The 144,179-nt window shown below is 43.4% G+C and overlaps 1 protein-coding gene across 1 annotated transcript; it reads right to left on the bottom strand.

The window, feature by feature from the left end:
- Positions 1 to 86,930: 86,930 nt before the first annotated feature.
- On the bottom strand, positions 86,931 to 87,920 carry LOC115088660 (trace amine-associated receptor 3-like). Its single transcript, XM_029596920.1, has one exon. The coding sequence runs from the start codon at positions 87,855 to 87,857 to the stop codon at positions 86,931 to 86,933; it is 927 nt and encodes a 308-aa protein (XP_029452780.1). The 5' UTR covers positions 87,858 to 87,920.
- Between the last annotated feature and the right edge of the window lie 56,259 nt (positions 87,921 to 144,179).

The raw sequence follows: 144,179 nt of genomic DNA on the forward strand, positions 1-144,179 counted from the left end.
AAAAGGCTGTTGTAGAGATGGTATAGAGAAAGATAACCAAATAGTGTATGCTGTGCATCCAAAGCCCTACTATGAAATAAGACTGAAAAGCCTTACTTTGGGGCCGATGCAAAAAAATACGTGGAAAGCGGCACCTAAAAGCCAGCGCCCGCTTTCTTAATGCGCGCCATGCTATATGCAAATTAGGGAGTTGCACTAGCGCCTCTTTGCTAACAAGAACCCGCAGCGTCCGTTTTCATTACTGGTAGGCGGCAGGCTATGAAAACCGATGCCAAGTTTACTGGCGTTGGTCTTCTTAACTCAGCGGTCTGCCGAGGTTTATTTTTTTACTTAAGAAATACAGAAAAGCTGTTTTTTCTGCTTTTCTGTACTTCCTGTACATGCACTCAGCTATTAACGCCTGTTCCAGGCAGGCGTTAATACCTGAGGGCTAAATGTGCGTCTGAGACGCACACTTTTTTTTTTATAATGTGGAGTGAATGAGTAATAGCCTCATTCACATGCATTTGCATGTGATGAGCGCTATCTCATCCAGTCCACTTTCGATGTACGTTAAATAGGCGCTAATCCCCTTATTGCATTGTGGGGTAGATTAGCGCCTATTTAACCCTCGTCAGACTGCGGGTTATACAGTGCGCTCGGCTGAGCGCACTGTATTGCATCGGCCCCTATGTATATACCCTAAAAGAGAACACAGACAAGGGGATTTGATTCACAAGAAACATAACCTTTTCAATGTAAAAGAAATTGTAAAACTAGGCATAATAATGAGAAGTCCAGTGGGATAATCTCAGAAAGAATGCCAGGAAGTATTTTTTTATGACGAGGGTGGTGGTTGCTTGGAATGCCCTTCTGGAGGAGGAGGTAGACTAAAACAGTGATGGAATTTAAAAAAAAAAACAAAACCAATGGGATAAACACAGAGGAACCTCTGGAGGGATGATAATGCAGCACTGGGTAAACTGCACAGAGTGACAGGTCATCATATAACAGCAATGCAATGAATGCTTTGTGCTTCCAAGAATGCACTGGAATAACCCACTCAGTGGCAGTTACAATCCTACACAACAGCACTGAGGAAATTAGATCGAGCTTTCTGATCTTTCGCTGCCATCATTTACTATGTTATTATGTAACAATATTACGAAACATGAATTGAATGACAGGATGCACAAAAGAGAAAAGTCATGCAATATAATAAAGGATCCAAAGACAAGCAATATGTTAGTCTCTATTTAAGGGAACAGAGGAAAGGCGCACACATGTCTGTGTTGCTTACAAGCAAAGAAACAAAGATGTAAGATAAACCCTACAACTAACAGTCCACAAATAGAAAGAGTACTATAACTTGCGCTGAAAAAACTTTAGCATGCATAAGAGTAAAATTTAATGTGCATACTAAAATATTATCTAACAAGCTTCATATTAAATTTTAGCGTATGCAAGTAAAAAATGAGCATGATAATCTGATAAGGTAGTATATAAGAACATAAGAAATTGCCATGCTGGGTCAGACCAAGGGTCCATCAAGCCCAGCATCCTGTTTCCAACAGAGGCCAAACCAGGCCTCAAGAACCTGGCGATTACCCAAACACTAAGAAGATCCCATGCTACTGATGCAATTAATAGCAGTGGCTATTCCCTAAGTAAACTTGATTAATAGCCATTAATGGACTTCTCCTCCAACAACTTATCCAAACCTTTTTTGAACCCAGCTACACTAATTGCACTAACCACCTCCTCTGGCAACAAATTCCAGAGCTTTATTGTGCTCAATCCACTGCTGATGATATCCATCAATTATGGACTCAGACGAAAGAAATGCTACTGAAAGCGAGTGATCGAGCCAAAACGTTTTATGACGCTCACCATTCCAAGGCACCAGTCTTTCAACCTGGTGACAAGGTCTGGCTTTCCACTAAGCACCTTAGACTGAAGTTACTCTCCACTCGATTTGCTCCTCGCTATGTTGGACTATTTCCAATCCTCTGACATCTTGACAACCTCACTTACAGTCTGAAGCTACCACCTGGATTAAACATCCACAATGCTTTCCATGTTTCACTTTTGAAACCACTCATTCTCAGTGAGTTCTCTTCCAAGTCTCAGGAACCAATCTCCCATCAATGCAGAAGATGACCTAGAACACAAGGTCGAAGTCGTTCTTGATGTCCGAAGACGAGGCAAGATTTGGGAATACCTTCTTTCCTGGGAAGGTTTTGGCCCCGAAGAAAATTCTTGGGAGCCTCTGGCTAATATCCTTGACAAAGAGATGCTCCATCAGTTTAATCTCTCGCATCCTTGGAAACCAAAACCTGGTACCCACAGAGGAGACCACCCTTTGAAGGGGGTACTGTTGCGACTGTCACTTCCCGATGGCTTCATTCCGCCTACTTTTCATTTTTTGCAGCTCCTCCTACTCTTCATGGATGCCTGGCTGCCGTGGCATCCACCTGCCGTCCTCTCCGGCGACCCCGAACCGGCTTGGGCGCTGCCTTCCACCATGTTCTACAGGTACCTTAGGGCGCACGCACCGTGTGGCCCTAATTCTTATTTTCTCATTGGCACATTCCTCTTGTGATGACACGTGTTCCCCCTATAATGACGTCACACTGCTCGAATATTTAAGCCTACAGTTTATTGCTAGCCATTGAGTTAGCAAGGGGAATTCTTACGGATGGGATTCGCTCTCCGTACCCAGCTACTCTGCCTTTCCAACTTCCATTGGACTCTTTCTGCTAACGGGGTACCCGCTCCTCGGGGGCCTCTTTTGCTTCTTTCAGGTTGCTATCAGGAAACCAGTACTCGCTCCTCGAGGGCCCATGTTCCCTGACTCGCTGCCTGCATCTATCTCCTCTTTTACTTGAAGAATTCGCTACACTCGGGGCTTCTCCATATTTCTGACTCTGTGAATGTTCTATTGTACTCATTCTCTCAGTTCTCTCCACTACAGTACTACTACCGTAGGAACCACTGTTCTAGCGCCCTGGGGAATACTAGCCCACCCGGGCTATATCTTCTACTCACTACTGCCATCTCTGGTGGTTTCTCAAACTGTCTGGAGCTGGGCCTGATCTTTGGCCCATCACGGGACTTCCCCCCGTGGGCATGGTCAGCTGCCACAGTGTTCAAGGGTCCACCCAAACCTCACTAATTATAACAGTCCCAGAGTAGCTACTCTGCGCCTCATGGGGAGAGTATTTATTTTATTTATTTATTTATCAGATTTTTCTATACCGTCGTTCAGACGAGCCATCACAATGGTTTATAGATTTTTAAAATACATAGGATAGAAATATGCAGAGCTAATAGACAAAATCTAAACTATCAATAATAGGAATAAAAGAAAACAGAGTACAGCAGTGGAGCCCCTTTGGCTTATCCTGTAGGATCTCAGAGGGTTTCTGAGGCTCCGGATAGGCCCAGAATTCCATTTCTAGTCCTGTACTTTATTCCCCCTGTATTTCAGTATATTTATGCCTTGAATTTCAGTATATTTTACGCCTTCTATCTCAGTATATCTTATGCCCCATTTTTCAGTATTTTCAATGCCTTTTTACCCCTGTACCATCTAGCCGTTATTTATTATTATTATTATTTTGATTTTTTCTATACCGGCATTCGTGATAACATCACATCAAGCCGGTTTACAGTAAACAATGGGGTAATAACCGGAACATAGAACCAAATATGTAATATACATATTATAAATACAGTTACAATAAACAAGGATACGTGCAACTAGGAGTAAGAAGAAGAAAAGATAGGAACTTTAACATGTTGTATTAATCTGTAGAATGGTAAAGTTTCCAAAGATGGTAGTGAATGATTTACAATGAATTGTTCAGTTCAAAAATGCAGTTTTTAACAATGAGGAAGAAAACATAAGTAATGAAGATTCTGGATGTTTATAAAGTGTAGGGGAAGATTATCAGGATAGTTATAAAAGAGAATTGTTGCTTGGAATTTGAATATCAGAGAGAATTGTTTTTAGTCTGAGTCTGGGAAGGCTTGTTTGAAAAGCCATGTTTTGAGTCTTTTTCTAAATGTCAATAAGCAGGGTTCTTGTCTAAGTTCCGTTGGTATGGAATTCCAAAGAGTGGGTCCTGCTGTGGAGAAAGCCCTATCTCTATAAGTTATATGGAGGGAAGTTTTGGAAGGTGGTACCTGCAGAGACTCTTTGTAGTACTCTCTTATGGGTCTGGAGGAAGTATGCTTTATGAAAGGGATTTGTAGGTTGAGAGGAGCGATTTGTTGGATGGATTTATAGATTATGGTGATTGACTTATAAAGAATTCTGAAATGGATTGGCAGCCAGTGTAAATCTTTAAGGATCGGGGTGATGTGCTCTCTTCTCCTTGTATTTGTTAGAATTCTAGCTGCCGTATTTTGAACCATTTCTTAGTTACGCCACTTTTTGTCTGAATCCTCTTCCCCTGTGTATTTTAGTACCCTTTTTCCCGGGTTACCTTCTTCTAGCTTCCTCGTTCATATTAGTTTCTCCTATTATTCCATTTTACCCCTCTTCACCCCCCTTGTTCTTTGGCTCCTCTATCGTTCCCTTGTTTCCCCTACCTTTGTTCTCTGTAATACGTTGTTATCTGTAAACCGATATGATGTACCCACGAATACCGGTATAGAAAAGTTCTTAAATAAATAAATAAACAAATAAATAAATAAATACAATTTAGGAAAATACAACCTCTCACTCTCACTCTCAACTTAGACTGCTCCCAAAGCTTATTGCAGAGCTCTGCTGTAAAACCTCAGGACCAAGGGTATCAATTACAGCTCTGCCAGTGGGAGGGCTGTCTTTGAATGGATACTGCCCTAATTATTTCCCTAACTGCACTAGACTGTTGCAAGTCCTATTAATTAGGGATGTGAATCGTTTTAGGATGATTAAAATTATCGTCCGATAATTTTAATATCGTCTTAAACCGTTATGGAACACAATACAATAGAGATTCTAACGATTTCTAGCGATTTCTAGCGATTCTAGCGATTTCCCGCCGCGAATCGTTTTCGTACGGAAAATGGCGCCGGCAGGAGATCGACTGCAGGAGGTCGTTCAGCAAGGCGCCGGAACCCTCGCTGAACGACCTCCTGCAGTCGATCTCCTGCCGGCGCCATTTTCCGTATGGAAAATGGCGCCGGCCATACGCGTATGGCCGGCGCCATTTTCCGTACGAAAACGATTCGCGGCGGGAAATCGCTCCCTGACCCCCGCTGGACCTCCAGGAACTTTTGGCCAGCTTGGGGGGGGCCTCCTGACCCCCACAAGACTTGCCAAAAGTCCAGCGGGGGTCCGGAAGGACCTCCTGCCGTCCAATCGTGTTCGTCTATGGCCGCCGCCATTTTTCGGCGCCATTTTGGAAAATGGCGCCGGCTGAAGACAACAAGATTCAGTAGCAGGAGCCCGTTCCGGACCCGCTGCCGTTCCGGACCGCCGCTGGACCCGCAGGTTATTTAAGTCATTTGGGGGGGGGGGTTCGGGAGGGTGGGGGATTTAATTTAAAGGGTCGGGGGTGGGTTTTAGGGGGTTTTAATGTGCCGGTTTGCGATTTTACGTTTTTTCGATTTTTCACGATTTTTCACGATTTTTCACGATATTTTACCCCCCCAAACGGCAACAATACGATTCCCTCCCCCTCCCAGCCGAAATCGATCGTTAAGACGATCGAGGACACGATTCACATCTCTACTATTAATAGCCCAACAAGTGTTCCGGGTTACACTTATAATAAGGACAATTTTCAAAAGCCAATTACATCAGTAAATGGCTGATTATCTGGGTGAAAGGGTTTTTCAAAAACTATCTACTTTTCCTTTCGAGTAAACGTATGCACATACCACAACATGCATATTTTTACCCACATTAAATGGGTGCAATCCTGAGGTAGGGAATAGAATGCAAAATGGAACACTGCATGTAGCTTTGCATTTTCAAAAACGCATACTTTGTTTTAAGTGGAAAATATACCCATAGAAAAAGCATGTGCAAATCTCTGCAGGCACTTTTTCTCTAGGTAGTTTTCAAAGGAAAAGTCCATGTGTGCTTTCCCAGTGAAAACTAGTGCAAAGTCATGGAGAAAAGTCCTAATAAACTTTACAACTACCTGCAGACATTTGAAAATTGCACCTTATGTACATATCTCTGTTGTTCATGTTTACTCATCGTTAAAGGGCAATTTTCAAAATTCCCACCTCTCTGCAGTCTGTGTGTATTTGTATCCATTGACTTTGTATTTAATCTTCAAAAGAAAAAGATGCATATACTTTCTTCTTGAAAATGCTGATGTATTGAAAAGTCCCCTTTTTGTGTGGATAAAATTTCAATGGAAAATACCGCATGTAGATTTTAAAATAAAATTTATGTGACCTATTTTCAAATCCTACATAAAACACGTCCCAGGATCACCTCCACTAAATATGTTGTGATACAGTGTGTTATACTTTTAAGGGAAGATTTTTAAAAAAATATGTGCGCTACTTACTTACACCACTTACTTCAGCTCTCGAGCTGAAGTAAGTGGTGTGTGCCAGCAGCCAGCCAGCGCATGAGGCTCCAGGACAGCGACCAATGACACTGTCCCAGCCCACCCCTCCCGCGCCTCCCCACCCACAACACACCTTCCCTGCCACCCCTCATTAAGAATTAATTCAATGAAAAAATATGTAACTTATAGATCTTGGTAAAAAGTAATCTTTGTACAGGAACTGGTTTCTATTAAAACTAGGGGTGTGCATTCGTTTCCAAAGTATTGGTAATCCGCAACATATAGGGCCATATTCATTGTATTCATGGGGAAGCAAAACATATTGCGGTATTCAAAATGGCGCCAATAGCCTTTGACCTTACTATGTCACAGGGGCTACCGGTGCCATTGGTCAGCCCTTGTCACATGGTAGGAGCAATGGATGGCCGTCACCATCTTGTGCTCCTACCATGTGACAGGGACTGACCAATGGCACCGGCACCCGTTGGACCACCAGGGACTTTTGGCAAGTCTTCTGAGGGTCAGGAGGGTCCCCCAAGACTTGCCAAAAGTCCCTGGTGGTCCAGCGGGGGTCCCCTGTCACATGGTAGGAGCACACGATGGTGCCAGCCATCCATTGCTCCTATCAATCATTCTTCGATGAAGTATCCCACCTTAATGAGGAACTCAAGAAACATACTACTTCGCACCAGGCAAAGAATATGTTCGTGAATTTGGCCGAGAATATAGCCCTCTCTTTAGGGGTAAAGAATTGTTTCGTATGCGGAGGAACAAACATTGGAGAACAATGGCCTTGGGAGGCTAAAGAAATCTTCCAATCTGACCTAAATGCTTTAAATATCACTATAACATATAACCAAAAGAACAATCCATATGAATGGGCCCTTCAGACGTGAATATTCCAAATTGTATACTGAAGCAATTGGTAATTCACCGTGTACAGGAGTTCTTACAATTTCAACAGATAGTTATAAATGGTGGCAAACAGAGAATCTTACCATACCTACTTCATTCTGGACTGAACCAATTTTAAATGCTACTTGGGAAGCAGCTGGAAAATCTTCAACACAATTTGTCACCCCTGATGGATATTACTTTGTATGTGGGTGAAGAGCTTATGAACAATTACCTTCAAAATGGTATGGAACATGTTTCTTGGCAACCATACGTCCTAGTTTCTTCCTTTTACCAATTTCAGCAGGTGAAACATTAGGTATTCCCATATACAGTGCAATGAAACCAAACAGACGACGACGACGACAAAAAAGTGCTAAAGTTCCAATTGGTGAATGGACTGATAAAGATTGGCCACCGGAACGCATTGTACAATATTATGGACCGGCTACACGGGCTGAAGATGGTTCATATGGATATAAACACCGATTTACATGTTAAATCGTATCATCAGACTACAAGCAGTACTTGAACTCCTTACCAATGACTCTGCAATGGCTCTTAATATTCTAGCCAAACAAAATACAAAACTTATCACTGCTGTATATCAGAATCGATTGGCACTAGATTACCTTCTAGCACAGGAAGGAGGAGTATGTGGAAAATTTAATCTTTCTAATTGTTGTTTACAGATTGATGATAAAAGTCAAGTTATTGAAGAAATTACTGATCGTATGGTGTGACTAGCTCATGTTCCTGTGCAGACATGGTCTGGGGCCCTCGATTGGACATCATCAATGCCGAGCTGGATATCTTCCATTCCAGGACTCAAGGAACTATTCATTCCTGTAATACTCTGTTTAATTTCTTGTGTTTTAATTCCTTTATGTTTTCCTCTTTTGCTCAGGTACTTACGTACAATGATGGAAACTATAGCTGATCGGAGAGCAGCAGCACAAATCATGATGATGAACCAATACACTTCAATTTCAACATTTCCCTCAGATTCAGATGAAGATGATGAAGACACTTTAACTAACTTGTAAACTAATAACATTAGAGTAAAAGGACCATCATTCTTGTTAGGGTTAAGTCCGGATACAAAGGGGGGGGGGGGTGTGATCCTCTAGGGACCCCTCGTCACAACCCTGGTGAAGTAACCAACAACCTAACAGAATATTAGGGTCCACAGAAATCAATCATGATACTAATTGTTGTTTGTTTTTCAGCTACCTCATAAATGATAATGATGATACTTACGCCTTCTAAAGAAGTTGAAGTATCAAAGGGGGGAATGTAGGAGTTCAATCCTATGAACAATTGTTGTACGAACAATCGTTGAAAGAAATGAATGAGAAAACTGAAACCTTCTAATTAATAACGCCAGCATTGAAATACATTGAAACGCACAGCCATATTGAATGTACTAACATTTGATACGCAATGGCATGCACTACGCACTTACGTACTGACATTCAGTGAAACGCACTACCATTTTGTAATAATATTTTGTATCGTATTAATACAATTGCTGCTATAAAATGTCTAACATATCATGTCTATTATATGAGGTGTACAATGGTCTGATTATAAGCTACACCTACTTGAAAGAATGTATAAAAGTTCACTCCCCATGGGGAGGGGCATGCAGTTTGTACTAAGCCTTTGTCTTAGCTGCATCTTGCTGGCAATAAAAGTCTATCTTTGCGGATCAGTTGTCTGGACCTCTTTCCCGACTTTTTACTGACTGTTACAAGCCCACACCATCGGCTCCTGAAGGTTGCACTCACTAAGAACCTTCCTAGACCACTTCTTTTTTCTCTAGTAAAATATTCATGCAAAACCAAAAATATGGTCATACTTTTAAGGGTTATAAAACAGCATGTTTGAATGCAGATGCTACTTATGCATGTGTATGCTATTTTTACACATGAAATCCCTTTGAAAATACACTTAATTATTGCATTAACGACTGACAATTTCCACTAATTCATTGAATCTGAGAACTGGGCATGCCATTGAAAAGACTAATACTTTTTGTAACTCTGATGTCACGCAAATACATTTAGTCACAATTAATTTCACTTATTATTTAAATCCTTTTCTGAATTCAACTGGGAGAGGTGCATTTTAGCAGATCAGAGGATTTATGCATGGAAAACAGATTTATAATAGAATGCAATATACTGGAACTGAATACTAATGTCAACATAGTGAATAAATCAATATTAAAGAAGAGTTTTTTTGGTGCTTGATGAGCTGGAACTTGGCAGTAAAATTCATACTGCAAATCATTCAAAAGCTTAAATCTTATCATGTGTAAAATTTGAAAAGAGATTAATGTTCAGAAGGCTCAACCTTGTCAAAGTATGTAACACACATTGATCTTTACCACAGAATGGCAGAAAGCAAAGAATTAATGGGTGAAGATGGAGGGTGCAATTCAAATAATGTGTAAGTTGTATGCTTCTGACACAATAAACTCCTCACAGTGCCAAATATCCAAGAATAACTACTAATATCAAAAGTGCAGAAAATGTTAGACAAGCCTAGATGGAAGGGAAGAAGGGGATGCAGTTGGAAAGAATGAGGCATGAAAACAAAATAAGAGCAACACAATCACATGAACATTATGGGGCAAATTTTAAAAGCCCTACGAGCGTAAATCCAGGAGGATTTACGCGTGTAGGGGGGGGGGGGGTTACGCACGCCGAGCCTATTTTCAGAAGGCCCGGCGGTGCACGTAAAGCCCTGGGACGTGTGTAAGTCCTGGGGCTTGAAAAAATGGGCAGTCTGGGGCGGGGTCGGGGCTGGGTGGTCCGGGGTGGGGGCATGGCCAGAGACCTCTGCAAGGCCGCTGGGCCGGGGGATCACGCGCCAGCAGTTGGCCGGTGCGCGCAAGTTACGCCTGCCTCTGGCAGGCATAACTTGTCAGATAAAGGTACAGGGGGGGGGGGGGGGTTTCGGGCTGGGGGCGGGACAGGGAGGGGAAGGTGGGGGGAAAGGAAAGTTCCCTTCGAGGCTGCTCAGATTTCAGAGTGACCTCGGCGGGAACGGGAAAAGCCAGCTAGCCTCCCCGAGGGCTCAGTGCGAGCAAGGTGCACTAGTGTGTACTAGGGGTGTGCATTCGTTTTGAACTTAAATGGAAAATGCAACTTATTTTTTTTTTTAACTTAAAAAAAAGATGAGGCTTAAACGATCGGATTTCCAACTTATTCAACATAGCTATGTTGAATACGTTGGAAATCGCGATTGTTGATCTAAATAAAATTTAAACCCCTCACCCTCCTTAATCCCCCCCCCAAGACTTACCAAAGCTGGCCAAAAGTTCCGTGAGGGTCCGGGAGCGGACGCGTGGGGAATCAAGTGACGTCGGCGTCACGTCGGAGTGACGCGGCGTCACGTGATTCCCCTCGGGTTCGCTCCCGGACCCCTCGTTGGGCTCAAAAGGAACTTTTGGCCAGCTTGAGCTGGCCAAAAGTTCCTTTTGAGCCCAACGAGGGGTCCGGGAGCGAACCCGAGGGGAATCACGTGACGCCGCATCACTCCGACGTGACGCCGACGTCACGTGCTCCTTGCAAAGGAGTTCAGGAATGGCGTCCTGACCCCGCTGGACCACCAGGGAGTTTTGGTAAGTCTTGGGGGGGGGGATTAAGGCGGGTGAGGGGTTTAAATTTTTATTTGCACATATGGACATAGACTCAACTTATGGAATTCTCCATATGTCCATATTGACCGCAAATGGGACCCCCTTTCGACTTATGGACTTATGAACTTAAACTTTTGGTCTGCACATCCCTAGTGTGTACCCCCTTGCGCGTGCCAACCCCTGATTTTATAACATGTGCATGACTGCGCGCGTATTTTATAAAATTGGGTGTACATTTGTGCGCGCCGGGTAGTGTGCCGCACATGTGCGCCGGGTAATGTAGGCCGCACATGTACATTTTAAAATCTGCCCCTATTTGTTTTGGAGCAAAATGCATATTTTTATTGCAAACTTCACCATACCAAGACATCTTCTGCTTCTGTAGTTGTAAACATTTTCAATGAGGGTACAAAGATAATTAACTTCAGAGGTAGAGTTGATTCTTTTCCTTTTTTTAAGCATGACTACATTCCACACAAAACAGAAAATTGATTCTGAGGTAGAGAAATGTTTATTCCCATTTGAATTCTTATGGGATGAGCTTTCTAAAGGCAATGATCAAAGCAATCAAACCATCTAACTACAGAGTTGGGTGACCAGATGCGTAGTTTTGAAAATTCCACTCAAGGCTAAATACCTAAATATAGTCACTGTAATACTGGATATTTCTGGAGGCGTGGGGAGAAATACACACATAATAAATACTCAAATATACAGTATGTGCATTCTTTTCAGTACATGATCCATTTGAAGGTCAAGCAAGTGCAAGTCAGGCAGGTAGTTTTGTAGCCATATACATTTTAGCCAATTTTGAAAATGATTGAAACTTATCTATTAATAATTTGATTATCACAGTGCAACATGGTGATTCATTTTCACCACAGTTATTGGAATGTCACGTTAAGATGAGGATGATGCAATAAAAAAGGAAGTATCAGAAAGTTTGATGATTTGCCTCTTATATAAGAAAATATGTTTTTGTCTGCTGTCTCAGCAGTTGATTTAGGGCCGGATATTAAGAGTTACGCGCGGGTGTATATTTGTGCATGCAACCCGGCGCGCACAAATCTATGCCCGATTTAATAACATGCGCTCGCAGCCGCACACATGTTATAAAATCTGGGGTCAGTACACACAAGGGGGTGCACACTTGTGCACGCCAAACCCTGGAAGAGCCCCAATGGCTTTCCCTGTTCCCTCCGAGGCCGCTCCGAAATCGGAGCGGCCTCGGAGGGAACTTTCCTTCTGCCCCCCCACCTTCCCCTCCCTTCCCCTACCTAACCTGCCCCCCAGCCCTTCCTAAAACCGCCCCCCCTCACCTTTGTTAAAGAAGTTGCACCTGCCTCTGGGCAGGCGTAGGTTGCGTGTGCCGGTGCGCGATTCCCCGGCCTAGAGGCCCTACAGACAATGTTCCCTCTAAGGTTTGATGGCGTGTGTGCAAAAATTGAAACTAATGTGCAAAACTTTCACATGTCAATTTTATTGTGCAAAATTTCTCAACATATGAACCTTGCAGAAAGCTGAAAGAGAAAACATTACATTACATCAACCATAGAAGTATTTCGTCGTCCTTTGCAGTTCTTCCAAAATGAATACACATCGTCCAAATTAACTGCTTGTCCTGAAATTAAATATAGTTTTATCCTAATGAGGTTGTCCAGATGGTTGACTACTAGCCGATTTCTGGTTTTTGTTTTAATCTGATTCATGAGACTGAAACCTCTCTCACAATCTGCGTTAGACGCCTGGAAAGTTCCACAAATGTCAAGCAATTGGCCTAAGTCAGAAAACCCATCCTGCTGCCTAATATAAACAATCATGTCATCAAAATTCTTCAGTGCACCTTGTGCCAATTTTTCACATGATGAATTTAAAGTCCACATACTGAGCAACCAAATTCTTCTTAAGAACAACTTCTGGCTTGTTTAGCAAGGTGCAGTATCTAGCTGCCAGTATTTCAATTTTGTCAGAACCAAATAAAAAATTCTTAACATTTTCAACAGATGCAAAGGAATCTTTATCAAAGACTGGCCATTCGCCAAGTTCATCTTCAGGAAATCTACTGCTAAAGTGATCACAGACATGATCTATGAAATGGATGACAGCAGTGGTGTTGACAGAAGAATACGTTGCTATAACATTACGAACTTCCCCTGAGAAATGAATGGTGTCACCAAGATACTGTGATCGAAGTTTCATTATTTTGGCTTTTGTCATCTGGAACGCCTCTAGTTGTTAGATTGCTCCTCTGAAGACATCTACACAACTCTGCCAACTCTCTTAATACATCATTTAAAGTAAAGATGGTAACATGATACTCAGGTTTTGTCAACTTGTCTAAGCAGTATTTGTGTATTGGGTCATCATCTTCTTCTATCCGTTCTCTGCAATATTGAATCAGCATATCGTAGTTCTTGACTAAGGCATTCACAGCAAAATGTCGAGACAACCACCTGACTTCATTAAGGGGCCTGAATGCAACTGCATCATGTTCTGATGCCTGACAAAGTTCCTCAAACCTGGATTTCTTCACAGACAGACTAAAAATCGTGTAAACTGTTCGAATTAGAGTTTCTATATCTTTCAACACAGCGTCATGCTTCCAAGCATCATCAAGTCCTAAATCCTCTCTGTGTGCCATGCAATGTTGCTCAAGCAAATGTTTGTTAGATCGTCGAAGTATTGCAGCAACACCATTATATTTCCCGAGCATCACAAAAGCCCCGTCTGATGTGAACATTACCATTTTGCTCAAGTCAAGATTGTTCTGTTGGTAGAAATTGGTAATGGCTGTCACAATAGCTGCACTGTTACATTCTGTCAGCTTCAGAATTCCAGCAAAATAAGTACAGTAAGCAGCTTCATCTTCTTTTCGAAATTTTACATAAAGAATTAACATTTTTGTCACGGTAATGTCTGTACTCTCATCAATTATGAGAGTGTGGAATGACGACTGGCGCCAATCATTTATCATATCTCTTTGTATTACTGAGTTTATGCACTCTAGAAATTCAAACACATAATTTTTACTTCTCCAAGATTCTGGTATTTTTACATTTTTTCCAATGTGATTGTGAATTTCCTGAACAGATAGCATCGAAGAATTCAATTTTATGGCAAGGAGGACATTATCAATTAGAATTTTTACCTCCTCTCTGGAAGCAGACTTTCTTTCAGAAATTTCAGTTTTTGTCTTCTTTTCTTCAGTAGTTTCTATCAGCAATGCCCAAAGTGTTCCCCGACGCTGACTTCTTAGCAAATCGACAGACTGAACGTGAGCTTTCTGGAGTAAATGTCGCTTTAAACAATCCAGTTTCCATTCGTCCCACTGTTTTCCTTGGGCAAAAGCACAATGGACATTCGCCAGTTTGCAGATGTCGCAGACAACAGAGTTCTCCGAGTTGAACTTAAAAATATTTCCAAGAATCGTTCGCTGTTTGCCGACGCACTCCGGCATATCGGCTTCTACATATTCTTTGAGCCATTCGACCTTAAATTTCAATCTTGTTTTCTTAGTCAAACTTTTATCGTTTCTTCCGTCTTTGAATTCATGTTTCGACATAATTTTCCGCTATCTTCTGTCTGCCTATACCCTTTCTCGTGAACGCTGTTCGCCACACCACACAATCAACAGGAAACGGAAAACAGGAAACGGAAATCAACGAAAGTATGACTAATGCGCTGTCGATAAGAAAATTTAATTTTTGTAGCACCATACTAACACGTCTATTCTTACTGAAACTCGTTACAATTTGGCCATTGAAATCCGTAAATTTATACTTTTTTTTTTTTTTTTTTGCGCGGCAGATAAAAACATGTGAGCGGCAGGAATTTAACTTATGCGCGGTTGCGCAATTGCGCAGCTTAGAGGGAACATTGCCTACGGAGGCCTCTGGCCATGCCTCCACCCCGCCCCAGACTGCCCACACCCCGCCCCTTTTTTCAAGTCCTGGGACATACGCACGTCCAAGGGGCTTACGCACATCGCTGGGCCTATGCAAAATAGGCCCGGCGTGCTTAACCCCCCTGCGTGCATAAATCCAGCTGGAGTTATGCGCGCAGGGCTTTTAAAATCTGGCCCTTAGAGCATATATTTTCAACTCTGGTCCTCAAAAGCCACAAACAACATTGGTCTTCAGGGTTATCAATCGATGAAAAATAGTCTTGTTCTTAGGCCAAATATATGCAAATTTATTCATGAATATTCATTACCGATACCTTGAAAATCAGACCTCATGACCCAGAACTGACAGCCCCCCATCCAATTTAAATATACTTTCTATATTAAATATGTAAATAACCTTGGTCACAATCACAGAGACATACATTTGATTACTCATTAATCTATAAAACAATTAGTGAATGCTATTAAACAAGCAAGTTTCTAGATTATAGCTATTTCTTTTACATTTAAGTTTGCAGCTATACTAACAAAGTAGAATAACAAAAATGATTTAAAAACATCTGTATCTGAATTGATTTCTAACTGTATTTGAATTTACAAAAATATGCTTCGTATTTTTATTGTAATTGCTACACATTTGTTTGAAATAAAATGTGCCAAAAGTCAATTAACATGGTCTTCACCAAGGCCAAGAAATGAGACTAGATTGTTTTGAGCCAAATGTTAGTAATTGGTATCTGACTTCTAATTTCTAAAACTGTAATGCTATTGTGATTTGTAATTACACATAAGCAAACACTGAAGTTTATTCCTTTCAGAATGTCATTTAGATTTGAGGCCAAAGAAATATTTACTGTCTTTAGTTTTTAGTTTTTTCAGTAAACCATGCAGCTTTATATAGCCATAACTTCTTGAAAAAAACAAAACAGTTTGACAGGTTGAAGAGTGAGAATGAAGTGTTAGAATTCAACATCAGATAGGTTTTGTAAAATATATCACCATGGTGAATGATTTTGACCTTTGTAATATCCTGCACTTGGAAAGATTGACTGCTTTGTTCATTCCATGCATACTAACACTATGTTCTGCAGGAACAGGACAAGAAGAACAGAAATGGAGCACAGACTTAACTGAGAGAAAATGGCCACTCTTACAAGATGATGGGAGATGATTTTGGCCTTTGTTCTGCAAGATTAAGAGCCTTGCAAACTGATATACAGAAAGGTGGTGCAAAGCCAATCCACCCCACATCCAAGAGAAATCCGGTTACAACATGCAAAAAAAAAAAAAAAATTGTTCTGATTATCTCTGTAATTTATTCAGATTAAGATTGTTTTTTTAAATGCAGATCTTTCCTTTTAAATGCCTTCCCTTCATACACTTTTGGATTTCATTCTGATGTTTTTATTAAATTATATCTTGTGTCTACAAAATATCAATGCCTTTACTTTTATCCTGTACTCATTCTCCTTGTGCACTGTTTCCCCTATGTGTTCATAGCACATTCTGTTGCACTATGCATTACTTACTATTTCAGCAGGAATTTTTCTTTCTGCTTAGGTACACCGCAGGGCTGTTGAACTAATTAGGGAATAATCCATATAGCAGCAGAGTTCAAAATGTCAGCATAGGCACTACTCCGTCTATAAAAACAGCATGGCACCAATCAGCAGATGGTATGTTAAACGTGCCACTGTCAAGGCTTACAAGACTTACAGGTTTTTTTAGCTTGGATTTTTCCTGGCTTTATTCCTTCCCCTATTTATTCAACCAATTTGAAACTGGAAAGGAGGCTGTGGTCAGTAGATGACTGGGAAATCCAGAGAATTAAAATAATTGCTATTCAAGGCTGGAGCAGATGCTGCATTGGGAGGTTGGATAGTGGCAAATTAGGAAATAATAAGCATTTAAGGAAGCAGTTCAGACTCACTGGTCTCAAGCCGCAGAATGTATTAGCTGCCTCATTACACTATGCATGAGCCAATGTAACAGAAATAAAAGCCCAAGTATGCTGTACTAGTCAGTTATTATCATAGTTTAACAGTTTCACCAAAATTGATACTTTAGTCAGGGAAGTTGTATAATTTGTGTCGACTGCTAAACTTCCCCTCCATTGTGTGTGTTATCAACGGTAGCAGTACATGCTGTTGGAAAGAAGACAAGTTGATTAAACCAACAAAGGAGTTCATATTCTTGTCATTTTTAGGTACTCTGGAGTTCCCATTGTCATCTTGATGTTAAATTACTGTCAATTGTATTTTAATATGTTGACCCTCTGAACTGTAAACTATTTAGTTATGTAATTTTATAGAAACAAAATGTAATTACTTAAAAAACCTACTCCAGTTTATGTTCAATCTACAAGCAGTTGGAAAGGAGAGGAGCTGATTAAACCAACACAGGAGTTATTCCCTGTACTTGTTCATGGGAAGGAATCAAATCTTTTGAAATTGCAAAGTGTGTGGTCACGTTTAAAAAATGTTTATAAAACGGGTAAAATAAAATGTGTTTTTATTGCATTGGAAATATATGCACGTATCTGAAACGTTCATTGTTGCAAACGCAGAGGCGCAGTCGCTTGCTCAGAGAGATTGTGAGTCTTGGGCCATGGCGTGGCTCAAGGAGGAGCCCCAAGACACACACAGTGGGGGGTGAGAGAGTGTTCAGGCATGGGCTGGAGCTGGAACAAGGCTGGACCAGGATCAAGACTCAGAACATCAGGAACTGGAACAAGGCAGGCTCAGCCCTTCACTGGACCTACAGGCACCAGTGAGATCCAGCAATGCAATGCTGGTCTCAAGAGTAGTCCTCCAGCCACTCAGCAGCCCTTCTGGACCCGCCGTTTTGGAATGATGAGTGCATGAGGCCAGAAGGAGGCTGAGGGCAGGAACAAGACGAGACATGGAACTCAGGAAGTTGGAAGACTCAGAGGAGGTTACGTGGAACTTAGAATACTCAGACAAGGACTCAGGATACTTTGAAGACTCGGACAAGGACTCAAGGAACTTGGAAGACTCGGATGAGGTTTCAGGATACTTGGAAGACTCAGGCGAGGATTCAGGCTTCAGGCACTAGTACAGGATGAGTTCTGCACCACAGCGTGCCCTACACAGCCGCCCATGGCTGGTCACGGACCACACTGTAAGCGAAGCAGATTCCAGATGAGAAAGTGAAGGAACCAGAAACATGTCCGATTCAGGAGAGGCCTGCACCAAGGCATGCGCTACACAGCCACCCGTGGCTGGTTGTGGACCATACTGAAGCAGAGCAGGTTCTGGCTTAAGTCTTGGGCATGGACAGAAGCAGGCACAAGGTATTCCAAAGACTGGGAACAGGATTCAAGACTCAGGATTCAAGACTCGGAACTCGGATTCAGGAACAGACCTAGGCTTTAAAAACAATGGCCTTCCAGAGACTTATGCTGCAGATGTGAAGTCAGGCCTTGTGCCATGCAGCACCCTACACAGCCCCCATGGGCTGGTCACGGACCATGACGGTGGCCCGCCAGGAAAAGTGGACAAGCAGGGAACATGGAAGCAGGATGAAGAACCGAAGACAAGGACATCAGGACCAGGACTGGAACAAGGAACATCAGGAACTTCAGGACATGGAACATCGGAACGTCTGGACATGGAACATCGGGACTTTAGGACAAGGAACATCAGGACACCAAAGAGACAATGAAGGAGCTCCAATGAAGAACAGGATCAGGCATATCAGGATGAAGGAGAACAGGAACATCTAGGACATCAAACGAAGTGCCATCTAGACAAGAGAAGACTACAGAGTACCTTGACTGGAAGAAGAGCACAGACAACTGTGAGACCCAGTTCAAAGGCCCCGAGGAGTGAAAGCTGAGCCCTTTTATAGGGCTGGATGAAGGAGCAGGCTGATGATGTCATTGCTGGGGCTGCGGGGCTTTTCCCGCTGCTGGCCCTTTAAATAACGTGGATGAGGCACGAACGTGCTCCCAGAGGAGCCTGATGCAGGGAAGAGAAGGCAGCATCATCGACAGCAGTGCAAGCCACAAAGAGGATAAACGCCAGCAGCATTCAGCCACACAGAGAGAGGAAACAGCGGCGGCTCTCCTGCAGAGTAAGAGCAGGGCCTGCATCCGTAAAGATAGAGAGGCTCAAGGGCGGCTCCAGCCGCTTAAGATGCAGGAGCCCACAGCACTCCGGGCTGCGCAGGGAGCAAAGTCTGATGGTGGCTCCTCAATTGAAAGGTGAAAGGACGGTGGTGATCTGGGCAGCTTAGGCCGTGAAGAGAGAATGACCTGCGATGTCAGGCCGGCACAGTGCAGGTGAGAGGCTGCTCATGGGATGGGCTCTGCGAGCATCATCATAACAGTACCCACTCCTCAAAGCCCCTTTTCAGCTTCTTCTCTACGGCTGAAGACAAGAAGGCATATATTTTATACCAGCTGGGGAACTTGGGGTCCAAACACAAGATCTCTAAATGCTTGGAAGGAGCTGAAGCGATGAGGCAAAGAACATACTGAGATTGTACACAAACACAATGAAACTCAGAAGAAGACATGACCCAGATTGAACTGAAGGCACAAATGTAGTAGTAGCATCTTAGGGTATAGTCTGGTTCTTAGTTCTTTTTTAGTCAAAATGGAAGTGAGGAACACATAAGCATCATCTTCCTGCTGTTAGCAATGGCAAAGGTGGTATACCAGGAGAAGGTGTAGGCAAACTTGCAGATTACTTGTTCATAGGTAGGCATTGCTCCAAGGAGCTCCAGGTGGAACTAGGAAGCCCAACAAATGTTGCTTAGAAGGTGGAAAGCTGATCTTGGAGGCACATTTTTATACCTCTTGATGATAGATGGTATACGGACAGGTGGAATGAAACCAACCCCAGACTTTTGCAAAGCCAATAATAGGTGAGAATAGTCCTTTTTTGTAATGTCAAGGAGGGAACTGTATTTTAGGTATAATCCATATATAAATCTAGGCTCCCATACAGCAGTGAATTGTTCCTTGAAGGAGTTTGGTAGTCGATAGACATAAATGCTCAGCTTTACATAGGAAACTGTTTCCTTGAAAGGGATCTCCAGAATGGCTTGGTAGGTGTAATATCCCTCAGGCTTGTATCAGACGAGCCGCTTCAAGGTGGATGGTAAGACTCAAGGAGGCAAAGCCTGAAGACAGCAGAAGAGTCCAATTGGTCATTGACATTCCTCTACTTCCATAGATGGATTATAGATGCAGCTGATGGCAAATATCCTTGCAGAGGCAGCTTTTATAAATGGTAGAAGACAAACAGAGCAAGACAAATTCCGGCACTAACTCAGACACCCATTGAAATATAGCAGGCTGTTAATTCATGATTTTATTTCCTGCTTTTCAATCCAGAAAATCACCTGTTTGTGTCACAGCTTGTCACCACAAATCTCCAGGGAAATCATTAACGGGAACAATTCTAAGAAGGTGATATTCTTGACCATATTGTCAAGATTCAGGCCACTTCAATGCAAATTAGGATCCCAACAAAAATCACCAAACTCTATGCTACCCAAAGTATCTGAATACAATTCTAAGTCTCAGCTGGATATGGGGTAGGGATGTGCAGAGGGACACCACATTTTGCATTTGGGATTCGGATTCGTCGGGGGGCAGATACGTTGCATTCGTCCGTATAGCGCCCTGATATGTTGATATGTTGATTCCTATTCATTTCCCCGCTAAAATTAAATTAACTACAACTCCTCACCCTCCTGACCCCCCAAGACTTACCAAAACTCCCTGGTAGTCCAGCGGGGAGTCTGGGAGCCATCCCCTGCACTCACAACCTTGGTGCCAGTTTCAAAATGGCGCTGATAGCCTTTGACCTATATGTCACAGGGGCTAACAGTGCCATTGGTCAGCCCCTGTCACATGGCCATCAGCGCCATCTTGTGCTCCTACCATGTGACAGGGGCTGACCAATGGCACCGTTAGCCCCTGTGACATGGTAAGGGCAAAGGCTATCAGCGCCATTTTGATTACTGGCAGCCAATGGCCCGAGTGCAGGAGATTGCTCCTGGACCCCGTGGGACCACCAGGGACTTTTGGCAAGTCTTGGGGGACCCTCCTGACCCCCACAAGACTTGTCAAAAGTCCAGCGGGGGTCCGGGAGCGACCTCCTGCACTCCATAGCCTTTGCCAGTATTCAAAATGGCTATCGATAGCCTTTGCCAGTAATCAAAATGGCACCGATAGCCTTTGCCTTACTATGTCACAGGGGCTACCGGTGCCATTGGTCAGACACTGTCACATGATAGGAGCACAATATGGTGCCGATGACCATGTGACAGTGGCTGACCAATGGCACCGGTAGCCCCTGTGACATAGTAGGTCAAAGGCTATCGGTGCCATTTTGAAACCGGCGGCCGAGGGTGTGAGTACAGGGGATGGCTCCCGGACATCTCGCTGCACCACCAGGGAGTTTTGGTAAGTCTTGGGGGAGTCACAAGGGTGGGGGGTTTGTTTAAATTAGGTCCTTTAAGTGGCCAAATTCTTCGTCGAGATTCGTTGTATTTGTGGGGAATCGCAATACGTTTCGCTTCCCCATGAATACAACGAATAAGGCCCTATACGATTCCCAATTCGTATTGAACAAATGCACACCCCTAAAAAGGGGGCTGTCTGCAACAAGGGTAACACAAGACCTACCAAGTGAATGTTTTCATGCATTCAAAAACTATAAATGCTTGCACAATCGGTAAAATGTATCACAGCAATTTGAAACTTCTTGACTTTTACTCATTTTTGCTGACGTTCAATTTCTGATAATTTAACATAATTTAGTTTTCCTAAAAAAATTGAAACACCCTAGAATCACCAAGTGCACTTTTTTGTGCATGTGCACTTGTACTGTACATATTTCCTGAATTATGCTGACTTTCAGTGTCTGCTTGTGGGATCTCATGGCTCTTTGCCTCTGCTACATATCCAAATCACTTTTTTTGATTGTCATTGTGTTTTTGAGCTATTTTGAGCCAGTTATCAAGTAAGGCAAGCAGGTTTCATACAGATGAGCTTGTACTGTACTATTTACTGTATTATGCTGCCATCCAGTGTCAGCCTGTGCACCTCATGGTTTAGATTCTCTACCACTTACAGATTACTTTTTAATGACTGTCATTCTGGCATGGAGGCACTTTTCCTTTTCCTTTTTCTCTTATCATTGTTCCCTGGCACAGAGGAATTTCTGAGTGTTCCTAAATTTCTGCCAAGAGCCTGAGAGTTGATGTTTGCTCTGTTTTCAGAGATTTGGAAAGGTTTATTAGCAACATACAAATGTGCTACAACACTGGTCCACAATTCTTTTATTTCATTATGTGTTTATTAATTTACGGTTCAGTAGATGGACAGCTGTTCCCGATGAAATCCAGGTGCCAAATTCTGCAGTTCAAGGCAAAGTACAGCCAGAAATATATATATACAGATAGAAATAAAAGTGCCTCAGAAGATGAATTAGGATGAGGGGAAAGAGGGAAACATAGAAACATAGAAATGAGGGCAGAAAAAGACCAATCGGCCCATCTGCCCAGCAAGCTCCCACACTTATTTTCCCATACTTATCTGTTTCATCAACCACCGAGTACAGGGCCCTTGTTGGTAACTGTTTGTTTCAAATTTCCTGCCATCCCCTGTCATTGATGCAGAGAGTAAAGTTGGAGGTGCATCAAAGGTGAGCTTAAGGCTTAATGGTTGAGGGTAGTAACCGCCGCATCAAGCAAGTTATCCCAATGCTTGTTTACCCAGACTGCATATATCCATGCCTTGTTGGATGATGACTGAATGTAAATCCTGTTTTCTACATTTCCCCCTGCCTTTGAAGCAGACAGCAATGCTGTATATGCATTCAAAGTGATGTATATGCATTCAAAGTGATGTAGTTCTTGTTTCTTGTAAACCGGGGTGATATGTATTTTATACAGGAACCTCCGGTATATAAACCCTATAAATAAATAAATAAATGTATCAGGCTTAACTGGTTTAAGGTAGTAACCGTCATAATAATCAAGCTACCCCCACGCTAATTTGTTAAACCAGATTGTGAAGTTCAGTCCTTGGTTGTTGTCTGAATACAAAATCCTCTTTTCCACATTTCCCCCTGCCGTTGAAGCAGAGAGCAATGCTGTATATGCATTCAAAGTGATGTATCAGGCTTAATTGGTTTAGAGTGGTAACCACCGTAATAAGCAAGCTACCCCTATGCTTATTTGTTTACCGAGATTGTGAAGTTCAGTCCTTGTTGGTTGTTATCTGAATGCAAATCCTCTTTTCCACATTAACCCTTGCCATTGAAGCAGAGAACAATGTCGGAGTTGCATTAACTGTGCGAAGGCTTATTGAGTAAGGGTAGTAATTACCAGGTAATTACTCTTCATTCCTATCCTCTAGCCTTTATGGATCCACAGTATTTATCCCATGCCCCTTTGAAATCCTTCACAGTTTTAGTCTTCACCACTTCCTCTGGAAGGGCATTCCAGCAGCCACCACCCTCTCTGTGAAGAAATTCTTCCTGACATTGGTTCTAAGTCTTCCTCCCTGGAGCTTCAAATCGTGACCCACAGTTCAACTGATTTTTATCCAGCGTAAAAGGTTTGCTGTTGACCATGGATCATTAAAACCTTTCAAGTATCTGAAAGTCTGTATCATATCACCCCTGCTCCTCCTCTCCTTCAGGGTGTACATATTTAGTAGGGGTGTGCATTTGTTTCCTACGTATTTGTAATCCACAACGTATAGGGCCATATTCGTTCTATTCATGGGGAAGCAAAACGTATCACGATTCCCCACAAATACAACAAATCTTCGCCAAATTATTTGGCCGTCTAAAGGAGCCAATTTAAACAAAGCCCCCCACCCTCCTGACCTCCAAGACTTACCAAAACTCTCTGGTGGTCCACTGGGGGGTCCGGGAGCCGTCTCCTGCACTCACACCCTCAGCTGTCAGTATTCAAAATGGCGCCGATAGCCTTTGACCTTCTATGTCACAGGGGCTACTGGTGCCAATGGTCAGCTCCTGTCACATGGTAGTAGCAATGGATGGCTGGTGCCATCTTGTGCTCCTACCATGTGACAGGGGCTGACCAATGGCACCGGTAGCCCCTGTGACATAGTAAGGGCAAAGGATATCGGCGCCATTTTGATTACTGGCAGCCGACAGCCTGAGTGCAGGACATCGCTCCTGGACCCCCACTGGACCACCAGGGACTTTTGGCAAGTCTTGGAGGACCCTCCTGACACCCACAAGACTTGCCAAAAGTCCAGCAGGGGTCCAGGAGTGACCTCCTGCACTCGGGCTGTCGGCTGCCAGTATTCAAAATGGCTATCGATAGCCTTTGCCCTCACTATGTCATAGGGGCCGACGGTGACATAGGAGCACAAGATCGCGCTGGCCATCCATTGCTTCTCCCATGTGACAGGAGCTGACCATTAGCACCAGTAGCTTCTGTGACATAGAAGGTCAAAGGCTATGGGCACCATTTTGAATACTGACAGCCGAGGGTATGAGTGCAGGAGATGGCTCCTGGACCCCCCACTGAACCACCAGAGAGTTTTGGTAAGTCTTGGGGGAGTCAAGAGGGTGGGGAGTTGTACTTAATTCAATTTTAGCTGGGAAACAAATAAGAATTAATACATTAACGTATCGAGGCCCACCTTGCAGAATGCAACGTATCTGCCCCCCGACTAATACGAATCCTGAATGCAATGTATGGCATCCCTCTGCACATCCCTAATATTTAGGTTCTTCAATATCTCCTCATAAGTCATTTTATGAAGACCATTCATTTTATGAAGACCATATTCACTGGCACACGTGCCGCCAGCTGTTCTAGATCGTGACCATATGTGGAGCAAATCTGAATAGGATAAAAACATAAGAGCATAAGAATATAAGAAATTGCCATGCTGGGTCACACCAAGGGTCCGTCAAGCCCAGCCTCCTGTTTCCAACAGAGGCCAAATAGGCCACAAGAACCTGGCAAGTACCCAAACACCAAGAAGATCCCATGCTACTGATGCAATTAATAGCAGTGGCTATTCCCTAAGTCAACTTGATTAATAGTAGTTAATGGACTTCTCCAAGAACTTATCCAAACCTTTTTTGAACCCAGCTACACTAAATGCACTAACCACATCCTCTGGCAACAAATTTCAGAGCTTAATTGTACATCTAGTGAAAAATAATTTTCTCCGATTAGACTTAAATGTGCTACTTGCTAACTACATGGAATGACCCTAGTCCTTCTATTATCCGAAACTGTAAATAACTGATTCCCATCTACTCATTCAAAACCTCTCATGATCTTAAAGACCTCTATAATATCTCCCCTCAGCCATTTCTTCTCCAAGCTGAACAGCCCTAACCTCTCATAGGGGAGCTGTTCCATTCCCTTTATCATTTTGGTTGCTCTTCTCTGTATCTTATCCATTGCAACTATATCTTTTTTGAGATGTGGTGACCAGAATTGTATACAGTATTTAAGGTGCATTCTCACCATGGAGCGAAACAGAGGCATTATGACATTTTCAGTTTTATTAACCATTCCCTTCCTAATAATTGCTAATAATTCTGTTTGCTTTTTTGACTGCTGCAGCACACTGAGCTGATGATGTCAAAGTATTATCCACTATAATGCCTAGATCTTTTTCCTGGGTGGTAGCTCCTAATATGGAACCTAACATCTTGTAACTACAGCAAGGGTTATTTTCCCTATATGCAACACCTTGTACTTGTGCACATTAAACTTCATCTGCCATTTGGATGCCCAATCTTCCAGTCTTGAAAGGTCCTCCTGTAATGTATCACAATCCGCTTGTGATTTAACTACTCTGAATAATTTTGTATCATCCGCAAATTTGATAACCTCACTCTTCATATTCCTTTCCAGATCATTTATAAATATATTGAAAAGCAACCGTCCAAGTATAATCCCTGAGGCACTGCACTGTTTACCCTTTTCCACTGAGAAAATTGACCATTTATTCCTACTCTCTTGTCTTTTAAGCAGTTTGTAATTCACAAAAGGACATCACCATCTATCTCATGAATTTTTAATTTTCTTGGAAGCCTCTCATGAGGGACTTTGTCAAACGCCTTCTGAAAATCCAAATACACTATATCTACCGGTTCACCTTTATCCATATGTGTATTAGGGATGTGAATCGGGCTTCGGACGATTGAAAATATTGTCGATATTTTCAAAATCGTCAGAAATCGGGGGCTCTCCAAAAACGATAGGAAAACCCCACGATATTGATCGTGGGGCTTCCCTTATCGTTTTGGGGGAGGGCGGGAAAAACGGCACACAAAAATAACCCCTAAACCCACCCCAACCCTTTAAAAGTAACCCCTTAGCTTCCCCCTCCCTCCCGACCCCCCCAAAACATTTTACAGGTACCTGGTGGTCCAGTGGGGGTCCCGGGAGTGATCTCCTGCTCTGGGCCGTCCTCCGGCTACCGGGCCGTCCTTTGCCCTTACCTTGTGACAGGGTATCCATGCCATTGGCCGGATCCTGTCACATGGTAGGAGCACTGGATGGCCGGCGCCATCTTGTGCTCCTACCATGTGACAGGGGCTGACCAATGGCACTGGTAGCCCCTGTGACATAGTAAGGGCAAGGCTATCGGCGCCATTTTGGTTCCTGGCACCCGAAGGCACGAGTGCAGGAGATCGCTCCCGGACTCCCGCTGGACCCCCGGGACTTTTGGCCAGCTTGGGGGGGCCTCCTGACCCCCACAAGACTTGCCAAAAGTCCAGCGGGGGTCCGGGAGCGACCCTCTGCACTCGGGTCGTATTGCCAGTATTCAAAATGGCGCCGTGCTACCTTTGCCCTCACTATGTGATATATGAGGGCAAAGGCTAGCGCCGGCGCCATTTTAAATACTGGCAATATGGCCCGAGTGCAGGAGATCGCTCCTGGACCCCCGCTGGACCCCCAGGGACATTTGGCCAGCTTGGGGGGGCCTCCTGACCCCACAAGACTTGGCAAAAGTCCAGCAGTCACCTCACCTTTTAACCATGCCAGTAATCATTTTGCTTTCCTTCCACCCTTCTTAATGCATGGAATACATCTGGACTGCACATCTAGGATTGTATTTTTAAACAATGTCCATTCCTGTTGAACACTTTTAACCTTTGCAGCTGCACCTTTCAGTTTTTTTCTAACTATTTTCCCCATTTTTTGTAAGTACGGTGGGCTGCTAATGCTGGAGATCCTCCACCGTGTGCAGGACGCCGGCTTGCTGCTGAGGTCGGACAGCCTCTACCGTCCCCGACTCCACTGCTTCCGGCACTGGTGCAGGGCCGGGCCAGGCCAGAGAGCCTCCGCCGTTTCCTGCTTCTCTGCTTCTTATGCCAGTGCAGGGCCGCTGGCGTGAAGGACACTGCCGGCTCTACCCCCATCTGCTTCCTACTCTTGGCGCGTGCCTCCTACTAAAATTTAAAGGGCTCACAACAGAAGATAACGGCTTGCTCTTCCTGCTGATGTCAGAGCTCAGCTCTAATTAAAGACATAGCAATGTTCCTCTGGCGTCTTGGCAACAAGTCTGTCGTGCTAGTTAGTGGTGCTGCGTTTGTTCCTGTTTTTTCCTGAACCTATTGCTGTCTTCTCTGTTTTCTAGCCATTCCTGCCTTCCAGTCTGGTTCCTGCTCCTGATCCTGCCCTTCTCCTTTGGACGGATTCTTCTGGCTTCAGACTTTGGACTGGTTATTGGGCTTCTGATTTTGGACTGTGTTTGTACGTTTCCACTGACACTCTTACTCTCTTCAAAGGGGCCCATCTAAGACCAGCCGGACCTCGGCACCAGCCCAGCCTTGCCTTCCGATGGTGGGGTCCTGCGGGGGTTTGCCCTTAAAGGTTGTGTTAACCTCACCTCAGGCAAGGGGTCCACATTCTCGTCCAGCGTCGCTACAGGTGCAACAGATTGCCAATACCATGGACCTGGCAGAGGCTTCTGCCCGACAGGCCATACCCAGCCTAGCCCAGAAAATTCTTGAAAAACAGAAGGTCCTCGATTCCCTTGCTTCGGTGGTGGATCGCCTTAACCTACATCTGGAGTCCACAATACAACAGGGTGCTTCCTCACCCGGAGAACCCTCTCCTGCCATACCTGCCCCATGACCAGTCCTGCTGCTTTCGGTTCCTCTATGCTTTGCCGGGGAACCTCAACTGTCGCAGCTTTATCAATTAGTGCCATATGCATTTCTGTGTGCAGTCTGCTCTTTTTCCCATGGACCTTACTAAGACGATTTACATTCTCTCCCTGTTGGACGGGAAAGCTCTGGTATGGGCTTCACTGTTGTGGGAATGAGCTGATCCGTTCCTGCAAGCCCTTCAAGCATTCCTGTCATTATTTCGTACCGCCTTTCATGACCCTGAGTGACATGCAATCCTGGTACTACTTGCTTCTCTTGCAACAGGGATCCCGTCTCGTGACGGATTATGTAATCCAGTTCTGCACATTGGCATCCAAACTTCATTGGGGCGAGGAATGTCTATCCTCCATTTTTCTAGACGGTCTTGCCTTCCGGATAAAAGATGAATTGGTGGCCCATGAGCTATCTTCTTCTCTGGACGCTTTGATTGACCTGGCTGGTAGAGATGTGAATCGTGTCCTCGATCGTCTTAACGATCGATTTCGGCTGGGAGGGGGAAGGAATCGTATTGTTGCCATTTGGGTGGGTAAAGTATCGTGAAAATCGTTAAAATCGTGAGCCGGCACACTAAAACCCCCTAAAACCCACCACCGACCCTTTAAATTAAATCCCCCACCCTCCTGAACCCCCCCCCAAATGCTTTAAATTACCTGGGGATCCAGCGGCGGTCTTATTTCTTGCTCTACTTAATTTTTTCCCTAATATATTTCATTAGCTTAGCTGCAGCTGAGTTTGCCCAAAGGTGGCTAACTGCACTGTTTGTGTAAGATAGGTTTATCCAAATCCCGTGTCCCGCTTCTCTTAAGGAAATCAAAGCTGTATTTATTTTATTTTATTTATTTATTTAAAATTTTTATATACCGGCATTCATGTTGCAAACACATCATGCCGGTTTACATATAACAGGGGTGTACAGTGAACAATTCAATAACCTATTTGTGTAGAAGGAAGCAGTTACAAATAACAAGGTAAAAGAACTGGGAGGAGAGAAGAAAAGGGAGAGAATAACATTAGGTATAGGTATTTACATTAGTAATAACATTTTTACATGTGGAAGTGGTAGAATCTGGCTGAATAGAATTAATCGGTGTCCGGGAAAGCTTTTTTAAACAGCCAGGTCTTAAGTCTCTTCCTGAAGGTTGGGAGGCTGGGCTCCTGTCTAAGGTCCGGTGGGATGGAGTTCCATAGAAGGGGGCCGGCTGTTGAAAAGGCCCGATCTCTCAAGGTAATATGTTTGGTAGATCTGGCTGGGGGCACTTGAAGAGATCCTCTGAGTGTGTCTCTTGTTGGTCTGGCGGAGTTATAAATTTGGAATGGGAATTGTAAGTCGAGTGGGGTGTGTTGATGGATGGTTTTGTATATTATGGAAAGAGATTTGTAGAGGATTCTAACGTGAACAGGCAACCAGTGGAGATCTTTTAGGATTGGAGATATATGGTCCCTCCTCCTGGAGTTTGTCAGTAATCTTGCCGCAGCGTTTTGTATCTGTGCTTTAAATTACCTGGGGATCCAGCGATGGTCCAGAACGGCGGCGGTCCGGAACAGCCCCCTCAATTGAATCGTGTTGTCTTTAGCCGGCGCCATTTTCCAAAATGGCGGTACAAAATGGCGGCGGCCATAGACCAACACGATTCGACTGCAGGAGGTTGCTCCGGACCCCCGCTGGACTTTTGGCAAGTCTTGTGGGGGTCAGGAGCCCCCCCAAAGCTGGCCAAAAGTTCCTGGGGGTCCAGCGGGGGTCCGGGAGCGATTTCCTGCCGCGAATCGTTTTCCGTACGGAAAATGGCGCCGGCAGGAGATCGACTGCAGGAGGTCGTTCAGCGGGGGTTCCGGACCGCCGCTGAATGACCTCCTGCAGTCGATCTCCTGCCGGCGCCATTTTCCGTACGGAAAACGATTCGCAGCAGGAAATCGCTCCCGGACCCCCGCTGGACCCCCAGGAACTTTTGGCCAGCTTGGGGGGGCCTCCTGACCCCCACAAGACTTGCCAAAAGTCCCACGGGGGTCCGGAATGACCTCCTGCAGTCGAATCGTGTTGGTCTATGGCCGCCGCCATTTTGCGCCGCCATTTTGGAAAATGGCGCCGGCTGAAGACAACACGATTCAATTGAGGGGGCCGTTCTGGACCGCCGCCGTTCCGGACCGCCGCTGGATCCCCAGGTAATTTAAAGCATTTGGGGGGGGGGGGTTCGTGAGGGTGGGGGATTTAATTTAAAGGGTTGGGGGTGGGTTTTAGGGGGTTTTAGTGTGCCGGTTTTCCTGCCCTCCCCCTTCCCCCGATTTACAATGTTTTGACGATAAATCGGGGAATTGGTATTGTATCGTGGCCCTAACGATTTTTGATGATTTAAAATATATCGGACGATATTTTAAATCGTCAAAAAACGATTCACATCCCTACTGGCTGGCCATATTGACCGCCGGCTCCAGGAGAGGTCTCGAGAGTTATAATTTTCTAAAAGACCTCCACTTATTTCCAGGCCTCTCGTCGTTCGCCTTCTCCCAAGCCGGTGCCTGTGACCACCAGGGATGTTCCTGAGGAACCCATGCAGCTAGGTCGCTGTTATGTTTCGGCTCCTGAGGAAGGGAGGAGTTAGCAATCTGTTATGTTTTGGCTCCTGAGGAAGGGAGGAGTTATCAAACTGTTATGATCTACTCTTCAAGAAGGGAGGAGTTAGCAATCTGTAATGAATCTGCTCCTGAAGACTCCTGATGGAGAAGGGAGTAGCAATCTGTTACCAGTGAAGTGCTTGAAGAGGGCACTCAGCTGTAGAGGAATGTAGATAGGTGGATCCTTGGGCTGATGGCAGATGACTGCGCCCCCAGGAAGATATCTTGAGAGGGACTACCGGCTAGGCTTGGGTACGGAGACAGACACATATAATTCTTTTATTAGACAGGTTAGTAGAATCACCAGAGGTGGTAGTAGTGAGCTGATATGCCCGGCAGGGTTGAAGTCCCTCAGATACTCGAACAGCGATCCCAGGGTTGAGTTGTAGAGAAACTAAAGATAGTGATTAGACAGGGTATGCTGTGTTCATAGCCAGAACTGGATGACAAAATTCACATAAGGTCTTTAGGAAGCTCAGTAGCTGGAAATAGCTGCGATAGCTTCCAGGCAGTAGAGAATCTTCAGAGTGTTCAGGAACATGGGCCCTCGAGGAGCGAGTACCGGTTTCTATCTGCAATCTGAAATAAAGAAAAGAGAGCGAGGCCCCTGAGGAGCGGGTACCCCTGGTAAGTCCGAGGAGGCAGAGTAGCTTGGGAGTAAAGCCGAAGAAATCCCCCTTTGCTAACTCGATTTTATATTGGAAGCAGATGATGTCATCTCAGGGGATGCCCCCGAGGTTCGCTCCCTTGCTGGTACATCAATCGGAGCGTGCGTGCCCTATGTCATCAGGAACATGGCGGATCCGCAGCCTCATGCTGATCCAGGGACACTGGAGGGAGATGGCAAGAAGACGCCGCGGCAGCTAACCGTCCATCAGACCCGGAGGGAGTCGCCACAGAGGTAAAGAGGGCAGAGTGAGGGCGTCGAGCAGCGATGGATGCAACAGTCGCAGTCTGCTGACTTCCGAGGAATGCCTCCGACGTCGTCGTAAGGGTTTTTGTTTATACTGTGGAGGAGCTGATCACATTGCCCGGTACACATGGAAAACTCACAGGCCTAGGTTGAGTCAGGGAACTTTTCCTAGGCCTAACTTCTCCTGCTCCCCTGCTTACTGTACCAGTCGCCATCATAGGCGAAAAAGACGACTTTCATACTCTGGCTCTAGTAGACTACGGTTCGGGTGGCAACTTTATTCTCAAACAACTGGTTCAGCAACTGAGGATTCCTACTTGCTTGTCCCCCATGCTGCTAATACTTTCTTCCATCTCGGGCGAGCCCCTGCCGGTGTAAGTCACCCATACCAGTCACCTTGCGCACGGGTGCCCTCCATGAAGAACAAATCGTCTTTCACATGCTGGACCAAGCTATTCACCCGTACCTGCGATAACGTCTTAGACAGAAGGGAGTCTTCAGAGATTAGGAGCATAGGCCCTCGTGGAGTGAGTACCGGTTCCTATCTGTAATAGAACTCACAGTGTTCATGTCTGCGATCGCTTCCAGGCAGTAGGGAGTCTTCTGAGCATTCAGGGACGTAGGCCCTCGAGGAGCGAGTACCGGATCCCATCTTAGCAATCGGAAATCAAGAAGAGAGAGCGGGGCCCCCGAGGAGCGGGTATCCCTAGGTAAGTTTGTAGAGGCAGAGCAGCAGAGAGGATAACCTCCCTTGCTAACTCAATTCGTAGTAGCAAGCAAAGACCTTTTAAGTTGGAAGCGGATGACGTCACTACGGGGGGACGCCCCCGAGGTTTGCGCCCTTGCTGGTACAAACTCTGGAGCGTGCGCGTGCGCACCCTTACGTCATCAGGAACATGGTGGATCCGCAGCGTCAGGCCAGCCCGGGGATTCCGGGAAGAAGCGGTGAGTAGAAGCCGTGGCAGCATCTGTCCGTCAGACCCGAAGGGAGTCACCACTAAGATAGAGAGGGTGGAGCGAGGGCGAGAAAAGGCATGAACGCAAAAGGCTATTTGACCTTGCAAGACAGATACTTGGAGCAAGGTGTGATTCACTTTGACAGTATAGTTGTAAGGCCACTGATAACCAATCAGACCACTACATAACCCACTCAGCTGCCATTTTGCCTGATAAGTATATAGGTCTCTGCCTGTGTGGAACAGTGGCTAAGCTACATAGTGGGAATTGTTAAGATGGTGCCAACTACAACCAGATATCTGGCACAGAACTGATGATTGAGAATCTATCAGCACACCTGCCTTGATCTCGGTAACCACAAACTCAAATATGCACAAACACCACAGGAGACACAACCTATAGGACAGCAACTCTGTTATGTTAGCCACAAGTCATGGCAGCCATGTGAACAAGCAAAGGCTTCAGATCTGAACACCTGAAAGTTTGAGCCTCTGCTTAGAAGATGACATTTCAGTTAGCATTTCTGCCTTGGAGTCCTCAGCCTATGTGATTTAAGGATGACCACATCAGTATAAGTAAAACAGAATTAATCTACTTATCTACTGTACCCGATTCAGCTCACCGACCCCCACCAACTTTCACTTTCCAGAACCAACTCATCAATATAAAACCTCATGCAAAAAATCTAGGTGTAATGATAGATTCAAAACTGACAATGACCGATCATATATCCGAACTCGTAAAAAAATCTTTCTACAAAATATATATGATAAAGAAACTCAAACCACTCCTTCTTCCGAACGACTTTCGACTGATTACCCAGGCATTAATTCTATCTTCACTAGACTACTGTAACACTCTCTATCTTGGTTTACCACAAGCAACTATACGACCTTTACAATTGATACAAAATACAGCCGCTCGCATGTTATACAATACACCCCGGACAGATCACATTACCCCAGTTCTACAACATCTGCACTGGCTACCAATTTCATACCGTATCACTTACAAAATTCTGTCTACTATACACAATCTACTCTACAATACTAATTCCATCTGGCTATGCTCACTACTACGAATTTACAGACCTTCTAGACAGCTCCGTTCTCTTGATAAATGCATTCTTGAAGTACCTACAGTAAAATCTGTAAGTTTAGCACTAACCCGTAAACGAGCATTCTCTGTTGCCCGTCCACTACTGTGGAACTCATTGCCTGAACATATCCATCTGACAGCTAGCCGTATAGAATTTAAGAAACTGTTAAAAACTCATCTCTTCACTCATGCATACAATATATATTAAGTTTATTACATTACATGACCTTGGTAATTTATTTGATTATTTTATGAATTTTAATGTGTTTGTATATGATTTTATGATCTGTTTGTTAATGTGTAACATTGCTTGTGTATGTAATAATATGTAAACCGCCTAGACGGATAGTCCCCTACCCATTGTGCGGTATATAAGAATCGTAAATAAATAAAATAAATAAATATAGGACAAGGACTGTAACTGATATTAGCAATCAGAACAAAATTAATCTGCAGATTTCCAATATACTTACCTAAAGCAGGACAATATGACTAGATCTGAGATGGACAGGCAAAGGACCTTGCTGTGCCTGGCATTTCTATATTTCCCAGTGACTATCTGTGACATGTTAGGGTAGGTTTAGAGCTTCTAACACAGCTTTGCCTTGGGTTCAATAAGGTGAACCTTTTGTTATATCACATGTGGTTGCTGTACTTATTATCACAAAATAAACTCTGACATCCATTTCAGAGATGACTTTCTATACCATGTGAAGGCCTGACACCATCCTGTTCCCAATCCAACCTTTCGATAGTCAGACCAGCATCTTTCAATAGCCTCCCTGTGCAGCTAACATAAACAACATGGCAGACTAAGGGCCAAGGCCCTCACTATCTATACATGAGAGTTGACTGCTTATCCAGGTGTAGCAGGGCCCAGCTGTGCATGGTCGTGTGCAACCCCTAAGAGATAAGCTAATTTGCAATGACCTGTGAGAAGTTTGGGATTGCCACAATATTGGACTTGTGCTTCCAAAAAATTTCAAGTGAAGGACTGCTATGTGAGCATTCAGATGTCAGCACTACCTCAGAAAGTGACAGTCTGTGATTGATGATTGTAGCTGTCAACTTGTAGCTTCAGGCCGAGCTAATTGTGAATTATTTCACATAGATCACTTGGGGGTCCATGTCATAGGTCCTGCTGGAATTCCTTCAAACCTATGTAACTATCTTGCCAACAGGAGGGCTAGACTAGGGCCGAAGGTGCAGCCGAGGCTAGCAAGAAGGCGTTAGCTATGCCAAGCTATGCACACTAAGTTGGCAGTCATACATGAATGCTATGGCGAGACATGACTTTTTTTTTTATCTGAAAATCAATTTGAATATATTGGGACAGCCACATCTCTTTATAGTTAGGTTTATTTTGTGTTTTCTTTGTGTACTACTGTAAATTGCACCTATTGATCTATTATCACTATGTTGCCTAACTAGGTCTAAGTGGTTTCTGTTACACACTGACCAAGACAGAGAATGAGTAAAAGAAAGATACAGATGTGAGAAACCAGAACTATTCTGCTGGGCTCTCTTCCATGCAACAGGAAGGATTAAATGATGACGAACATGCAAAGTAACATTGTATGACACATTGCCAAAGCTGGCTGCCAGTCTGCGTGTTCTCCCTGGCTTCTGCAGGGGGACATGGGGGAGCTTCAGGTAGATCTGGAACAAGGTCAACTGGGATGCCATAAATTCGAGAAAGATTATGAAAGACACAACTATTCTAGGTGGATCATACATAAAAGCTCCCCCCACTTTGTCCAAACAGCAAAATCTACTTTTGAGAACTGCAAAGATGCTTTTAATGACAGAGCTGGTAGAACACAAGGCTTTGTTGTATCTCATCTGTGCATCACAGCTGCCACACAGGTCATTGCAGAAAGACATCAACCACGTGGTATGATTGTGTGTATCCCTGGATGTTCTGCAGTATCTCCTCCCTAGATACACATGTGTCAGACATGACAAGGTGACTAGGACTGGCCCAAAATGCATAGCCCCCAGCTTCAATTGAACTCATGTATGCCTGTGATGGTCAAGACAAACTGTAGCTGATATCCTGGCTGACAGAGCACTAACATGGCACACTTAACCTGGGAGTCTCTGCACCGTGTACTCAAAAACATTTTGGTTGACAAGTGACATTTCAACAACTCCAAGAAGGAGGATTTCAACAGCTATTTTCTTAAAGCTAACAAGCTGAAAGTCTGTCGTGCTTGGTCACTTTGTGGTAAATGCATTGTATGGGTATAAAACATTAACAGGCCTCTACAGCATGGAAAGAAAAACCTGGGCCCTGGCACTATAGCTAGTTAACCTAAATGTGCAAGCCCTTTCTCATGTGACTGATGCATTCCCTGACAGCCCCCCCCCCCCCCCCATGTCAGTATCATTTGCTATAAGCATATAGCTGGAGAGGGATATGTGAGGGATGCGTAGAGATGGAGAGGAATGCTTAGGACTGGGTAAGTGGGGGCTGGGGGTATCCTGGCCTTCTGGCATTTTTCTGGGTGGGCGGCGGAAGGCTCTGGGAGGCCTCATTTTTGTTTTTAGGCCTTTTCTATTGTTCAATACATTTTTTTTCTAATGAATGAAATGAATCAACTAATCCATGAATCAAAATTATTGGGGAAAAAGAAAATTCTCAAAAATAAATTGAAAATGAAAACACAATTTTTTTCCCCTGCACATGCCTAACGTTTGGTGCCATGTTCATGGCATGCAAGTCCTAAAACAGAAAAAACTAGGCTAGTCAGCAGGGTTTTAAGGGTAGGGGCTAATAGGGTAAATGGAAGGCTAATTAAATAGGGGAGTTAAGAAGGCCTATCCTTTATCTGGGTGAACTGGGAATGAACTGGGGAAACTGGTAATTGCATCGACACGCGTGGCTACTAAAATCTACCCACTTACATGGCAGAGGTGGCATTTGTGCACACATGCACACATCATATAAAATTGTACACGCATGTACCATGTTCAGCCTATTTTATAACATGTGTGCATATATGCACGTATGTTATAATATGACTGCATCCTTTAGCGCAAGCTGGCATACGCGCGTACATGTGCACCCACATGGCTGTTTCAAAGTTACAGTTTTAGATTGTGAGCCCTCTGGGGACAGGGACAGGGTGTTTCTGAGCGCGCGAAGCGCAGTCGCTTCTGGACAGGTGGTGAGCCCTTGGGCCACGGCAAGACTTAGGGGGGAGCCCCAAGCCACACTGTGGGAGGTGAGCCAATTCAGGCATGGTGCGCCAGGCAGGAACTGAAGCAGGAAGTAAGGAGCGGAGTCTGACCCTCAGCCGGACCTGCACGCCCATGGCAACCAACAGTGAGATGTTGATTGATGAACGGTCCTCCGACTGTTCCAAGCCCTTTTGGACCTGCCGCTGGGTACAGCATAGGGCAGCAGGCTGAACAGAGGCGAGGGCAGACAGAGTCCTTGACATACTGAAGACATCAGATGGGGGCTGAAGCAGACATCCAAGACAGGGCTGAAGCAAGACATCAAGGCAAGGGATGAAGCAAGATACGGGCACTGTCTCTCAGGGCGCCCTACACAGCCAGCACGGCTGGACTGGTCACGAACCACCCTGTCCTACAATCACGGGAGTGGACACGTGCAGGGAAGAGGAAGCGGTGGGTTACTGCGCTCCTGGCAGTCAAGGTAGGGTAGGTTGCTGCACTCCTGGCAGCCTAAAGCAGGAAGGAATGTCAGGAACTGGATCAGGCACTGGAACAGGAACAGACATCAGGGCAACATCAAGAGCAGACATCAAGGCAACTTCATAGACAGGACAGGGAGCCATCGAAGCAAGGCCGACCACGGAGGACCTGGATCGGGAGAGGTTACAGGCAACTGTAGAACCCAATCCAAAGGCAAGCAGGAAGTGGAATGAAAGTCCTTTTATACAGCTGAAGTGGGCAACTCCCTGGGAGGAGTTCACTTGGACCGCCCCTCGCAGGCCCTATAAGTGAGGTGGAGAGCTGCGGGCCAGCCCCTAGGGAGAAGGGCGTGGCCGAACAGGAAGTCCAAACAGCCAAGCAAGCCACAGGCAGGCCTCAGGCACAGCTAGGCCTCCCAGGCCCTGGAGCAAATCCTGGATGGAACACAGGCGAGGCCCTGGCTTCGAAGCGGCCTCCAGTGGAAGGTGAGATACCTCCTGTAGCGCAGCAACAGGGGGGATCGTAACACAGGGACATATCTACAATAGCTGCATTCATTAATCCACTTTGAAGTGCCTGAAAAGCAGAATATAAATCAGTCAAGCAATATACTTTCCAGGTGGGTTTGGTGCTAATGAACATTAGTAAAATTTACTATTTTATTGCACATTAGCACAAACATTTTTCTGTACTTAAATTAAGAACTCTGCAGGTAGTTAGTTAACTAGCATTTTTTTGTATGTCTTGATGTAGTCCTTGACAATATTTAATAAAGTCCTTTCCATTTACTCCATCACATTTTCTGATTTCCATATTTTACTATATAAATATAAATGCAGACAATTTATCACACATTCCATTACCCTAATTTGTGCTAATGCCATCATAACACATGCTCCACGCTTGCGATATTTACCTCAGCCATTTAGTGCATGCTAATATGTTAGCATAGCTTAGTAAATGTTCTTACCCGTCTTTTGATTTCCAGCAGTCTCTTCATCATTAAATGAATTAGAACTTTCAACTTCATTTGATGATACTGTATTTTGGCAAGTTGCCTTTTGCAGAGAAATTCATTCTGTTTTCTTAACATTATTTTCCCTTGAGTCTCCTCTAGGCTCAGTAACACTGCCTTTTATCATATTTTTTGCCCATCTCATGGCTAAATTGGAAAATATTGCTTCCAATGTTATTAATCGATATATGTGCCGGGAAGTGCGTGCACATGGACGCGCGTGCACCTTAGAAAACCTACTAGTTATTGCATACATTTGTAGGTTTATGTGCTCTTTTAACTCTCAATGAATTTGCATACTATATATTTATTTATTTCTAAAACGTATATACCACTAAGCAATTTCTAAGTGGTTTAGTATAACAATATTCATAATTAAAACAAAGAGCAACTAGCTTTTGACACAAACATATAATCAGACAATAAAATTTAAATCATAAAAACCTAATACTGCCTAGTTGTCTACAGTTATAAATTTCTGCTGATAAACACCACATTCATTTTGCAATCTGCAATGATTATAAAAATTGACCCTAAGAAATGGGTAAGTTAAAAGCTTGATTAAAAAAGAAAGATTTTATCAGTTTTCTGAATTTTGTAATCAAGATTTCTTTTTTATCTCTAGAGGTAAGAAATTCCATAAAATTGGGCGTTGTGTTTTGAAAAGTCATTCTCGAAATTCAGCAAGCCGAATTTGTTTAAATGAAGGGACTTCTAAAAGTGATTGACCTGAATAATTTCAGAAAGAAGCCCATTAATCCCTTTAATTTCAAGTCTGCACTGAATATATCAGAAACAAGCCCATTATTCCCTTTAAATACAAATAGTACAGTCCAAAATGTGATTCTCCAGATTATAGGCTGCCAAAGGGATTGTATTAGTTTAGGAGTGATGTGCTCTCTTAATGGAAGCCCAGCAATAATTCTGGTTGCAGAATTTTGTACATATTGAAGGGCACAAAAAGTAGATTGTGGCAAACCGAGAAGCAAGATATTTCAATTAACGTCGATATTACAATTAAAGTAAGGCATCATGAGTTTACTTTTTTTTTTAGCAAGTGCATTAAAAATATGTGCAATGAAATTCAGCATATACTTTTACTCCTGACTTATTATATCACACACTTAAGTAAAGACTCCTTAACCAGTTAGCACTGAAAATTGATGCCAGCCAAGTAAGTCTTTAACCCATGCCCCCTCAAAAAACCACAGTGTCAATATCAGAGAAACAATAGATGCTAAGGAATTAAGTGGGTCATTTTGTAAAGGGATCGCACGCGAAAAGGGACTTTTCACATGCGAAAGTCCCTTTTCGCATGTGATACCTAAACGGCGAAAAGGTAGGACCCCTTTTCGCTGCCAGTAGCGCGCCCAATACCGCCACCTTTCACGGTGGCGCAATTGAGTGTGAAAGCCGGCAGCGATTACACGGCGGTGGTGTGATCGCTGCCGGCTTTTGCAGGCTCGCGCCCCCCCGTTTCACTTCCCCCCGCCCCCGTTACCGCACAATTCAAGAAGAGGTGCACCGTTAGAAAATCCAGCCCTTAAATAGCAGTTTTGAGAATATTGAAGTCCCATGGCAGCAGATGGCCAGAATGTTTTGTTTCACCCGAGTGGTCCCAAAGGCTCCTAGCTTGGGAGCTGTGTGGATAGTAGAGGATGATGATCGGGATCTCTGTGTAGATGGGATGGTCTGAGAACCGTTTCATCTCTGGGAGTACAATGGCTGCAGCAGATATGATGCTGCTTGGCCTGTCCAGGCAGGCACAGTCATCCTAACGGGAGTCTCTGGTTCTCTGGTGGACAGAGTATGGACAGGTATGTTTCATTATGTATCTATGCTCCTCATCTTCTTTGTTTCCCAGAGGGGTAGATGAAAGGCTTCAGAATCTGAATCTGCAATGTTGGTAGCACTGCTAGATCCAGCCCATCTGGTCGTGCTACTGCTGGCATTCTCCAGTCTGTTCCCCTTAAGCTTGGGATGTTGGACACACATTTTGGTGTGTAATAGCTCTAGTGATTGTAGCTCAGCCTGCATCATCACTGCCAGCAGCCTGCGTCATCAGAACTGAGATTACTGGGATTACTCTTGAGAGAGGCAAAGTAGCATCAGATTGTGGGCTGGGAGAATAAGATCGTAGTCATCTCCTATTCACCATGGATTGGTGGCATGGCAGGTCAGACCCATGGGAGATTTTTATCGCTCTGGCGATTGTAGCTTATTGGGTCTGTTGTTCAGTCCTGTTGTATGGTCTGCTCCAGCAAATCCGATCCCTTAACCTCCCCACCAAATCAATTATTAACCCCTTCTTTCCCCCTCCCAATGTGTCCGCTGAACTTGATGGGAAAACTGATTCTGCTGCTCTCTGTTGCTTTCCTGTTTGTCAGCCATAAAACCCCCTAACAATCGATTTTAAAAAAAAGCTCAAGCAGTTAAACCCTTTCAAAATCCTGAAACGTTCCTGGCTCTTTCAGCCACCACGCTAAACAGGACAGGCTGCATTTGCATTGTGTTCCTTGGTATACAAGGAAATTGAGAAAATATATTATCCCTTATGCAGCTCCAAGGACTATTTCCTACTGTTTACTTCTAAACATACATGCATTTGTTGTCAAAAATAAAAGAAAATGTTTTTAATTGATTTTCTTTACACTTTTTCAAATAAAGCTTAATCTAGCAATATAAAGCAAGGAAATGGATTTAACTATCACACAGACCTGCCTTTTAAGAAGGAAAGCAAATTAGCTTCAGAGGTGACACCGATATTCATAGCTTGACCATGCACCATTGAATTTATCAATGACAGTTATTAGACATGCAGAATTAACAGGGTGGTACCTACGTCAATACAATTTATACTGTTCTTCCAGTGTCCGTAACCTTCCACATAATTTGATAAACCCTTTGCTGTCAAATGCCCCATGCAGATGTGGCTTTGTGAATATTTAATGAGATACAAAGAGAAGCAACAGGGCCAGATAAACATCAAGCAAATGTGTAACATTGCAGGTGTCGCTTTTCACACTCTGAAACATGGGGAGAGAAAAAAATCTGCTCAGCTGAAATAATGTGTCAATTCCGTAGCATTACGAAATCACGAAAGAACTTTTCTGTTATCAACTTTAAAAAAAAATACACTGGAAAATACTAAATTACTGTTACAATGTTTAAAATTGTTTAAAACAGCTGCAAAAAAAAAAACAACAGAGTAGAGATTTACTTTAATTATAAAAGTATGATTGTTTGTGATTCCATTATAAGATCAAAGCAGTTTACAAAAGAAAAATAATGCATAACAAAGAAATACAGCATTGGCAATACGTCACAGGAAGGCTCATATTCAAACCCATTTATCCAGAAATGTTTTATGTTATTTGGATAAAGGCTGATTTTTTTTTAATATTGCTGGCACTTATCCAGCTAAATTTTATCTGGATAAATCATTATCCAGATAAAAATCAGCAGAATAATTTAGGTGCAATTCGGGAAGTATTCTGGGGCAGGGATGTGTTAGCCCTGGAACCTAACAAGTACATTTTCAAAGACCCGTGCACGCAAATATTGGTGATTACGCATATGGCCGGGCCCTGTGCTCCACGCACGTAACCACTGATACGCACACAAGTGCCAGGCCTCTCAGATGGGGTGGGCTGGGGGGTGGGGTATGGGCGGGATGGGGGGCAGGCCAGGATAGCGCTATTCAATGCTGTCCCGGGGAAGTACATCTATTTATTTATTTATTTATTTATTTATTTTACAGTTTTTTATATACTGGTGATCATTGGGAACATCTCATCAGTTGACAAAGAAAAAATGCAGCAACAAGCTTTACAGAAAACATGGAACTGATAAAGGGGGGGGGGGGAGAACTAGGGGAATAAATTAAACATTGACAATTAACAAAAGCATATAGATGAGAATAAAACTATTCACAGGCAGCTGGCTGGTGCGTGGAATCTACTGCTGCTCCAGAGGAGCAGCAAGGTAAAAAAATGTAAAAAACATTTAAGAGTTAGGTAGGGGGCAGGTGTCGGGGAGGAGAGCAGAGGGGAAGAGAAAGTAAGAGTAGGATTAGGCATAGGAAAATTCCCTTCCAGTCCACTCCTTAATTGGAGTGGACTGGGAAGGAAATGGGAGAGGCCGGATTGCATCACCATGCATGGGCTTTTAAAATTCCCCCCCCCACCCCCAACCCTGTGTGCAAAGGAGGACATCTGCCCGCACATGCACGCATGGATGTTAAAATCCACTGCGCATGTGCGTGCAGATATTATAGTATTTTATAACACGCACATGTCAGCGTGCATGTGTTATAAAACAGCTGCGTCCATGTGCACGCGCCGGGAACCGTGTGCATATGGACTGGCGCGCGCTCCTTTGAAAATCAACCGCTAAGGGAGATGCAACATAAATAACTCCACTTTCAGCTATGTCAGCTAGAATGGGCATGTGTAAAATGCGCACACAATTAAATGTTCTCTCAGAGATGATGATGAGAAATTGGAGCAGAAAAAAAGAAGATATAATTAATATATATATATATATATATTGCAAGGAATATAAGCAAAATCAATGCATTCACAGTTATATAACACTATTAGATATTTATAAGTACTCAAAGCCCATCCAAGGACGGGAAAATGCTGCGCATAACTAAAAGGTGTGGTAGTAGAGAGGACACACTGAATTGGGTATACTGAGTGGTAGAAGAGAGTGGATTGACTATTCAGAGAGAGAGAGAGAGAGAGAGAGAAAGGGGCAAAGCTGGAGAGTAAAAAAGAGAGAGCAGCAGAGCTCAATTTCAATATGTGTTAGTATAGAGTGGAAGGGCGGAGTTATAGGGAAAAAGAAGGGCGGAGCTCAATTGCCATACAGAGAGAGAGGGGCAAGAACTGGAGAGTACAGGGAGAGAGGGGGCGGGGCTCAATTTGCATAATGGCTACGCAGGTAAGAGACAACTTTCCTCTTTAGCTAGCTAGGAAACTGAAGCAAATGGCATTATAGGAAAAGAATTTAATAGTACAGGCACTATCTTAATACTGATCATCCATCTTGAAAATAAACAAAATCAGAGTTATCTACAAAGCACTTTAATTATCTTTGCTAAAAAAAAAGAGGCTATGCTTGCTTCTGCTCCATGAATAGGAGATCAGCGAAGAAAAACTACTTTATCCTTATTGTCTACCTCCTCCGCACCACTTTTAGTTTCACTACATCTTTTTTTAGATGGGGTGCCCAGAACAGCATCCAATATTCAAGATGTGGTTGCAAAACAGCTTGATACAGATGCAAGATGAAATTTTCCACTGTATTCTCCATTCCTTTTCACATCATTCCTAACATTCTATTTGCTTTTTTGACTGCCGCTGCGCACTCAGCTGACAATTTCAAACTATTGTCCACCAAGGTCCTTTTCCTGGGCGGTGACTCCGAATACAGAACCCAGAATCATGTACCTGGTGTTGGGATTATTTGTCCTTAGGAGCGTCACTTTGCACTTGTACATTAAATTTCATCTGCAATTCAATTGCTCAGTCTCACGTAATCCTTCTGCAAGGCGATCACCTCACTCATCAGTCCCTTTTAAAAATAATTTATGAATATGTTAAATATCCTAAAATCTGAGGCTACTTTGCCTCTCTCATGAGCATTGGGGGTTTTCATGTCTCTGGGCTGCATTGACCCTCCTATCTTTCCATGCCTTGGGATGTTCATGACACAGATGGTGCCTCATTATCTCTCTTTTCATGTCTTGTAGTGGTTTGTTGTACCCGTTTTCATGCCACTTTTGTTGGTACCATTTGCCTCTCTTTTATTGCCTTTGGGTCTGCATGCCACTGTTGGCATTCCTTTGCTCCTCTTCTGGTGCATTGGGCTGCTCATGTCTCCGGGTTGCTTTGTGTCCCTCATAGTTCCCTGGGGTTTTGATGCCACACTTCTTCCTGTGTTGCCCTGCATCTATTGTTTGTATTTTTAACGCCAGTTCCTCTGCTGTTCTGAGCCTCTCTTGCTGCCTTGGGGTGTTTATGCATCTGCTCCTGATATCTTTAAAGTTCATTATCAAATTCACTTATGGTACTTACTGACATTACAGTCCAATGCTTTACACATCTGCAGAATCTCTCATTTCCCCCTGGCATTTTCATGCCACTGTAGGTACTGTTTTCCTCTCTTTTGTTTCCTTGATGCCAATCTACTTCCTGACTTAGCCTTTTCTCCATGTTTATGGGTGTTAATACCACTGTGTACTTTTCTATCAAAGATTATTGACTTCTGCATGTGAGTGTGTGTCCACACTACTAGGTGTATTATTGTAACCCTACAAACCCCTAGCTTGCCACCACACCCAGCCCTATAGCCCTTAGAAGCTGCTGCCACTTTTCTTGCTTTACTGCTCTGCACCTATAGTTTGTAGTTTTAATGCCATTGCTCCTGCTGCGCTGAGCTGCTCTTGGTGCTTTTGGTATTTTTCGCTCTGCTCCTGCTCTCTTCAAATCTCTTTTCAAATTCCCCTGTGGTACTTATTGACTATTGGTCTTGCCACACCAATCTTATGCTGATGCTGAACACACTTTTTTGCAACTCTCATGGTCTCGTGCAGTATTTTTAGTGCAATTGGTACTGCTTTGCCCCTCTTTTGGTGCTTTGGGGTGTTGTTACCATTCTATTCATTGCCTTGCTCTGCACCTATGGTTTGAGGGTGTGACGGGGTCACTATGCTAGACTAGATAGGAAGAATAAAGCTAGGAACTAAAGATCCAAGGGAAGGGGGGAAGGAAAATACAGCAGCAACAGGGAAGAGACATCCCTTGGTTCCTTCCCCCGGATGTTACAAGGACAGAAGAACCACAGGTGTGGGAGGTTAAGGGTGGGACTTCCCTGGAGCCAATCAGCTGGCAGAGGAGGAGGAGTTTCCACAGGATAAAAAGGACTCCCTAGTAGAGCAGTCTCAGTCTCCTGCCGGGGACCAAGGAGGAAGGATTGGGTTTCCTGTCTGCTCTGGGAGACTTTGAGGCTGGACATTCCCCGACCGTGTGAAGGACTGCTGCAACTATCACAGAGAAAATGAGCGCGGGGACTTCTGTTGTTGGACGAACGACAAGGATACTTTGCCTGGAGAACTGCCAGTGGGTGGCTGTACTGCTGGGGAAGGGTTGAGATCCCAAAGGTACTGAGGGAGGTGGCAGTTAGGCCCAGTGGGGCTGGACTTTTGAACTATGGACTTTGAGAGGGATTTCTGAAGCCAGTGGTTGGAAAGTGAGTTGCTGGCTCAGTGGGGAAGGCATCTGCCTTCTATCCAGGTGGTGAGGGTTCAAATCCCACCTGGGGACTTTTAAGATAAATACGTTTAAACTACTATTTGAGTTTCCAAGGGACCAAGAAAGCTCGGTCAAGGTTTGGACCTGGGAAGGGACGCGTACGGACCGGTGAAAGTGTCACAGAGGGTTTTAATGTCTGTGTTCCTTCTGCTTTGCAACTCTTCTAGTGCCATGCAATGGTTTTGTTTCCAGTCATACTGCTTTGCCTTTTACTTCATGCTTAGAGTATCAGAATTGGTTGCACATGACATTAGGGATGTGAATCGTTTTTTGATGATTTAAAACAATCGTCAGATATATTTTAAATCGTTAGAGCCGTAATACAATAGCAATTCCCCCGATTTATCGTCAAAAAATCATAAATCGGGGGAGGGCGGGAAAACCGGCACACCAAAACAACCCTAAAACTCACCCCGACTCTTTAAAACTCACCCCCCCAAAATGTTTTAAATTACCTGGGGTCCAGTGGGGGGGGGGGGTCCCGGTGCGATCTCCTGCTCTCGGGCCACCGCTGCGTTAATAGAAATGGCGCCAGTGGCCCTTTGCCCTTACCATATGACAGGGCAAAGGTAGCGCCAGCGCCATTTTGGTTCCTGTCACCCGATGTCATGAGTGCAGGAGATCGCTCCCGGACCCCCGCTGGAACCCCAGAGACTTTTGGCCAGCTTGGGGGGGGCCTCCTGACCCCCACAAGACTTGCCAAAAGTCCAGCGGGGGTCTGGGAGCGACCTCCTGCACTCGCGCCGTATTGCCAATATTCAAAATGGCGCCGGCGCTACCTTTGCCCTCACTATGACATACGACCCGTATGGACCCCCATAGTGAGGGCGCTACCTTTGCCCTCACTATGTCATACGACCCGTATGACATAGTGAGGGCAAAAGTAGCACCGGCGCCATTTTGAATATTGACAATACGGCACGAGTGCAGGAGGTCGCTCCCGGACCCCCGCTGGACTTTTGGCAAGTCTTGTGGGGGTCAGGAGGCCCCCCCCAAGCTGGCCAAAAGTCCCTGGGGGTCCAGCGGGGGTCTGGGAGTGATCTCCTGCACTCATGACGTCGGGTGACAGGAACCAAAATGGCGCTGGCGCTACCTTTGCCCTGTCATATGGTAAGGGCAAAGGGCCACCGGCGCCATTTCTATTAACGCAGCTGTGGCTCGAGAGCGGGAGATTGCGGGAGATCGGGCCGGGACCCCCCACTGGACCCCAGGTAATTTAAAACATTTTAGGGGGTTCGGGAGGGTGGGGGATTTGTTTTAAAGGGTCGAGGTGGGTTTTAGGGTTGTTTTGGTGTGCTGCTTTTCCTGCCCTTCCCCGATTTACGATTGTTTTAACAAAAAAAAACCATGACGATCAGATTTCCCTCCCCCCCCCCCCAGCCAAAATTGATCGTTAAGACGATCGATCACACGATTCACATCCCTACATGACATAGGCATTTGTGATCTGCCATCTCAATCCAACAAATTGTACCATCAGCTGAATTCCTCTGGCATTCTGCGGGACTTTACCCAGCTGGATTTTATAAGATACGCGCATAGCCGTGCGTATCCTCTAAAATCCTGGATCGGCGCGCGCAAGGCTGCCAATTTTTGGGCAGCCTGCGCACGCCGAGCCGCGCAGCCTGCCTCCGTTCCCTCTGAGGCTGCTCTGAAATCGGAGCGGCCTCGGAGGGAACTTCCTTTCGCCCCTACCTAACCCCCCCCCCCCTTACCTTTGTCCATAGATGTACGCCTGCGAGATGCAAACGTAAATCTACGCGTGCCGTCTTCCGACCCGGGGGCTGGTCCGGAGGCCTGGACCACGCCCCCGAACCGGCGCCACGCCCCTGGTCCCACCCCCGAAACACCGCGTCATCCGGTCCCGCCCCCCGACACGCCCCCTTCAAAAAACCCCGGGACCTACGCACGTCCCGGGGCTCTGCGCACGCCGGCGGCCTATGCAAAATAGGCGCGCTGGCGCACAAGGCCCTGCTCGCGTAAATCCGGGCGGATTTACGCGAGCAGGGCTCTTAAAATCCGCCCGTAAGAGGATAACTATCGAGTAAATGCATGTGAGTCTATACACATGCAAATATGGGTGTGCACAGATTTATCTTAGTATTTAATAAACCATGGTGTACATTTTAAAAAAACAGCACGCGCGTGTACTTTTGTTCGCACCAGGCGCAAACAAAAGTATGCTGGATTTTATAAGATACGTAGCCTCGTGTATCTTATAAAATCCGGTGTCGGCGTGCACAAGGGGGTGCACATTTGTGCAACTTGCGCATGCTGAGCCCTGCGCGCGCAGCCCGTTCCCTCCGAGGCCGCTCCGAAATCGGCCACGGAGGGAACTTTCCTTCCACCCCCCCCCCCACCCCCCCCCACCGGCCCTATCTAAACCCCCCCTTACTGTTGTTGTAAAAGTTACGCCTGCCTCTGCATAACTCGCACGCACCAGCGGGCTGCTAGTGTGCCATCTCCCTCAAAATGACCCCGGGCCGGCACCATGCCCCCCGACACGCACCCGAACATCACGCCACCAACCTGACACGCCCCCTAGCGAAGCCCCGGGACTTGCATCATCTCTAGCTGGATGATGCTCACAAGATGCAGAAAAACCCAGAATAAGTCCAAGGAAGATAATAATAACAGAAATGTATAATAACAGTCAGCTCACTCACCAAGCAGTCAGTGAAGGCAATGTAGAAAAATAAACCAAATAAAGTCTAAATGGTGGTCAAATATAGTTTGCTTCAATTTAAAGAAGAGTATCCAGACCAAAATAGTAGAAATTAGAAACAGCATCAGAAAAATCAAAGTAAGAAAAATCATTGTTTCCTTGTCCATTCTTTGTCTCCTTACTGGTCTCCTCCTTTCTGCACCACCACCCATGTTATGCCTTGAAGGGTAGGGTAACTGGAATGTAGCTCCAGCATAAACTGGGCAAAAAGATGGAAAAAATTCCCAAGTTCAAAATCCTAACCGGGTTCAACAAGTCAAAAAAACTCAAACGGTAATCCCACTCAAACACTTCAAGACTTGACTTCTCTTCCAGTAGTCTCAGCTCTTCTCTTTAACCTTGCTATCAACCAGACACTTAGGCAAGAAGATCTTTGAAGCCCTTTTGGATTCAGGAGGAACACTCTTCCTTCCAGATTGATTAATCTTCTCCATAAATAGCAAATCTCACTCCTTTATGTTCCTTCAAGTCATTAGTCCCCAGGGATGAAATAAGGACCATCCAGAACTCCAACTCCTTCTCCTTCTCTCTCCAACCCACTATATCACCGAGCATGCACCTGGGGATTGTATACCTCACTGAAGACTCCCACAGAAAGGTGGGTTACAGCCAGGGGAGGATTCTCAAAAGCCAAAATTCCTTCCCAATGCCCATGATGGAAAATTGGGGAAAACTGTTAATGATAGGCAAAGCTGTCACCAAATGTAGTCTCGGTCCCTTCTCCTGCCCACCAAACCCACTTAAATAAAGAGTCCATGGCTTTCAGGTCACCTCTTACTCACCTGCCCTAGTTTTTATCTCATTCAGAGTTCATGGGTTTTCTAAGAGCAGGAGTGATTCTCAGTTGCTCCTGCCCTGCAGCTCCACCTTTCAAAATTGGCTACTGGTCAACCAGAAGCTGACATTATTATGTTCTGCAGCAAAATCTATCTTACAGTTTAATTAATGGCATCAGCCTCACGTTGACCAGTTGACATTCTGAAAAGCCAGAGCTGTGCCTTACTTTGAGTGGGCTTAGTGGGTGTAAGGAGGAGGGAATTTTGTTTCATTTTTTTTTCTTCAGATTTCTTGTTTTGATTTGGATAAATAAAACAGAACAAAACAAACAGAAAATTAACAAAATTAAAAAACTGGAATTAAAATTAAATTAAGAAAAATGAAAAACAAAATACATGAAAAATTTCCAAGTGCACAGCCCTAATTACCATGCATATATGAAATTTAGACCCAAACTCTAGTCCCTCCTGCTACCAACTTGAGACCAATCCACTCTGTCAAATATCCATTGTCAGTAAATATTTACAATTTGCTGGGTGAATAATGTTTAATACTTTCTGAATGTTACTGACTACTTCTCTACTTGAGACAAAACTCTTCTGACCATTCTTATCCTCTTACTTGGCTGGAAATTTCTTCCTACTTCTTTGGGATTCTTATTCAGTTGGAATTACCCTGGATTGGGCAACAGAATGATGAGACTTCATTTGTAATTACCTGTTTCTCTCCCAATTCCCCCACCCACTAATCCCTCCCCGCCAGATTTGCCCACCCATTGCAATGAAAGTTCTTGACCAGAGGTCACAAATCATGACTCCCATTTGTACCCTGCTAATGTGGACCCTAAGACCATAGCTTTCAATCTGGTGCGCAGGCAGTCTTTGGTGCTTGTACATCGGCCTGCATCCAAGTACATGGCCATTTTTATAACTTATGCAAGTATATGCTCGCATGTTATAAAATAACCTGTACGTGCGCACATGTGCACCTAATTTTAAGTGGGAGTGTGCATGAGCGCGTAAATCCCGCTTCTAACACGTATTTTGGGGGATTTTAAAAGGGGCACATGCCCACTCCATTACCAGCTTCATCAGTTCATCCACTAGCTCACCCAGTTAACAGCTAAGTCTTCCAAATCCCCCAACTTTCACTCCCCAAACACACCATTGTGGTCACTAGGAGCCTGACTTACTACGGCATTTTTTCTCATTCTCCGTCTATGGGAGAAAGTTTAGTAACTCAGGACCTCCACTGAATAAATGATGAGACTCCCTACCCCCTAAGGTCTGTGTGTTGCAATCCCTCCTGTAGCTGCGCCACAGGAGGCAACTTACCTTTTTTCTCTGGAGCCCGCTCCGAAGCCAAGGACCTACGCACCGAAACCAAGGACCTACGCACCGAAACCTCCACACTCACCTTCAAAAAGAAACTCAAAACCTGGCTCTTCCTCCAAGCATACCCCCAATCATCACCATCACCTACTAGCACTCAAACCCAACCTCCCTCTCATATCAACACCCCCACTACAGGACCCCCACCCACCCTCTCGAAGGAACTACAAACCCCACACTTAACCTCCTGCACATAATAAATTGCCACCTAGCAGAACCGCACACATCTTCTCACTTCTTTCACTGTTGGCCATGCGCTTAGACAAATTTTGTATATAGCCTATGTACATATCATTTCCCCATTGATTCCCTGTACATATTTTTTCCTCATGTATCTGTTCTCACCCCCCCCTACCCCCTCCTTTGTCGCAATCACCCCCACCCCTCCCTCCCTTAGTTATCAACTTATTTACTCTGTTACTATTGTTTGTTACACACTGTTCCTTGTAAAGGCTTTGCCTATATATTTTTTGGTTTGTAAGTTATCTGTAAACCGGCACGATGTGCAAACGGCTGTCGGTATATAAAATTAAATAAATAAAATAAAAATAAATAAATATCCAGGATTTGCTCCAGGGCCTGAGAGGCCTCGATGTTCTTGGGGCCTGCCTGTGGCTTGCTTGGCTTTGCTTGGACTTCCTAGTTCGGGCCACGCCCTCTCCCTAGGGGCCGGCCCACAGCACTCCTCCTCAGTTATAGTGCCAGTGAGGGGCGGTCCAGGCATACTCCTCCCAGGGAGTTGCCTGCATACAGCAGTATAAAAGGACTTTCACTTCAGTTCCTGTTTGCCTTTGGGTTGAGTTTCACAGTCGTCTGTGCTTCTGCCTCGATCCAGGTCCTCCGTGGTCTTCTCTTGTCTAGATGGCTCCCTGTCCTGTGTCTCTGCTTGTTTCCTTGATGTTGGTTCCAGATGTTCCTAGATGTTTGTTCCTGTTCCAGTTCCTGATGCTCCAGCTTGCTTCAGACTGCCAGGTGTGCAGTAACCCACTTCAGACTGCTTTGCAGCACCTTATCTTCCCTGCGCTCGTCCTGTTCTCAGCGTGGTCCGTGACCAGCCTCCTCGGACTGTGTAGGGCACGCAATGGGACAGGGTGGTCCGCGACCAGCCCATTGGGTCCGCCCGTGTTGGTGGGCTGAGTAGGGTGCCCTGAGAGACAGTGCCAATGTTCTCCTTCCCAGCCCTCGTCTGTGATGTCCTCCTCGCTTCAGCCCTCGTCTGTGATGTCTTCTAAGGACACTGTCTGCCCTCGTCCTCTGTCTGGCCTGCTGCCCAATGCCGTTACCCAGCGACAGGTCCAAAAGGGCTTGGAACAGTCGGAGGACCGTTCATCAATCAACATTGCGTTGTTGGTTGTCTTGGGCCTGCAGGTCCGGCTGAGGGCCAGACTCTGTTTTCGGTTCCTGTCTGGTTCTCCATGCCCGCACCAGCTCACCTCCCACGGTGTGGCTTGGGGCTCCTCCCTGAGTTCCACCGTGGCCCAAGGGCTCACCCCATCTGCTTTAGAGGCGACTGTGCTCCTCGCGCTTGCAACACTGTGAATTCTGTATTTCCTGTATCCCCAGCCTCAGCTAACCCAGAGAGCAGAAGCTTACCCTAGAAATCCAACTTAGGTCTTCCACATGGCAGTGTGCAGCACATCCATCTGACTGCTCTCTGAACTCTGTCTGAAAAAGACTTGTTTTCAGCCTCAAATTCATGTTTTTTGTGACAATTTCAACATCACTATTTAACAAGGAGACCAGCCTGTACACCTTGCAATCAGTGTTTTTGTCCAGTTTTGGAACAGGAATTATTACTAGGGAGGTGCAGAAGGAAAACATTTGTTTCTATTCTTATTCATTTTGCCAGCACCCAAATTTGTTGGATTGGTTTCATGGCGAAAATCCCAATTTGTTTGATTTGTTTTCCGATTTCACATTAAAGTCAATGGGGGAAGTATTTGCAGCCCATTTTTGGCTGCAGAATTGGGGTTTTCTTATCAATTCTGATGAAACTTCTGGGAAGCAATCTTTAGAACAAGAAAAGAGCTCCAAGGTACTTAGACTGTGGCAGTGGCACCTAAGTGGCATGAACAGCCTAAGGCACTGTAAAAGGACAAATGGGGTACCAGGAGTGGCAAGAGTGCTTTAATAGAGGTGCAAAGCAGCAGCGAGAGTGTAAAAAACACACCACAGCTTCAAAAGAGAGCACCGATAAGAGATGCATGAACCCTCGAAGTCAGCATGACAGGCAAAGTGGCAAGACAAGTGGCATCAATATCCTACAGCACAATGAAGGAGGAACATAGCAAGCAGAAAGACCAGCAACAACACACTGAGCAACCATGATAGTGGCAAGAACACCACAAGGAGTTGAATGAGTCATCTGGTGTATGGCAGCAAGGCAGAGTGGCAGAAAGTTGATAGGGGCAAGACAGGCTGGCAGAGCGGAGGTAATCAGGTCGCTGTGGTGTTGATAGGGGAAAGACAAGACGAGGCAAGACAAGACGAGGCTCAGCATGTGGCGCGACTGTCAATTGGGGCGTACTGTCCACCTGACCCATCTTGAAACATGGACCAACGAGTCTAACACGCATACTAGGACCTGAAACATGATGAACTATGCCTGGGTGGGGTGGAGCGTTGCTGCTGTGCACAGGGCCAGTGCAAGGGTATTAGGCACCCTAGGCAAACCTTACAGCCTGGTGCCCTACCCCAACCTCCCCATACACAATTTAAATTATGCATTTAACACATATTTTACATAAAAAGTGACATTCTGAGGTAAAATTAATATATTATTGTGATAATTCCATGCACTGTTGTGATGTCAACAAGAAAACTTTTCATCTTAGAATTCATATGGCATCATACCTATTGTGATATATTTCGGCATGGTCCTCCCGTATCAACACAGTACTATCTGCCAACACTCAAAGAATAACAATACTACCTATGAAAAAGAATACCACAAATATTACACCAGAATCTAAAATATCAATACAACTCCTATCAGGAAAACAGAACAGACCAAGCTAAAGCTACTACAGATCCCTACAAAGAAACCACATATTAAAAAAATGCTTCATCTCAGTCTTTGCATGCGGAACACAAACCCTCACCAAATACAGAATAAAGCCACAAAGTATAAATAGAAATGTGCAGACAACTGAACTGTAGAATGCATCATGCCAGACTCTATACAGTGCAACAATGGAAAAACAAAAATTTCACCATTCCTCATGAAACAATCAATAAAATCAAAATATATAAACCATTTTCATATTAGCAAAATCATACTAATAAAATAATTTCAAAACAGCTAATGAATAGAATATCCAATAATTAAAGGCTCATGCAAATTTTAAAAGCTTTACCAAACACCAATAAAATATTTCAAACAGCACACACATCACATACTACCCAATAATTAAAATGGTAGTCAGTCAAGAAAAATGAACTTAAAAAGCCACCTTTACTTACCCTCTCCAGCAGTTCTCCTACTTCTTCCCCTTGCAGGCCACACCAGAAGCAGCATTAGCTGCTGAAGCTGTCCTCACTGTCCTCTTCCTTAGGGACCACAACCAGTCTCTTCTGTCTCTCACACACACACCCTCAGGATCAGTTTCTGTCTCTCGGACACCAATCATCTCCCCAACCAGTCTCTCTCTCTCTCTCACACACACATATACCAGTCATCTCCCTGATCAGTCTTTCTCACACATACCTACGTCACCTCTCTGGCCAGTCTCTCTCAATCACACAATGCTCTCGCTTAGTTATACACAGGCTCTCTCTATTTCACTCACACACATGTTCTATCTCACTTACAAACAGGCTCAATCACATACATGCCCTCTCTCACAGTCACAAGCCAGCCAAAAACATGCTCCATCTCTCTCTCACACAGACACATTGACACACACAAGCACCATCCCTGACTCACATATACGCCACACACATACAGAAGCACCCTCCCTATCTCACATACATGAAGCACCTTCCCTGTCTCACACACAGAAGCACCATTCCTTTCTCACATGCACACCACATATATACACAGAAGCACCATTCCTTTCTCACATGCACACACACAGAAGCAGCATTCCTTTCTAACATACACATAAGCACACTTCCGATCTCAAATACATATACAAACAAAGGCCCCCAACTGAACAGCTTGTCTCCGTCGGCAGCTGGCAGCGGCCATCTCCATTTCTTTGGCCTAGTCTCGGGCTACTCTGGTCTTCATTTCTCCAACTTTGGCTGACTGTGCCAGTCTTCATTTCTCCGGTGACGGCTGGCAGCAGCCATCTTCTTCTCTTCAGCCCTGCCGGCCTGGTCTCTTCATTTCTTTGTCCCGACGCCCTCAATGGCCTGGAGCAGAGGAGACCACATGATCCTCTAGTCCGGCCCACCGGGGGAAGCCCGATCCCCTGATAGGCCTATCCACCCCTACTCTCACATGGCCTTCTATTTCTAAAACACTGCGGCGCGAACCAAAAGAATGGAACGTATGATATGTTGCATTCGTGGGGGATCGCGATACGTTTCACGAACCCATGAATGCAACAAATAGGGACCTATACATTGCGGATTGCACATTCATTTAAAATGAATGCACATCCCTAATTATTACTACAGATAATATAAACAGTAAGGAGGCTAATGGCAACTTGTAAAATAACAGATATATTGAGGCATGAGCTTACAAGGAGAAGAGTTCACTTTGTCAATAACATTTTAAAACAGACATGCAAAATCATTTATTAATGCTTTGTAAAGTAAATCCATCTAACTAATTAGTTGGAAAGAATTTAATAGCACTTGATAATCTTCCACAGTAAATACATCAATGATTAAAGTGTTAAGTTGATCAAATTGTTTGGAAATCAATAATAAACAGATAATTATCTGTTCTGCTTATATTGGGTTTACCTCTTGTAATCCCTGGGATGATAATCACAGGTAAGGTCCCAGGACCCACATCTGAAACACAGTCCCTTAACTTTTCACTCTTCCCAAACTGTTTTTTCAATCTCAGTGTCCAAGATTCCCTCAGTGGGGGGAGGAATTCTCTTCTAGGCCCTGTGCATTACATTTACTCAAATCCCAAATTAAAGTCAATTGTAAACAGTACTAACGATCACTGAAAAGTAAATAGCAGCAATAATCATGCTGGAAGCAGTTGATGTTTTCTAGGGATGTGCAGAGGGACGCCATACGTTGATTCGGGATTCTTATTCATCGGGGGCAGATACATTGCATTCGGCAAGGGGGCCCCCCGATACGTTTATACGTTAATTCTTGTTCGTTTCCTGGCTAAAATTAAATTAACTACATCCCCCCACCCTCCTGACCCCCCCCCCCCAAGACTTACCAAAACTCCCTGGTGGTTCAGCGGTTGCTCCTACCATGTGACAGGGGTTGACCAATGGCACCGGTAGCCCCTGTGGCATAGTAGGTCAAAGGCTATCGGCGCCATTTTGAATACTGGCAGCCGAGGGTGTGAGTGCAGGAGATGGCTCCTGGACTCCCCGCTGGACCACCAGGGAGTTTTGGTAAGTCTTGGTGAGGTCAGGAGGATGGGGGGTTTGTTTAAATTGGCTCCTTTAGATGGCCGAATAATTCAGCGAAGATTCCTTGTATTCGTGGGGAGTTGTGATACGTTTCGCTTCCCCACGAATACAACAAATATGGCCCTATACGTTGCGGATTCCCAATTCATAGGGAAAGAATGCACACCCCTAATGTTTTCCAACATAACTTTTACTGACAACTTTTGTAGATTATGGTAAAGAGCTTTACAGCTTTGGTTGTTCCAAAATATAGTTACAGATTTATTTCTTAAATACATTTGTGACCTTGTAAAAAATTTATTTTGATGGTTTAATTTAATATCAATTAATAAGACCAACTGTCGCTCCTTTCCAATCAATTATTGGGCAGTTGCTAAGCTCCCTCCCAGTTTAAGGAATAGTCTTTAGGGTCAATTTGATCATATTCTGTAAACAAAGTTTCAATTTATCCTACCTCTTCTGTAGGTTTTTCTTCTTTGTCTCCTTCATCACACTTTAGTGATACCTTATAGGTACCTAGTTTACTTGTCTTTTCTTCTTATCTCCTTGACATGATAAAGGATCTAAGGATGGGTCCATGTAATCTCCTTCTCTCTTCTTTATTCCTTCCTCCAGAAATGGATGACAACCTATTTCTCCTCCAGGACTAAGCAACGTTCATCTATGCTTTCTGGTTGACAGCATATAGTGAGTACTCAGGCATCTTAGAAAAATAAATGTTTCAATAAGGGAAACCAAAAATATGAGATGAGGAGGTTGGGAAAAGAGAAAAGAAAGGTTTCCAAAAACATGGTCAGAACCCAGGTCTCATCCCTAGAGACATCAGAGGTCTTCCTTCTTAGAAATAAACAGAAACCAGGAAACAGCCATGAAATGCTATCCCTGTAAGGGTCAAATACAAATTTCACACAAGAAAATAGTTGTCTGGGTTTATATAGCTTAAGAGCATATAAATTTCCATCTTCCCCCTGCTCTGTGCAAATCTTTACTACCTATATTAATCTCCCCCCTGACACAGCTATTAAGTCTCACCACTTTATCCCTAGCCCTCTTCAATGCTCAATCCCTTACCAAAAAAACTCCAATCCTTAACAACCTTCTCCTAGATTGCAAACCTGAAATCTGTGCTGTCACAGAAACCTGGCTCAAGGACTCTGATATTGTCTTACTAAATCAGCTCCCTATCGACTTATACGACACATTTTCCATTCCAAGGCCTAAAAAAAAGGGAGGGGGGTCTCCTCTTAGCAGCCAAGAAACACTTTCAACTGAGACCACTCCATATCACCATCCCATCTAGACTTGAGATTGGATTATTCAAATCCCCTGAACTACAAGTCTGTCTCATCTACTCCCCTCCCAGCCTACTAGAACATGATCCTTCCCCCTTAATAGAATTTATCTCAGACTCCATCGACATAGACACCCCAGCCATCATATCAGAAGATTTCAATCTCCATGTTGACTCCCTCCCTCTCTCCTCCTCCTGTGAAACGTTCCTTAGCTCCCTCCTCGCGATCGGCTTTAACAACTCATTACATCACCCACTCACAAAGCAGGCCATACTCTCGACCTTATCTTTGTCAACTCTAGCTTTCATTCCTCATCCCCACCCTCCTGTACCCCGGTACCCTGGTCAGACCACTCACTCATACATGCTTCACTCTTTTTTAACTCTTCCACCTCACACAACCCACTGCTCAGGAACACCATCAAGTTTAGAAAACCCTGATCCACAGAGGACCTCATCTCAGCCCTCGCCGACTCCCTCAATGATCTAGACTTCTCCTCTTCTGACACGGCTCTCGCTGCATGGAATAACATTACTAATAAAATAGCCAACAAAACATGCCCCATAGTTAGTAAAGATCTCCACCAAGTACAAGCATCCAAGAAACCATGATACACCCCCGATCTAAAAAGAATGAAAAATGAACTCAGACTGTAAGAGAGGACATGGCGCAATGACCCGACCCCACAACATGCCTCAATATACAAATCTACCCTCCAGAATTACAGACTCTGCACCCTCAAAATGAAACATGATTTCTAAGCTACCAAAATACATGAATACAAATTCAACGCCAAAGCGCTATTCTCCTATGTTGCTGGCCTAACTAAATCTGTTCCATACATCATCTCCGATGAAGATGTTAAAAATAAAAGTGAAGAACTCGCCCACTTTTTTCAGGACAAAATAGCAAACATTCTTAGCCGTCTCCCCATCACCCCCACCTCTGTGAATCCCCTCCCGCACATTCCCAATGCCATCCTAGACTCCCTTGATCTCACCTCCCCTAAAGAGATTGAATCCATACTAACCAAAATCAAACCTGCAACCCACCCCTGATACCATCCCTACTAAAGCCCTGTTATCCATTCCTCACATCATCACCAAACCATTAGCCAACATAATCAACTGTTCTCTCTTTCTAGGCAAAGTTCTGGATACGCTAAAACATGCTGTGGTCAAACCTCTCCTCAAAAAACCCACCCTTGACCTGAAAGACCCATCCAACTACCGCCCCATCTCCAACCTGCCCCTTATAGCAAAAATCATGGAAAAGGTGGTTAATGCATCAATTCATCCATAATATCCTACACCCATCCCAATTGGTTTCCGTAAGCATCTGAACACTGAAATCTTACTACTCTGACATCCTCCTCAAAGGCACTGACCAAGGTCAAGGTTACATCCTTGCCCTCCTTGACATTTCAGCAGCGTTTGATACGATCAGCCACAATCTTCTCCTTTCTCATCTTTCTGAAATAGGCATTTCAGGTACAGCCCACCTTTGGTTCAAATCCTTCCTCACCAATAGACAATACACTGTTAAGATAGGAAACTCCGAATCCTCCCGCATACCCCTCACCCAAGGCATCCCACAAGATTCCTCCCTTTCCTCCACCCTCTTCAATATATACCTTTTACCCCTTTTTCACCACCTATCTGACTTGGGCCTCAAATTCTTTTTATATGCTGATGACGTCCAAGTCTTCATACCTATACAAGAATCCATCACCAATTCCTTAATATTTTGGGAGGAATGCCTCTCCTCCATAAGCACCCTCCTCACGAACATCCATTTATCGCTCAACACCACAAAAACTGAGCTGCTCATCTGAAATCCTCAGAACACCAGGCTAGCCCCCCCCCCCCCCCAGTAACCTTCCCCTCAACTTGACCACTACACAGCCATTTATACGTGACCTTGGGGGTCATAATTGACCAACAATTCAACTTCAAAAAACACATCAGCACAGTCCTAAAAGAAGGCTTCTATAAGCTGCAGGTCATGAAGAAACTCAAACCCCTTCTCCACACACATGATCTCCGCACGGTCATACAAGCAACTATCTGCGCAAAAAAAGATTACTGCAACTCCCTTCTCCTGGGTCTTCCGCACGCCTCCATCAAACCTCTTCAAATACTGCAGAATGCAATTTCCAGAATCCTTTCCAATACCCATAAATCTGATCACATAACCCCTGTCATTAAAGATCTTCACTGGCTCCCTATTCCCTCACGCATATTGTACAAAACTCTTACTATTATCCATAAAGCAGTATACCACCACAACTCCAACTGGCTTGAAGATCCCCTGCACTTCACCATTCACAACCGCCCCACTAGAACTTCTCTCAAAGCTACCCTACACATCCCCTCCCTCAAGAATGCCCATATCACCTCCATCAGGGAGCAAGCCATTTCTGTGGCTGGTCCCTCCCTCTGGAATGCTCTCCCCTCGGAACTCCGCTCTGAGCCCTGCCAGTACAAATTTAGAAAAAAGCTAAAGACCTGGCTCTTTAAGCAGGCCTTCCCAGCATAAGACTTCCACCTCCCTCTTCCCCCCCCCCTTTTATCATTCTACAATATATATTTTATTTTCTCCCCTTACCGTTGTACCTAATCAATTCCTATTATATTATCGTTATGTTTATTGTTATCTTATTACTGCCTCTCTATTACTCCTTTATCCTTATTAGTTAATCTATATATATTGTTATTTGCACCCTGTTCCCTATGCCCTGTTCTCTGTATTTTCTCTCTTAGTTCTTTGTAAACTGATATGATGTACCCACAATTGTCAGTATAAAAAAGTTGTTAAATAAATAAATAAAAATCTCCCATATGGGGGAGCAACAGATCAACACTAATTATTTTTCTATTTCCCCCTATGACAATGGTACAGTCCTTTTGGTTTCTGGTAGAGATCTAGTAGCATATCTACACTCAGATATGTATTATTGTTCATAAAACTTGATTTACCTTTAAGAGATTTCTTTTGTTGAGTGACACACCGTTCTCCCTTCTGCCTTCAATACTAACAATGTTGTTTTTATTAACTTGTCTTCTGAGCCATAATGCTAGCATTCAGTGTGTCAAATTATCTTTCTTATAAAGGATTTGTTTCAGTTTTAGTAAGTTGTATTGAATTTTACCACTCAACAAGTTTTGCAACAATGTTTATAAAACTTTTTAAATTTCCTTGTATTTCCTCCAATGGTTGTATTTGTATTTCCAGGAGCTAGAAGAGAGAAGCAAGACACAGAGCAGGAAAAAAAGGTAGAAAAAAGCAGGAAAGGAGTATGCATATACATGGAAAAATGTGTATTTTGGTGTTTTAAATGTATGACTTTCCTATCATTTTATTTTCCTGTGCATATTTTATCTGTTCAATTCCTTTTAGTATGCAATATAGTTTTATAACATGAGTACTTTACCAATAGTGCATATTAAACAGTTTTAATGCATACTAAAAAACTTGAAAGTACAAGGTGAGCCTTATAATAGGGCTGGAAGTGTTGGAGTAATTCCTGTTATAAAGGCAATAAGCTGGTTGAGGATCCTTGGTTCTTTGCTGGGTTATCCTAAAACTCTACTTAAGCTGTGAATACCTCTAGACTTTAACCATTTTAGACCGGGATTTTCCATTCTTGCAGAGAATGGTGAATCCCGGCGGTAACAGGAGGAGGGGGGGGGGGGGCGGGCCTGCGAAAGCAGGTAGCGATCGTACCACCGCGGTGTTATCGCTGTCGGCTTTCGCACCCAATAGCGCCACCGTGAAAGGTGGCGCTATTGGGCACGCCACTGGCGGCGATAACGTGTCTTACCTTATCGCCACCAGCAAAGATAGTGGCGCGTCCGCCTCCTCACCGCCCCGACTCCTCCCAATTCCACCCTGACTCCGCCCCCAGCAAGCTATCGCACGCGAAAAGGGACTTTTCGCATGCGATAGCCTTTGAAAATAATCCCCTTAGTTACTACTGTAAATCCTTTCCTATCCTATACATAGTTTAGTTTTTGGTTATCCCAGTAAATAAACTGTTTAGTACTTTCTTTAGGGGTACAAAGATCACCAGCCTTTATCAGAGATAGATAAAATAGACTACTGCAGCGCTCTCCTCACAGGCCTACCCAGCTCAACTACCAAGCCGCTACAAATGATACAGAACGCCGCGGCCAGAATTTTGACCAACACCAACCGGAGAGAACGTATTACTCCCATCCTCCGAAACCTACACTGGTTACCAGTCAACCACAGAGTCCTACAGAAAATCACTCACCTTAATACACAAATCCATCCATAATCACCTTCATCTCGACCTTGAAATCCCTTTCAAACTCCATACTTCCAACAGACCAATTAGAGAATTCTACAAAGGAGCGCTACAAGCCCCTCCAACCAAAGCCACGCGCCTCAGCTCGACCAGGGACCGAGCTTTCTCGATAGCAGGCCCAGCCATCTGGAACAACCTTCCCGCAGACCTTAGGCTGGAACCTTGCCTCCTAACATTTAAGAAAAAACTTAAGACTTGGCTGTTCCGCCAAGCCTTCCCAGATCCCTCGGATACACATTAGATGATTAACCTGTCCACGAGCAATGAAACCTCGCTCCTCCTCTAAGTACTTCATATGCATTAGTACCTCTTCTATTAACTTAACTAGCACCAGCCCGGTTTCCATTATGACTCTTTTGTTCCTAATTTATTGCCCACTTCGGGCCTTTCCTTCCAGCTGTTCAAGCTTCCAAGTTTACGGTCCTTGTTAAATGTAACTTTTGTTTCTTTTGTTTCTTCTGATTATAAAAAAGTTGTTCTGTCTGTTACAATTCTCTATCCCTGTTCGATATAAACCGATTTGATATGGTATTTAACCATGAAGGTAAGTATAGAAAAAAAAATGCTAGATAAATAAATAAATAGTGGGGACACAATATATAGAGGTAATCCTCCAGCTTTGGGGTTTCCTGTTCTAACTCAGGAGGGTGCCTTACTCCCTTTTACTTCCTCTGGATAAGTCCTCTATTACCATTTGACCATCCTACTTTTGAACCCATTGTTAGGAGATTGACCCATAGCTGCCACGAGTGCCCAGAACCTCTCACATTTTATGCGCCCCATACAGAGGGTTACATTTAATAGACTGTGAAGGCGCACAAGAATGTGGCATAGTGGCAGTTTTTAGGAGCAGCAGGATCAATTATGATTTTTCTTAAACTGCAGCTACTTTGCAGTGCTAGACAGTGCCAACAGCTGCTGCTGCTGTTGAGAAGGAAGTGCCTACTTGACTGAGTTGACAGGTTAAGTCACTAAACTGAGGATTATGGCTTGTGCTTTGAAATGAGAACTTTTTTTTTTTTTTTAATATTCACCAGATTTGAAGTGTTGCCTGCTCTCCTGTTAACAAGAAAAATCAGCTAAACTCGATCAGACTTTTTGGATATTACAGAATCTGCATATGTGGAACATGTTTAATATATCCTTTGAAGTAGCCAACATATAATAGAGCTGTTTTCCTACTGTCAGTTCCAGTAAAAATATGAAAAAGCATTGATTGTGCACATGGAAGGGTGGGGAATGATTTGCAAATAGCATTGGATCAGGCGCAACATTAATCTTATTTGGGAATGGAGGATTGTTTGCTTTGATAATGTTACTATTAAATTATGAGAAATATAATTGCTATAGTTTATTTGAATTTGGTTAGTGATTTCTTCATATCACAAACCCCATGGAAGGTTAATTTAAGGATGTATCAATAAGGAACTTGGGGATTTTACCGAATATCAACTGTAGTAAAATAGCATTTGGAAGATATTGAAGGAGGACAAAACAATGTATCAAAGCAAGAAAATAATAATAATGATGATAATCTGGGCATGCCAGAGGAAGAGCCTTCATAGATGCTGTATCAACACCCTCTGGTCTGCTCATGACCAGGCCCACAAGAGGTTATTCACTCACATACGTATGTCCACTTTATCTGATTCCTGAGGCCTGAACGCTGAATATATTTACTCCTGCCCAGAGCAGGAACATGTCTGGAAGGTCCCCGACAAAGCCATACAACTCTCATTCTAGTCCCTGGGAGATAAATGTTGACATTTTTGTGGTCTTTGCCTTTCAGGATAAAAACACATCAGAAAGCCTTGCTGAAACAAATTATGCCATTTTACTCTATCACATGTCATGAGGGTAGAAGGTGAAGAAAATCATCTGTTCTAATTTGTTAGCACAAAAGCCACTTTATAAAAGACAGTAACTGCAGTCTCTAGAACAGAGCATGGTGCTATAATAAAAATGCTTTCACACTTTAACATTTTCTTTTTCAATTTACATTAAATGCACCATTAATCTTCGATTTGACTACTGCATTACTATGCATGAATGAAAAACCTTAGCAATTTTAAACTTCTCATGGAATATTAGACATGTTCTGCATCTTATATTAATGCCCTTAATTTCAGCAGGGTCTTTCCCGGTATTATTATTATTTTTTTTTTTGCCAGGATAGTATCACATAAGCAGTTTATTTCTTATGAAACAGCACAATATCAAGAAGTTTTACAATTCATCCTTAAGGTGATAAGCACAATCATGTAAAAGATAATACAGAGTATTTATTTGAAATCTGGAGTAATGAAAAGAGTCAAGGCTGCCCACACAATGGGTCTGTCTGTGTGTGAAGGTCTCATTCTCCAGTCAGTTAATTTTGTTTTATCAGAACACAGGTTGAACTTCTCCTTCTTGTTCTCCACTGCAGGATCCCAGATTCAAACTTCTGGAAAAGATCAGGAAAGGTTTCCACAATCCATTCTGTATTGGTCATTGAATTTCTCCAATGCACTCCTAATGTTGGAGTAATTCTGCCTTAAACAGGACTCCAGTCAGTTTACCTGGAAACCCCATGCCACTTTTATAGCCGCTTGAGCCTTCTGTAAAACCTTACATGCTCTAACGCCACTTCCAACTGTAGTGTTGCTGAAACCATGCACTGCTGACTTCAGCTTTAGTATCTCTGAAGACACATGGCCCCAACTACAGTAATTATTGGGAGTGCTTTATCATAGAGTGGACTTCTTATCTCATATCACAGTTCAAAACTCGAATTAGCTCTCATTAGTCTCTCGGAGAAACATGTAAAAAGAAAATCATTCTTTCAATGTCCTTGCCCCAGCAGGGCAGTGTTGCCTTCTCTCCCTTTGGCAGCATCAAACTAATAACTGGAAGGGGAACAATAAGTAAATCTACAGATCTAACACTAAACTTTCAAAAGGAAAACTTTGATAAAATGAGGAATATAGTTAGAAAAAACAGAAAGCTGCAGCTGTAAAGGTTAAAAGTGTTCAACAGGCATGGACATTGTTTAAAAATACAATCCTAGACACACAGTCCAGATTTATTCCACGCATTAAGAAAGGTGGAAGGAAGGCAAAATAATTACTGGCATGGTTAAAAGATGAGGTGAAAGAGGCTACTTTCATAAAAAAAATCCTTCAGAAATTGGCAGAAGGATCCATCTGAAGAAAATAGGATAAAGCATAAGCATTGCCAAGTTAAGTGTAAAACATTGATAAGACAGGTGAAGAGAGAATATGAAATAAAGCTGGCCGTAAAGGCAAAAGCTCATAATAAAAACTTTTAAAATATATCCAAAGCCAGAAACCTGTGAGGGAGTCGGTCGGACCATTAGATGACCGAGGGGTTAAAGGGGCTCTTAGGAAAGATAAGGCCATTACAGAAAGACTAAATAAATGCTTTGCTTCCGTGTTTACTAATGAGGATGTTGGGGAGATACCAGTTCTGGAAATAGTTTCAAGGGTGATAAATCAGAGGAACTGAACCAAATCACTGTGAACCTGGAAGATGTAGTAGGACAGATTGACAAACTAAAGAGTAGCAAATCACCTGGACCGGATGGTATGCATCCTAGGGTACTGAAGGAACTCAAAAATGAAATTTCTGATCTATAGTTATATAAGTTGTACCTGAAGACTGGAGGATGGCCAATGTAAACCCAATATTTAAAAAGGGCTCCAGGGGTGATCCAGGAAACTATAGACCAGTGAGCCTGATTCAGTGCTGGAAAAAATAGTGGAAACTAATCTAAAGATCAAAATCGTAGAGCATATAGAAAGACATGGTTTAATGGAACACAGTCAACATGGATTTACCCAAGGGAAGTCTTGCCTAACAAATCTGCTTTGTTTTTTTGAAGGGGTTAATAAACATGTGGATAAAGGTGAACCAGTAGATGTAGTTTATTTGGATTTTCAGAAGGTGTTTGACAAAGTCCCTCATGAGAGGCTTAATAAGTCTGTTGCTAAGCTGAAATTTAAATTTAAATTTTGCTTATACTACACAGTGACATACAAGTTTAGGGACAATAACTTTAAAATGAGCCCACGCGCCCACGAAGGCTTGATTTTTAAATTGGCCTTGCGAGTGAGCGCGTATAATATAAAATACGCCTAGCATGCGTATATGTGCGCCAAATTGTAAGTCCCTCATGAGAGGCTTCTAAGATAACTAAAAGGTCATGGGATAGGAGGCGATGTCCTTTCATGGATTACAAACTGGTTAAAAGACAGGAAACAGAGAGTAGGATTAAATGATCATAATGGAAAATGTCATAATGCTTCTGTATCGCTCCTTGAATACTGTGTACAATTCTGGTTGCCGCATCTCAAAAAAGATATAATTGCGATGGAGAAAGTACAGAGAAGGGCTACCAAAATGATAAAGGGGATGGAACAGCTCCCCTATGAGGAAAGACTAAAGAGGTTAGGACTTTTCAGCTTGGAGAAGAGACGGCTGAGGGGGGAGATGATAGAAGCAAGAAGCCCGGGTCCCAATGTCTGGGCCTCTTCCCAGATCCAGGGCCGATGCTAGGGCCTAGCCTGGAGGCCAAGTCCTGATGCCCAAACCTTGTGCTAGGGCCAGACCCAGGCCCAGAGTTCAGGCTTTGGAGCAGTGATAACAGTGTCCTTGTGCTATCCACTATAATCATGTCAGAGTTAAACTCTGGTGCATTCGCCCCAGTGGACAGTACCATTTTGATGTACAGCATTACCTCCAAGCAGGGCTCCAGCATTGCAGGTGAATCCCCACTGGACTGGGTAAGTGGGGGCCAGAGGGATCCTAGCCCTGGCATTTTTGTGGGAGGGACTGGAAGCCTTGGGAAGATCCGTTTTTCTATTTTTTGGTTTGGTTTTGGGGTTTTCTCTTTTTCAACATGTCTAGGTATCTTTGAACATTTTCCTCTTTGTACTCAGCTGAAATTGGAAACATTTTATTGTTTAATCATGTCCAATCAATGTGAGTTTTTCCTACTGACCTTCTAGGATTCAACAAAGAGGGTGTCTACAAGGTAGCCTCCTCTCCAATTAAATTAATAAATCCTCTCTCAGTGAAGCTACTGATGAATATTTCATGCTAAATGATAATAGAAATGTCTCAAAATATTTTATGGGTGTCTGCCAAAGCTGCTATAAGAGGGCAATTTATCTCTCTTAGCACTGCTCATTCATATAAAAAATACGGAAGCCATGGAATCTAAGTCATAAAAAGTTTTATTGGTTGAAGAGACATGGCAAGAGATATAAATCTTAGATTAGATCATTAAAACTGGAATGTTACACAAAACAGGAGAGCATAAGACATTTAATTACAAAACAGAGAATAATATCAGGTGAGCTAAGTGGGGCGGATTTTAAGAGCCCTGCTCGCCGGTGCGCCTATTTTACATAGGCATACCGGCGCGCGCAGAGCCCCGGGACTCGCGTAAGTCCCGGGGTTCTCTGAGGGGGGTGTGTCGGGGGCGGTCCCGGTCGTTGCGGCGTTTTCGGGGCGTGTCGGCAGCGTTTTGGGGGTGGGTACAGGGGCGTGGCTACGACCCGGGGCGGTCCGGGGGCGTGGCCGCGCCCTCCGTACCCGCCCCCAGGTCACGGCCCAGCGCGCAAGAGGCCCGCTGGCGCGCGGGGATTTACGCCTCCCTCTGGGAGGCGTAAATCCCCCGACAAAGGTAAGGTGGGGGCTTAGACAGGGCCGGGTGGGTGGGTTAGGTAGGGGAAGGTGAGGGGAGGGCAAAAGGAAGTTCCCTCCGAGGCCGCTCCGATTTCGGAGCGGCCTCGGAGGGAACGGGGGTAGGCTACGCGGCTCGGCGCGCACTGGCTATACAAAATCGATAGCCTTGCGCGCGCCGATCCAGGTTTTTAGCAGATACGCGCAGCTCCGTGCGTATCTACTAAAATCCAGCGTACTTTTGTTTGCGCCTGGAGCGCAAACAAAAGTAGGCCTATTCGCGGAGTATGAAAATCCGCCCCAGTATTTTTAATACAGTTTCAATTCAGAAAAGAGGTTTAGGAAATGGGTGACATAATATATTTATTGTGGAGCTTTAATGATAGTGATACTTCAGGATCGTGATGTGCTGGAGCTTAATAAGTCTGTTGCTAAGCTGAAATTTAAATTTAAATTTTGCTTATACTACACAGTGACATACAAGTTTAGGGACAATAACTTTAAAATGAGCCCACGCGCCCACGTAGGCTTGATTTTTAAATTGGCCTTGCGAGTGAGCGCGTATAATATAAAATACGCCTAGCATGCGTATATGTGCGCCAAATTGTAAGCGGTTTGCAAGAAAACGTTATCCGTGTGTCTTTCCTTAGGGCTTGTCGGCTTTTACATGCGCAGCGATCACATTTTAAAACGTGCGCACGTGAAGGAGCCAGTTTGCCCACTTAGCCCCTCCCCCCCCCCCCCACACTTTGCTCAGTCTATCTTTAGGTCATCCAGACCCTCTGGTTTTTCAGCCTGCACGCCCCCGATCCCCAGTTTACACAGCCCTCTCACCCAGTCAGATTTGTCTACAATTAGTTTTTTCAGACTTACACTTGATAATGAGCAGAAGGAAATACGCGCAGGTAACAGCCCTGCACGCCACGCGCTCATTGGATTTAAAATCAGGATTTATGTGCGTAAATGTTGGCCCCTGCCCTGGAATGCCTTCACCCCAACCTGATTCTGCCCCTTATTTTTATGTCTTCTGTCGCGCATGCTCGCACGTATACGCACATAATGTTACAGTATTAAAATAAGAGCTCACGCTCGGCCCATATACTCTGTATACAGGACTTTTTTATGCAAGCAACTCTTTTAAAATTCACCCCATAATGAGAAAAAAAACCCAAACAAAAATATTGAAAACTGTACTTGAAAGCTGGAAACACGTTGCTTGGGGGCTTGCTATTCTGGACCCAGACATGTTGCACGCTAATATAAAAATCAAATTCCTGTTTAATGACGTAGAACCAAAAGCTGGATGAGAAGCAGTGTTTTAAATAAACAATACTGACGTTTTGCACAAAATAGTACAAACATTATGTCAGCATACTTTTATTCCCTGCATGACAGTAACATAAGGATTCATTATATTAACGGGCAGTGTCTCTCACGAATATCTGCCCCAATTATATAACTAAGGAACGTACAAATACATATGCTGGTTTGAAAACACTGTTCCCAGAGTACAATCTGGGTGATTACCGGAAAAAAGAACAATCATAAAAAGACAAAAATCCAAAAAGCAATCAGAACTTCTGCAAGATCAACCTTAGAAAACAATAGCAGTTCCTTAACCATAATAAATAAAACATCACCATACCTCACAGGTTAAATTTTAGAGAAAACAAAATAATTGCTTGGACACAATTGAGAAATTAAAACATGGTCCAAATCTAGAAGCCAAGTTTCAATTATACAGAAAACGTCATGATCTTTATCAATTAGAAGATCAAACTAAACTCTTTTTGATTCATCTTGTGTTTATCAAAAACATCCTTAAACTAGAAGGACTACTGTGACTACTAGAGTAGCCAGATTGCTGATTATGTCTGCCTTGGCCATCTAGGAATCTGCCCCGTTTTTTTTTCGTGAAAAGTTGTTTTTCTGGTTAGTGCGCGCTAACTCATGTTAGCGCGCACTAACAAAAAAATAGCAAAACGTAATGAAAATAACAAAACAAAAATAAACGTGTTTTTTGTTAGTGCGCGCTAAAATGAGTTAGCGCGCGCTAACCCGAAAAACGATTTTTACGAAAATTTGGGAGGAAAGTGATCATTTTTTTTATCCACTATATAACGAATTTAGAAATATTGTGCAATATTTCAATTCATTAGAAAAACGATTCACATCTCTAATTGCACAGAACACTGTTCTTGTGGAATAAAGTCATTAACAGAGGATATTTTTGGGTATGAGAGGTTATGTATTAATCTGAACATACTTGGCTCTTTTTTAGGAAACTCCACTAGAGGCAACATCATGTGATGGAAGGGCCTAATGGGGAAAGGTCTCACTATGAAATCCCACAGCAAGTTTAGTGGACAATTTGTCTCTAATCACCTATGCATAGCAGTGGGCAAAGCATGTATTGGGTACTGAGCACATGACCAGAAGGCCTGAACATGGTGTTTTAAAACCATCCCTTAAAGATGTGAATTGGTTATTTACACTTTCGGATAATAGAAGGACTAGGGGGCATTCCATGAAGTTAGAAAGTAGCACATTTAAGAATAATCTGAGAAAATTCTTTTTCACTCAATGCACACTTAAGCTCTGTAATTTGTTGCCAGAGGATGTGGTTAGTGCAGATAGTGTAGCTGGGTTAAAAAAGGTTTGGATAAGTTATTGGAGGAGAAGTCCATTAACTGATATTAATGGACAAGCATACCCTGAAACCAACCCCCCGTAGTCAACCCCCCCCCCCCCTTGAAACCAACCCCCAAGACACCCCCCTCCCCCACCTACCACAATACTTGTACGCTTCCATGGATCCCCCCCCAGCATGCTACCTCATAGCTTGTCATAAACCAATTATATCGCTCACCCTGTTGTAAATAAGTTATAATGTATAACCTGCTGTAAATAAGTTATATTGTATTGCCATAAGCCAATTGTATCGTTCACCCTGTTGTAAATAAGTCATAATATATAACCTACTGTAAATAAGTTATATGGTATAACCTGTTCTAAACTTTCACACCTCTGCAGTCATTCTGCTGTAAATATCTCCCCCTATAAATACCTCCTCTACATTAGTTAGTTACTCTCCTCTACTTTCTCAGCTTCTATACATTCCTCCTATCTATCCCCCCCACTCCCGCTCCTCCTTTCGCATCTGCTCCCTTACCCTCTCCCTGTTTTTTGTAATTTTCCTCCTTTCTCAAGTTTTATTGTAAACTGGCGTGATGTGCCACCCGAACACCGGTATATTAAAAGCTGTTAAATAAATAAATAATAAAATAAGTTCATTTAGGGAATAGCCACTGCTATTAATTGCATCAGTAGCATGGGATCTTCTTGGTGTTTGAGTAATTGTGAATCCTTCCTTAATACTTGCGTAATTTCCTTAATAATCCTTAATACTTGCATAATTTCCTTAATAATTCCTTAATACTTGCGTAACTTCCTTAATAATTGCGTAATTAATTGCGTAATTGAGTAATTGTGAATCCTTCCTTAATACTTGGTGTTTGAGTAACTGCAAATCCTTCCTTAATACTCTTTCCTGCATGGGCTTCAATCAACTTATAAAGGAGCCCACTCACAAAGCAGGGCACACCTTGGATTTAACTTTTATCAATCAAAGCCTAGCCCAAGCATCCCACATTGTCTGTCAGCCAATTCCCTGGTCTGACCACAAACTTATCTCCACGTCACTCCTCAACCAACTCTCTACGCCCTACTCTTCACAGAAAGCCACAATTCAACTCAGAAAATTATGCAAGCAGGAAACCTTAATCTCTCACCTCTCTACAGAGCTTAACCTTTTGGACCTCACAGACGTAGACACTGCCTTATCCTCAAGGTCTAAAATAACGAGTAAAATGGCAGACTTGACCTGCCCCCTTAAAACTAAGGTTATCCCCTCTAACAAGGACATGAAAAAACCTTGGTTCTCTCCAGAATTAAAATCCATTAAACGCAAACTTAGAAAAAGGGAACAGAGCTGGCGCAGGAATCCTTCCTCCTCAAACCTAGCATCTTTCAAATCGTTCATGCACCATTACAGGATCAAAATGCTTCAGACAAAAAAAGATTTCTACTCCCAGAAAATCCACAATTTCATCTTTGATCCAAAAGCCCTTATCTCACTGGTTTCTTCTCTTACTAAACCTCCAGTTCCGGCTATCCCAGATGACAAAGCAGCTCTCAAATCCATTGAACTTGCCAACTACTTCAAAGACAAAATAACTAACTTACTGGCCGCCCAAACAACACTAACATCCCCGGGCTAATCATGTCCTCTTCTCATGGCACCCCCTCTCATCTCTATGACTAATCAACCTTTCAAAGCCTCATTGCCTCATACAGCATTCCTGGAGGAATTTGAATCAACTTCCTCACTAGAAATAGAATCACTACTGAGGAAACTAAAACCAGCCTCCCACCCTTTCGATGCGATTCCTGCCAATCTTCTCATCTCAAGCACCACAGAAGTTTCTAAGCCCATCTCGCTTATCATCAATGCCTCCTTAGCACAAGGTCATGTCCCCGACCCTCTTAAACTGGCTATCTTAAAACCCCTTCTAAAAAAAAACTAACCTCTCCACTGACAACCCAGCAAACTTTCGTCCTATTGCAAACCTTCCTATCATCGCCAAGATCCTAGAAAGAATAGTCAACAAACAACTCTCCGAGTTTCTGGACAATAACAATATCCTCTCCCCAGCCCAACTAGGATTTTGTAAAGCTAGAAATACAGAATCTCTCCTTATTTCTCTGTCAGATATCATCCTCATGAACCTGGAAAAGAAACAGCCCTGTCTTCTCATCCTCCTAGATTTATCGGCTGCATTCGACACAGTGAACCATCAGTGTCTCATGGACAGACTAGCGGAGATCGGAATCAAAAATGCCACACTAAACTGGTTCAAGTCCTTCCTTCAAAATAGGCAAAACAAAGTCAAGATTAACAGCAAAGAATCCCCCCCTTTCATCTCTTCCCTAGGAGTTCCTCAAGATTCATCTTTATCCCCGACACTATTCAATATCTATCTTCTCCCCCTTTGCAATCTACTCTCCGATCTGAAACTTACATATTACCTTTATGCAGATGATGTCCAAATCCTGATACCGATCACCGACTCGCTGCAAAAAACCCTTCTCCATTGGAATGCTTGTCTCATCCACATCAACAACCTCCTCTCAAAGCTTAATTTGCTACTCAACACCGACAAAACAGAATACATCCTAATCACACAAGATGGCAGCGTACCACTAAATAACGTTCAACAGTCAATGTCCCCTACTTTCTCACCCAAGGTAAGAAACCTCGGGGTAATCATAGACAGCCAAATGACCTTCACAGGCTTCATCAACAACACAGTAAAGGAGTGTTATTTTAAACTCCAAGTTCTAAAACGCCTAAGACCCCTCCTCCATTTCCATGATTTTAGGTCAGTCTTACAAGCCATCATATTCTCCAAAATTGACTATTGTAATTCACTCCTTCACGGCCTGCCTGATATTTCACTCAAACCTCTCCAGCTACTACAGAACGCTATGGCCAGGATCCTCACAAAATCCAACAAGAGGGACCATATAACTCCAATTTTAAAGAATCTACATTGGCTACCAATTGTTTAGAATCCTTCATAAACTATTAACAGTCACTCACAAAGCCATACACAACATTACTCCTCTGGATCTTACAATACCTTTGCAACTCCACACCTCAGTCCATCCAATTAGACAGGACCAGAGAGGCACTCTTCAAGCACCCTCCATCAAGACCTCCCTCAGTAAGAGAGCTATATCCACCTCGGGCCCCAAGCAATGGAACCTGCTCCCTCCTGAACTGAGGCTGGAACGATGTCCAATCACCTTTAAGAAGAGACTTAAGACTTTGTTATTCGAACAAGCCTTCCCATAACCACTCACTTCAGCCTTGGTTCTTATCCACATCATGAGTACACTATCCAACTTGAGGCCTTCATAGTCCTCCCCTATTTAATTTCCCTGCTTTTTGCCCAAGTTATACAGACCCAATTCTCTATACTTGATTCACCCATTTTATATGTTTAGCCAGGTTATTTCTACCCTGTTCATTGTTTTAATCCAGGTTACTTCTACCCTGTTCATTGTAAAACAAGACTTTGTCTCTGTTATTTTTTGCTGGTTGTAATGTAAACCGAAGTGATAATTAATCTTGTTAATTGAACCTCGGTATATAAAAAGTGTTAAATAAATAAATAATTGCCAGTTTCTTGTGGCCTGGTTTGACTTCTGTTGGAAACAGGATGCTGGGCTTGATGGATCCTTGGTCTGACGCAGCATGGCAATTTCTTATGTTCTGATAACAAAATGGTTGCTACCTCCTTTTCAGGATATGTGGACAGGAAGCCTCCAATCCAATTCCAGCAAACCAGGGTGGCAGCCCTAACCAAAACTGTTTCACTACTTGGTACCTCCAACTAAGGCATCTGAGAAACTCTTTTTGGAACACTGGAAGTGCATAAGTGTCTGCATTTGCACTTGGAAAGCAATGCATCCACTTATCTCCAACACACCTCAGCAGTGGTGGGATTACCTTCTGCCTGGTCACCAGTGCAGGCAAATCCCTAAAAGGGATGGTATGAATTTTGCCCTGAAAACAGAACTAGAGGTCCTACTGTTGTTATTAGAAGAGCCAGATCAAGAATATCTCCTCCTATACCTACATGCGTGCTTCTTTTTAGACCTTCCACTCTTGGCTGCAGCTAATGACTCACTTTCTGCAGCAGCTTGCTGCCTGTTGAGGCATATCACTCCTTTGCTGAGAGGATCCTACCATGAGTACTGGTAGCTGCTGCTGAAGCTATGCTGCCTGGATGACAAGCTGCTCCAGGATTGGTGCAACTGCTTAAGTTCCCAGAATCCTGGACCCGGACGTGGCACTAGGAGCCACAGATATCCCAGGGGGTTTATGCTGTCTTGCTCCAGGAAGTTGACTAGGTGAGAGGGTGTTCCTGGGAATCCAATCACAAGGGTGTTCATACCAAATGTGGAAACCAGCCTACTGCCTGAAGAAGATGCCACCACTATCCTCATCCCTCAGGCATCCACTGATGTCTGACCATTGGGCCAGCTGGGTGATTTCAGTGCCTCTACCACATGATGTCTCACTTCCACCACCTCTTTCTGGAGTTGGCTTATGGTGCTCTCCAGCCTCCCCAATATCCCTCTATCTGGCTGAACTTCCTCCCAGTACTATCCCAGATATATAAACAATTTATATTTTTGATCCATAGTTTGCTGAATGTGGGCCTAAATGCTATCTGTTCCATGTGACAGCCTGCCCAGCCCTGAGAGGAAAAGGCCATGCTAGTAGTCAATGCCTGAGACTATCAACCACCTCCTGGTTTCCAAAACTCCAGGCGAGCAGCCTTCAATAGGACAGCAGTCTCCACTGATGTGGGCAAGGGGAAATCCAGCTCATGATCCCATGGGGTACCGGGGGCCCAATAGCTATCAGACCCGACAACTATCGCAGCCCTGGATTTCATGAGGCTGGCCGATGATGATGATGTCACCATTGATGGCCAGGAGAGAAGATAACCCACACAGTCATGCCCCATGCCATGGATGGAGCAGGGTCCATTACACCCCCCCGTTTCCAAGTATGGCACAGGTAGGAAGTGGGCTGGCATGGCATAGGCAGTGGCACCCAGGTTCTTGCAGTTCCATTCGCATGGTTCAGTGCCACTCATTAATTTCAGAGAATCTTTTATATCAGTAGTATTGGATAAGACATTTTGTTATCCACTGAGATAAGAATGGAAGTTATCTCATTCAAGGGAAAAGGGTTTATTATATCAAGAGTTCCAGACCAATCAAATGTGAAACAGTTGTAACCATTTCAGTAAATAGCTCAAAATTACATTGAATGAATTTGCATATATTAATGGTAATACTTGCCATGTAGACTTGTTGAAAAAAAGAATTAATGGAAATTGATGTGTGAATATGTCATGAATTATTTCCTTTGGTTAAGAATGATTTTCTCTATCTGTAAACTAAATTAGCTTCAGTTCCACAGGATGTTTGGCTCCCTCTGCATCACAACAAATAAAATTAGCCAAGCTTAGCTAATAATTACATTGACTGCAAAAATTGTGTCTTCCTTCTTTGTATTTGTTTCACCTTGGGCTCAGTTCTCCCAGCCTCTTGTTGTCCTCCAGGGGCCAATTAACAGAAAGCATGTGACTTGCTGCCGTCACAAAGGCTGCTAATAACACAATGAACCACTGACTGCACATTCCACTCCTGACTAGTAGGGTTGAAATTAGCCGTTGAATTCATAGTTTGAGTCTCACAGAGCTTGATAATCAAAGTGCTTTGTAGTACACACAACTTTGAGTTATCTGGACCAGCTTATTATATCTAGCTCCTTTAACCAGATAAATTGTATCCAACTAGGTCAATAACAAGATACAATGGATCCAGATAAATTAGAGGCATCCTGAGAGCATTCTAGGATGGTGCTAACTTAAGGCCTGATTCATCAAGGTATTTTCTAGGGATGTGCAGCAGGGACGGATTCGTCCCCTTCGGTATTCATATTCGTGGGGAGCCAAATCCGTTGCATCCGTTTTCGGGGGACCCTGATCCATTCATTAGTTACATATTTATTCGTTTCCCAAAAAAAAACCCATCCCAACCCTTTAAATTTAATTAACTACAACCCCCCACCCTCCTGACCCCCCCCCCAAGACTTATCAAAAGTCCCTGGTGGTCCAGCGGGGGTCCCGGTGCGATCTCCTGCACTCGGGCTGTCGGCTGCCGGTATTCAAAATGGCGCCGATAGCCTTTGCCCTCACTATGTCACAGGGGCTACCGGTTCCATTGGTCGGTCCCTGTCACATGGTAGGAGCAATGGACGGCCGGCGCCATACGTTTCGTGACCCCACGAATACAACAAATAGGGACGTATACGTTGCGGAATGCCAATACGTCGAAAATGAATGCACACCCCTAGTATTGTCACATAAACAGAGAATGGGAGAAAAGCCTTTAGTGAATCAGGCCAGTTAGCTGGATGACGCATCCGGCTAACTCTGATATTCAGAGTTAGCTAAATAGGTTATTTGGCTAATTCTGGACATGTCTCAGAGCAGGTTTAATGTTATCTTGGTTCGTTTACCCACATAACTGTTCCTTAATTGTCTATATTCAAAGCATATAGCTAGTTAAGTGCTGAAAAAGAAATTAAAAAAAAAAGTTAGTTAGCCTGCAGGCCCAATCCCTCCTTTCACCCCACTTCCACCTGAAACTGTTAGGCATGTCCCCTATCTCTCCAAATCCACCAAAAGATAGTTATATAATTTCAGGCCAACTCTTCCTCTCCAGTGCTTTGTCAATCATCTTCAGGCCCCTTTTTCACTCCACCACCCACCCTCTCCATCATTCTGAGCATTTACAGGAGCAAAGGGAGATGTGGAAAGCCTTGGGGAACCCGTTTTGATTCAGTTTTATATTTGTTGATTTTTCGGGGGGGGGGGGGGGGGGGGTGTTAATATTCTTTTCTGGTTTGGAAAATGAAACAACCTGAAAAAAAATGTAAATGAACAGAAAAACAAGCTTATCGGGCCTGCACATTCTAGCTTTCAGCTAGTCCTTGCCTAGAAGCTAGCTCTGATAAGTTTATATTTACAATTGATTCAGTTTTAGCTTTCTAATATCCTAAACTGTTATTTTTTTCTAATTCACCCCCTAGATTCATATGACAGTGAGAGTGAGAGAGAGGAGAGAGAGACTACCTATGAGGCCTTCATAGTAGTCAAGTATGTATATCTCTACAGAAGGGGCATCTAATAGCTCGAGGTGAGTTATTGGTGGTGGTTTAGGGTTTAGGGACCAGTTTTCCAAGCAGAGTGAGACGTACAAACAGCACAGTACACCTCGGTGAAGATTTGATGTCATTTGGCATAACATGAATTGCGTTATGGCCATTTTGGCCATATCACACAGACATACTAGGAAAAAAGGTGTAGTTATTTCTGGCGTTAAAACTGTATGATATTGCACCTCATTTTCATAAATCCTGTCCCTTCCCAAAATTTGCATTCATGCCCTGCGCTAACCTTAATAATGCATTTTGATGAATGACCCTGTTAGTTTGAAAGGCTAATTACAAAAATATCCTTCCCAGGATCTGAAAACTCATTAGATAAGTTATGTGGCATTCAAGGGTTAAAAAAAGGTCACTTTAACAAAAAGGCAGAATTCAGTGTGATTCTTTCTTTTCTATTGCCTTATCAAGCATTATTTTTATAATCATATCATCTCCAGAGCGAGCCATTCAGCAGTAATAGTACGTTTCATAGTTCCAGTACCATAAAATGATCAGTGAATTTTATTTCTTGTGAGAATTTCTGATATAATAGTGCTGTGAAAACTCTGCTGTGTATATCTGGGGCTTATTCTGCAATAAATTGAAAAAGAAATTGTTTACATTAGCAGCTATTGTTATCAACTGAGTTCTCTGGATCAGCACTTTTCCTATATGCTAACTATATCACCATAGAAAATAAGTTTTGTTGTCATGGCTCCTTTGGTTTACCATTTATATGAGTCTATGTTCTAAAAGGCAATACCTGCCAATTCTAACACTCATTAAACCAACATCTGGGCAACCTCCCTCCCAAATTTGAAATAGGGCTCTTTAAATCGACTCAGCTACAAATTTGTCTTGTCTATACTCCCCCAGGTATCCTAGACGCAAATGCTTCCCCCCTCATTGAATTCATCACTGCCAACATCTCACTTGACATTAGGGATGTGCAGGGAAAACGTTTTCGTTGCGTACGTGATACGTATTCGTGGGGGGTCAATTCCGTTTCATGTGGAAGTATGGAGAATTCCATAAGTTGTCGATCTATAAATACGTTACTACGGCAAGTTAAATTATTGTCCCAGCTAAAATTAAAATTAACTACAACCCCCCACCCTCCTGACCCCCCTCAGACTTACCAAAACTCCCTGGTGGTCCAGTGGGGAGTCAGGAAGCCATCGCTGCACTCGGTTACCCTCACTATGACGGCGATCGGCGCCATTTTGAGTATTGGCATCGGACGGCGATTTTGAGTCGCAAATTGGCACTGATCGCCTTTGCCCTCACTATGTGTGTCATAGTGAGGGCAAAGGCGATCGGCGCCATTTTGAGTATTGGCATCGGACGGCCGGTGTGCAAGGATTTTGCTCCCGGACCCCTGCTGGACTTTTGGCAAGTCTTGTGGGGGTCAGGAGGCCCCCCCAAGCTGGCCAAAAGTCCCTGTGTGTCCAACGGGGGTCCCGGAGTGACCTGCCGTCCAACGCCAGGACTCAAAATGGCGCCGATAGCCTTTGCCCATACTATGTCACAGGGGCTACCGGTGCCATTGGTCAGCCCCTGTCACATGGTAGGAGCACAAGATGGCGCTGGTGACCATGTGATAGGGACTGACCAATGGCACCGGTAGCCCCTGTGACACAGGCTATCGGCGCCATGATGAAACCAGCAAACGAGTGCAGCGATGGCTTCCTGACTCCCCGCTGGACCACCAGGGAGTTTTGATAAGTCTTGGGTGGGTCAGGAGGGTGGGGGGTTTAAATTTTTATTTAGGAGGCCGAATAAAACAGAAATCTGTTTAATACGTGGAGGATCGCGATGCGTTTCGCCTCCCCACGTATTTAACAGATAGCAAAAAATAAGTTGCGGATTACAAATCCGTGGAAAACGGATGCACATCCCTACTTGACATACCAGCCATCATCCTTGGAGATTTTAATCTCCATATTGACACCCTTCCACTCTCCCCCACCTGCGAATCCCTCCTAACCTCCTTTAAGGCCATGGGCTTCCAACAGATTATATCAAATCCCACTCACAAAGCAGGACACTCCCTTGAATTCATTTTCATCAATTCCCTACTCCTCCTAGACACTCCCACATATACACCAGTACCCTGGTCCGACCACTTCCACATTAAAGCTAATTGCTCCATAAAAAACACACTCACTCGTGCCAGAACAAAAATAACCATCCAATTTAGAAAACCTTGCCCTAGAGATGACCTTATAGATGCCCTCACTGAAGATCTCAACAAATTAGACCTAACTGATCCCGAATCTTCACTTTCTTCCTGGAATCTCATTACCAACAATATTGCTAATAAATTGTGCCCAGTAAATACAAAAGTAGTAGATCCCTTAGTAAACACAAAAAAACCATGGTATACCCCCGCATTAAAAATGTTAAAGCACCACCTCAGAACACAAGAAAAGAAAAGGCGTAAAGATCCCTCCCCAACCCAATTAGCGAGGTACAGAACTCTCCTTTACACATACCGTGAAAACACTCTTAAAACTAAACGGGACTTCTATGCCCAGAGAATACGTAACATACAATTTAATCCCAACACCCTTTTTTCATTCATCTCTGACATCACAAAAACTTCACTAAACCCCATACCTTGTGAGGATGTTGAAACCAAATGTAATGAACATGCACATTATTTCCATGATAAGATAACCAATCTCTCAACTCATTTTCCCACCTCTTCATCACCTGGCAAAACACCCCCAAAAAAGCACAACACTAAGTTTCATACTTTCGAGACCACAGCAGCCACTGAGATATAATCTATACTAAGAAAAATGAGACCTGCCATACACTCGTCAGACACAATCCCCACCAAAGCCCTCCTATCCATTCCTAACACTATCTCGCAACCCATAGCTGATATTGTCAATAAATCAATGGCTCTTGGAACTGTTCTTAACCCTCTTAAACAAGCTATTGTTAAGCCTATACTTAAGAAACCGAAACTTGACCCACTAGAATTGGCAAACTACCGCCCCATATCTAATTTACCATTCATAGCAAAAATCCTTGAAAAGACTGTCAACTATCAATTAACGGACTACATGGAACAACAACACCTTCTTTTCCCATCCCAACACGGCTTCTATAAACACCTTAGCACGGAAACACTCTTGACCTCCCTCATAATCAAAGGCCTTGACAGAGGCCAATCATACATCTTAGCTTTACTAGACATATCTGCAGCCTTCAACACCATCAGCCACAGTATTCTAATCGACAGGCTATCTGAAATTGGCATATCAGGAATCCTACTCTTCTGGTTCAAATCCTATCTCAGTAATAGGCAATTTAAAGTCAAAATAGGAAACCATGAATCCAGGGCAATCAACTTAACCCGCGGTGTACCGCAAGGCCCCTCACTATCTTCCACACTCTTTAACATTTACCTAAGACCCCTCTGCCTCTTCCTCTCTGATCTCAATCTCCCTCATTTCATATACGCTGATGATGTGCAAATTCTCATACCCATCACCCAAACTATTCTCCAAGCTCTTAAAATTTGGGCAACCGCCCTTTCCTCCATCAACACCCTCCTTACGAAACTTAACCTTGCCTTAAACACCTCGAAAACAGAGCTCATGATTATTGCACCCCATCACCACAATCTCAATCACCCATCCCCTAGCTCCCCACCCTCCCCCCTCTCTTTCTCCCAACACGTACGGGATCTAGGAGTCATCCTAGACCCACAATTTAACTTAAAAAAATTCATCACCTCTACCCTATATTCAGCGTGTCTGTCTGGCTAACCCCTAGATTCATCAAATTGCTACAGATATAGCAGAAATAGCACCCACGATAAAAAAAAATGGGCATGGTTAGGCAAATTGTAGAGTTACTGCGTTGCATAGATAAATCTCGCAGCGCATAGTACATTATCACGTGGAACATTATTTTTTTAACTCACACGGTACATATACAGTCAGAGGAATTAACAGGAAATGTGATAAGACATTTCCTGTGATAAGACCAACAAAAGAAGTTGATGTGTACAATGTAGTCTCTAGCTAGCTTCAAACAAGTGTCCCCTCTTACAGTGGTACATACATAGCATTTCACATTGACTCTCTACATAGTCTCTCTCTGTCTCTCTCTCTCTCTCATAAAAACATTTTCCCTGCTTATGCTACATGTGTTAGGGCCTTAATGCATGTTGATGAATGACCAGCTTACGTTACTAGAGAATGTGAAATGGCTGAGTTAGAGCGTACACTACTCTGGATCCCTCCTGCACGCTGTCTGAGTTATGGTGACACCACTGGAACTTCTTATGTTACGAGATGGAATCTGGGAACCTCGCTGCCTTCCCAGGCATTTAAATGAAGAGGAGATCTCAGCTGAACTCGGCAATTCTTTCTCTCTACTGTATCTGCTTGCATAATGTGAAAACCCACATGGCCTTTGGAGGGTGAGAGGAGAGGCAGAGACGCAAAGATAAAAGAGAAGTGGTTCTACTCAGGGTAATGTGACGGGTACACAAAAAGCATTAAACTCTCCCAAGAACCAGACTTTTGATCTATGTACCAACTTTCATTTGTCCTTTTCTTTTAAGAAAGAAGAGTGGTTATTAGTAGAAGAATAAAATTTGTAAAACAATTAAATCACTGAAACTTTCAGATGCAAATAAAACATTTTTCCCATACACTGAAACAGTTCTGGTCACTAGTGTACCTCAGTTTCCTTACAAACGCAACTTAAGCTAGAGAATTTCTTTTATTCCTTATATCCCCCTTCCTCTTCCTGCATTGTTCTTCAAGCTTAACTCTCATTTTTATTTATTTTACTTAGCAACTTTTATATCCTACGGTTTCCGCAGTGTGCTCAATGTGCTTAACAATGTGAACATTCATAATTTCTCTTAGTAATACTTTCTTTCCCCTGTTTCTCTTAGTGGCAAAGATTAAATATGTACAGAGCCTACAGGATCTCTGCTAAACAGGATTTTTCCACTTTTCACAAGGGGACAATTATTGTGGGTTTAGCTCCCCAGCCCTGGATTTGTCAATAGGCATCCATTATGCCTGTGCCTAAGGTGGAAAACATTTAGGGGCAGCAAGCTGGCTAAGATTTGCTGCCTTCCAGATCTGCTGACTCTCATGCAGCAGAGAACAAGCCTCTGCTAGAGATGGGCATTCAGGAGAAACAAAATAGGAAATTACACAAAATTATTTTATTTTGGTTCATTTTGTTATCAAAGCAAAACAAATGAAAATCCAATGAAATGTCATTGGTTTTCACATTTCGTTTTGAAAACAAAATTGATCCATCAGGGCTAGGCCCAGGCCTGAAGCTGGGGCCTCACCTAAGGAATAGGCTGAGACTCAAAGCAAGGGCCTTGAACGTGATGCTAGGGTCTCGGCAGAGGCTCTGGTCTAATGCTGCAGCCTTGACTGAGACCCCAAAACAGTAAAAAACATAACCTGCTCTGGGGATCCAGTGTCAAGGTACAGGCCCGGCCCAGGCTGATGCCTGGAACTGACCTGGAGGCTGGGTCCTGAAACCTGAGGGCCCGATGCTGCAAGATGCAAGGAACTGACCCAGAGGCCAGGTCCTGATGCCTGGGCCTTGCCTGTGGCCCAGACCCGACCCCTACAGATGGTGTCAAGTGGCTTTCAAACAACAAAGACAATGAAGAAGAGGAGCTCCCAGTTTGGGTCATGGTGTCGGGCCTTGGTTTGGTCTGAGGCTCCAGCATCAGGACTTGACCTCCGGTTGAGATCGAGGCATTGGGCCTGGGTCCAAGCCGAGGCTCCAGCATTGGGACCCACCCTATGAGTTGGGTCGCAGTGTTGGTCCTGGGCCCAGGCCCTGGCCTAGGCTGAGGCTCTGGCTTCGGGACCTGGTCTCTGGGTCATGTCATGGCATCCAGACCAGGTCATGGTGTCAGGCCAGGGACCGGACTCCAGCCAAAGCCAAGGCCTAGGTGTCAGGACCTGGCCTCCAGGTTAGGTCCCAGCATCAGGCCTGGGTCCAGGCTGAGGGTCCAGCATCGAGACCTGCTCTCCAAGTCGGGTCTTGGCATCAGGGCTGGGTCCACGCTGACACCCCAATGTCAGGACCTGGTCTTAAAGCCTAAGCCTTGAGTAGTGCGTAAGCCAATGTCATGGTGACCTACCATGTACAAGGCTTACACAAGGCCGAGGCTTCAGCCTGGGCCTAGGCTTCAGATCCCCACAGTTCGGGTAAATGGAGGCTGGGGAGTATCCTTGGTCCAGCATTTTATCAGATGGAGGGATGGATGGATGGCTTGGGAGGCTGTGAGAGTCCCCATTCCTTTTTTTTTTCCCTGGTTTTTTTTTTTTGTTTGTTTAAATGCTTATTTTGTTTTTTTAACAAAATAAACATTTGATGAAATGAAATTTGTGGAAAATCAAACCCCCGAAAATGAAATGCAAAACAAAACTAAAATGTTTCTTCTTGCCACCCCTTCCCTCTACTACCCTATTACAGGAGGTGGAAAGCAGTAAAATTGTCTAAGGGCAGCAAAATTCTGAATTCTTCCTTATGTCTCTGCCCATGTGGGAGACTGGCATAGTGAGTCCCCAGAGTATATAAAAGCATGCCACTTTAGTTATCCCTTCTAGGGGCAGCATGTCATTATGGTTGCTCCTGTTTGTCCCTAAAGATGAGCCTTGATTATGGAAGCATGGAACGGGTGCCTTTGCCTAAACTTACCATGTCACTTTGGAAACCTTTTGGTTTTGAAGGAGAAAAGTTGTTCCACCCTTCCTTTATTTTTGGTTACCTCTTATTAAGATTACAATTTTTACAACCTGTCCAAGTACCTTACGGCCCAGGGGCTCAGTGTATGCCATCTAAAAGGAGCAGTGTCTCTCATCCCAAGAGCATAGATGACATATACCTTCAGAAGTCCTGGGTGAGGAATGGATTTGGGTTTATTCCTGGAGAGAAGGAGGCTGTGAAGGCACCCATCTGGTATAAACCAGAACTATATCATGAAGATGTTGAAGAGAGGAGCATGGAGATACGTTTCACCAAAAGGGAAATAAGGAGAATGACTGAACAATTGAAATAAAGGTATGCAAAATGGGAATTTTAATTAGTACCTCTAAATTGTGAAACTATCTCATTCACCAAATGGTGGGAGGAAGCTTAAAAACTATCCCATTACCGTAATTGGAATGGATTAGAGATGAGAAAACTATTTGGCAGCTCAAAGTTGAAAGTCACAGATTTATTAGAGGATCTGAAGCTGTAACATGGATTGTAAATACTAAGACCTTGTAACTTAATGTTTCATCAACTTTTCCACTTTTAATCAGTAAAAGTTAATTTGGAAACCATTAAATGCTTCCAGAGTGATAATTTATGCTGTATACAAGAGACATTAAAGTGGAATTGATTGGAATGCTCAATTAAATGTTGAACAACACTCAGGGCCTAAAAGATAATCTTCCCCCCTGACAGAGGATTTTACCAGCTTAAGCCCTATTTGAGATGAAGTCTTTGGGGTCCTATGAAGGGACACTATCCCAGGGGTTACATACAACACACATGAACACCAATGGAAGAATACTATGTTCTAAAAAAGCACTCTTATAACACTCTTGTAACCCCAACCCAGCGTGCATATCCTGCACAGTTGGGGCCATATTTGTAGTCTCTTTGGAGAAGGGACCCTGACTGGCTTTTTCTTTGCTCCTTTTCCGCAGAGCTTGGGGATAAAAGAGTTCCTCTTGGGTCGCTCTGCAGGGGCGGCTAACTTCCTTTTACATATACCGGGAAGAAGGGTACTTTAAATTTGCTGGGTGCTGAGTGCCAAATAGCCATACTAGAGCCACTGGATGAATGTCCAACTTAAAATCTTTACTGTCAACACCAATTGGATAATTGTACAATAAATATGATACAGAGCCATAGTCTTTTCTCTTCTCTGGTTACAAATGCTTAATTCTCTATCTGTGCAGGAGTTTTTTGTAGTAGACAAGGTAACTTTCCACCCATCTTGATTTGCAGGATGGCAGTCCCAGTGGGTAGGGCAACCCTTAGAAGGTTAGGAAACCCCTTCCAAGCTGGCCAAAACCTGATCTTGCACAGAGAGCAAAATTTCTCTCTCCCCAGAGGCTTCTGAAGATTCTGATTGGATGTCCTCCAAATTGTAAATAGTTCTTTCTCGCAGTCAGTAGCTCTTTCTTTCTGTTTCCTCAATGGGAATCCCTTTTGGGAGGGATCCTGGATGGACTGCTGCTTCACAAGTCCGCTGATGGCTAGGAAGAGGGGCAGAAACACTTCCTCTCAGATCTTCAAAAATAACTTCATCTGGTTCTCAAAAAGGAAATAACACAAGAATGGTCCTTTGCAATGGTCACCACCACTTCAGGGGCAGGTCTTCCCTATCCCTGGGCGACCCAGTCACAGGGTTCCCCATGCCCTGAATCCAAGAAAGGCCCAGGTATTCAGCAAGGCTCCTATCATGTAAAAGTCCAAAATATGTTCTGAACAACCACTCTGCACCTTGTGAGAAGAGTACGGCAGTGGTGCCCTCGACCTGCTCTGAAGGATTCCAGGCAGGATGAAGCCCAGGCTCCCAGATAGGCCAAAATTATAATTGAGGAAAAGTCTCCAATCTTCCTCCTGAACTGCATCCAGAGCCCTTGGCAGAGCTTTGCTATAAAACCTGAGTGGGACGTCCATTCCAGCACCCTCATAGGGAGAGGCTACACACGAATGGTTCCTCCCCTAATTATCTCTTTCTATATCTGCACTAACCCTTTTTCCCAGGGCTTACTGTTGTTACCTCTCATCTTGCCTCCAATACACCTACTACCAGCAAAAGGGTCCTGCTACCTCATGTCTCTCTGTCATACTTCTACTGCCAACTTAGCGGACCTGTGCCTCATGTCTCTCCGATATGGTACTCAAATATGGAGAGAATGTAGATTCCCTAATCCTTAAGAGGCCTTACATATATATACGGAATCATCAATCTTATTACCCAAATATACAATGTAAACAAAGATTAATCTTAAACTTCAATTTAGCACAACATTACATCATAGTATTTCATAACATCATTTTTACTCATTAATACAATATCAAAAAACATGTGCAAATTACAAAAGTGCAAATAATAATTTTTTCAATCAGTTTCCAACATTCCTATATCATGGACATACCAAAAATATGGACATATATACGATCTTGGAGGAGAAGTCCATTAACTGCTATAAGATCTTGGAGGAGAAGTCCATTAAATGCCATTAATCAACTTTACTTAGGGAAGAGCCACTGCTACTAATTGCATCAGTAGCATGGGATCTTTGTGGTGTTTGGGTACTTGCCAGGTTCTTGTGGCCTGCTATTAATCAAGTTGACTTAGAAAATAGCCACTGTTATTACTAGCATCAGTAGCATGGGAAATACTTAGTTTTTGGGTACTTGCCAGGTAAGATTGAGAAACCTCTGGAGTAGGTGTCATATCCTGATTTTATACCCATTTTTACTGTGACATATCTTACAACCACATAAAACAAGACAGACAACATATATATCTCCAACTGTTAATTAGCTCCTTCTTCTTTTGAAACTGAATAAAAAACAGTACAAAATACACATTAGGGGACACACAGGTGGTCTGTCACTTAAGCAGGCTGGCTGTACGAGAATGAGGGTCAAATATTTTCCCTGATAGTATATATTTTAGTGCTTTCCGAAACCAAGGATAAAAGAAACCATAAATTAATGGATTGCAGGTGGAATTGATATACCCTAGCCAATTTAAGGCATCAAACAATACTTCAGGAGTAGAAAATTCCAAGAAAGGGTAAATTAACATTGTGATAAAAAAAGGCAACCAGCATGAAAGGAACACACCCATCACTATACCCAATGTCTTAGCAGCTTTTCGGTCTGTTTTCTTGGACAGCTGAGTCCTTTTCTCATCAATGGCATTTCCTGACAAGTTATTGATAATTCTTGCATGCCTTCTAGACACTACAAAGATTTTTATGTAAACTCCTACCATCACAGATCCTGGAGCAAAGAAACATACAATAAACATAATTACTCCCCATAATTTGTTGAATGTGATTGGACATAGACTGAAGCATGCCACTAAAATCTCATAGTCCTTGATTCCAGACACATGTGAGTCTGTTATAACTACTCCAAAAGCAAAAATAGTAGATACCAACCAACAAAAAAATAATAATTTCTTTATTACTGGCATGGTAATTCTAGTAGAATAATGCAAGGGGTTGCATACAGCATAAAATCGATCAACAGCTATAGAGCAAACATGAAAAATGGAAATTACACTAAGCATGAGATCAAAGCTGTAATGAATTTTGCAAAAAAGGTTTCCAAAAAGCCAGCAGTTCTCTATTGATCTGACCATACTGTAAGGCATAATGAAGAGTCCAAGAAGAAAATCTGTGGCTGCCATAGAAAGGATCAGGAAGTTGGTAGGGGAGTGAAGTTGCTTGAAGTGGGCGATTGAAATAATTATACCTAGATTCCCAAAGATGGTGATGAAAATGCATCCAACCAAGAATAGGTACATCATAGCCCGAATATCTAAAGACCTGAAGCTTCTGGGACAGGAAAAAGATTCATTTCTAAACTGAGAACAATCAGGAGAACCACTGGGAATGTCAGAAATACCCATTAGACTCAACAGAGTTTTATTCTGAATTTTGTTTTTTCAGGAAGTTTCAAGTTGTTTGTTTTTCCTGGTAGCAGGATAAAGATAAAAAATTAACATTTTTAGTGCATATGGAAAAAATACTTATATATCTTTAGTATATCTAAATAAAGACATATTCCAACTCAATCTACAAATAAATAGTTCATATTGACCTTCACTGAACGCACACTGGAACTGCAGTGATCCAACACACTGAACGCACATTGGAACTGCAGAGATCCAACGCAAGCTTATTCAACTACATTAAAAAAAATAAATGTTTCTGATGGTTTATTCATATTCTGGAAAAAAAGAATACCATGCATAGTATTTTAAGTATTTTGATTATTTAGGTACAGACCTAACAGCATCAGCAGCACATACATTTTTTAAACAACTGGATAGACTGTTGTTTAAACAGAGGTTATGCAGAGAAAACAGTCCATGAACTGTTTTCTCTGCATAACCAGAGAAAACAGTCTATGGAACTTAAGCAATAGAAGATAAGAACATAAGAAGGGACAAGTTGGGTCAAACCAGTGGTCCATTGAGCCCAGCATCGTGTCTTTGACAGTGGCCAGTCTGGTCATTTGGAAGTGCCCAATCAATCCCAATAGGAAAGCCTAGACCATATTCTGCCCAAAAGCAGGAGGTAGAGACAACTAACGCTATCTGACTAAATAATGGTTAATGGATCTGTCCCCTACAAACATATCCAAATTGTTTATAAATTCAGCTAAATTATTAGTTTTGACTACAATATTGGGCAGGCAAATTCTATAGCTTATTTATTCATTGATTGAAAAAATACTTCCAAGAATTCATTCTAAATCTACCACTAGTTGCTTCATGGAAAGAATAATTAACCATTCCTTCTTAACTTGTCCCACATCACTCATGACTTTATAAACATCTGCCTCTTCTCTATCATCTCTAAGTTAAAAAGCCCTAATCTATCAAGCCTTTTTCATAAGGGAATTGGTTCCATCCCCTTAATCATTTCTGCAACTTTTCTAGTTCTCCTGCATTTTTTTGGATGTGTTGATCATCACTGCACAGAACTCAGGGTGTGGTCCCACAGTGGATTGGTATGGGGTATTATTATATATTAGGGATGTGCATTCATTTTTCACGAATTAGACAATGTCAATGATATTGTCTAATTCGTCATGGTTCGGTAGCGCCGATATACAAAGCAATTTTTGCTGAAATTTCAGCTAAATTTGTATTTCGTGTTAGTGCGCACTAATGGAGTTACTGCGCACTGCATATCTCTTAGTGCGCGGTAATACCAATTAGTGTGCACTGTTTTTCTAGCTAACGAACTCCTCTGAATTGATACTTTTTAATTTTTAAGTGGCATTTTTTAGTGCACACTAACATTAGTTATAGTGCACTACTACATACTTAATGTGCTGTAAGTTCTATTAGGATGCACTAACTAACCTGTTAGTTAGCACTAACGGGCCTTAATGCGCATTAACCTCTAGCTAGTCTGCACTATCTCGTTCAGTGTACTGCGCACTAATGCTGAGATAGTGCACACTAAGTGGTTGTTAGCAGGGATGTGCAGAGCAAAATTTTATGTTCATATTTCTTATGTCCGAAAGGGGGTCCCACTTGCGGCCAATATGGACATAAAAAAAATCCAATGAGTTGGGTATATGTACATATGTGCAAAAAAAAAATTTAAACCCCCTCACCCTCCTTAATCCCCCCCCCAGACTTACCACAACTCCCTGGTGATCGAGCGAGGAGTGAGGACGTCATTTCTGCAATCCTTGGCGAGAAGCATGTGACGTCGGCGGCACGTCGAGTGACGCGGCTTCACGTGATTCCCGGCTCGTTCGCGCCGGACGGCTCGTTCGGCCCAAAAAGAACTTTTGGCCAGCTTGGGGGGGTCAGGAGGCCCCCCCAAGCTGGCCAAAAGTTCTTTTTGGGCCGAACGAGCCGTCCGGCGCGAACTCGCCGGGAATCACGTGGCGCCGCGTCACTCAGACGCGACGTCACGTGATTCCTGGCAAGTTCGTGCCGGGAATCACGTGACGTCGCGTCTGAGTGACGCGGCGCCACGTGATTCCCGGCTCGTTCGCGCCGGACGGCTCGTTCGGCCCAAAAAGAACTTTTGGCCAGCTTGGGGGGGGCCTCCTGACCCCCCCAAGCTGGCCAAAAGTTCTTTTTGGGCCGAACGAGCCGTCCGGCGCGAACGAGCCGGGAATCACGTGACGCCGGCGTCACTCGACGTGCCGCCGACGTCACATGCTTCTCGCCAAGGATTGCAGAAATGGCGTCCTCACTCCTCGCTCCATCACCAGGGAGTTGTGGTAAGTCGGGGGGGGGGGGATTAAGGAGGGTGAGGGGGTTTATATTTTTATTTTGGCTCAACAATCGCGATTTCCCACATATCGAACATAGCTATGTTCGATATGTGGGAAATCCGATCGTTTATGTCGAATCAATTTTTTAAGTTAAAAAAAAATATGAGTTGCGTTTTACTAATGCGGTCAATCCGAATGCACACCCCTAGTTGTTAGTGTGCAGTAAGTCCCATTAATGCGCACTAACGCACTTTGTTGAAAATTGCCGGAAAAAAAAAATGAACAGTGGGAAAACAACATTTTCCACGGAGCGCCCGATCCGAAGCCTGAACCAATATCTTTAAACGAAGCACATCTCTAGTGTTTTATTCTCTACTGAAACTGAATAATTGCTAGCATTCTATTTGCTTTGCTAGCCACTGCCCCAAACTAAGCTGAAGATTACAAAGCACTTTCCACAAGGTTTCCAAGATCCATTTGCTGAGTTGTATCTCTTAGTATGGAACCCAGCAATGTATACCTATTGTTTGGATTTTTATTTTGTAAATTGTTATCACTTTGCATTTGTCCATGTTACATTTCATCTGCCAATTAGATGCCCAGGTCCCCAGTTTCACTAAATCATCCTGCAATTGTTCACAGGCAATTTTATTTTTGACCATTTTGAATAATATTGTATCATTTCACAAATTTAAACATCTTGCTTTTTGCTCCCTTTTTCACTTCATTAATGAATATGCTAAAACAAAATTGGACTCAGCACATATCTCAAGGGCATGCCACTATTTACATCTCTCCATTTGAAAGACTGGCCATTTAACCTTAATCTCTGTTTTATCTCTTTTAATCGGTGTCTTATTTACAATAGGACAGTGCATCGTATCCCATGACTTTTTAATTTCTACATGGACTTTATCCATTACCTTCTTAAAATCCAGGTATACTATATCAATCAGCTCTGCTCCATCCAAAAATTCATTTCCACCTTTAAAATATTATGATAGATTGGTAAGGTACAACTTCTGTTTGCTAATTTCATGTTGATTTTTGCTCATTAAGCCCTTCAAGGAGGCCATGGAGGATCTACGTTCAACAAAAGCAACTCTGGTTGAAGTCATCCCCATAATCAATACCTGGAGGAGAAATTACAGGGTTTCTGTCAGGAATAAGGAATGGCACTGGTGATGATGACGCTTGTGGATTCCATGTATCTGCAACTGAAAATTCAGTTCAAACCTCCCACTCAGTTGGATACTTGCATGCTAGCCAAGCTGTGTGACCCACACGTGAAATGGAGCACCATCATTCAGTTCAACAATCTGACTTTCTGCAAGAAGAAGTTGGTGGATAGGATGCATGAATGGCATTGAAATAGTCAGATAGGTAATGGGAATGCAATGGGAAGAGTGGGATTCCCATAAAGTACTGGCAACATCAGCAACAACTTAAAAGCTACCATTTCCTCCTCCACTTTTTTCTACTATCTGCATGTGGCCACCACATAATGGCACCTCCTTCCACAGGCCATTGTTTCAGGGTCTAGAAACAGAAATCAGTATCTCCTCCCATCCTCAGAAAAGGAGACCTCTCAACAAGTTGCAGTCACACAGTATTTATTTATTTATTTTATTTATTTAAAGTCTTTTATATACCGAAGAATAGCAGTCTGCCTTCTCTCCGGTTTACAGTATAACAACTTGATACAGGTAAATAACTTGATACAGATAACGAACATAAAACGGGTATCGTATTAACTAGACATATATTAACTAGACATAACGGAAACATCGTAGAAAGGTTTGAGGGAAACAATTCTAACTATGTATAAATATTGTCTAATCAGGGTATAACGGGTGCTGATACATAATTCCAAGAAAAACAGGGTAAAGTCAGTTAGTCTCTGGTGTGTATGTTTGATGTATGCTTAGCCAACATCATCAGTGAAAGTCTGTCTGAATATCCATGTTTTGAGTTCTTTTTTGAAGGATTTTATGTCTCTGAGTGAACTTAAGTAGTCTGGTAGGGAGTTCCATGCTTTTGGTCCTGCGATGGAGAAGGCTCTGTTCCTTGTGTTGGAGTGCTTAGCTGATGGTAGAGAAGGTATGGCTAGGAGCAGTTTGCTTGAGGTTCTTGTCGTGCGTTGCGGTTTGTGTGTTTGGAGCATGTTATCGAGGATGGTGTTATCTGTGTAAATCACGTTGTGTAGGATAGTTAGGGTTTTGAACTTTATTCTTTGTTCGACCGGTAGCCAGTGAAGGCTCTTCAGAACAGGGGTTATGTGATCTGACTTTTTTTTGCCGGTTAGAACTCTAGCAGCAGTATTCTGTAACAGTTGGAGTGGTTTTATGGTAGATTTGGGAAGACCAATTAGTAGTGAGTTGCAGTAATCGAGGCTGGTAAAGATGAGAGATTGCAGAACGGTTCTGAAATCTTGTTGGTGTAGTAGGGGCTTGAGGTGTTTCAGTATGTGGAGTTTATGGAAGCTGTCTTTTGTTTTCATTGCGATGGTTTTTTTGAAGTTTAGTTCGGAGTCAATCCAAATTCCGAGGTCCTTTGTATTATTCTTCGGTTGAATGTTAGAGTTGCCAATTTGTAAGGAGGGTAATGGGGTCATTTGGCCTGTGTTTCTATCGAAGAGTATGCATTCTGTTTTGTCCATGTTGAGGCATAGTTTGAGTTGGTTCAGCTTGTTTCTGATTGCAACAAGGTGGTTGGCAGTTAGTCTCAATGCGTCTTTGATCGTTGAGGTTATTGGGATAAGGAGCTGAATATCGTCGGCGTACATATAAAATGATATGCCTAGACTTGCGATTAGTTGGCAGAGTGGGAGTAAGTATATATTAAAGAGGGTGGCTGAGAGGGCAGACCCTTGTGGTACTCCTGTGTTGAGGGGGAGGGGATCAGAGGAGTTGTTGTTAAATGTGACTTTAAAGAACCTGTCTTTTAGGAAAGAAGTGAACCAGGCAAGGGTTTTGCCAGTAAGGCCTATGTTAGCAAGGCTTGATATCAGGCTTTTGTGGTCAACGGTGTCGAAGGCCGCCGAGAGGTCAAGTAGTATCAGTAGGTATCTTAGTTTATTGTCAAAGCCTCTTGTTATTTTGTTTGATATATTGAGTAGTAGGGTTTCTGTGCTGCAATTTTTTCTGAACCCATGTTGTGATGGGTGTAGAATTTTATTGTTTTCTAGGTGTTCATTGAGTTGTAACAGTGCTGCTTTTTCAGTCATCTTTGCTAGGAAGGGAAGGTTAGAGATGGGGCGATAATTATTCAGATCATCTGGATCAAGGTTCTTTTTTTTCAATATTGGAGTGATAGTTGCGATTTTTAATTTGGTTGGGAGTTCACCTTCTTCGAGAGATTTATTTATGATAGCTGCTAAGGAGGGAGCAATGATGTGTGATATTTCTTTTAACTCGCGGGTTGGTATTAAATCGAGATCATGGCGAGCAGGGTTTATTTTCCTTAGCATTTTTTTGGTTTCAATGTTTGTAATTGGGTCAAAGTTCGACCATGGTGTAATATTTGGTGTGTCCGGGTGTTCTTCAGTTATCGAAGTATTGTTGAAGGTGTTCGTTATTTTGCTTATTTTATTCTTGAAGAAAATGGCAAGGTCTTGACTTATGTTGTTTGTTTCGGAAGTGGGGGAGTTGATATTATTCTCATTTATGAGGTTTCTTACAATGTTGTAGAGGGCGTTAGGTTGGTTTGTGGAAGTTCTAATCTTTTGACTATAGTAGTCGCGTTTGGAGTTCAGAATTGTTTTCTTATATGTGGCGAGTTGTGTGCGATACCTTTGTAAGGATACTGGGCATTTGGATTTTTGCCATTCCTTTTCTAGTTTTCGGAGGTTGGATTTCATAGATCTTAGTTGGGGGTTGAACCATGGGTTGGTTTTTGTTCTGTTTTTTATCAACAGTTTCAATTTCTCAGGGTTTATGTTGTTGGCGGTTTGTTCTGTGATGCGGAACCAAGATTGAGTGGCATTATTTATGTTGGAGAGGTCTAGGTTCGTCAATTGTTTTCCTAATTCCTGTCGGAGTAAGCAGGGTTGGAAGGGAGGTCTGTATTTGAATGATTGTGGCACATTTGTTCTTGTTGTTAGATTGATTTTTACTTGTGTCCTACATTGTAGGATGTAGTGATCAGACCAAGGAACTGGTTCGGATGATATAGTTGTATCAGAGAAGTATTGGTTGGTGAAAATTAGGTCCAAGGTATGGCCAGCTTTATGAGTAGGGTTGTTTACCAGTTGGTTCAGGTTTAGGCTGGAAAGCATGTCTAGTAGAGTTTGGCAGTTTTGAGATCTGGGGTTGGCATCGATGTGGAGGTTGAAGTCTCCGAGAATAATAGTAGGTTTTTTTAAACTAATGTTAGTAATTAAGAATTCTAGGAATGGAGATATCTCGTTTTCTAATAGTTTGGGAGGGCAGTAAACTAGGCAGATTTGTAGGAATTCTGATTCGAAGAGTGCAATTTCATAGATTTTAGGTAGGTTGTGAGGTATCTGTTTCATTGAGAGATGTTTTTTTACGATGAGGAGAAGTCCTCCTCCTCTGCGAGCCTTGCGTGGTATTGAGAATATGTCATACTCATTGTTGGTAAGGTGGTTTGTTAGAACTTGATCGGTATTCTTGAACCAGGTTCAAGAATACCGATACAAGGTTTGTTAGAACTTGATCGGTATTCTTGAACCAGTATTGGAAAGCCCATAAAGGTCATCAACATAGAACCATTGGAATAATAGCTAAACAATGCCATGGTCTGGCTAGACCTTGCCAGCCTTTCCCTACCTATTAACCAATATGCTTTGCTAATGGGTATTCTTAATTGCAGAGAACATCATACGTACACATTGTTCATGGCTGGTATTAGAATTGGTAGACAAGTTGGACTTCCTTAAGATAATCTTCTCTCTGCTGGGTTTCCCTGAATTTCCACATGAGTAGTAAGAGGACTGAGTGCACAATCACACTTAATAATGACCACACTTTTTGACCTTTGTTGTGGTCTTTTCTGAACTATTTGGACTGTGTAAGTATTAGGGATGTGCATTTGTTTGCGACGAAATAGGAAATATAGACAATATTTCCTATTTTGTTGTGGTTTTTTTTGGGGGGGGGAGAAAGGGCACATAAAAAAACCCAAAAAACCCAAACCCACCCCAACCCTTCAGATTTAATTAATTACAATCCACCACCCTCCCAACCCCCCAAAAACTTGCCTAAAGTCCCTGGTGATCCAGCGGGGGTCCCGGGAGCAATCTCCCGCTCTCGAGTTGTCAGCTGCCAGTAAACAAAATGGCACCAATGGCCCTTTGCCCTTACCATGTGACAGGGGCTATCAGTGCCATTGGTCGGCCCTTGTCACATGGTAGGAGCAATGGATGGCTGGCACCTTCTTAAAAAAAGGTGCGGGCCTGCACCTTCTTAAAAAATGGTGTGGGCCATCCATTGCTCCTATCATGTGACAGGGGCCGACCAATGGCACTGATAGCCCCTGTCAGCTGACAACCCGAGAGCGGGAGATTGCTCCCGGGACCCCCGCTGGATCACCAGGGACTTTAGGCAAGTTTTTGGGGGGTTGGGAGGGTGGTGGATTGTAATTAATTAAATCTGAAGGGTTGGGGTGTGTTTTTTTTTTCAGATCGGGACAGCCGAAAAAAAATTGGCCTGAACCGTGGGAAACGAAATTTCCCGCGGCGGGCCGATAATGAAGGCCGAACCATTAGGTTCGGCTGAATCACATCTCTAGTAAGTATATGAGGTAATAGAGAGAACTGTCTGTAGCACTGCCAGCTCTGATAGGTGTGGGGGAGGGGGAAACAAGGTGCACAATAGCAGACAAGTTCCTGAACCTGTATTACTCCTTACATAAGCATTGGTTCCCCCAAGACAGATTAGGCCACCCATCCACACAGATGATGTCAGATGTGCAGTCAGATTTACCAGAATTAGAAGAGAAAGTGTTAGTGAGAATTACACAGGTTTATACTAATAAAGAGGATATGCAGCACCAAATTTCTAGGGTACATGAGAATTTAAAAGATAAATACCTACAATTAGTGACAGTCACACATTTTTTGTAAGCTACCCTGAAATTCTTGATTAATGAATCCAAATTAACCATTAAGACTGGCTGAATATGCCACCATTTTGCATTTATTAAGAGAATTATTGCAAATTGATAATCATACGTATTGTCACTTAATCAGGTATTAGAAAAAGATATTAGCCAGTTAAAGGCAGAAATAGAGGGTGGGTTGAAAAATGCTTGCTGCAGGAAGGAGATCGCAGATTATTGGCAGGACAAAATCAAAATCTGATAATCAAAGTACATAATTTAGAAAAATAAATCTCTGAAGGGCATTCTCAGGGCTCAAATAGTAGCAGCATAGATGCAGATAGACTACCAGAATGCATTCAGGAACTGGAAGAGCGTATCAAAACACAACAACAAAACAGAGAATATTCAGATGAAAGAGTAAAACAAATTAGATCTCTAAAATCCCAACTCACAGAAGCACAGCTAAAGCTGGCAGCTGCAGACAGTAAAAATATTGAGTTAACAAACTGTGACAAGAAATTAACTGAGTCTCAGGCTTTAGAGCGAGATGGGCAGATCAGAGATTAAGAATTGCAGAGGCTGTCTCTTTAAGAGGTCTCCCTCACTGAAATTGAGTTGTTAAGGGCTAGCAATTGAACATTAACTAAACAGATTGATGAGATTCAGATCCTGGTTAAAAAACAGGAATATAGCAAAATAAATGTATAGCTCAGCTTTGCTAGCTACATGAAGCAAATTTTAAGTTAGAACAGAGGAAACAAGAACTGTTAGCCAGTTTAAATGAATCTTGACATCAGCTAAAGGTATCCTAAAACATGGTTGAGTTATTGAAAGAAAAGACAGCTACTGTTATGCCAAGTCCCATGTCTCTAGGGCAGAGCATTCATGCAATAGAATATTCCAATGCAGCTCAGGAAATGCTCCTGACCTCTCACCTTACTAGGGCTGTGCATTTGTTCCCTACGAATTGGCACTCAGCAATGTACAGGACCATATTCGTTGTATTTATGGGGAAGCGAAACATATCGCGATTCCCCACAAATACAACAAATGTTGCCGAATTCTTCGGCCGCCTAAAGGATCCAATTTAAACAAACCCCCACCCTCATGACCCCCCCAAGACTTACCAAAACTCCCTGGTCGTCCAGCGGGGGGGGGGGGGGGGGGTCCGGGAGCCATCTCCTGCACTCACACCCTCAGTGCCGGTATTCAAAATGGCGCCGATAGCCTTTGACCTACTATGTCACAGGGGCTACCGGTGCCATTGGTCAGCCTCTGTCACATGGCCATCGGTGCCAACTTGTGCTCCTACCATGTGACAGGGGCTGACCAATGGCACTGGTAGCCCCTGTGACATAGTAAGGGCAAAGGCTATCGGCGCCATTTTGATTACTGGCAGCCGACGTCCCGAGTGCAGGGTCTTCCAGATACTGATTCCAATATCACCCTAGTCACAAGCTCTCCACTTCCTTAGAGAGTATGTCTGCCCCAAGAGCAGTCCTGTGTGATATAGCCTAGGAGGCCTATGAAGGAATGCCCATGGAGGTCAGAAGAAGTAAGGCCTGGATCACCATTCAGATAGGAAAGATGAAAGTGAAGCACCCAGATCTGATCACCAAGACTCTAAGAGAAGAATTTCTAATTGGGAATGAACTCCTCATGAGATTGTCTCCATCTTGATTATGTAAATGAAGTCATGAGAATTCAGGTTAGATACCCTTTCCCATACAGATGAGTGGTTCGAGGAGGGAAGGGAACCCATAGTTCCTGCTCCATAAAACAAAAAATGATTCCTCTAAGAATACATTTCTAGAGGTCAGCAGATTTCTCTCTACTAGTACTTCAGTACAGACAGGCAGAAGGGGGATATATAATAATGACAATGTTATCCTCTTGAAAAAGGAAGCCATACTCAGCATTGTGTTAGATACCAACCAAATGGAGATTTTCCTTGACTAATCCCCATCTCCAAATGACCAGAGCAGAGCTGTCTCAGGAGCACAAAAGGTAAGTTTACCTGTAACCAAACACACACACACACACACACCTAGTAAACCCCAGGAAGCTGACTGACATACATTGAAGTAAAGATGCCATTTCAGTGTATATCCAGCTAACAGACACCTAAAACCTGCAGGTGTCCCTGATGCTCAGTAGTGAGGGCTCCTTCCTTAGCACATTCCTTTTTCACAAGGTGAAAGGTAAGATAGAACTGGTTGCACAATAAAACCCTGGAAGACATACCTGGTCAAGAAAATAAGTTGTAAGTGGGAGTATTTAACTTAGTGCTGAAGTAAGGTGATTAAAACTTCAAGCACAACTTCTCCATAATCAGGGGTTTAGATTCACCAATGTATTTGGTCTCAGACTGTTTCATCAGACTGGGAGCCTATGTTGACCTGGTGAATGATGTTGTCTGGAGCCAACTGGAAGGTTTTCTGGTAAGCAGCCCCAACATTCACAAGTTGCTCAGGTCTGGGCAGGCAGTACTACAGGTATGCAAAGTGGTGAGTGCTGTGGATGCCCATATTCCCAGCAGTGTACAAAATTATCCCCTCAAAATCAGAATAGCCAAAATTCAAAAAATGTTAGACAAGTTCAATTTCTTCTCCCTGAACACTAGATTTCTAGAATCTGGGTTGTCTTTGGGAATCACACCATGTATGAAGGTATCAGACACAGTACTGTACATGTTAGTGACTAATACTATCCCAAGCTGAATAACATTGAGAGAAGAAGAACCCTTTGATTCACTAATTGGTGAATCATTCCCTGACCTTTAGCTAAATATTCCAGTCACATGTAAATTACCTATGAACACTGAGGTATATTCTGGAGAAGATTCATAAGACCATAAGAAAATGCCATACTGGGTCAGACCAAGGGTCCATCAAGCCCAGCATCCTGTTTCCAACAGTGGCCAATCCAGGCCATAAGAACCTGGCAAGTACCCAAAAACTAAGTCTATTCCATGTTACCATTGCTAATGGCAGTGGCTATTCTCTAAGTGAACTTAATAGCAGGTAATGGACTTCTCCTCCAAGAACTTATCCAATCCTTTTTTAAACACAGCTATACTAACTGCACTAACCACATCCTCTGGCAACAAATTCCAGAGTTTAATTGTGCGTTGAGTAAAAAATAACTTTCTCCGATTATTTATTTATTTGTTTATTTATTTAACAGTTTTTTATACCAACCTTCATAGTAAATAACCATATCGGATCGGTTTACATTTAACAGAGGGTATAACTGAAGGAACAATTCAGGTAAACAATAAATAACCATAGATAGGAATAAGTCAAAGTTACAATCAACGGGAGTCAAGAACTTGGAAGCTTAAAAACAAGCTGGAAGGAAGATAAAGGCAAGTATTAATTATGAAAGATACGATAGAGAGAACGGGTTAAAGCTTGAAAGTGCTTTAACCTGGAGGTACCAGAGTCCATAGTTCATGAAAATAAATGCCAAGGCCGGATGAGAGTGGAAGCCATTAGTGATTGTCTGGAGGATCGGAGAAGGCTTGGTGGAAGAGCCACGTCTTGAGTCTTTTTCTGAAAGTTAAGAGGCAGGGTTCCAATCTGAGGTTTGCAGGGATGTTATTCCAAATAGATGGGCCTGCTATCGAAAAAGCTCTGTCTTTGGTAGTTTTAGTTTTAAATTAGTTTTAAATGTTTAGTTTTAAATGTTTTAAATGATTAGTTTTAAATGTGCCCCATGCTAACTTCATGGAGTACCCCCTAGTCTTTCTACTATCCGAAAGAGTAAATAAGTGAGTGTTGCAAAATACTACGTAAAGGCCTCATCAACTTGACACTTTCAGTTGGGGGAACAAGATGGCGGTCTGAGCCAGGTCCGAGTAACGTCTGTTCCATGTGAAAGTTACTTTTTTGGCAATGCCGGCAAAGAGAAAAGGGAAAGTATGGACTTACCCCACCGAGACAGCTCTCCTTTCGGGACAGCATTTGATTACATCCTTCGGCCCTGGTCCTACTTCGTAAATGGGGTGCAATTTTCCCGCTGTGGTTCTTGCTGAGGGAGCAGCGGAACTGTTTGGGGAGGTCATGCTCAGCCCCCCCCACCTTCAGCCGCCGTCGGCCCCGAGGACTGCTGGAGCTCCTCTTTCTCTCGGGATGCTGGGTGATGACATCGCCATGGTTTGCCTGAAAGGTGGGGGCCAGAGAGGAGGTTTCCTTGAGCAGCACAGCTCTCCTTCATAGCTGTTAGAGTCTGCTGGAGCCGGTGCGGAGGATCTGCGATATTCGTGGAGAACTGGAGACTGCTGTTTTGAGACCAGCAGTGGAGACAGATGTCCCCTCCTATGGAATGGAGAATGAGTATTTTACAGTTCCACCAAAGCCCGCAGTGGTAACCTAGATGCGTTATGGGACCTTGTAGCCAGGTTTTGCTACACATTAAGAGACCAAGGGATTAAGTTGGCTAACCTTAATAAAAGAATGGTCGATTTAGAAGGAAAATTGGATAGCCATTGCGAAGAAGTCAAATCAAGATTAGAGAAGGTTGAGGCCTCCTCTTCAAAGTTACAAGACAGTAATATTAAATTAATTAAAGATTCAAGCAATATTTTAAGGAGGCTAGAATATTTAGAAAATCATAACAGGCGTTTAAATCTTAGATTCCTAAATTTTCCTAAAATTATGGGGGAAGATCCCTATTATACCTTGAGAAATTATTTTAGGGAAATACTAAAATGTGATGATGAAAAGTTGCTGTCTATGAAAAGTTGCTGTCTATGAAAAGTTGCTGTTTATGTCTACTAGAGATGTATGTTGTTTAAGGTTTTCGGGTCAGGCTGCAGTTCGGGCACCTCGTGGAAAATGTCGTTTCCTGTGGCTCGTTTTTTTTTTTTTTTTTGGCGATTTTCCACGAAAACCCCCCACCCCCAACCCTTCAAATATACTTAATTACACCCCCCAGCATCCCGATCCCCCCCCCCCCCCTCAAGACTTCCTGAGAGCCCTGGTGGTCCAGGTTACGGGGTCTGAACTTTTAGCTCAGTTCAGACTTGCTCCATCTCAGAGGAGATACAAGGACAGGTGGAGATAGCTCTGAATGAACCCTTCCACAGGTTTGAGGAGATGGTAAACAATCAGCTTATGGAACCAGATGCTTGCATGAGCTCAGCAGAGAGAGATCAGCTTAAAGAACTGTTATATAAATATAAAGATATCTTTGTCATTGATGCCAATGACTGCAGCCTGACTGACTTACATGTCATTCAAGTGCCCATAGACCTGAAAAGCAAGTTGGTTTTTGTATGCCAGTACAAAATACCGCTAGCTTCATATGAGTCAGTGCAAGATGTCTTAAGCACTCTAGAAGAATGAGGAATTATTAGACAGTACACCAGTAACTTTAACAGCCTCATATGGCCTATCTTGAGAAAGAATGGCACATGAATACTGGCTATAGATTGAGGGAAACTGAACAAAATTGTACCCTTGTCCAGATAGCCCATGGCCCACCTGGATCAGAATTTAACCAAACTTCAGGGAGCCAATATTTTACCAGCCTTGATTTAGCTTCAGGGAACTGGACATTTCTTGTAGACTCCAAAGATCAATGCAAATTGACTTTCTTCTTTGGGAAGGAACAATACACCTGGACCAGAACACCCTTTGGATATCTGAATTCTCCAGCAGATTTCAATATTTTCCTGCACAAGGCATTATCCAATGTAGACACTAGGGGCACCTTAGTGTACATGGATTATATCCTAATTACAAATACTAAGTTCTAGGAGCGCCTGAGAGAGATTATGTTTTGCCCAACTGCAGGTGGCAGGATCTAAACTGTCTCTTTCTAAAGATCAGTGGTGTAGGAAGTCACGCAACTACTTAGGATGTGAAGTCACAGCGGAGGGATTATGTCCCCACGAAAAAGAATAGAAGCCTTATAAAAAATAAAAAACCCTACCACTCTGAAAAAAAACCTACATTTTTTCCTGGGAATATGCAATTACTCCCTGTAGTTCATAGATCAGTATGCAGAGATCATACAGCCTCTAGTGAAACTCCTGAGGAAGGATGAACTCTGGCAGTGGGGATATGAGCAGCAAGCAGCAATGGACAAGTTGAAGGGAATTCTGGGTAAAGCCCCTTGCTTAGCTTATCCGTAAAGTGGCAAGAACATTTTCCTTGAATTAGCCTTCACTCCAGAGTGCAAGATTGCTGTCTTGTACAAGAAACATGATACTGACTGGTGAATCATAGCATATGCTAGTCAGAGGTAGACAAAGACAGAGGTAAAAAAGAAATATTCTAAGCATGAAAAATCACTACTAACCACAATATGGGTGCTTCAACACTTCAGAAGTTATGTGCAAGGGGAGAAACTAACAGGTGAAACCTGTCCATTAACTTTTTAGCCAGTGACTGAATCAAAGCTGGTCAGGTCTCCAGCAGTAAAATCACTTCCAGGACACATGATCTACAAGTTTGACAGCTTGAGGTGTGATATGCTCAAGGACATAAAAGTGTTGTGACTTAGAATTTAGCTGAATTACATGATTGCATTGCTGAGGGAGACAGAAGCAATAGAATCATAAGAACATAAGAACATAAGATATGACATACTGGGTCAGACCAAGGGTCCATCAAGCCCAGCATCCTGTTTCCAACAGTGGCCAATCCAGGCCATAAGAACCTGGCAAGTACCCAAAAACTAAGTCTATCCCATGTTACCATTGCTAATGTCAGTGGCTATTCTCTAAGGGGTAGATTTTAAAAGAAGCGCGATCAGCCTACTTTTGCTTGCGCATCAGACTCAAGCAAAAGTACGCTGGATTTTAGTAGATACGCGCGGAGCCGCGCGTATCCACTAAAATCCTGGATCGGCGCGCGCAAGGCTATCGATTTTGTATAGCCTGCGCGCGCCGAGCCGCGCTGCCTCCCCCCGTTCCCTCCAAGGCCGCTCCGAAATCGGAGCGGCCTCGGAGGGAACTTTCCTTTGCCCTCCCCTCACCTTACCCTCCCTTCCCCTACCTAACCCACCCACCCGGCCCTGTCTACACCCCCCCCTTACCTTTGTCGGGGGATTTACGCCTCCCGGAGGGAGACGTAAATCCCCGCGCGCCAGCGGGCCTGCTGCGCGCCGGGCCGCGACCTGGGGGCGGGTACGGAGGGTGCGGCCACGCCCCCGGGCCGTAGCCACGCCCCGTACCCGCCCCCAAAACGCTGCCGACACGCCCCGCAACGCCGCACGCTCCGGCCCCGCCCCCCGACACGCCCCCCTCCGAGAACCCCGGGACGTACGCGAGTCCCGGGGCTCTGCGCGCGCCGGGAGGCCTATGTAAAATAGGCTTCCCGGCGCGCAGGGCCCTGTTCGCGTAAATCCGCCCGGTTTTGGGCGGATTTACGCGAGCAGGGCTCTGAAAATCCGCCCCTAAGTGAACTTAATAGCAGGTAATGGACTTCTCCTCCAAGAACTTATCCAATCCTTTTTTAAACACAGCTATACTAACTGCACTAACCACATCCTCTGGCAACAAATTCCAGAGTTTAATTGTGCGTTGAGTAAAAAAGAACTTTCTCCGATTAGTTTTAAATGTGCCCCATGCTAACTTCATTATTTATTTATTTATTTATTTATTTAAAAAAATTTATATACCGACAACCATTTGTACATCGCATTGGATTACAGATAATTTTACAACTTTTAGGCATTGCCTTTACATAGAACATTAACTGTAACATGACAACTGAGTAATTATTTACAAGGATCAGAGAACATACGGGCGGTATACTGATTAGAAAGCTGGGTAGGCAAGAAGGATATTTACAAAATATTCAAAAAATATTGGGTAGCTGGCAAGCAACAGGATTTACACTTCATGGAGTGCCCCCTAGTCTTTCTACTATCCGAAAGAGTAAATAACCGATTCACATTTACCCGTTCTAGACCTCTCATGATTTTAAACATCTCTATCATATCCCCCCTCAGTCATCTCTTCTCCAAGCTGAAAAGTCCTAACCTCTTTAGTCTTTCCTCATAGGGGAGTTGTTCCATTCCCCTTATCATTTTGGTAGCCCTTCTCTGTACCTTCTCCATCGCAATTATATCTTTTTTGAGATGCGGTGACCAGAATTGTACACAGTATTCAAGGTGCGGTCTCACCATGGAGCGATACAGAGGCATTATGACATTTTCCGTTTTATTCATCATTCCCTTTCTAATAATTCCCAACATTCTGTTTGCTTTTTTGACTGCCGCAGCACACTGAGCCGACGATTTCAATGTGTTATCCACTATGACACCTAGATCTCTTTCTTGGGTTGTAGCACCTAATATGGAACCCAACATTATGTAATTATAGCATGGGTTATTTTTCCCTATATACATCACCTTGCACTTATCCACATTAAATTTCATCTGCCATTTGGATGCCCAATTTTCCAGTCTCACAGGGTCTTCCTGCAATTTATCACAATCTGCTTGTGATTTAACTACTCTGAACAGTTTTGTGTCATCTGCAAATTTGATTATCTCACTCGTCGTATTTCTTTCCAGATCATTTATAAATATATTGAAAAGTAAGGGTCCCAATACAGATCTCTGAGGCACTCCACTGTCCACTCCCTTCCACTGAGAAAATTCTCTATTTAATCCTACTCTCTGTTTCCTGTCTTTTAGCCAGTTTGCAATCCACGAAAGGACATCGCCACCTTTCCCATGACTTTTTACTTTTCCTAGAAGCCTCTCATGAGGAACTTGGTCAAACGCCTTCTGAAAATTCAAGTATACTACATCTACCGGTTCACCTTTATCCACATGTTTATTAACTCCTTCAAAAAAGTGAAGCAGATTTGTGAGGCAAGACTTGCCTTGGGTAAAGCAATGCTGACTTTATATGTTCTGTGATTTTGATCTTTAGAACACTTTCCACTATTTTTCCTGGCACTGAAGTCAGGCTAACCGGTCAGGCCTGTCCCTCACCTCCCTCCCTTCACCTGAATTGCCAGGGCGTACGCCTCCATCGTAGTTGCCTAACAATGGCAGAGGCGTCCCCAGAAGCGCCGCGAACCCAGATCGCGGAAGGAGGCTACCGCAATTCTAGAGACCAACTTGAAAGAAAGGTATGGGGCAGGGGGAGAAGAGAAAGGGTTGGAGTGGGCGTGGGGGAAAATCTGGAGGTCCCGGTTTGTAAATTTTAGAATTATAAGGGAAAGTTGGAGCAGGGGGTAGGGGAGGGGCAGTGGGACTCCTGGTGCTTAAAATGTGCGCTTCTATATTGAACGGTCCCATAGGGACTTGACAACTCAGATGGTCAGAGGAAGGCGAGAGAAAGGCAGCAATTTGTTTTTTTAAGGGAACATAACTTAACTGGTAAAGTCCAAAGTTATACGGCTAACTATAGCCAAATAACTTTATACATAAGATGCATGCCAGGCACTTGTATCCTGGATTGGCCTCTGTTGGAAACAGGATGCTGGGCTTGATGGACCCTTGGTCTGACCCAGTATGGAAATTTCTTATGTTTCTTATGATGCTGCATTAATGTTCTATGATACAATTAACATCTAACTGAAAGCTGGAAATACAGTCTTGAGATTCTAATCTTGACAGACTATGTTTGTCACCAAACAAAGGAAAACTCCAAACCAGCAAATCTAGGTCAAGCTCACCAGGTTCCATAATACAACAACAGATACCAACGTAACATGCTTCTTTCAGAAGGAAAGTGCATGTGCATATATCGGACACGGAGTTACAGACACAAAACGGGGTTGAATTACCACAAGTTTGAAACTTGTGAGCAGTAGTGCCAATTGTCAAGGCTTAACCCACAGAAATGTGCCGTCCCGAGAGACATTTCCCAAAATGCACGTTTAAACCTCTTCTTCAGCAGACTCCAGTTCTGAAAATCAGTGACTTGGCCTGATAACCCAGCTGAGCAAGGGCACATTGATCAAGATGCTCAACATATCTCTTCCTGTCTGAATATGATGAAAGAGTTTTCATTTTTTTGTGCATTGTCAGTTGATGTGATTCTTTCAGCCTGGTGGTTGTGTTCTATATTTGCTGGTTCGAGTTTTCCAGGGTTCAATGTTCTTTCTTGGAGGGTCTTCTATCCCTTTAACTATTAAAGAAACTGAATGCTATATATAAAAAAAAATATTCATTTGGAAGATACTTACAGTTTGCTTTTCCTCCAGCATATTTAACAGATCTTAGATTCATACCAAACCCTTTTTTGCATTTTTCCCCAATACATTTTCTCAAAGAAATAAAATGGAATTTCCTTAACAAATAAGCAAAACTAGATTGTTTAGCTTACAATACTGCTAGAGCTTTTAGCTACCTTTCTGATATTGATGCAGAAAGATAATGCCAAGTGTAGTGAAATAAATGCTGCCATTAAAATGTTACTAAATACATGTTTCCATGTTCTTCATAGTTACCTGCTGATGTTCAGCATCTTCAATTACACCATATGCACACATAATATACTCAGAGTCTTTGGATGGAATTATAAGAGGGAAGGAGGGAATTATCCTTTTTATCTTACACACAGAGCTCAGGAGAATCAAAGCAGAAGAAAACGAATTCCTGAAACTCCAAGAGACATACATTACAATTTCGGAGCTGCTGTTCTATCCTCTTGTGGCCAGTGATCTGCTTATACTTTCAATGCACAGACTTAGTTCAAAAATGAAATGTTAGGATCTGAGGGTGATGTACTATAACTAAAGATCATATTTCCTATAAGGACAGATCTCTCTTCCGCTGCACCCATCCACACACACACACACACACACACACGTGGCATCAACAAAATACAAACTGTTGGAGATCAAAGGCCACAGCTTTATTAATATATAATATCTGAATCTCATACTACACAATTCACTTCACCACCAGACTAGATCTGCCAAAGTATTTTATATGCCGCATGCCGATAGGATATCCGACCCCCAGGTAATCCCATCTGTAGGCAAATTAAGCATCAGGCACTCATGACTGCCAGTCCCTCCTCCACAACCTCAGGGACTATACCCAGACTCACCGAGTCTGGGAAGAGTCCCCCTACTATAGTATCTCTGCCAAATATAACTCTGACCATTCTACATATATCCGCTAGCTTGGGTAGCCTGTTCCTCAGCTATGTACTAAGTAAACAATCAAGACAGAGGCTGGGTGGGTGGAGGAACCCTTGATGCTTCTGAGAATTTCACATTTCCCTTGGTCCCACACCCTCCAAAGCCAACCAGTGAGCCTGTTGATTGCTGAGTGGTTTAAAAGCACATGAGGACTAACAAACTGTCCTTCTTTCTACCACCAGTCACCCCAACCAGCCACTATTTTGAGAGAGACCAACAAAATGGGGGGGTGGAGGGGTAGGGAAGTTGGGAAGAGGATAATGCTAAGCCATCCAGAGGCCAGAGGTCCACATTATCCCTGGCTGTCCAGGACCAACCCGAGCTGTCATTCCTTAATATAAGAACACCCTGGACCATTTGTCTTCCACCACACCCATCAACTCACACACAAACACACACTATCAACAAAATACAGACAAACTACAGCTTTATTATAACATAGTACCTGAATCACTTACTACACAATTCACTAAATCACCACACTAGATCTTCCCCGATAGTTTATTTGCCACATCAGAGCAGGATACCCTACCCACAGGTCACACGACCTGTAGGTAAATTAAGCACTGGCCAGCAAGGAGCCCACAACTGGAGGGACTGCACCCAGACCTACCACATAGTTTACCATCTCTGCCAAATACAGCTCTGACCATTCTGCACATATAAGCACTAGCTCAAGTACTCTGTCACAAATATGTGTTCCTGTCAAAACCTTGGCCTAAAGATGCGGATCTTTAGATGCAGAAAATATCTTCCATAGCCTTTTTCAAGGTGTTATTAAACTAAACAAATCAAATCAATATCAGATAAATGAACTTTGTTCAATTTGAAAATCAACAGTCAAACTTCCCAAGACCAAGAATGAGATATTTGAGCTCCTCCTTGAGAATGCAGCCATGAGCCAATCTGTGGACTCACTTTTTAGAAATACTAACCCTACAACTGCTCCTAGAATATAGGCCATGAAATTTTATCAGACTAACATAAAATGGGTGAAAGGACAGTAGCATTGCAAATTTCGTCTAGCAAAATCAAGTATAGGACTGCAAGACCATTTGATTGTGCACACATGTGCGCAATCAAAACCTCCAGATGAGCTAAGGACTTGATCTTTGAAAAAATCAATGGGAGCAGCTGGTCTTGACATATATCTCATAGTCCAAATCAGCACACCATGACGCCCTACAATCAAGCCTGAGGTGAGGGCCATAAGGGCATCCATGAGCACACTTGTGCGCCCAATGCACATATGAATGGTCAACCATCCAAACAGACTTCCCATTGCTTGAAAGATATAGAAAGATAAAATAAAGTTTACATCCATTTCAAGCATCCAAAACTTCTGTTTTAATGTAGGAACTTAAGGCCCTGTCTGCCAAGGCCCAATTTGCTGAATGATTGAAGCTGGAAGGCCCGACTTGGCCATACTAGCAGCAGCAACAATCTGAAATCTGCCTAGCAACCAAACCCATCAAGCCCAATACCTTCTTGAGAAATGATATAACGTTTTTAAGGCAAAACATTCTTATGTATCAAAAATCAGGGATGTGCAGAGAAAACATTTTCATTTTTATTATTCGGTTCTTTTTCAGAAGGACTTTTTCCACAAATTTCAGTTCATGGATTGTTTGATTCATTTTCATTCATGAGAAAAAAATGAATCAAACAATTAAAAAAAAAACCCCACCAAAAAACAAAAACGAGGCCGCAAAAATGCCAGGGCCAGGATTCCCCACCCCTGGACCCCACTTACCTGATCTGCTGAGGATCTGCCGGCTTCGGCCTAGGCCCAGGCTGAAGCCTCGGCCTTGCAAAGGCCAAGGATGCTGTAGATCCCAGGCCTCGGAATCCAGGCCCGGTAACTCCCCCATCCAACATCTTTTTTCTTCAGCTCTTCACTGCCAATGTACGGCAATCCTTACATCAAAATGGCATCATCTGCTGAAGCGAATATACCAGAGTAAGTTTACTCCAGCGTGACCCCAGTGGATGCCATTATTTGGCAGTGAAGAGCCGAAGAAAGATGTCAGGTGGGGGAGCTCCCAGGCCTAGACAGCAAGACCTGGGCCTGACCCTGGGCTGAGGACCAGGTGTTGAGACTCAGCCTCCTGGCTGAGACCCTGGCTTTGGGCCAGGGTCTGGGCAAAGGCCCCAATGTCAGGACTTGGCCTTCAGGTCAAATTGCAGAGACGGACCTGGGTGTGGGTCAAGGACCCATCCTCTGGATCGGGTCACGGTGTTAGGCCTGGGTCCGGGTCGAGGACTCGGCCTCTGGGTCGGGATACTGGGTTTGATGGACCTTTGCTTATATTCTTATGTTGTTAATGGAATGGCAGCTTGGGCCGGTCCTGGGCTGTCAGGGATAATGTGGGCCCCTGAGCTCTGGATGGCTTTAGCACCCCTTTCCAACAGTGGCCAATCCAGGTTACAAGTACCTGGCAGGATCCCAAAGGGTAGATATATTTCATGCTGCTTGTCCCAGGGATAAGCAGTGGATTCTGTAACTCCACCTTAATAATGGTTTATAGACTTTTCCGCCTGGAACTTGTCCAAACCTTTTTTAAAGGCAGCTACACTAACTGCCTCCCAGCACCATTAAACGACTAAAGACATCATTCTATCTCTTGACAAAATTTTATGTCCGTATTCATTACCTAAGACACATTTTTTAGTCAAAAGATGTTTTATGCCAATGTTTCCCATCTAGGCATATCTATTCACTTATACTGCATTGCAACTGAAAAACATTTTAGAACTAATTTATAAATCTGTGGTGGCATATTTCACTTTAGTATGAGAATTAATCTTGAAACAGATCTTACTGAATTAAAACTGATTTTCCAGACATATCTGAGTAAATTCCCCCTGTTTAGTGTTGCCGTGTTGGGTGTGTGAAAGGATTGCAATGGACTTGTCTGAAGCTTCGGGCATCTGTCTATTAGACAATAGAGTCTCAGGTCAGGAAAATATCAGTGATACCCAATACCACAACAGTTAAGCAAATGGCCCTGTATAACTCTACATAGGGATCAATGCATTAAAGTTTAGCATGGCTATTTAATGTGCATAAAATATAACAAGCACTACATTAATGTCTTAATGTGCAGAGAAAACCAACCCCTCCCCCAACCCCTATGTTTGTAATAGCATGCACCCGCATTTAAATGAGAGAACATTTTTATGAATTAGGATTTAGTGGGCATGTGTGAAACTGCATAGTTTGTTGCTCATTGTGATCTATTTTGTGCCTGTCTACCAAGACCTGGAATTAAATACCTGACTGGAAGCAAGTTTTAACTGGTGATCTTAGATTTTCCTCACTGGGCTGGAAATATGTGATGTGATGTTTGTATGTTGACGAGCAAACCAAAAGAGAGATCACCATGAACTGTGAACTCCTAGGGCCCGATATTCAAAGCACATTCATCGCTATTTAGCCAGATAAGCGGGAATTATGTGGCTAAGTAGTGGCCGCTGAATATGTGCCCACGTTCAATGGTTGCCACTTAGCTGTATAAGTCCCTTGGCTAAAGGTTGTGGGCGAGCAGTGGGCGGATCAGGGAGGAGCGAGTTAACTGTACAGCTTATGCGGCTAACTGCCAATATTTGGATTTAGCCGCATAAGTTGTATGGTTAAGCTAGATGTGCTATAGAGCAGATCTAAACATAGCTGGTTAGATTTATAAGGCTAAAGTCTCAGTTATACACATATATATTCAGTGGCATAGCCCTAATGCTTATTCACACAATTCAAATGAAATATTTCAGATGAGCATCAATTAATGTGTATACATTTATTCATACAAAATTTCTTTAAAACATTATACAACATCTGAGCTCATTTTCATACATTTAAAAGTATTTACTTTATATAAACATCGACACCAAATTGCACTGTATTTAATGAGACCTCTCCACAAATTTAACATAATCTATATATAAATCTTATACATACATACAAGTATAAAACGTATTAATTAACCCCACATGGACATTATCCACTCACACATATTCATCAACATATAATCACTAGACACAATTAAAAAACAACAATCCTGATATCTTCTATAGAAGAGACGACTGTATCTTCCTTTAAATATAACCAGGGCTGGTAGACATGAAACTCTTTATCTATATGAAGGTGAGATATAAGTGTTTTAATTAGGGTAATCTTGTTGTGATTGTATTGTGTTTGTTATGGTATGTTATTGTTGTAAACTGCCTTGGTCAGTTTGTAGTTAGTGGGGTATAAAAGTGAAATAAATAAATAAATAAAGTTTTAATAAGAACACTAATTGGATGTTTTCAGAACTGCGTTTTTCGCACTTCATTTACAATCTCACACACTTTTGCTGAACTAACCTTAAGCCATTACTCTAATGAGGCAAGAGAGAGAAGTGCTTTTCACAGTTTATTCTAACTTGTCAGCTGGGCTTAAACAGAGGCCTCTGGGCTTCGTTAGTGCTCCTCCTTTTCCACCTCTCAGTCATCCTGGTAAATAAGGTCACAGTCATGGTGATCAGAGAAGGAGCGATGGTAACATAGCATGTGAGGAGAAAGGAAATCTAAGCCTTGATTAAGGTTGGGTCTCCAGAGATCTCATGATGTTAGGTTCCATATTAGGAGCTACCACCCAGGCTAAAGACCTAGGCATCATAGTGGATAATACTTTAAAATCATTGGCTCAGTGTGCTGCAGCAGTCAAAAAAGCAAACAGAATGTTGGGAATTATTAGGAAGGGATTGGTTAATAGAACGGAAAATGTCATAATGCCTCTATATCGCTCCATGGTGAGACCGCACCTTGAATACTGTGTACAATTCTGGTCGCCACATCTCAAAAAAGATATAGTTGCGATGGAGAAGGTAAAGAGAAGGGCAACCAAAATGATAAAGGGGATGGAACAGCTCCCCTATGAGGAAAGGCTGAAGAGGTTAGGGCTGTTCAGCTTGGAGAAGAGACGGCTGAGGGGAGATATGATAGAGGTCTTTAAGATCAGATAGAGGTCTTTAAGATCATTGCTACCCTATGCCTTGTGCCCCCGCTATGCCTTATCCATTATGCAGCCACATAATGATACTCCATTAAACGTATTTCGATGTTACGCCCACAGCTGCCCCAGTTGTTGTTGCTCTATATATTATGTTATTCACTGATGAATCATTTCACTACTTGTTATTGTTGAATTGTTGACTTGTTCTATGTTCATTGCTCAATGTTCTATGTTCTATGTAACGCCATAGCCGCGACTGTTCTGTTCAATTGTAAACCGATATGATTTGATATTTTTGTTCAAGAATGTCGGTATAGAAAAATTCTAAATAAATAAATAAATAAATGAGAGGTCTTGAACGAGTAGATGTGAATCGGAAATATTCACACTTTTGAATAATAGAAGGACTAGGGGGCATTCCATGAAGTTAGCAAGTAGCACAGACTAATTGGAGAAAATTCTTTTTCACTCAATGCACAATAAAACTCTGGAATTTGTTGCCAAAGGATGTGGTTAGTGCAGTTAGTGTAGCTGGGTTCAAAAAAGGTTTGGATAAATTCTTGAAGGAAAAGTCCATTAATAGCTATTAATCAAGTTTACTTAGGGAATAGCCACTGCTATGTATTGCATCAGTAGCTTGGGAACTTCTTAGTGTTTGGGTAATTGCCTGGTTCTTGTGGCCTGGTTTGGCCTCTGTTGGAAACAGGATGCTGGGCTTGATGGACCCTTGGTCTGACCCAGCATGGCAATTTCTTATGTTCTTATGTTCTTAAGGAGTTGGTAAATAAAAAAAAGTCATTGGAACTTTCATAAGGATGTCACTTTGGCAGAACTGAGGAGTAACATGCATGGAATGGCAGTTACAAGCATAAGCAGCTTGCTGGGCAGACTGGATGGACCGTTTGGTCTTTATCTGCTGTCACTACTATATTCCTATGTTTAGACGCGTAATATAGTGGTGAGGTTTTGTTGTATGTTTAATGCATAACAACATATACTAAAAGTTTGTTTCCTTTCTGTCCAATATCATGTTTTAGTTTTCTTTAGTTTTCAGTGTGAAACCCACTTATGGATGCCTATAAAATTAAGATTTTATCAATTTCATTTCAATTGCCACTGCCTTACAAATGTTCTGCACTCTGTTCTTGAGATGGATGTTTATTCTTCAGGCCAGCTGGATCTGAAGCTGCGGCAGAGGCAGCATTCACAGCCTCTGGATGGTGGGAAGTTCTACCATTACGTGGCAGTGATACGTAGCGCCTAGCCCCAGGTGTACTTGTACCTAGTGTGGAAGGAGCTGGTATGCGGCCCCCGGCTAAGGACTTCCTTGCAATATTTGAGTTAGGTAGGGCAGGGGCGAGGAATACAAATAGAGAAAAACCTTGGATGGTTGTAAATGAAGGTTCATGACACCGTTTCCCAATAAAGACTGGTTCTGAATGAAATAGAAAGTCCAAAGGTTAAGGAGGAAACTGATGGGGAATTTTTGTGCTAAGAGTTACCAGAACATGCAATGCATGCACCACACCTGGAAACATTTACATATGTGCATAGAAAGAGAAAGGGTGCTATTTTGAAAAGTGAAAAAAATAAATCCTTGAGCAACCAGCACACTTGACCTGATCTTGGTACTCTTATTTATTCATTTTTATACATAAAGTGTCATTTCAAAATCCACGTACCCGTTTGCACTAGGACAGGAGGTCTCAACTTCAGTCCTCATGAGCTGAAAACAAGTAGGATTTTCAGGGTAAAATGCTATGCAGCTTAGCCTTTTTCTTAGGCCCTATGTATGTAAATGCATTTCTTGAATATTGTTTGAGCATATTCTGTAAATTAACCTTGTTTATGGCTGACTCATGAACTAAGAACTTGACTGACTCAAATTCTTTTTGGTCCCTGGAAGGCAAACATCATAGAAAACTCAGCAACTAATAGACTACATGAAGATATTTGGTGAATGAATGCCACCATCCACCCCCATCCCCTAAGATATCTGGAGAACACAGGAGACGTTGCTATAGATATTCTTGATATCCTCTTTTCTACATGCAGAAATGTCAACAAGCACTAGTACACCAAATACAGTAAATATTTATCTTTTATTTGTGTCTTAGAATTAGTTTAAGTCCAAACTGGAGCATTCAAGTAGATGTACAGCTCCCATCGCTTCCTATTGAAATGGCTGATACACTCATACTTTCTTTATTTGAAGCTTTTATTGCCTTTGCTATAAATCATTTAACATGAATGAAAGAATAAAGAAATGAATGCATACAGCATAAGTAAAAAAATGATTTCAAAGAAAAGAAAAAAGGAGGCCAAGAGGTTACAAAAATGTATAATATGATATCATCTAGAAATTATTGACCATCAAACATAAAATAAGTGGAGTCCTCTCCAACAGACATTTCCAGCTAGTTCACAACCAGTTCCTTATCTACAAAGAACCACTCCAAATGAGTGGGATCCTGAAAAACAACCTCATATTTGCACAGGAATTTCAAATAAAAAGTTGTATTAAGGTTAATAACCCATTGCCTTAATTTAACTGCAAAAATAATTTTCTTTTGGCTTGTGATGACTTAGCCATATCAGGGAAAACTTATAATTGTTTCCTACAAAATAAAAACTGTTTGTATTTAAAATATTGTTTCATAATAAGATCTTTGCCTGCCTCTTGCAGAAAGATAACAATGAGAAGTCTCTAACTTCAACAATTCAGCACTGTCAAAAAGAACTAAAATATCCATTCTTCCTTCCTCAGTGTTTACAACCCTTTTACATTGAAGCGGAAAATAACAGAAATCAAAATATCTTTCGTTCCACCTGCACCGGAATTGTACTGTCTCTATTCCCTCAGCCCGAGTTCCAGCTCTGGGCCTTAGAGACTGACTGTCCCGTGATCGGAACACCTGACCCTGACCGTGAACGCCTGACCCCTGACCGTGATCGGAACGCCTGACCCTGCCCACCCTGTGACATCATCAGAGTGGGGCATTTTAAACTAACGTAGTCACGCCAGAAGGAATCTCTGCTCTTGCTTGTCTACCCCGTCCTCCTATGCCTTTTTGGACCACCTGCACCAGAGTTGGGCTGTCTCTGCTCCCTTGGTCTATGCTCCAGCTCTCGGCCTTTGAAACTGACTGTCCTGCGGTCAGAACACTGTCCCTGCCTACCCTGTGACATTGTCAGAGCAGGACCTTGCAAACTACCATGGCAATGCTGGAGGGGTGCTTGCATGAAGGGGCACGCACAAGAAAGTTAGCCCTTTTGTGCACCCTCTTCATGTGTACTACGTGCAGTCTATCCTGTAACTTGTTACCTGTCATTTTTCTGTCTTCTAACTATTCAAAAATGGCACCCTGTAATTTAAACCACATTGATTCCATCAATCACTGGACAAGGATGCCATGATGAACTTGCCACACTTTCTTATCATAAAACTAATGGAAGACCGAGATGTTTATGTGCCGTCTATTATAAATTTAATTACTGTTTCATCTTTATGCTTATTATTGATTAATGTACAAGCCTTGAGAAAAAAGATTCCAATCAGTCATGACCTTCTGAATGGAAAAAACCCTGATTGTGTATGTATCACAGAAACTTGACTACTACATTCAGGTACTGCTCTGTTGAATCATATTGGCTCTCTTCACTATGCTGTTTTCTTACAACCAAGGCCAAACAAACATAGTAGAAGTTTATTGATTGCCATAAAAAACAAATATCATCCAACACATTATCAAACTGAAGAGTGATCTCCATATGAATTTCTTGTAGTAACATCTAAATTGGCTAATTTTTATCTTGTTTACTGTTCACCAGGGCTGCTTTCTCACAATATTTCTTCTCTCACTGAATGTTTATCCAATTTGAAGATAGATTTAAAATCTACAATAGTTCTAGGTGACTTCAATATACACATTGACCAAAATCCATGACTGGTTACAGGAGATCTACTACTACTACACTGAATCAGCCACCGACACTCATCATGTATGTACCTCACATGGTTTTGCTTGAAAAAGCGGCAGGCAACCCTGAGTATATGAACAAATCTTCATAGGCCCTGCAGGGCAGGCTGCAACATGTAATAAGAGATTTGGTTGATCTTGTTCAGAGCCAGTGATGACTTCCTTGTGGACACATACCAGGCCTTTTAAGTAATATGTTATATTATATATATAACATATAACATATAACATATAACATATGTTATATGTTACTCTTATGTTAAGAAAAGCTGTTTAATGTAACGCCTTTATTGCGACAGTTATTGTTCTATGTAAACCGACCTGATTCGATACTTGTATTGAGAATGTCGGTATATAAAAATCTGAAATAAATAAATAAATAAATGAACCACCTTTCGACTACATCTCCTATGTGTTTTCACTTCAAACCTTTTCTGTCATTAAGCCAAGCATTTCTGTTCCTTCCTTCTGTGGGCTTGCACACATCCCTGTCCTGATTCTCTACAAACACAGCTAGTTTGATGAACAGCCATATTAGAACAAACGTGATATGTGTTTTGGAACCCAGAGATGCCTTGGCTTTCATCTGTTACGTGTGTAATGGTTGCAGCACAGAGTGCTTTTGGATGGCAGGATTGTCACCATCTGGACCAGGGACAAGGATTATGATTAGTGCCTACCCTTCACATTTCTTTAGTATCAACATATTTGTAAGAATGCCCATTGGTGGGGGTTTGTTTAAATTTTTATTTAGGTGAATTCGGCGAATATTCGTGTATTCGTGTGGAATCGCGATACGTTTCGCTTCCCCACGAATACTACGAATAGTGCAGTATACGTTGTGGATCGCCAATACGGTAAAAACGAATGCACACCCCTACTAAACAGCTTTGGGCAGCTGACACAGTGCATTGAAGGCGGCAACCAAGTCCTCAGTCTGCTTTGAACTTGAAGGAGACAGCTATACATACAAATTCTTGGGGAGAGCTAAGGAAAAAGCTTAAATTAGCTAGCCAAATGTGGAGGAGGGTCTGTTCAAAATCAATAGCAGATAAAGGCCTAGAGTCTTCATTTTCGCATGGATAACGCATTTCTAATGCAAGTATTAGAAAAAGGGGGCGTTTCCATGTAATGCTGGGAATGACGTTTTCTTCTATGGCTCATTCAGCTTTTGGATTCTATAAGTATTTTAGGGGAAAAACAAAGTGTTATTGTTTGGCGCTATAATGTGGACTTGATGCTTAGTGAAAAACAATGGTCTTCTTATTGGTCAAGATCAAATAAATCATCGTTACCTGCTAATGTGCTGCAATCTCTGTATGTTGTTGAGCATAAAGCAATCTGGACCCCTGTTAAACTGCATAACAGGGGTAGGCAACGCCAGTCCTGGAGTGCCACAAACAGGTCTTGGTTCTCAGAATATTCACAATGAATACACATGGGATGTATTGTTATACAATGGAGGCAGTGCATGCAAATGTATCTCATGCCTGTTAATTGTGGATATCACCTGTTTGGGGGACACCCGTACCCTGAGTTGGCCACCTCTGCTGTTTAAAATAGATAATGTGCATCTGAATTGTCGCTGATTCTGTGGTTTAAACCCTGCAGCCCTTAAACTGATTTTTTCTTGTTCAAAAATGTTTTGTTTTTTTGGCAGCAACTGGGGTGGACAGGTTTTTAATTGCTGTGGTTGGGGAGGCAGCCATCCATCTGAAAATGTTCCCTGATATCATCTGGCAGCTGGGGACTTGTGCAGCTGCCTGGGCAGGAGCAGGGCTGAGAGAGCCTGACATTTAAAACAAAAAAAAAGAAAGAAAGTGTTTTTGTTGGGTTTTTTTTTTTGCCAGGGGCCTGGGTTAAAAGAAGCCCAGGGCAGGAAGCGGTTAAGGCAGCGTTCATGCTGCTTGGTTGCTCAGTATTCCTGGGCTGGAGTAGGAAGCTCTGCTGCTGCAGCTCTTCAGTGCCACAGAAGAGCAAGAAGCACAGGGCTGGCGGCTGCAGGCGCATCTTGCCCTGACTCCCCTGGCTCTGCTAGTAGGGGAGGGGAGGGAGGGGCATGCAGCACGCTATGCTGTGGTCTGCAAACAGAGAGAGAGAGAAGAGGTGCCTGCCTGCTGTTCCAGCTGTTGCTTAGATACAGCGTGGGGCAGCTCAGGGAGGCAGGAAAAGTGACCCGGGGGGGGGGGGGGGGGGCTTTGTGCAAGCCCCTGCTGCTGGGAAAGAGAGGCATCTGGGCCGAGGGCGGGGGGACCGGCAGTGATGACATCACTTCCTCGAGTTTCAAAGGGGCTGGAATGGCAGCGGCGTCACGGGGGGGGGGGGGGGGGGACGACGACGACGACACAGAGGTAAAAATAGATAGAAACAAAAAGGAAAGCAAGAAAATAAACTAAAAACATGGAAGGAGGGGGGGGGGGGGGGTGGTAGCACAGTGAGAGGCTGGGGGGGGACCCTGAACAAGTCCCCACCACAGTGATAAATACCTCAGCATTCAGACAATGCTAGCAAGGATCAGGGCCTGCATGGGGCCATGGGAGACTCCCTGCTGAGCAGGGGAGTTAGAGGGGAGACCCAGCGTGAGCTGCCAGGAATGGGCAGGAGTGGAGATGGGGTGCCCCAGTGTTAGCCCCCGTCACCTGTACTCGGGCTTCTGTTTCTGCAGCGATCCCTGCCAGACTTTACCTGCAGGCTCACGGCCTATCTCCTGCACCAATCACGAAAGCACAAGGGCAGCCTTGTGGCACCGGCGTTCTGAAGTGAGGCGGCCAGCGTAAGGACACCGGGGGTATAAAGCGACCAATCTGCCAGGGATGTTTTGGGGCCAGCACAGCTATTTTAAAGAAAGAAATTAAATAGAAGTAGCTGGCGCTCGTGTCATGGTAGTAAGAAGGTTGAGAGGTGCAAGATTAAAGTAGGTGAGAACTTTTAGATGGTACTATTTTTTGTGATGTCGTCACAGCAGAGATCTGCTCCGGAAGATAAAGGGCCAGATTTTCAGAGGATTTACGCGTGTAACTGGTCGTACGTGTCCCCGGGGCTTGCAAAAATGGGTGGGGAGCGTGGCCAGCGGGTTCCTGGCACAGCGGCCATTTGCTGCTGTGCCGAGGATCGCGCGCCGGCATTTGGACAGCGCACGCAGCTTACTTCAGCCCCAGGGCTGAAGTAAATTTTAAAACAAGAAAAAAACCCTGAAAAAGATAGAGGGGAAAGGGCGGGGGTGGTAGGGGAAGGGAAGACCTAGGAGGGAATGGGGGAAGGCAGCACGGCCTGGCGTGGGCTCGGCGCGCGCAAGGTGCACAATTGTGCACCCCCTTGCGCGCGCCGACCCCGGAGTTTATAAAATGCGCGCGCCTGCACGCGCATGTTATAAAATCGGGCGTACATGTGCGCGGGCGCTGGGTAGAGCGCACATGTACGCCCGCGCGCACGTTTTAAAATCTATCCCAAAGGTTTTTATGTGGAAACTTGGGCAGAAAACAGGAAGTGCTTGACAAAGATGGAAGTAGGGATGTGCATCTGTTTTCCACGGATTTGTAATCCGCAACTTATTTTTTGCTATCTGTTAAATACGTGGGGAGGCGAAACGCATCGCGACTCCCCACGTATTAAACAGATTTCTATTTTATTCGACCTAAATAAAAATTTAACCCCCCCACCCTCCTGACCCCCCCCCCCCCAAGACTTACCAAAACTCCCTGGTGGTCCAGCGGTGGGGTCCGGGAACTTATTCACACCCTCGGTGCTAGTTTCATCATGGCGCCGATAGCCTTTGTCACAGGAGCTACCGGTGCCATTGGTCAGCCCCTGTCACATGGTCATCGGCGCCATCTTGTGCTCCTACCATGTGACAGGGGCTGACCAATGGCACCGGTAGCCCCTGTGACATAGTATGGGCAAAGGCTATCAGTACCATTTTGAGTCCTGGCATCGGACGGCAGGTCACTCCGGGACCCCCGTTGGACCCACAGGAACTTTTGGCCAGCTTGGGGGGGCCTCCTGACCCCCACAAGACTTGCCAAAAGTCCAGCGGGGGTCCAGGAGCGACCTCCTTGAACGCCGGCCGTCCGATGCCAATACTCAAAATGGCGCCGATCGCCGTCATAGTGAGGGCAAAGGCGATCGGCGCCATTTTGAGTATTGGCATCGAACGGTGATTTTGAGTCTCAAAATGGTGCCGATCGCCTTTGCCCTCACTATGACGGCGATCGGCGCCATTTTGAGTATTTGCATCGGACGGCCGGCGTTCAAGGAGGTCGCTCCTGGACCCCCGTTGGACTTTTGGCAAGTCTTGTGGGGGTCAGGAGGCCCCCCCAAGCTGGCCAAAAGTCCCTGTGGGTCCAACGGGGGTCCCGGAGCGACCTGCCGTCCGATGCCAGGACTCAAAATGGCGCCGATAGCCTTTGCCCATACTATGTCACAGGGGCTACGGTGCCATCGGTCAGCCCCCGTCACATGGCAGGAGCACAAGACGGCGCCGATGACCATGTGACAGGGGCTGACCAATGGCACCGGTAGCCCCTGCGACAAAGGCTATCGGCGCCATGATGAAACTAGCACCGAGTGTGTGAATGAGTCCCCGGACCCCACCGCTGGACCACCAGGGAGTTTTGGTAAGTCTTGGGGGGGTCAGGAGGGTGGGGGGTTGTAGTTAATTTTAATTTTAGCTGGGACACTAATTTAACTCGCCGTAGTAACGTATTTACAGATCGACAACTTATGCAATTCTCCATACTTCCGCATGAAACGGAATTGACCCCCCCACGAATACGTATCATGTACGCAACGAAAACTTTTTGGCTGCACATCTCTAGATGGAAGTACTGTTCCCCAGCTCTGCCAGACTCCAGAGAAATCTTGATGGAGTCAGCCTGCACCAAAGGCACAGGGCCTGGTAACACCCATGTTACTGTGTGCCTGAGAAGATTTGAAGAAGGAAAAAAATTCAAAGTGATTCCGCTGCCCTGTGCCAAGGTAAAGGGACAGAATAGTTAATTGTAAAGGAAGTGAACAGGAACGCTAAATATTATACCTGCTGTTTCTGGAGGGGTCTGGGAAAATTGTGAAATAGTAAGTGCTGTTCCCCCGACTGGTTTAAGACAGGGAATTACTGCTTATCATTTAATTTTTATAGTTAGCCGATCAGTTCAATTAGTGATCAGACACCTCGCTAGCAAGACACCTGGCCTGCAGAAGATTCTTGGTGCTTTATTCTGGGCTTGGTACAGTTAGGCAGAGAGAATGCAGGAGGAAGGACCGATGCCCGGTGCATCTGGACTCGTCGCCCTGAGGGAATCTGCTGCATCCAAATCCATCACTCAGGAAACGTCTGCTGCAACAGAGACCGTCACACAAGAGCTTGTACCAAGACCAAGGACCATAAGGGTGGCACGCTCCCATCTGGCCAGACTAGTCACACTTTATTGAGCTCTGAGAGAAAAATAACTGATACGCATACAGAAAAAGAAAAGACAAGAATACTTACTTCAATGGACTCCATTTCAGAAGAGCCTAAAAGGAGAAGGCAACACAAAGAACATACAAACTGGACTATAAACAGAATCAGGATAAAAGAAAAGAGGAATACAAGGACAATAGTTATCTGACTCAGTGGGATTCAGCTTAAGGTTCTACAAGAAAAGAAATTTGTTAATGGTGTTTCCAGATAAAAGTTGCATGCATTTAAAATTCAAATCGTTGCCTAATTATCTATGTAGGTATACCAAAGCCTTTCCTGAACTATTGTTTACCTTCTATATCATTTTTGCCAGCCAGTTCTTTTATATTTTTTTTTCTCTTACAATAAAAATTATTAAACCTTTCAGCATGGCACCATTTTTTTTTGCGGAGGTTTCCGGGACTAACCTTCTACCTCAGGACGTTTCCCTCATTTTATCCCTGCTTTCAGGCCACACTTAACCGTGCAAAGCCCGGCAGATGTGCCAGTCCCTATCCTACCTTCTTCGCTCCCTTGGCCCAGGACAGCAAAGAATGACGGACTCCATCCTGAGGCTCAGATCAAGGAGATGTTGAATTTAGATTTGGGTGTTACTTTCCAACTAATTATTTTTCGTTCACTTGGGCTCCATTCCTCGCACTCCATTTCTATCACATATTAGCAGATATTCTTATTTCACTAGCCCTTAAGATAATTTTAATTGACTGCAGAATGGGAAATGGGATGTTGTATTACTTTTAATTTGGGGTTCAATATAGTATGCTGGCCATACAGATGTGAGTTTTTAAAATGACAAAAAATATGCTAATCCTAAAAATATACAAAGTATTTGGGAACCGATAGGGTTACATTGTCTATTTAATGATACATATATATAATGGTATTATGTAACCCTCTTGTTTTGTTTTCTATGTATTATATTAATATGAAGGTGATTGTAAGAAATCAGTATCAAGCTTTCATGTTCGATATTTATTGAACAATAGTTGTACTTTATTGGGGGAGACATGGACAAATCTGCTACTGTCTGTTGTGGGCTGACTGAGCCATAACTTATTTTGGGCATCGTGGATGCATCTTGTCCAGTTAGAGATTCTGGTAAGACACTAGTGTTATTTGGAAATTGTAGGGGTATGATGGGGGTCACCATACTGGAATAGGGTCTCAGCTGGGCTATGGCAAGAAACTAGATTCAGGTGGAATTCTGCCAGATGGTGCCAGAAGCCCCAACTGGGGTGAAAGTGGGTCATCTCTCTGGGACCTGACGAATTAGGCTACTCAAGCATTGCATGTGGTTGTTACGCCCGTCGGTCGCGAATGCTCACCTCTTTTACTGCTTTCCTGCTCTCCCCGGGTCTCCTCACTGCAAGTGCCAGCCTTTGCCACCACGTTCTGCGGGACTCGGCATGGCGGCATGGACGCCGCCACTCCCCTCTGCTGTGTTGGGCCTTCCTTGGCATGCGCGCGCGTCATTGGCCCCGCATTTGTAGCTGCTTTGGCGGGAACCTCGGGGGTGTCCTTCTGGGATGATGTCATCTCTCTTCGGTATATATTCTCCACCTTCGCCCCCAGGAAACCGACTTGAAATAAGTTCCTCCGGAGACTTCAGTTCCTGGATCCATTGTTCCTGAGACTTGCCTCGCCTTGCCTTGCCTTGGACCATGTCTGGCACCTGCTCCTTGGGGGTCAGTGTGCGCTCATCAGGACCTTGCTCCCCCTGCCTACCCCACTCATCGGGCTGGCTCAGTGCCTCCTGGGTTCTCCCTTGCAAGGTTTGCTTCACCTGCGTCTCCACTGGAACATTGCATCTCCTGTGAGTCTCTCTCTACCTGCGCCCCCCCTCCCCACTCCTTGGGGTCATGCCACATTCTACTTGTCTCACTGTGCCTTCCCCACTCCTCGGGGTTGCGCTACATTCCACCTTAGACTATCTGCGCCTTCCCCGCTCCTCGAGGTTGTGCTGCGTTCCTCATTGGACTATCTGCATCTTCCCCGCTCCTCAGGGTTGCACTGCATTCCTCATTGGACTATCTTCGCCTTCCCCACTCCTCGGGGTTGCGCGGAATTCTTCATTGGACTATCTGCGCCATCCCGCTCCTCAGATTGGGCTCTCTATTACCAGTGACTTCTTGAGCTTTCCCGCTCCTCGTGGCTTAGCTCTTCCTACTTCCAGAAGACCGTCATCTACCCACTCCTCGGGTGGCTGCCATCTTGACGTCATCTCAGCTACGCTGCACAAGCTCCACCCCTCGGGGCTGTCTCCTCAGAAGAACCCCACATACAACCAGCCTTGTGCTTCCACTCCATGAACCGGCTGGTGGTTCTCCCTGTGGGGTCTCTATCCAGGTACTCCCCTCTTCTCTTCATCACACGAGGGTCCTCCTGGTTCCTGGGGAATCTCCTTGTCATTGTGCCTAGAGCTCCTGCTGTGCCCGAGCTGAGGCTCCCGAAGGTGCGGACCTATGGGACTCCTTCCCACAGGCAGTACTAATTCACACCTCAGGCCAAGGGCCCACACACCCACAAGTCACAACAGATTGCCAAGTCCATGGACCCGGCAGAGGTCTCAGCTCTCCAGGCCATCTCTGGCATGGCACAAAGAATTAGCCAACAGCAAAACCTCTTGGAGTCTCTGGCAGTAGCCATAGACCATTTGAGCTCTCATCTGTGATTGCTACCACCACCTCCACTAAGCTCCATGCTTCTACCTCTTCGCCGACCTTTCGGCCTATTGTGCTCTTGCCGGCACCACTATGCTTCTCAGGGAACCCATTAATGTGTTGGGGTTTCCTGAATCAATGCAATATGTATTTCTGCTTGTAACCCTCTTACTTCCCGGACGTAAGCACTAAGAACACCTACATTCTGGCTCTTCTAGAGGGTAAGGCCCTGTCCTGGGCATCACCCCTATGGGAGCGAGTGGATCCGGTCCTCCAAGACCTTCCAGGGTTCCTAGCTCTGTTTCGATCAGTCTTTAAGTATTCCGGCTGACGTACTGTCTCCAGGTCGAACCTCCTCCATCTTCAGCAGGGTTCGCGCCCTTTAACAGACTACGTCATTGAATTCGGAATCCTAGCGTCCGAGTTACATTGGGACTCTGACTGTTTGCGCACCATCATCCTGGAAAGATTGAGTCCTCGCATAAAGGATGAGCTGGAGGCTCACGAGTTGCCCTCCACCTTGGACTCTCTGGATGCATCGACCATCGTTTGCAAGAACATGCTTTCGAGTCCAGAGCATCCCGGAAGCTGGCACCAGGTTATTATTTAATACAGCCTTGGCCTTTTTTTATCCAGAACTGTGATTTTTAGTTTGACTTGTGTTATCTCAAATTGTGTAAAGAAGTGCTGGACAGTCCTAACTGCCCAGGTTATTAGTATTTTACTTGTTTTGCTTTCCAAGTGTTAAAAAACTTCTAACCTACGTAGCAAATATATCTTTCAGACTTTTAACTACAGTGAAGATTTGCTTCTTTTTCTGAAGGCCTGGTGAAAAATGTTAGACGTACAAACCTTATTAAAGCTGTGCTAATTAATTTAGACTGGCATGTTATTTTAGAAGAGAGATTAATTTAAAAAAAAAATCAGGTTAAGTCATATACCCTATCAAATTCAATTAAATCTCCTTTCTTGAAAATGTTTTGGCATTTAAGGATTTCATTCTACTATTATTAATAGAGAGACTCAAGTGTTTATCTCAGAATTTATGACAAACAGTATTGTTGACTTTTATCTGAGTATCAAAATAGACTAATACAGCAGCCACACTACTTGATACATCAAAATTGTCTTTGTTACAGCACATTTTTTCATAACAACATAGTAAATGTGAGCAGAAAAAGACCAACGTGGTCCATTCATTCTGTCCAGTAAGCTTATTTTTTTTATTATTTTATTCCTAAGGTAATTATTGCTGTGTGCAGTTTACCCCAGTCAATGTGAGTTACCCTTTTCTTCATCTCCATCATTTAGCCACTAGAATTCCTCTGCGTTTATCGCATGTCCTTTTGAATTCTTTTACTATCCTTGTCTTCATTACCTCTTCTGGGAGGGCATTCTGGGCATCCACCACCCTTTTTGTGGAGAAATACTACCCGATGGCCCCGACTCCACCCCCTTGGAGCTTTATATTATAACCCCTGTTCTACAGTGTTCTTTCCATTGAAAATGGTTTCATTCCTGTGCATTATTGATACCTTTCAGGTATTTAAAAGTCTGTATCATATCACCCTTGTCTCTTCTCTTTTCCATTGTACACATATTTTAGGTGCTTCAATCTCATAACTCTTTTGGTGCAGGCCCCACATTTTGGTTGCTTCTCTCTTGAATGCTTCCATCCTGTCTCTATCCTTTTTGAGATATGATCTCCAGAGCTGAACCCAGTACTCCAGATGAGGCCTCACCAAGAACCTATACAAGGGCATTTTATCATGCCCTTTTACTTGCTGGTTATGCTTCTCTCTATGCAGCCCAGACTGCCTCTTATCACATTGCTTCGTTATCCCAAGGTCTCTCTTTCAGTCCGTTAACATCAGACTTTTGTCCTACATCACATACACTCCTTTGGATTTGTTCATCCGAGGTGCATGATTTCTTCACATTGAATCCCACCTTCCATTCTTTTCACCTTTTCTCGATGAATGGATATAGCCATCATAGTTTCCAAAGTTGGAAATGGAAAGCTTTTATTGTTCAAAAGCACAGAAGAAGGGCGGAGTAACAGCACACACGTATAGCTAAATAGCAACAAAAGTAATATGTGGCAAAAATGATACTGATCAAAAATGGTTAACAATAAAGTTTTTTTATTTTGCATATGCACATATCATTTGTGCACAATATTAAGTTCCACCTTGAATACTGTGTACAATTCTGGTCGCCGCATCTCAAAAAAGATATAATTGCGATGGAGAAGGTACAGAGAAGGGTTACCAAAATGATAAGGGGAATGGAACAGCTCCCTTATGAGGAAAGACTAAAGAGGTTAGGACTTTTCAGCTTGGACAAGAGATGGCTGAGGGGGGATAGGATAGAGGTGTTTAAAATCATGAGAAGTCTAGAACGGGTAGATGTGAATCGGTTATTTACGCTTTCGGATAATAGAAAGACTAGGGGGCACTCCATGAAGTTAGCATGTGGCACAATTAAAATGAATCAGAGAAAGTTCTTCTTCACTCAATGCACAATTAAACTCTGGAATTTGTTGCCAGAGGATGTGGTTAGTGCAGTTAGTATAGCTGTGTTTAAAAAAGGATTGGATTTCTAAGTTGACTTAGAAATTAGCCACTGCTGCTATTACTAGCAACAGTAACATGGAATAGACTTAGTTTTTGGGTACTTGCCAGGTTCTTAAGGCCTGGATTGGCCATTGTTGGAAACAGGATGCTGGGCTTGATGGGGGAAGACTATAGTGATAGGGGTATACTAGGCTTGATGGGGGAAGACTATAGTGATAGGGGTATACTACCGTCCGCCTGGTCAAGATGGTGAGACGGACAGTGAAATGCTAAGAGAAATTAGGGAAGCTAACCAAATTGGTAGTGCAGTAATAATGGGAGACTTCAATTACCTCAAAACCAATACGTTGCAAACTTCAATTTTTCCGTTCTTGTGCATTTATTTATTTATAGCTGTGGGACCATCATAACATCCACGGTTTGTCGGCAGTAAGCCTGAGTCTAAACCGCAATGGGTCACATTTAATCATCGGTGCATTCAAGTCCTATTTTTATTATTAACCAATGAGTTTTTTTCTTATTTTTTTATATTTTTTATAAGATAAATGTGAGATGGTACTTCCCTTGTTTACCGGTGGCGCTGCCGCGCTTTAGAGATCAAACTGTTCAGGATGATGTTTTTATCCATGAAGATGGCGTTACCTGGACCTGACGCATGGTAACGCCATCTTCACGGACTTGGTGAGAGAGGTAACGGTGGTGGGGCCACTTGGCAATAGTGATCCTAATATGATCAAATTTGATTTAATGACTGGAAGAGAAACAGTGTGCAAATCCAAGGCTCTCGTGCTAAACTTTCAAAAGGGAAACTTTGAGAAAATGAGAAAAATTGTTAGAAAAAAACTGAAAGGAGCAGCTACAAAAGTAAAAAATGTCCAAGAGGCGTGGTCATTGTTAAAAAATACCATTCTAGAAGCACAGTCCAGATGTATTCCACACATTAAGAAAGGTGGAAAGAAGGCAAAATGATTACCGGCATGGTTAAAAGGGGAGGTGAAAGAAGCTATTTTAGCCAAAAGACATTGATAAGACAGGCTAAGAGAGAATTTGAAAAGAAGTTGGCTGTAGAGGCAAAAACTCACAGTAAAAACTTTTTTAAATATATCCGAAGCAGAAAGCCTGTGAGGGAGTCAGTTGGACCATTAGATGATCGAGGGGTTAAAGGGGCACTTAGAGAAGATAAGGCCATCACGGAAAGATTAAATGATTTCTTTGCTTTGGTGTTTACTGAAGAGGATGTTGGGGAGGTACCCGTAATGGAGAAGGTTTTCATGGGTAATGATTCAGATGGACTGAATCAAATCACAGTGAACCTAGAAGAAGTGGTAGGCCTGATTGACAAACAAGAGTAGTAAATCACCCGGACCGGATGGTATACACCCCAGAGTTCTGAAGGAACTAAAAAATGAAATTTCAGACCTATTAGTAAAAATTTGTAACTTATCATTAAAATCATCCATTGTACCTGAAGACTGGAGGATAGCAAATGTAACCCCAATATTTAAAAAGGGCTCCAGGGGCGATCCTGGAAACTACAGACCGGTTAGCCTGACTTCAGTGCCAGGAAAAATAGTGGAAAGTGTTCTAAACATCAAAATCACAGAACATATAGAAAGACATGGTTTAATGGAACAAAGTCAGCATGGCTTTACCCTGGGCAAGTCTTGCCTCACAAATCTGCTTCACTTTTTTGAAGGAGTTAATAAACATGTGGATAAAGGTGAACCAGTAGATATAGTATACTTGGATTTGCAGAAGGCGTTTGACAAAGTTCCTCATGAGAGGCTTCTAGGAAAAGTAAAGTCATGGGATAGGTGGTGATGTCCTTTCATGGATTGCAAACTGGCTAAAAGACAGGAAACAGAGAGTAGGATTAAATGGACAATTTTCTCAGTGGAAGAGTGGAGTGCCTCAGGGATCTGTATTGGGACCCTTTCTTTTCAATATATTTATAAATGATCTGGAAAGAAATACGACGAGTGAGATAATGAAATTTGCAGATGACACAAAATTGTTCAGAGTAGTTAAATCACAAGCAGATTGTGATAAATTGCAGGAAGACCTTGTGAGACTGGAAAATTGGGCATCCAAATGGCAGATGAAATTTAATGTCGATAAGTGCAAGTTGATGCATATAGGGAAAAATAACCCATGCTATAATTACACAATGTTGGGTTCCATATTAGGTGCTACAACCCAAGAAAGAGATCTAGGTGTCATAGTAGATAACACATTGAAATTGTCGGTTCAGTGTGCTGCGGCAGTCAAAAAATCAAACAGAATGTTGGGAATTATTAGAAAGGGAATGGTGAATAAAACGGAAAATGTCATAATGCCTCTGTATCGCTCCATGGTGAGACCGCACCTTGAATACTGTGTACAATTCTGGTCGCCGCATCTCAAAAAAGATATAATTGCGATGGAGAAGGTACAGAGAAGGGCTACCAAAATGATAAGGGGAATGGAACAACTCCCCTGTGAGGAAAGACTAAAGAGGTTAGGACTTTTCAGCTTGGAGAAGAGACGACTGAGGGGGGATATGATAGAGGTGTTTAAAATCATGAGAGGTCTAGAACGGGTAGATGTGAATCGGTTATTTACTCTTTCGGATAGTAGAAAGACTAGGGGGCACTCCATGAAGTTAGCATGGGGCACATTTAAAACTAATCAGAGAAAGTTCTTTTTTACTCAACGCACAATTAAACTCTGGAATATGTTGCCAGAGGATGTGGTTAGTGCAGGTAGTATAGCTGTGTTTAAAAACGGATTGGATAAGTTCTTGGAGAAGTCCATTACCTGCTATTAAGTTCACCTAGAGAATAGCCACTGCTATTAGCAATGGTAACATGGAATAGACTTAGTTTTTGATTACTTGCCACGTTCTTGTGGCGTGGATTGGCCACTGTTGGAAGCAGGATGCTGGGCTTGATGGACCCTTGGTCTGACCCAGTATGGCATTTTCTTATGTTCTTATGCTCTTATGACCCTTGGTCTGACCCAGTATGGCATGTTCTTATGTTCTTAAATGGTATTGTATAAATGAAGGACCCTGACACGACCATGTTTTACATCAGGGCTGTGTCAGGGGGACCAGATTATTCACAAATCTATAATGACAAAAGCTAGGGATGTGCAGTAGGGATGGATTCGTCCCATTCGGTATTCGTATTCGTCTGGACCCAAATCCGTTGTATCCATTCTCGGGGGACCCCGATCCATTCATTAGTTACATATGTATTTGTTTCCCAAATTAAAACTCCATCCCAACCCTTTAAATTTAATTTACTACAACCCCCCCACCCTCCTGACCCCCCCAAGACTTGCCAAAAGTCCCTGGTGGTCCACTGCACTTGAGCCGACGGTTGCCGGTATTCAAAATGGCGCTTATAGCCTTTGCCTTTACTATGTCACAGGGGCTACCGGTGCCATTGGTCGGCCCTTGTCACATGGTAGGAACAATGGATGGATGGTGCCATCTTGTGCTCCTAAGGAAGAAAGAACAATTTTATGGAGCCACGAAGGCAGCCGTGATGCCAAATAAGTAGATCACCTGAAAAAGTGTACAAAACATAGATTTAAAACAAAATCGGAGTAAGGGGAGCAATACGAAAAAAGAAGAAAGAAGAAGAAGAAAAATGTCCAAATAAAATTACCCTAATAAACTCGAAGTCCAAAGGGACTTTCACAATTCAAGAAATTGTACTAAGCCAAATCAGTAAGGATGCTGGAAACATCATGAAATCAAAAGTAAATAATGAATTGAATAGCCGAGCCTAAAAAAGTAAAAATTGTAATATGGGAAATGTGGCAAGTGATTACAGAGCCAAAAGAATGGATAGAGAGAGTGAATTAGCGTTAAGCACCACGACGTGAAGGTACATTATACCCGAAATATCACAGGTAAATAAACAGAAAAGTAAAATAAAAATATACTGACTCTGATTGATTCCACAATGATTTGGTTTATTATTTTATTTATGATCAAGTGGTCATTGGTTCAATTTTTGTTGTCTTTCAGCCTTTCAATTTACAACTAGAGACCTATCCGGTCCAGTTTATGCTTTAACAGAGTCAGTATATTTTATTCATCAGACGATTCCTCAGGGGACAAAATTGGGGCTTCTACTTTGTCCATAGTCCACAATCAACCAGCCTTAAATTTTGGACCTTCTACTTCATCCTCTATTTCCTCTTTTTTAGATTCAAACCAACCGCCACCCCTACCTCATCGTCCCCAAAACCAACCCCACACTCGTCAGAAGCCACCAGACCTTGTGCCTCGAACCACTCGATCACAGACTCGGACATTCGACCCTTGGCACTAACCCAAGCCTCTTCCACCATATTTAATTTGTCTTCCCACTCCCTATCCCAACCTGAGCAACTTCTTCTACAACATGGTCTCTCTTTTGTTCCCACTATACAGTATGATCCTTTTAAGTTCTGCACTGCATTTCAATGCTTTTTGAGGATGCTAAAGGTTTAACTTTTCTTTTCAACCACACCTTCAGGATTTGATATGTCTATATTATCCCAGAAATCTCACTGGGTCCCACCTAGCCCTCCTGACCCTCTAATCACTGCATTTGAAAAATTGGTCTGCATGACTTGTCCCTTCGAGAACAGGGTTTTGTCAACAAGTTTTGCAACATCTCATGCCTGAGAAGGCTGCTATCTCTGCTCTCACATCTGATCCCTCGATCATTATCAAACCAGCAGATAAAGGTGAGAATATTATTATACAAAACCGCACCGACTATGAAGCAAAAGTAACTGGACAATTATCTGACAATACTTATTATCTTCCTCTTTGAGAAGACCCTTCCCCACATTTACATACAGTTATTGCAGGTCTCATACAGAAGGATCTAGACCGACATTTTTTGACTCAAAAAGAGGCAGATTTCCTCTGTGAGAAATATCCTGTCACCCCTGTATTTTACACTTTGCCAAAAATTAACAAGTCAATTACATCCCCCCTGGCCACCCAATTGTTTCAGGCATTGGTTCCCTCCTTGAACCCTTTTTGAAATTCGTTGACTACTTTTTACGTTCCTTCGTTCCACTCTGCCCCTCTTACATCCGTGACTCTAGCCATTTCATCTCCGTACTCAATAATTTATCTGTTCCATCCGAACCTATTTTGTTTGTCATCTTGGATATCGTTTCCCTATACTCTATCATCCCACAGGAAGAAGCTATCTCAGTTGTGGAATCCACACTATCAGCTTGTGGTCCAGGCAAACGGATTTCAACTTCTTTTTTAGTCTCTCTCACCCACATTGTGTTAACAAAGAATTTCTTCAATTTTCTTGGATGCTTCTTTCAACAGATTAAGGGCACTGCAATGGGGGCCACCATGGCTCCGTCCATAGCATGTCTAAATGTCACACAATTTGAATCTGAATGTATCTACACCTCTCCCTTCAAACATTTTTCCCTATCTGGCTAAGGTATATAGATGACATCTTTTTAATCTGGACTGGCATAGAGATAAAGTTCTTCCTTTTTCTTGATTGGCTCAATAACCGCAACCATCATCTGCAATTCAATTTTTGTTTACACCGCACCCACATATCTTTTTTGGACATTGTTGTCACAGTTCAGGACAGCACCTTTGTGACATCTCTGTTTTGTAAATCTACCAATCATAACACTTTGTTACAATATACCAGCCACCATCCACGGCCACTCAGAGACAATATACCAATCGTGCAGTTTCTTCGCCTCTGTAGACGGAGTTTTTCCTGTCAAGAGTATATTCAACAAGTCAAAACCACGGTCTTACGATTTCAGGAATGCAGTTATCCTATGCACATCATAAAGCGAGCCTATAAGAGAGCGTTGTATATCTACCGGGATTTATAATTTGTTCGCCACCACATAGAACCCTCATCTCAATTGACCTGTATTATCCCCTTTTCCGTACATAGTTACGACATTATTAATGTCATCAAATCTCACTGGAACTTACTTTGTCCACACTCTATTTTTCAGGAATTACTGTGATTCACATTTACTCAGGGATGCAACTTAAGAGACAGTCTTGTTTCTTCTGAACATAAACCATCCTTTTTCACTGAAACAGGTACAGTGAAAGGACATGGCCCTTGTACCCATTGCTCTGACTGTGTACATTCCATGAGTATCCAAACCTGTCTACACCCGGTATCCTCAAAACAGTATACCCTTCAATATCACACCACATGTTGCCTCGAGTTGTGGTGTATGTGATTTTATGCCCATGTCCCTTGCTCTATATAGGCAAAACAACCTGCCCTCTTAGGGCAAGGATAATCAAATATCGCTCATGTTTGAAGTCAGGTCACCATGAGGCACCCTTAGTAGATCACCGGCAGGCCAAGAATCACTCCATTACTTTATTTTATTTAAGAAACACTGTAAACCGGTGTGAAGGTATACACCAACATCGCTATAGAAAATTAAGTAAACAAGTAAATAAATAAATAAAATACTGATTTACGGTTCTTTGCCCTGGAACAACCACCCAAACCCACAAGTGGGGGTGACTGGTCTTTAGCACTCGTAAGAAGGGAACAAAGATGGATATTTGAGTTTAACTCATTAACACCATCTGGCTTGAACCAGTAAATCGAATGGTCTGCTTTCTTTTAACCCCACTTTTTCCCTTTATGAGGTCTTCATTATGCTGTTTCTTCACTTCCCCCCCTCCTCCTTTTTTTCCTTTCCCAGCCTTCTCCTTCCCCTTCTTTCCCTTCCCCCTTCTTTCCCTTCCCCCTTCTTCCTTCCCCCTTTTTTTCCCCCTCCCCTCCCCCTTTCCTCCTTGTTTTTCATTCCCCCTCCATTCCCCTCCCCTTCTTTCCTCTTTTTGTCAATTTTCCCTTCCCTTCCCTTCCCTTTCCCCCTTCCCCTCTCCCCTTTTCCCCTTTTTCCCCTTCCTCCCCCACCACTTCCCCCTTTCCCCCTCCCCTTCTATCCTCTTTCTTCCTTCCTTATAATATACGATACAAACACTTTGATGTGATTTTCAATTTTATATATTTTTTATCTGTACTCTCATTCATCTTCTATATACCCTACTCTTTTTCTCCTTTTGGTTTTTTAAGTCTGACATTTACACAACATTCCCGGTGTCTAGTTGTTATTTAGGTATTAATCCTTTTGGGTCCTCTTAGGAATTCTTTGGTCTTTAACTTTCAGGTTTTTCTCATTCTCCTTTGCGATATCATATATTATCGGTCTTTCATACATGTAATCAATCAGGATCACATGATTCCCTTTTTTCGCACGTTTTCCACTTTGTATCCACCCATTTAAACGTTAGCACTCTCGGACTTCGTCCTGTGACATTGCATTTGAAGAACCTGCCACACATGCTTGTAAGTTGATTCTATAATGATTTGGTTTATTGTTATTTTCTTTATGATCGAGTGGTCATTGGTTCAATTTTTGTTGTCTTTCAGCCTTTGAATTTACAACTAGAGACCTATCCGGTCTGGTTTATGCTTTAACAGAGTCAGTATATTTTACTTTTCTGTTTATTTACTTGTGATATTTTGAGTATAATGTACCTTCACTTCGTGGTGCTTTAACGCTAATTCACTCTCTCCGTCCATTCTTTTGGCTCTGTAATCACTTGCCAAGTTTCCCATATTACAATTTTTACTTTTTTAGGCTCGGCTGTTCAATTCAATATTTACTTTTGATTTTGCGATGTTTCCAGCATCCTTACTGATTCGGCTTAGTACAATTTCTTGAATTGTGAAAGTCCCTTTGGACTTCAAGTTTATTAAGGCAATTTTATTTGGACAATTTTCTTCTTCTTCTTTCTTCTTTTTTCTTATTGATCCCCTTACACCGATTTTGTTTTAAACCTATGTTCTGTACACTGTTTCAGATGATCTACTTATTTGGCATCATGGCTGCCTCCGTGGTTCCATAAAATTGTTCTTTCTTCATTCTTCAATCTGTGCTGCACATCATCCTTGAGGTACCGTGTATCATCTTTCTTAGATTTTTGATTTTAGGTTGGTTTGTTGACAATTCCACGCTGCTTAACTGGATTGCTATATTCCTCTTTTCCAGAAATAACCATGCATTTCCATTGTTTATACACAACACAAGTGAGTTTCCTGATACTCTGTTCCTTCCTTGGCCTCAGTTTTCCATATTGCCTTACAACTACACTAATCTATATAAGGTTAATTTCCTGTACCTAAGAAAGTTGATAATTCCATCTAAGTTTTGTTTTTGTTTTTATGTTTGGTTAATTTTAGTTTCTTAGTTTAAGCTGTTTTGTTTTTCTTTTTACCTTTTCTACCTGCTTTGCTGTTCTCTATTTTTGTTTCTTCTCCCCTCTTGCTTTGCTTTTATGGTTTGATATTTTGCATGGTTTGTTTTTTCATATCTCAGACACTTTGTCCCGGTTCCCTTCTCTCTGTTGTTCCTGTGTTCCTGTGTTCGCCCTCGTGTACAATAACCAAATAATGCTTTTGTCATTATAGATTTGTGAATAATCTGGTCCCCCTGTCGCAGTCCTGATGCGAAACACGGCCGTGTCAGGGTCCTTCATTTATACAACACCATTTACTGTGGAATTTAATATTGTGCACAACTGATGTGTGCATATGCAAAATAAAAAACTTTATTGTTAACTGTTATTGATCAGTACAATTTTTGCCGCTTATTACTTTTGTTGCAATCTTTTACTGTTGCCATGATTTAAGGGAGTGCAAGCAATATCGTTCTTCAATATCTGTACTCCTTTGTCATGATCTTACTCTGATAAAGCCATCTTGCCTCAATCATGCAACCCACTGTATTGCATGATAATTCATTATCATTTCCTTCAGAAGACTCTCCATTAGTTTTCCCACAACATAGGTAAGGTTAACCAGCCCGTAATTTCAGCCTCCTCCCTACTACCATTTTTGTGAAATGGGACCACAACCGCACTTCTCCAATCCTGCGGCATCACTCCCATTTCTAAGGATCTATTGAACAGTAGGGGTGTGCATTCGGATTGACCGCATTAGTAAAACGCAACTCATATTTTTTTTTTACTTAAAAAATTGATTCGACATAAACGATCGGATTTCCCACATATCGAACATAGATATGTTCGATATGTGGGAAATCGCGATTGTTGAGCCAAAATAAAAATATAAACCCCCTCACCCTCCTTAATCCCCCCCCCCGACTTACCACAACTCCCTGGTGATGGAGCGAGGAGTGAGGACGCCATTTCTGCAATCCTTGGCGAGAAGCATGTGACGTCGGCGGCACGTCGAGTGACGCCGGCGTCACGTGATTCCCGGCTCGTTCGCGCCGGACGGCTCGTTCGGCCCAAAAAGAACTTTTGGCCAGCTTGGGGGGGCCTCCTGACCCCCTCAAGCTGGCCAAAAGTTCTTTTTGGGCCGAACGAGCCGTCCGGCGCGAACGAGCCGGGAATCACGTGGCGCCGCGTCACTCAGACGCGACGTCACGTGATTCCCGGCAAGTTCGCGCCGGACGGCTCGTTCGGCGCGAACAAGCCGGGAATCACGTGACGCCGACGTCACGTGATTCCCGGCAAGTTCGCGCCGGATGGCTCGTTCGGCCCAAAAAGAACTTTTGGCCAGCTTGGGGGGGTCAGGAGGCCCCCCCAAGCTGGCCAAAAGTTCTTTTTGGGCCGAACGAGCCGTCAGGCGCGAACGAGCCGGGAATCACGTGACGCCGCGTCATTCGACGTGCCACCGACATCACATGCTTCTCGCCAAGGATTGCAGAAATGACGTCCTCACTCCTCGCTCGATCACCAGGGAGTTGTGGTAAGTCTGGGGGGGGGGATTAAGGAGGGTGAGGGGGTTTAATTTTTTTTTTTGCACATATGTACATATACCCAACTCATTGGATTTTTTTTATGTCCATATTGGCCGCAAGTGGGACCCCCTTTCGGACATAAAAAATATGAACATAAAATTTTGCTCTGCACATCCCTATTGAACAGGTCTTTCAACAGACCTGCCAGCACATCGCTGAGCTTTTTCAATATCCTGGAATATATCTCATCCAGCCCCATAGCTTTTTCTACTTCCAGTTTCACTAGTTCCATCCAAACACTCTCCTCCATAAACAGAGTGGTATCTACCCCACTCCCTTCCATGTTCTTAACAACCAGCAATGGTTCTTCCCCAAGGTTTTTTTTTCTTCATCTTTCTTCACACAAAGACATTTGTCTTCTTTCAATCTTATAATACCACCTCTGCCCTTCTTACTTTCTCTGATATATCTGAAAAATGTTTTGTCGTTTTGCTTTAGTTCTGGTGATCTTTTCTTTCACTTTGTTAGGAATTGTAGGATGTGGGCCCTGGGCTGAGGTAAGAGATGGTACCGCCCATGGGGAGGAGCCCCATGAGCCTCACGGTCGGGAAGCGAGGGTCTCAGCTGACGTCAGACACAGTTCAAGTCTAGGGTCTTTATTGAAGAGGTAGAGCATCACTACCCGCGGACGAATGTCATCCATAGGAGACGCCCCCGAGGTTCCTGCCATGACATGCTTAAGACTGGCCTGTGCGCATGTGCGAGTGCCTAAGGGGTCCAATGGCAAGATGGCGGTCGGCAGCGTCCGTGCCATCCAGGGAGGCCTGGGAGTGGAAGGCAGGCCCGCGATAGCTGGCAGAAGCTGCAAGTCTTCCCCATGGACTCAATTCTGTGAAGAAAGAGGTGAACAACAGCGGTCACAGCTGTCTGCAACCAACGGGCATAACAGTTTAGAAACACAGGTCCTCTTAACATTTCTCTGAACTCCACTCTGACACTTTTTTGGAGTCTGGGGTTTTTCTGTGCAAAGTTTAGAAAAATCCCTTGCATGACACCATGTGTGGGAATAAGCGGTGATTCCCACAGGCCTGAAGAAAAACTAGACTCCAACATAGTAACTCTTTATTATAATTTCATACATGTACAACCATAGACTGTCTTCTTCTCAGATAGTGTACACTCTACTTACAGTGTGTTGCTTCGTCTCAGCTCAAGGTTTGGACAGTATTGCATACAGGATCGGCCTTCCTCCCAGAGACCTCAGACCTGGTCTGGTTATCCCCACCTAGATCCCAGCTCTTATTCCTCAGTCTCTGGTTATACTCTCTGAGCTTCACCTACCCCACAGGATCCCGCTCATAGAGCATACTCTTCTTAAGGCATTTAAGGTGGACCAAGCGTCTAGCCTGGTCCTGCACAGGAACATAGGGGAACACTAGGGGCATGGCCTTAGAAGAGCCTTTTCTTATTAGTTTTACCCAGTTCTCAGGGGCACACAATATATTCAGATCTCTTCTATTAGTTGCGTCTAATAATGATCTTATCTTTACAGGGATTCCGTGTCATATTACACACCTTTTATTTCTTCAATTCTAGCCTCCCTCAGAACTTGTGTAAGAATTTGAACATTATCGCCTTCTTCAATATAGACACAGCTTGTTCCCTCATTAATTCCAAGCATGACTCAGCTTACTAGCTGAAGAGTCAATCTGGGTCAGGCTCCTCATCCTCTAAAGATTTGCTCCATGGCAAGCAGGCTGTACTGTGCTCCTCTCCTGTGCTCCCCATACTGTCCCCTTGCTGCCCTTTTGTAGAACCTGGCAGCCTATAGCTGCAACGTGTTAGGAAAGTGCAAGGAAAAAAAATTCATTTTTGTTTTCAGTTCATTTTTGAGAGGTTTTTTCCCCTTTGGTTCATGATTTGCTTGATTTGTTTCATTGAAGTGAAAAAAAACAAATCAAGCAATTAAAAAAACCCTCCCTAAACAGCCAAAGAACAAAAATAAGCCCTCCCTCCCATCCTCCCATAAAAATGCCAAGGCCAGGATCCCCCCTAGCCCCCACTTACCCGGTCTAGTGGGGATCCGCTGACTCGGACTAGGGTGAAGCCTCGGACTTATGTAGGCTGATGCCGTTCACTGAGGTGAATGTGCCAGAGTTAATTAAGTTCAACACCACCCCAGCAGATGCCGTTATTGTGCTGCGGAAAGAAGAGGACACAGGAAGAGAAGCTTCCAGACCTGGGCTCGACCCTAGGTCGAGGCCCAGGAATTAAGATCAGGCCTCCTAGCCAAGGTCCCGGTATCAGACCTGGGTCCAGGCCTAGGCCCCAGCATCAGGACCCAGTTTCCTGACCAAGACCCCGGTGTTGGGCCTGGTTCTAGGCCAAGAACCCATTATCAGGACCTGACTTCTCGGTTTGGCTGCGGCATTGGGCCTGGGCCAAGTCCTCAATGATGGAACAGGGCCTCCACATCAGGTGGCGGCATTGGGCCTGTGTCTGCGTTGAGGCCTCCAGGTGAAGTCATCATGTTGGGCTTGGGTCTGAGCCGAGACCCTGGCATTAGGACTCAGCCTCCGGGTTTGGTCGCGACACTGGGCCTTGGGCCCAGGTTCCAGCCTAGCTGAGGCCCCGGTATTGGGACCTGGCCTCCAGGTTGGGCTGCAGCATCAAACCTGGGTCCAGGCCAAGGTGCTGGCATCAGGTCTCAGCGTTTGACAGATACCCAATGGGTCAGGTAAGGTTTTGGTTTTGGGTTTTGGGGCTTTTTTTTTGGGAGTCTTGGCCAAGGTCCTGGTTTTGGCCTCCACCGAGACCTCGGCATCACGCTTGGGTCTATACTGCAGTCCATGCTTTGGGCCTCAGCCTATGCCTGAGCACGACACCAGCACCGCAGCCTAGACCCACCTGGGGCCTCACCTAGGGCATATGTTGTGTCCCCTGCTTTGGGCTTTGGCCATTGCCGTTGGCAAGGCCTCAGCTTCAGGCCTAGACTTAGGCCCAAACCATTTCTGTAAAACGAAACAAACAAATAAGATTTGTTTCATTTGCAGGGTCCCCGAATTATTTTGGGGCCCCCGAATAAAACAAATTAGCTTTAATCATCACGTTTTGCACTTTCATTTTAAATGAGTACACATCCTTACAAGGGGTTGACTCCTCCCTGATCAGCTGTTCCCTGGTGACATCATCTTTCAGGCTGACCTTGGGAATCCTGAGAAATATATTCCAAATGAACCTGCCCCCTGAACAAACAAAATCCTGCCTCTGAGTTTTAAATTGTATCTTTTGCGCAGAGACCAATATCAAAATCATCACAGTAATCAATTTTAATTACCCTTGTACAGGTGGGCTAAGGCTGCAAAAGTAAAACGAGATCAGAGGTGGGAAGGCTTCTGCAATTTTAACTTTCTTAAAGGCTACTCAAAAGCTTTTTTTTCCTGAAAAGTGCAAGTATTCCTAAAGATTACAAATGCTTTGTTTCCCCTAAAGACAGATGCTCTAAGAAAGCAGTCCTCCCTTTTCTAACATACTTATTCGAAGTTTGAACAAGGAGACATGACCAATTTTTCAAAAGCACTCAATAAATAGTTAAAGGGAAAAGCAGCCCAGAATTAGCAAATCTCTAAACCCTTCTATTATTTAGCTTCAGATTGGTAAAGAGAGGCAAGGCAGTATGAAGTCAGCAGCCGCCTTAGTGCAAATAAAATAGCTAACGGATTAACACATTTTTTTCTAATAAGCAGCCTGAAATTAAGAACATTATTAAATATAAAAAGCAAGGCAAGCCAAGCTTAGCTTTTGGAGTTCAGTCCTTCTGTGGGAGTAGATTCACCAAAATGTTAATTGACTTGCTTATGATCTTTGGTTTCTGACATGATTATCGGATGAAAGGGCAACCAAGTCATATTTGGCAAACGCACAAATCGGAACGGAGAAAAGTAAGTATCTTACTCTCTGCAGGTTTAATACATAATGAGAAAGACAGAAGATTGTTTGGATCGAACTTTCCAGCGTTTTTATGTGAACAGTGTGCATTTTAAATTATATACTTTAAGATTACTTTGATAGCACATCAAAAAACTAATGAAAAACAGCACACAGGAAAAACTGAATTATTTAACCTTTGTTAATGTCAACAGAAAGTCCCTAGATAGTGTCACATCAGTGTGGAATTGCTGAGGCCAAGAAATGTTCTTAATTTCTGCAACAAAAATGCAATACATATTTAGAAATGAATTACTTTTGTTCAGCCATTTATAACAATAGTATAAGACGCATCTGGCTAACTTACATGGGATATTCAGAAGTAAGGCTATGCTGCTGAATATCCCTGAATAAGTCATTAGTTAGCCAGATAAGTCTTACATGGATAACTTTTTACCTGCTATTGAGCAAGTCTAACTTGTTTGGTTAACATAACCTAATAAGTCCGAGGTGGTGCTGAATATCATTAACCTTTTAGAGGGCAATTTTCAAAGTTATTTATGTGGGTAACTAGTGATTTTGTCAGGTAAAATGGCTGAAAACTGTCCTTTGAAGAGCAGCTAAATGTATGTGTGGGTTCCATTGCTCATGTTCTTTTAGCTGTGGGAAAAACAGGCATTCTTGTGGGTGTGCTTAAGAAGTAAAACAGTGTACACACATTCAATTTTCAAAAACATATGTGCTATTTTGGCCCTGCTCAGTCAAATAGCAGATATGCAAAGTACATGATCACTTTCAATATGCTGTTAGAGTATGTCTGGTAACTGGCAAATGATTATATAGGAAAAGGCGTACTTGGTAAGACTGGATGGGTGGCTGTAAGAAAGCTGAGCCAAGGTTGGTAAAAGGAGGCAACTAGGCATGAAGCTATAGCACTGGGGCAGATTCAGGATTGGGAAGCCAGGAGTAAAAATACCAGAGCAGGATTGTAGGACTGAATGTGGAGCAGGAACACCGCATCAGGATTGCGAAGCAGGTACACAGGAGCAGGACTAGAGAGCTGGAGATAGTGTAGGAACAAGGTCAGATGAGCAGAGGTTCCAGAGAAATAGAGAATGAATCTAAGGAGTCTACTATACCAGCAAAAACATGTCTCTGTTACTCTTCTTATATAGTATATCAATTAGGGCACATCTTGTGCTAAGCCTACAGAAACTTCCTTGTACATGTTTACCTACCTGGCAACTGGAGGGCAAGTTCTCCCTATCCTTTCTCTGCCTCTGCGAATCCTCTGCTGCTTTCTGGCCTCTGCCTTTCAGAGTTGCCATTTCAGACCCCATTGATCCTGATATGTGTATACATTGTGCTTGCTAATTTACATAGCTAGTTTTTCTTTGAAATTTTGCATAAAGTGCACACATTTAAAATGCCTGCATATTTTGCAATTTTGCGGGCTATTTGAAAATTGGAAGAATAGTATTGCATGTAGATTGCATTTTAAACTCATTTCCAGAAAATGTCTACTCAAGCAGAAAGCAAGTGCAAAACTGCAAATATATGTGGGCAAGTTTCAAAGCAAAAGTACGTATGTATTTTGCATTAAAAATTGGTGCAAAGTCTTCAGGTTACCCTAGACTGCAGGTAGTTTGAAAATTGCCTATGTTATACCAGGTAGTGCATTTGGGGAAAGTGTCCTCAAAAACAAAACAAAGATTCACAGGATATACTATGGATTGGGCTGGCTTAAGTTATGATGCAGGACTTAGAAGGGGAATGGTATGAGAGCAATCTGTCCTGTGAAAACACAAAAATCTTGATTTGTGGCTACTGGAAATGAATTCAGAGACTCAGTAGTGCATAATGGCCCAGATGCTAACTCATCCGTGATCATAATTAGCAGAAGAGGGTGCCTTCATTTTAATGTCATACGCATTGAATGGCAGGGTTTATGCAGATCCATGTACCTATATCTCAGTTGTGAGGGAGCGCATCTGACAACATAATGCATTGGGCAGGTCAGGGGATGGAACCCAAGATCATGATATTTTGATTATTTACCTTTGAGGTAATGATACTGAAAAATCTAAAGGAATGACCTTTGACATTTAAAATATACAAGATTTACTGTGCACAAAGGCATTTGCAACTTGCACAAAACTAATTTGATATGATATTATTCCTTAGAGGAATTAGAGATAGACATGCAATTACAAGCCAAGGAAAACTGAAAGAAGCAGAAAAAAGTTACAGAAGTCAATTATAGTAATTTATTTGTTAAACTGGGAAATTTTCTCATTTAGCATACACCTATAGACATTGCTTGCAGGCCTGTACAGCCTATACAGAGTTCTTTTCTCAGATGCTGGAGCACATTTTTTTTTGTTTAACATTACAAAATGCTATTAAAGCTGCTTGGAACTTGTTAGAAATAGCTGCAGAAGATAGTGGGAAGGACAGGCCTGTCACTGATCTCATATATGGTGGAAAAAAAATATAATCTGTCTGGGAGCATCTAGTAGAGTTATTTGGTGATACAAAGTCTCAAAATACCAAGGAAATCATGAGAAGCAAGTGAAAACCTAGTCAGCTCCTAGCTGCCACTGCTGCAAACTAAGCAACAACTGCAAATATTGTAGCAAAGGGGTAGATTAAATATCAGTGGCCTGGTGAGCCCCATGGGCAATTTTAAGTTACAGGGTTTTGCAACAATAATGAAAGCAAAAGTGCATGCGTATTTTTGCTTTTTAAATTGCCCCCTGAAAATTTACACACAGACATCTGTGCCTGCTTTCTTTGTGGGTAATTTTGCTGTTGGAAGCAATTCCTCTAGTTTTGATTATAAAAGCTTTGGGCCAGATTTTTAAATTTATGCGCGGGCGTAGATTTGTTCACGCAACCCGGCGTGAACAAATCTACGCCCGATTTTATAACATGCGCGCGCAGCCGCGCATGTTATAAAATCCAGGGTCGGTGCGCGCAAGGGGGTGCACACTCCAAGGCCGCTCCGAAATTGGAGTGGCCTTGGAGGGAACTTTTTTTGCGATCCCCCCACCTTCCCCTCCCTTCCCCTATGTAGCCCCACCCCCCAGCTCTAACTAAATCCCCCCTACCTTTTATTTCCGAAGTTACGCCTGCCCGAGGCAGGCGTAACTTGCGCGTGCCGGCTCGCCATCCCCAGGCACAGGCTGCTGTGCTGGAGGACTCAGGACCGCCCCCCGGACCACCCTCAAACCCCCACCACGCCCCCCATCTCCACCCCCGGACCCACCCCCATACCACTGCCACGCTAGGCCCGGGACATACGCGCGTCCCAGGCCTAGCGCT

This window comes from Rhinatrema bivittatum, chromosome 3, assembly GCF_901001135.1.
Source record: "Rhinatrema bivittatum chromosome 3, aRhiBiv1.1, whole genome shotgun sequence".
Taxonomy (NCBI): Eukaryota; Metazoa; Chordata; class Amphibia; order Gymnophiona; family Rhinatrematidae; genus Rhinatrema; species Rhinatrema bivittatum.

Coding starts and splice junctions, on each gene's coding strand:
- LOC115088660 (XM_029596920.1), bottom strand. CDS start 87,857: ATGATGTACCTATTCTTGGTTGGATGCATTTTCATCACCATCTTTGGG.